The sequence below is a fragment of the Trematomus bernacchii genome, unplaced genomic scaffold (genome assembly GCF_902827165.1).
Source record: "Trematomus bernacchii unplaced genomic scaffold, fTreBer1.1, whole genome shotgun sequence".
Lineage (NCBI taxonomy): Eukaryota > Metazoa > Chordata > Actinopteri > Perciformes > Nototheniidae > Trematomus > Trematomus bernacchii.
In genome coordinates, this window is record NW_022987595.1 from 297,945 (window position 1) to 442,123 (window position 144,179).

The 144,179-nt window shown below is 40.8% G+C and overlaps 2 protein-coding genes, 3 long non-coding RNA genes and 3 pseudogenes across 5 annotated transcripts in view; 5 read left to right on the plus strand and 3 right to left on the minus strand.

Annotated features, from left to right (window-relative positions):
- The first annotated feature begins 27,714 nt into the window (after nucleotides 1–27,714).
- On the plus strand, nucleotides 27,715–28,318 carry LOC117482472. Its single transcript, XR_004555886.1, has 3 exons — nucleotides 27,715–27,927; nucleotides 28,081–28,108; nucleotides 28,253–28,318. It is a non-coding gene; the product is annotated as an uncharacterized LOC117482472 (long non-coding RNA).
- An 8,754-nt stretch (nucleotides 28,319–37,072) lies between these two features.
- LOC117482481 lies at nucleotides 37,073–41,369 on the plus strand (annotated as a pseudogene).
- A 1,329-nt stretch (nucleotides 41,370–42,698) lies between these two features.
- Nucleotides 42,699–43,919, minus strand: LOC117482470. Its single transcript, XR_004555884.1, has 3 exons — nucleotides 43,835–43,919; nucleotides 43,577–43,696; nucleotides 42,699–43,177 (listed from the first exon to the last, which is right to left on the minus strand). It is a non-coding gene; the product is annotated as an uncharacterized LOC117482470 (long non-coding RNA).
- Nucleotides 43,920–56,606: 12,687 nt separating this feature from the next.
- On the minus strand, nucleotides 56,607–59,083 carry LOC117482466 (annotated as a pseudogene).
- A 22,076-nt stretch (nucleotides 59,084–81,159) lies between these two features.
- Nucleotides 81,160–85,062, plus strand: LOC117482482 (tubulin alpha-1B chain-like). The gene is made up of 4 exons (XM_034130568.1): nucleotides 81,160–81,204; nucleotides 83,033–83,258; nucleotides 83,356–83,504; nucleotides 84,009–85,062. Exons 1-4 carry the CDS (start codon nucleotides 81,160–81,162, stop codon nucleotides 84,984–84,986), a joined length of 1,398 nt encoding a protein of 465 aa, XP_033986459.1. The 3' UTR covers nucleotides 84,987–85,062.
- A 22,906-nt stretch (nucleotides 85,063–107,968) lies between these two features.
- On the plus strand, nucleotides 107,969–108,611 carry LOC117482457. Its single transcript, XR_004555883.1, has 3 exons — nucleotides 107,969–107,999; nucleotides 108,098–108,125; nucleotides 108,270–108,611. It is a non-coding gene; the product is annotated as an uncharacterized LOC117482457 (long non-coding RNA).
- Nucleotides 108,612–139,694: 31,083 nt separating this feature from the next.
- LOC117482458 lies at nucleotides 139,695–142,800 on the plus strand (annotated as a pseudogene).
- A 987-nt stretch (nucleotides 142,801–143,787) lies between these two features.
- Nucleotides 143,788–144,179, minus strand: part of LOC117482459 (nuclear GTPase SLIP-GC-like) — a 2,464-nt gene continuing 2,072 nt past the window's right edge. Inside the window, exon 7 of the mRNA XM_034130556.1 lies at nucleotides 143,788–144,159. The gene's annotated coding sequence lies outside the window, so the exon portion shown is untranslated. The remainder of the gene's footprint in view (nucleotides 144,160–144,179) is intronic.

Here is a 144,179-nt window from a genome sequence, read left to right on the forward strand (position 1 = left end):
ACTTTGTGAAGCTTTGATTTGTTTAGTATTATATTTCGGGAGAGTGGTTGCTAGTTGTTCTTAGCCGTGGTCAGCTGTTTGTTTTGTTTTTTTCTCCTTTTTCTCTCGTGCGGGTTTGTTGGTGCGTTGCAGGTGGAGCAGTGCGGAGCGGTGCGGAGTTTTCCCTGGCAGGTTAAGCGACGGTTCCCTTGGGATTGTTGAGCGGGGTGTGTAGTGTTGCGGAGAAAGTGGTTGAAGCTTCGGCTTGGGAGCATGGCCGTGGTCACAGTAGTGTTGCTAGCTTGCTAGTCGCTTTGCTGGGCCAGCGGTCTCCGGTGCATAAATACCCACCACAAGTAACTGCATGAAGACTAGGGAGGAGATTAGTCAGTGGGATGGTGAGTTAGTGGGGAAACTCCAAACAGAACATTAGTGTTGTTCCACTTTGGACGCATCACGCATAATAAGCGTGGTGGTATCTGTCCGGTTTGTTTTTGTGTTTTTTTTTTCTCTCATCTCTTGGTTTAAAGGTCCGATGTTGTGTTCCGGTGAGGGGTCGTTGGAAGTTAATATGGCTGACGTAGAGGCATTTGTTGAAGCTCCGTCTCAGGAGTTGCTTGGTACTTTTTCAAGAGAGCAGCTGCTCTTAATTGCTGAGCATTTCTCTGTGTCTATTGTCGGGGATAGAAGGGTGAAAGACAACATAAAAGACTCTATAGTGTCGACGTTAAGGGAGACGGGAGTTTTTGCTGCAAAGGAAGAGGGGGTTTTGTTAAAACCTCGTTTTCAGGCAAGTGCACTTTCTTTTGAGCAGCAGAGGGAAATGTTGTTGTTGCAGCAGGAACACGAAAAAATAAAGTGGGAACATGACCGGGAACATGACAGAGTAAAGTATGAACATGGGAATTGAAAAGGAAATCACAGTGGAGCAGATGCGACAAGAATCTGAGAAAGCCAAGATAGAGTTGGAGGGACATCGTCTGGCTATTCTCAGAGATGGCGCGTTGTCCGGTGAGGGGCTGGTGAACAGGTGCCCAGGTCTCCTCATCGCTTTGATGTTAATAACCTGCGCTTAATGAAGGTGATCCCGACACGTTTTTGTTGTTTGAACGTGTAGCTCAGGCTAGAGATTGGCCTGATGCGGACTGCGCTCTGATGCTTCAGTGTATTCTCACAGGACGAGCGCAGTCTGCATATTCCTCTTTATGTCTGGAAGATAGCTCTAGCTATAGTAAAATAAAATCAGCGGTGCTTAGAGCATATGAACTGGTGCCAGAGGCCTATCGACAGCGTTTTAGGTCCTTTGAGCAAAAACAAGATCAAACATATGTGGAGATGGCGAGGGATTTGTCTGTTCATTTTAAGCGTTGGTTAACTGCTCTTGACGTCACTACTTTTGACGATTTGTGTGAGCTCATGACTTTGGAACAGTTCAAAAATATTCTTCCTGACAAGATTGCTACTTACATAACAGAACACAGGGTCACTTCTGCGGCTCAAGCTGCTGTGGCAGCTGATGAGTTTGTGTTGCTTCATAAGGCCATGACACTATGAATCCAGAACAATACAACTGCAGGAGTATGGATAAAGCGAGATGTTTGCATGCATTTTGAGCTGATTTGGGCAGAATCCAGCAGAGTGGATCGTGCTGTTCATCCTATAGAGAGGCGAAGTCACGCCCATCTACTTGCGGTCCATGGGACCTTATTTCGGAAAAATTATGCATTAAAGTCAATGGGGAGAGAAAACGTATCTTTCTATCCCGTTTGAATTGTGCCATGAATTACACATATGATGTTAGTCAATCTTAAACAATTATTTTCATGTCAAAAAAGTCACAGTTTGTCGTAAAACTGTTGAAATATAAGACTATGAAAAATACGAAACTAGAAAGACTACAAATCCCAGAGTCGCGTAAGTGATGTCACAATTGTTTTCCTCCACTAAGAGATAGCTAAGATCAGCGCCATATAGATATAATCTATCTATATGGCGCTGGCTAAGATAAGATAACTTTAACAAGATGCCTGTGTGCTTAGTACCAGGTTGTTATCATACCAGCAATGGGTCTTGCTCATTCTTTTGCTTCCCGTCTGATGAAAGGACCAGGATTGGCTTGATCAAGTTAGCTACATAGCTAGTAGCTAGCACGTTAGTTAGCATTACAGCCTTGTCATTTTTATTAGCCTTAACATGAAGTAACATTAAGTAACCCAAAATGTTAAACAGTAAGAGTAGTAGTCATATTTCGTGAACCCTTTGAAGAGTACTGTCACCGGTGTGATCATTCTATAATACACAATTTAAGCCCATGGAGAAAGGCTAACGCTAACGCTACATTAGCATCGGCGATCTTTTGCACTCCATCCACTATCTCTTGTCTCTGTCCAGTGAATTACACTTTTGTTACTGGAGCAGGTAAATCATACAACAGATACTTTCAGCATTATCGGAGCACGAAGTGGACGCTTGGATGAAACACAGCGGACTTCTAAACAATGAACACCCGCAACTTGGAAGAAATAAAGTTGGGTTTTATGCGTTCTAATATTGCAATGCAAACCCATGATGTAATGACAGTAATTAAGAATAATTTAGTCATTGAATGCTCATTTCAGTAGATTTAATCAAACAAAACATAAACATATTGGACATGGCCTCAAGACTGTAACCAGGGCTCTCGACTAACTTTTTTCACCATCCTCCCGGAACCGTCCCGAAATACAATCTAAGCCGTCCCGAAATTAATGTGGATCATCCCGAATTTAAAATATTTGTTTTTCTACATTATCATTAGTTAAAATCATTCAAAGTGACCTTTAACATAAATAAAACATCATACAAATCATTAGATGATAATTCATCAACCTTTTTATTTGAGTAAATCAGTCAAACACATAAACAAAGGCCAAATATATTTAAAAAAAAACACACAAGCGAGAAAGTTACTCTAATATTGAATCCAATCAAGTCCCATCCGATTAACAAAAAAATCCAACACTCTGTCCTGAAGACAGAAGACAGAACCCAGAGTAACCACTAACCAGGATGACAGTCTGTAACACAGTCAGGAGACCTTTACAAACTGCCCCGCCCCCTCGCACACAGGAGAGAGCTCTCTCGTCTGGATTGGAAAGATCGAAAATACATCATAGACGCATTTTGTAGTCTTATTGCATATTAGAAACGGAGTTGGCGAAACTAAAACTGCAATATAATGTTCATGTAGCAATAATACATATGACATATGTTTTAAATGTCTCCAGTACCGATAAAAAGACCACTGTTGGTACCACTGTCTTTAATAATTCCGGCCCGCGGCCCGTTTAATGCCGGGGCTCGGTACCCATCCCTACATGGGGAGAGGCGAAGCATATTGCTAAGGACTAAATACGATGGAGAGTTCTCATCTCAGCTGCAATGACATGTCTGGAAACCCCCTCTAGGGTGCCCCATGCATAGCGCGCCGTCAAAAGCTGCTTCATAAGTTACGTTTTGTTTCTCCGCACCGCTCCGGGGTAAAAAAAATGGTAGTTACATCACAGCTGTGCGGCTGGCTGACAGCTGTAGCTACGTACTGTGTGTGTGTGTGTGTGTGTGTGTTTCGCGGGTTGCTAAATGCTTTGTGTGTGTTTATGTTGACAAGGAGGTTTAATAACTGTGTACTACACAAAACGTGCAGTCAGTTTCATTTTCATCGCCGTTCGTAGTAGAGTTAGCAGGGTATTTTTATTTTAACTCTCGTCCCAAATTCTTCCCAAAATTCATTTGTATCCTCCCCGACCCGATTTTTTTCGGCCCCAGGACGACGGGAGGTCCTTAAGCTCGAGCCCTGACTGTAACCTCTTCACATTCTGTTGAAATAGTCAATTACTAGCCATATCTCACACATTGCTGTTTTGAATCACTAATATGTGGATGACAGTTCAACTGGATGATGTAACATGTAACATGATGCGTCTTCTTTAAAGAGTAAGTGGTTAAAAAACGTTAAGCTGGTTACGTTTTCGCATGATGACAGACGTTCAGAGCGCTGCATTTGGTTAAATACACATCCTCTAAGTGGAGAAAAGCTGTACTATCGTACTCACCATTTTTCTGAAGATGTGAAGACAGAGGGTTTCGATAAAGAAGAGGAAAAGGCAAAGTTATCTCTCACAGCAGGGCCTGTATGAGTCCAGGGTAAGAAGTAACAGGTGTATTTTTTCTAGGCGGGGCTATTTATACTATCTTACGCGGAGCAAGTATTTAGTTTCCTATCCATGTGAACATGATTTAAGTGGGGGGGGGGGGGAGATTTTTCTTTAAATGTTGAAGTTAAAAGCATCAATCTGGTGCACTTTGAGATCAACATGAAGAGCTCTATGGATACATCTCTCAACACCCATATGAAACAGAACTGGAAGCAGATTTACTTTTCTTTATGGATATTTTACAAATCACTCCCCTTTCAAACTGTATTCTTGTTTATTAACAACTTATTGTTACTGTCATATAGTATTTTATACCTGTTTACTTTATTCTCTTGTGTTTTTATAACTATAATGATCATATAAAGATGTGCCTTTACCTCACTGGTTGGAGAAAAAGCTTCTTATATTCGTTAGCATAGCTAGCTAACCAGATGCTAATAACAACAAAGTTATTGACTGTATGATCAGTATGACAGATGAGCAGATCGCCACTGGGCTTACAACTAAAGACACAGCCACGCAAAGACTGCGGCATGTGTACAGCTCCTTATCTGAAGAGCCGGAGCCGCGTTCTGGTGCTCTCTAAGCGTCAGCATGAAGAGCAGCTGATTTGAAAAAACAAACTCGAGAGACGGCTGAGTGACCGCAGTGCAGAATCGCTGTATAGTTTAAATCTCCTAACAATGTTGTCCATTTTAGACACAGGCCTATTATATTTACAGCCCTTAATAACATTCATTTTCTGGGCTCAATATGTGTCTTGGCCGTTTTCGTTGTGATCGCTAAATTCACCTTGTTTATAATAGTATCACCGTTCCAAGCAAACGAGGGCTTTTGTTTTGAAATCACTTCCGCAAGTTTCGCCCCGCCCCTCGCTCCAATGAGCATTAGACCATTTAGTAAGGTAAAACAACAAAAACAAAAAGGCCTCTCAGATGCTCTTCCGCTAACTTGTGTAATAAAGAAAAACAAATGGACCGTAGATACACGGATTAGGGCGACACCATCTGGTCACAACTTTAAATATTTGACCATGTTTATGTGCAAATGAAGAACCTTTTTCCTTAAGTGAGACTCTTTTCTTTTCTGACTTTATGGGTATTTCACTTTATATTAAATACATAACAATAAGAGTGCAGAACATCTAATACACTTCACTATGAATCCAGAACAATACAACTGCAGGAGTATGGATAAAGCCAGATGTTTGCATGCATTTTGAGCCGATTTGGGCAGAATCCAGCAGAGTGGATCGTGCTGTTCATCCTATGTCATCTATATGTATAGAAAAAAAGTCTAAATATTTAAGATAAAGCTGTGAAACAATCTCAATAATTGGCAGCAAAAATGTAAGTTTTTTTTAATGCATAAAAGGATACATGTTGAGAAGTTATAATATCTTAAGAGAAGAGCTTGAATATTAAAAAATAAAAAATACAAACTCTTGTGGCTCCTTCCTGTCTTCCTACTGGGTCTTTCTTGGCTTTGTACTGGCTATCTTCTAGCTCTATTCAGGTTTTTGGAGTTTTTTTCTAGCTCGATCCCTGATCATTTTCAGAACCTGAAGGCTCAGAGTTTCTGTCAATAGTCAATTACTAGCCATATCTCACACATTGCTGTTTTGAATCACTAATATGTGGATGACAGTACTGTACTGTACTGTACCCAATATACAAGCTGTTAATAAACTTTTCAATTTCAAACAGTTGAACTGGATGATGTAACATGTATGCCATCTGCTGGAAAGAAGACGTATCGCTCTGTTGGCGTTGTTTAGACAACAAAAACAGAATGAAGCTCTCATACCATAAACAATCTTTGAGTCCAGACCCCGTCCTGCAGAGAGCACACAACCCAACAGCACGTTGATGGTCGAGCATCACTTTACAAAACGTTTGCATTAAGACACTAAGACTAGCTGGTCCCTTGTAAAGGTGAGTCCACCTTAAATGAGCAGTGGGTGATCAGCAGGTGAAGGGCAGGACACGGGAACTTGGTCCTGAGGAGATGTAACGATTATTAAACAAGAAATAGTCGAGTCAAGGGGTCGAAGAAATGAACATTTGTGATTATTAGCGAGTCGGTTGCAGGTGGGTGAAAACAGGCTTAGGGAGTAACGTATTACATGTAACGGCATCAGGTCATCAGGATACAAAATAGACAAATGTATTCCCTTACCAACACTCTTGTGTCTTTTTCAACGATTACGCCATTTAAATCTTTTGTCACAAACTTTGCAGATCTATTTTTGCTCTCCTGTGTGGATTCTCATGTGTCTCTTTAAATGTCCACTCTGTGAAAAAGCTTTCTTACAGACTGAGCAGCTGTGTCGTTTCTCTCCTGTGTGGATTCTCATGTGTCTCTTTATTTGGGAGGACGAATAACAGGCAGAGCCCAGCACTCTGAAATCTGTGATGCGACCGGCTGGCCTGCATTGTTATCACCCAGGAAGAGTGCCTCTTCAACCCCTATTCATACTAGGAAACAGCCGTGGACAGCTGCTAAAGGGAGAACTACAAACAATCCTCCTAAACCACCAAGTGTGCCAATCCAGAACAGATACGCTCCGCTGACCGAGAACCGGAGATCTCTTTCTGATGACCTGGATAACCTGTCCTCTTCACACAGCAGGGTAAGGACCAATAGCTACTCCAAAAGTAAAAGGCTAGAGCAGACCTGGGCATTGTACGGCCCCCGGGCCACATACGGCCCTTTGGTTGACTCTGACCGGCCCGTGTAAGGCTAATTGGAAATTACAAAATAAACATATTTTCTAACTTTACCTCATGCATGGACTAAAGCTGCATTGCTTTTATTTTGAAGTTGTTTTTTATTCACGTGCATAATGACGCAATACGTATATCAAGACGTGCACATTATTGGATCCTTGTCACAAGACGACTTTAGCCCTCAAAAAAATGTCCGCTAAAAAAAGAAAGGTAGATGCTGAATGCAGGGTTTTCAACAAAAATTGGACTGCTAAGTATTTATTTACTGAAGTCGGAGGTAAAACCGTGTGTTTAGTTTGCGGGGAGCAGATCGCCGTGTTTAAGGAGTACAATGTGAGTCGACATTACGAGACGAAACACGCGGAGAAATATAAAAACTTGACTGACGCTGAAAGGGCGCGGACATCGGAAGCTTTGCTAGCTAAGCTGCAAAAGCAGCAAGGCTTTTTTACCAAGCTTCACACATCCAGTGATGCAGCAACCATGACCAGCTTTGTGATATCCCACAAAATTGCTAAAAACAGTAAGCCGTTCTCGGAGGGGGAGTTTGTCAAAGAGTGCTTGGTGGACTCTGCAGCACTAATATGCCCTGAAAAAAAAGCCGCATTCGAGCAAGTCCCGCTGTCCAGGCGAACCGTGACTAGAAGGATCGAGGACATTGCGGGGAATCTGGAGCTTCAGCTGCAACGTGAAGTGGCAAGTTACGACTTTTTCTCCTTGGCTTTGGACGAGAGCTGTGATGTCCGCGACACAGCCCAGTTACTCGTATTCGTCCGCGGGATAACACCGGACTTCAAGATTACGGAGGAGCTGGCAGCAATGCGGTCGATGAAAGGGACGACGACAGGGAGCGATCTGTTCACGGAGGTAAACGAGTGCATGGACACGCTGGGACTGAAATGGGACAGACTGGCAGGTGTCACAACGGACGGTTGTCCAAATCTTACCGGAAAAAATGTCGGACTTTTGAAACGTATGCAAGATAAAGTGACTGAAATCGACGCGGATCAGAAACTGGTATTTTTGCATTGTATTATACACCAACATGTGTTGTGCAAGTCAGTGCTAAAAATTAACCATGTTATTGATGTTGTTACTAAAATAGTAAACTTCATCAGGGCAAGAGCTTTGAACCACAGACAGTTTATCGCACTTTTGGAGGAGCATGAGACTGAGCATCGTGACATCGGCTACCACACAGCTATCAGATGGCTCAGCCTGGGCAAAGTGCTAAAAAGAGTTTGGGACCTGAAAGCAGAGATTCGAGAGTTTTGTGAGAAGAAAGGCAAAGACTTCCCAGAGCTCTCAGATGAGGACTGGATGGCAGATTTTGCATTTGCTGTTGATGTGACTGCACTGATGAATGAACTGAATACCAAACTGCAAGGCAAGGGCCTTTTTGTTCATGAAATGCACAGCCTGGTGAAGGCTTTCATGACAAAGATGCAGTTTCTTTCAAGCCAACTGGAGAGCAACAATCTCACTCACATGCAAACCCTGAAAGAAGTCACACCATCAGCTGATCACCTCCGCAGGTACTCATCCATGTTGGGAGCATTGCATGGTGAGTTTTCAAGGCGATTTGAAGATCTCAGAAAAATCGAGGATGAAATGCACCTGATTTCCTCTCCCTTTACCTGCAGTGTGGATAATGCACCCAGTGATGTTCAGCTGGAACTCATCGACCTGCAGTCTGATGCAGTACTGGCAGAGCACTTTAAGTCAGGATCTCTGCTGGATTTCTACTCTTCTCTCAAGGAGGAGAACTTTCCAAACATGAGGAGACATGCTCAGAAGATGTTGGTTCTCTTTGGCTCGACCTACATATGTGAACAAACATTTTCAATTATGAAGTTTACGAAATCCAGGTATAGATCCTCTCTCACTGATGATCATCTGTCAGCTGTGCTTCGCATCTCCACCTCAGACATTCAACCTGACTTTGATGCACTCGTTAAAGCCCATCAGAGACTAGATTTCTCTCACTGAACAAGAAAAGAGAACTTAAAAACACCAAATGAGGTGGTTAGACTACAAATGTTGGCATGTAAAGGCACCAACTAGCAGTGAACTGGGACACTTTCTTTGGAAGCCTTTTTCTCAAAATCACAGTTCAGTGATGTTTAGTGACAGTTCAATATGATGTATCTTGCTTAACATTTGGAGTACAAAGACAATATTGTGATGTCTTTAGAATGCTAAGAACCTCTTTCCAACAGTAAATGAAACTCAAAATGTGTTTGAGTGAATGTGACTGAAAATGTTCACTAATATGAGTCACAAATGGTGAAAGACGTTCATTTTGTTTACCATTGTTTTGGGAAATTTGATTTAATAAATGACATTTTTTTGTAAGGCAACCTCACTTTTTCATTGCTTAACTATAACATATACTCTTACCAGCTTGTCAAAACAATGCTATTTACTGCTTTTTATAAAGAAATACAATTAATATTATGCAGAATTGAGTTCAGCCTTTTGGCCCGGCCCTCCACAATATTTTCAGTTTCTCATGTGGCCCCATGGAAAAAATAATTGCCCACCCCTGGGCTAGAGGGAAAGCTAACGACTGGGCCTGAAACTCTGATTGTGGGTGACTCTGCTGTAAGAGATGTAAAAGGTCTGTGTAGTAAGAACAACACCAAAGTACTCTGTTTTCCCAAGGATATGGTCTCCGACTTGGCTGAGAAGATCCTGCATATTGGGGCTGAACATCCGACTGTGAAGAATGTGGTACTACATATTGGAACAAATGATGTTGTGAAACAACAGTCAGAAGCGCTGAAAGAAGACTTTAAATGTCTGTTGGAAACTGTCAGCTCTCTAAATGCGGAGGTGTTCATCAGTGACCCTCTACCGCCAGTCAGAAGAGGAGTGGAGAGATTCAGCAGACTGTTTGCATTGAACATGTGGCTTTCAGCTGCCTGCACTGACCATTCTGTCCATTTTATTGACAATTTTAACTTTTTATGGGATCGCAGACATCTTTTTAACCTGTTACGCACCTTCCGCCCGGTACCGGGCGGATAAAAGCGTTTGCAGGAAACAACGTCTAAGGAATCTTAATATTGAATAAAACTATGAATGTGTTATATCCATGTAACGGGAAGAAACTCAGCTAAGTGATCTTTTTAATTTTTTTTTTCAAAAAAAACCCACAATGCTAGCACTCAGCCTCTGAATTAGCCACGAGCGAAAACATGGTCACGTAAAGCGGCACCTAAACTCACTCTAACTCCCTTATTACTTATCCTAGATGCACAACCAACCACTCGTTTTTGGTGTCCTGGAGACACTGAATCTAACGGTGCCCTCCTCAACACTCAGTGATAAACATTCGCGACGCTATAAACGAAAGCGTACATCATAACATGTGGAGCAAAGTAGCAAGAAACGCTAACATGGCTTACCTTGGTCAAAACTGGTCTTCAATGGCATTAAAACGATAAAACGATGCTGCAGTTAATCCATAGGTTCATCCTATGTATCTGTGCCTTCTTTGAAATTATTTCTGATAATCCATAAGCAATACAACTGCGTTTTAGTTTCCAAATGCCAGAGCTAGAATGTAGCTCCACTCTGACCTATATTTTCAAACGCGAAGCCCCCACTTTTTCTCTTTACAACGACTGTATATGTGGGCCTCCCCCTTCGATTCTATTGGCTCTAACGGTCAGAAAGGTGTGTCAACGATCCCAATCGAGTAAGGGGGGCCAGAGATAGGTCAAATCCACCCAAATGACCCCAGAAGTGGGGGTTTTTGGCTAAATCTCTCTAAAAAGGTCAAATTGCACTTGTTTTGCATCAATCTTGATACAGGGTACTTATTATATGTTGTACTTTGGATTCCTAAAGCTTTTAGTCTACTAACCCATCATCCAAGGGTAGTTTTCACTATCTGTAAAAAATAATTTTTGGACGGACACTATAATTTACAGTTTTTTACTATGTAAAATCTGAATTTTCTTTAAAATAAAAAACATTTATATTGATTCTGACACTTCTACATCCAAGTCACAGGTTTATCATTACTTTGAGAACAAAGATTATTAATTTAACCCTTTTAGAAGGGAAGATATGGTCATTTGTTCTGGGAATGTCATTTTCGAGCCTGAGACCTGAAAAACAGGCTCAGAGTGGAACAGGTTAATGGTCCGGCCCTCAACAGCTCTATGCCAATTCTGGGATGTCATCATATGCCGTTTCCATTGCAATGCATCCCTCGCCAAAAAACACGATGTTTCCGTTACTCCTATGAAAATGGTCCAAACTGCACCAGACATCAGATGATGGCTAATGGTCCGGCCCTCAACAGCTCCACGCCAATTGTGGGATGTCACCATATGCCGTTTCCATGGCAACACATCCCTCGCCAAAAAACCCGATGTTTCCGTTACTCCTATGAAAATGGTCCAAACGGCACCAGACTTCAGATGATGGCTAATGCTCCGGCCCTGAACAGCTCTACGCCAATTATGGGATGTCATTATATGCCGTTGCCATGGCGACAGATCCCTCGCCATAAAACACAATGTTTATGATACTGCTGTAACTCCTAAATACATTGTCCCATCGGCTATCGGCCTGAAACTTCCCATGTTTGCCAACGGCCGAGTCCTCGAGACACCTACACACACACCTCGACGTGCAGACAACAGCCTGCGGAGCGTCGAAGACCCGCTCAACGTTGCTTGCAGCTTTAATTTATATTAACGTTTGAATTACTTAATGACATTTGTACGAGTTCCCCTATTCTTTATCAAGTAACATTTTAGATGCGTTTAATTTATTATTGAACATATTTATTCATTGATTTCTTTATGAATTATTCTCGCGCAATTTGAATTAATCCAAAGTATTTGTTTTTATTTGCTTTTACACATTTAAAAAGAAAAGGTGAATAAAGAAGCACATTAAAACTAAAGTATGTCACATTTAATCAACTAGTGCCTACATGCATGGGTAATATTTAAATCAGTAAATTAAATAGCATATTATACAATGTATGTATTTTTCTAAATATATTTATTTTGGTAGGTTTGCTCTTCCGTAATAATTATAATAATGGAGTATTTTCACAGTGTGGTGTTTGTACTTTTACTTCAGGATGTACTACCTGCAGCACGTGCTGATAAAGGGTCTAAAGCAGGGGTGTCAAACTCAATTTCATCACGGGCCACATCAGCATTATGGTTGCACTCAAAGGGCCGGTTGTAACTTTAAGACTATATAATTAATTAATATAACTTCATAATTAACTACGTCTGAAAGCAGAAGTCTAGAGCAAATAATTGCAAGTCTCTTCAGTAAGAATGTCACAATATGATTTTAAAAGAAAAGCCACATTCTGGAAAAACATTGATTGTGACATTTTGAAAAAGAGAAGTGACATTTTGAAAAAAAAATGTATTTATGAGAAAAAGGATAATTCTAAGAAAAAAGGCATATTTGGACAAAAAAAAGTCAAATTCTGAGAAAAAGTCAAATTTGAGATGCATTGTGGGACATGTCGTTTATGGGCAACGTGCTTCTGTAAAGTAGTATGTAACCGTATAATAAACATATTATATTCTTTGCAAGCTCTTGTGGGGCCACATAAAATGAAGTCGGGGGCCGGATTTGGCCCCCGGGCCTTGAGTTTGACACCCCTGGTCTAAAGTGTTATTAATGTGATAATAAAGTGCTACTGAAGAGTTTAAAGTGTTAATGGAGAGTAAAGGGAACAGACCTGCTCTGTGTATCCGAAGCTGAGGCTGTAAAACAGCGTCCAGTAGTTTCTGGAGTCTCTTGTTCTCCTCTTTGGAAAGAGACAGCTCCTCCTCGAGTTCTGCTATTGTTTGTTCAAACAGAGCAAATATCTCTTCAGTAGTGAGTCGCTGCTTCTTCAACGACAGCAGCATTTGGACTTTACTCATGTTTCCTAGATCACCTTTTCCTGCAGACTCCGTTAAACACACCGTTTCTCTCTCCATCAAACTCTCAATCTGACTAGTGTTGCTAACGTGTTTCCAGCTAGCATGCTAAGCTAGCTCCTATAGTCCGAGGTAAACGCTCCAGAAAAAAGAGCACAGAGTCCATTCGGAGGTTTATCCAGACACACAGATGATGGATCAGTAGTGCTGGAGCTCACACACACTTTCTCAGGAACACAGAGAGAGAGAACCGTAGCGACGAGACCAAGCCCCCAGGAAGTGCGCCGGACTCTGATGAAAATATTCGTGCTGGCCAAACGGCGGTACTACACTTCCTTTTGGTTGCCAGGCCCGGAAACACTTTTTCCCATTGACTTACATGGGGAAAGAGTGGTCTGTAAATCGTTGGATAATTTTTTTTAAACTAAATAAACTACCCAGTATGAACACTTGTATAGCCCTTATTAAAAACATTCGTTCCTCAAGTTGTAAAATGTGCTAATAACGTTATTCTGAGAGTTATTTCCCTCTGCATTATGAACGCGCATCTAACCCACGGGACCGCGCCGCCCGGCACGTTCATGTTACGTGTTCAGCACTACATGAGTTTATCTTTACCCATGGATGCACAATAAGAACGGACCCATATCGCCTTACTGCCAGCCCACGGAGCTGTAATAATGGATATATTGCACATGTTTGCTGTAATTCATCATTTGTAAAATATTATACTACATGGGCTGTATGATTAAATCTTGTACCGTAAATGTTGTATTAAATAAAGTTAATATTACCGACGTAGATTAACGTCCCTGTAGCTTCTTATTGCACTAAGAAGCTTATTGCACTGTGTGTGTATGTGTGTATATATATATATATATATATATATATATATATATATATATATATATATACAGTGCAATAATTATTTCATGCTAAATGAAGCTCTGTTGCTTGGATATCACTAGATCCTGTTACAGCGTAATATAAAAGTACATAACGATTGATGTGTAAATTAGCATAATTACTAGCTAACCGCTAGCTGCTAACTGCAGCCTCGTTAATATCAAATCTATCATAACAAACATTACCATGCTGTCATGAACGTGCGGTGCTGTTACGTGTACGCAAATTGACGTGCTTGATGTGAACGAGCATTTTGGGGGGCATGGTTAAAGTTGCGCATGCGCTATGAGCGCACATACGGGTACTTCTCAGGCATGCCGGGTAATCTGTGACGTTTCGCTCTCTCAAAAGTTGGGCCATTTTATCATCATGCGCGAATGAGCAACTCTCATAGGAATGAATGAGGCCCCGCCTCCCACGCTGTATCCAGTTCTTATTATACATCCATGGACGAGACGCCACATGGATCCAGGTTCTTCTTCTTCTTCTTCTTCTTCTTCTTCTTCTTCTTCTTCTTCTTCTTCTTCTTCTTCTTCTTCTTCTTCTTCTTCTTCTTCTTCTTCTTCTTCTTCTTCTTCTTCTCTCGGTTTTTGGCGGATTGCAAACAACTTTAAGGTGCATACCGCCACCTACTGTACAAGAGTGTGTATCACCATATCATCCTATCACCATTTGTGGAATTATACCACTGTATTTACGTTGTTTAAAATTCTTCCAATCAATCCTGTTCACTCAAATACTTAAGAATGGCCTTCCTGGTAGCTCTTACCCCCTCACCTTCTGTTCCCAGTGTCCCCATCAGGCTCCACTCCCTTCCTGGTAGCTCTTACCCTGTCTCTTAGTTGTTCCCTCTCTGTTTTCTACATGTTGTAATGCTGATACAGCATTCCCACTATATGTTATGCTACGGACAAAATTCTTATTATTCCATCCAGTTATTTTGTCCGTCTTCTCCTCCCACATTCAACATCGCAGAAACTCGATGATGTCATCACTCCAACTGACAGCAGTCAGTTCTAACTGTTCATTTCATACTCACACACTCTCTCTCTCTCTCTCTCTCTCTCTCTCTCTCTCTCTCTCTCTCTCTCTCTCTCTCTCTCTCTCTCTCTCTCTCTCTCTCAGAGTGAGTGTGTGAGGAACGGTCGGAGGAGCGTGGTGTGAGTGAGTTACTAACTTTTTCACACGTTTTTCTTCTAACATATTTATTGTTTTATGTTGTAAGTTGTGTGTATTGTGTACATGGTTTAAAAGTTTTATTGTTGGTGTTTTCTAGTGGTTTGGGCGTGTGTGGTGTGTGTTTGTTTGTGTGTGTGTGTGTTTGTGACGCAGCTGCGGCATGGATTATGCCCGGCTGAGCCGCAAACATCCGATGACACCGTGCTCGGTGGAGGAGTGCAGCCTGGCTGTGGGGGCCTTATGGCGCGTTTCCACTACACGGCCTCGCTCGGCCCCGCTCGGTATGGCTGGGCCGCGATTGACCTCGTTAGGACCAGCTCACTTTATGGCGCGTTTCCATTACAGTTTAGGAACTGGGGTAGTATCTATAGTAACGCAGTGTAGGCGGAGCGACGCTGCTTAAAACTGCCGTGACGTCATCTTCAATGCGACACAACAATGGAGGATGTGCAGATGTGAAAGCGATCGTTTGCTTGTTTTTTGCTGTGTGGACAGAAATAGACAAGAGTTGTTTCGAAAGAGGCGACGTATAGCAAGACGAGGTATAGAAGAAGCTGACGCGAGAGTTCGGGCAGTCCTCCTACGCCGCAGAGACTACAGGACGACTCGCATCACTACAAACTACAATGCTACTTAGTAAGCTAACGTTCGCTAACTAGCAATGTGTTTAGGCTCACGCTCCCTATACGACCAAAGTATTTCAAGTATTTAATTAATTGTAGCTACCACTTTTACGTATTAAAATATGTATGCTTTTGTTTGTGTATTTCAGAAGTTACCGACCGAGCTACCGAGTGGTGGAATGTGATTGTTCCATCTTTCACACACACTCAGTGGGTGGAGAACTTCAGGATGCCTGAGGAAAACCTACGTCTACCAGGGGTAGCAGTGGCACACGGTGCAGAGGAGGGCAGGGACATACGAGAGGGTCTGATGCGCTACCTGAATACCTAGAATGTATAATGTAATACCTAAATATTCATTGTATTGTATTGAACATAAATACATCTTTTCTTTTTCACATACATGTGTTTGTCAAATTATTTAAACCAAAAAAATGTTATCAGAATTGACTATTTAGTAAATATTTGAATTTCAAGCACCAGTACTGCCCCCATAATAATAATAATCTAATAAATTAAGCAAATATCAAAGCAAACTATAAACATAAATACAAAAGTGTAAAACACAACAGAACTATATTCATAAATGCAAGTGTAAAATATTGTTAACATGGATGGAGGCTAAAGTATCCACAGCATAAAATAATATGATTATGATGGTTTGTCTGAAAGACACAGCCTCAAGGTTCAAGGTTTTTTATTTTGTCATACGAACATAGCTAGTGTAGTTATGACAATGAACATCTTAGGTCACAGGCTCCTCCAACAGTGCAACACAATAACCCAGATCAACAGAAATATAGTGCAAGTAAATATTAAGCGCTGTGCACCGCTCTCTTTGTATAGGTGTTTTCTTTTGTTCTCTTCTCTTTGAAATATATAAGCAATGTGTTTGAGTCTAGCACAACGAGGGTATTACAATTGAGTAATTTTTACTACATGTATTTATCATGTATTCTTAATACCATTACAAAATATGTAATGTTATGTTTTAGAGGAGGACCTCAAGCTAGCAAACTCAATTTCAAACAGTATGCAGAGTTGTCCTGCTAAAGAGTTAAAATGTATTATTTAACCAAGTATTTATTCTCTTATTTGCTTTAATTGTAACAGATGATAAAGGTTTCACTGTGATAAGTATTCTCTTAAATCCATAAACCCCTGTACAGTGCTTTGTGGACGATGGTGTTTATGATATTTCTGACTGCAGAGGGACGCCTAGATGATGCCATCTTTCTGTGTGATCGCTGGTGGGTGCAATTATTTATCAACAAGCAATAAGATAAGACATGGCATTGATTCTGCTGGGCCAGTTGCCGTTCCTGCAGGGCCAGATCCTCTCCTCCTCGGTTTGTGCTGTTGATGCAGAGGACGTTGTTCGGAACTGTTCCTCCTCGCTAGTCCCAATGTAATCATCTAGAACAGAAACATGACTTGTAAATTCCACAAACTACTGCAGCACAATACTATAAATAGCAACAACAACTATAGAAAAGACAAACTGAACGTAAACAATGGCATATATGGTGTTAGCAAACAATAGCTCTCGCTAATGCTATCTGCCTAGCTAGCCTTCGGGGCGCCATAAAAGCATGGGTTGTGTTAGAAATTAAAATCAATGTTAAACAGCATAATTCAGTCTAAAACATATCGTCAGTTTAAAGCTGTTTTATTGTGGAAAAGCCCGGAAGTTCTCAGGAAATCAATGCCAAGCTTTTATTCTGAAAAATCCTTTATCCGGTTAGCTTGTGACTAATGTTGCGTTTTCTGAATGTAAAGTGAAAATGACTTGGAGTGTTACACACAAACGTACGGACTTTAACACTACATCGATAGACGTTAAGATATTATTACTGCTGAATATTAAATGAAGGTCTAGTCGATCGTAGTGTTTACAGATACGTGAGAAGCTATGACGTCAGAGGGAATGTCCGTAAAATAAGAACTGTGCCGGAGCGGAACCACTAGGACTTCTAAACTAAGTATTACAGCTGTTTATAAGGTATTAAATAGAAAGTCATGACAGAGATAATGAGGAGAAAATGCTTAAGGAAGTAGGCAGAGAATATCAATGTCGAAATCATCTGTGCTCTCGCGATATCGAACCGGCAAATGAGTAGGGGGCCACCCACTATTTGCACAGCGGGGGACAACGAGACGTGGATAAAAAGGCAGGACGAAAGATAACGCACTCGCTTCCCTTCGCTGCAGCCTCCCTCAAGACAACACCGGCTTTGTCTCTCCATTCACCATGCTTGTTCTTTAACCACGTTACTTAATTAAACTACCCATTTGAACCTTTTCAGAGACTCCATTAGTCTCGTTATTTTAAGTTTCTTTCCTGGGAGCGAGAAGATCACAAATTATCAACATTTGGCTGACCCAGACGTGTGATATCAACACTGGGAGAGAAACCGCTAGTTTCGACGGAGATTTTGGCGAACCAAAAGACACACAAAGGGCCCATATGCGAACGGTAAGGAGAAGCCAGTTATATCAAATTCTTCAATAGCTTATATAGAACCATTTAGATTTGTGTGTTTTGCGGCGAGCAGGACATCCTGAGAACAGCTGTTAATTTAATGTTAAATATAAATTTAAACCAAACCACGTGGCGTTGTTTTAGAGCAAGCAGGGTGAGTCTATTTTCCTTTCTTTGATTCATTAACCAACTGCATGTTTTTTTAAACCAACTGCATGATTATAATGTGTGTGTTTTCCAAGCCGGATATTAATGTGCTTTTAAGCCGGTATTTATATAATCTTTAAAAAAAAAAAATAAAAAAAAAAATAAAAAAAAAAAAAAAAAAAAAAAAAAAAAATCCCAGATATTGAAGTTAAGTTCGGATGACATAGGATATTTGTTATCAGGAGCGAAGGTACTATTCAGTAGATTAGTGATTCATCTTTGATACATTTAAGGACTATATCCAACTACTTATTATATTGTGTTTGACGACTTATAGATGGACTCTTGTCGTTTTGTATATTCTCAAGACAGATGGTATCTTCTTGACAGAGAAATAGATGGTATCTTTTCTCGTTATTAGCAAGTTAAAGATGGAATCTTCTTGTTAAAGAGAGTTGATGGCATCGTCTCGTTTTTAGTCTCAAGATCAGATGGAATCGTCTTGTTTCATTGTCCCAAATAAGTGAGATGGTCTCTTGTTTAATTGGTGATAAGAGTCTGTGGAAGTCTGAAGTATACTCTTTAATCATTGCGTGTGCATTACGGAAAGAAATGCGGCATTCGTGCGTTAGATAGACGATATTCTTTTAATAGTGTTTGACTGGCTTCCCATTTGGTCGCATAATAGCGTGAGAGTTGCCCAGACGACCATAGGCTAAATAGTTTTGATGGTCTCTAACTATTTTGTATTAACTTGTTTAAATTGTATAGCATATTGAGAGTGTTGTGCTGTTATACTGCTCTGAAGTTTAGCCTGGAATGAGGTCTCCTTGTTGAGATCAACACCTCCAGGATTTCAACGCATCAGAGACAGCCATTCTTCTTGCAAAAAACTCTTTGTTCTGCAGGTCAGCATTTGAAATCAGTTGCCATCTTGTTTTGACCTCATGTTGACAAACAATGACATGGCAGTCGCCATTCTGTGAAATGCTAATTCAGAGGACCAGTTGTTGTCTTTTTGAAATCCATTCAGTTTCACTCACATGAGGCTAATTCAATATTCATGACCTCCATAGTGTGTAGAAAAAATCATTCTTCTTGAGTCAAAGTTGGAATTAGATATTCCATTTTGCTGAATCAGGTTATCTATACCGTTGGAGTTTGGTTTTTGAAGAAAAAGATTATTGTATTTTCTAAAAAGCTCAAATCTGATTTTTGAAATATTAGTCCTTGCAAAGGAGTTTTACCTGCTTATGCTTATACTGTGCGATGTGGTTTGGCTGTTTTATGCTTTGTCGATTAATCCTAAAAAGTGTGTGTGCTGATGGCTGTTTTTATGCTTTGTCCATTAATCCTAAACATTGTGATTGCAAGTGTATTCGCTGGTTTAAGTTTGACTGTTTAATCATAAAGTAAATTTCTTTCCCATATCAAAGGTAGTTATTAAGAAAATAAGCTTCTTGTTAAAAAGAAGTCCGTTTTTAGAAGAGCTAAAAAAGGGTGGAAAAAAGCTGAAAAATTACAACAGCACACTCTGCTGGTTGTACAGAATTGTTGCACAAGAAATGGGGGTAAAAGGACAAACGTATAAATACAACACCAATTGATTATAATTATGCTAAGGTTTACTTTCAAGTATTATAGATGACCACGTACTTCATCACACATAGATAGAATCACAGGTGGTTCCTGATATTAAGATAAGAAACCTTACATAAGTCTTTCAACCTAGACTGTAGAATACCTAAACACCACACAATTGAAGTAAAAACATAGTTTATGACATTAGCATAATTTCATGCACTTTGGAATACACTATACACAGTAAAGCTAGATTTTTACGAGATTTCTATTTGCATATGTAAGCCAAGCCACTGTACAAGGTTTAAAAAAAAAAAATTAAAATTAAAAAATTAAAAAATTAAAAAAATTAAAAAACTAAAAAAAAATTAAAAAACTTTTTTGCATATTTTTATTTTTACTTTATTAATCTTTTTTTTTAAAAAAAAAAAAAAAAAAATCCCAGGTATTGAAGTTAAGTTCGGATGACAGGATATTTTCTATCAGGAGCGAAGGTACTATTCAGAAGATTAGTGATTCATCTTGGATACATTTAATAACTATATCCAACTACTTAAGCAATATGTCGCCAAAATACACTAAGTTAGGAGCACCCGCAGAGCCAAACATGAATGTGTTGAATGTTATTTAACAATAGTGAGTAGCATATTGCATTTAAATATAAATCATCCACAGATTAGTATAAGAAGATTAAAACATAGTAGAACATTTAGCAGACTATTTTTGTAATTATGAGAAGGAAAGAGATTACGAGTGATGTTGTTCCCCCACACAGAAAACTATTGTGCCCACACAGCTAGAGAGGTCAATACAATGGTTTTCGCCCAAAAGATGAAGATGAAAGCCTAGTCCTCGCCCAAGACGGAGGGTCCTTACCAAGTCCTCCTGTTTAAATCGACTGCAGTTCAAGGGGCAGTACAGGCTACACCTGATGTGCAGCTGCTAAGACCAAAAAACAGAAACTCGATTCTGCTGTGGTGAAGTCTGGCTACAAAGGGAGGTGTTTCAATAAGATCGCTTGTCTCAAACCAGTGAAGAAGTCAACAAGAACCCAGCAGAACTAGAGAGTGACTGTTAGCGGGAGAACAGTGACAGAGTGACAGAAACTGGCACAACATTTACCAGCCACCATAGATAGACCCCGTCAGAAGACCGGGGCTGTGTTTAAAGGGGAACTTCATTTATTAAGTTGAAGTATATATGGAGTCAGATTACATTCTCTCATAAACACATTTTTATAATAGGTCTGAAGTTTCTGATTTAAGGCATGAGCTGCCAACTAAATAACATAACACTGAGCTTGGATGAAGAAGTTGTAGGGTTTTTTACAACAGTTTCAAGAATCAGTCTTCATTTATTTATGTTCAAGTGAATTTGTTGATTTATAAAGTAGTGCATAAAGCAATATCTATTTTTAAGTGAGGGACATCAGCCCTTCATGTTCTTCTGCGTGCAACCCTCTGTGAGAGTAGTTCGTATTTCCCACTAGTTTAAAGACATATTATTTTGTCATGATTTGTTTGTTTAACAGTGTCAGCCAATCTCTAATACTAGAGCTATTAAGACGTATTAGCAACACCAGTGTGGTTTTTTTCGCAGCAACACTGATACATAGTACCATGACAAAAGCCATTATTGAACTAACAAGAAGTAAACTATATTTTTGTGCTGATGGCAGATTTTTAGTCAATGTGCATTTATACCATTGGAAGACGATGCATCACACAACATCTTTGTACGCCTTGTGGGTACACAGAGGATTTATATGTGTTTGCTACGACGTTATGGGTTTTCCATGTCCTATTCATAATAGAGTAATCATTGCGATATTAATTGAGCATTTTATGCTCAAAGGAGGGAAGGTCATGATTAGTCAGATAATGGATTTCGGTAACGTTGTAGTTGATAAATAATAACATGTTGTCAACAATAGGTCGCATAACAACAAAAGGTATACCAAAGCTTGGGCCTCCTCCAAGGAGTGGAGTGCTCCAGTTTTAGATATTAGACAAATAGAAGTGGATGAATATGTCAGAGCTCTGAGTAATATTTTCCAAGTTTTTGTCTACACAGGCTAGGAAAGACTGCACAGATACCAGACGAGACATCAGAAGAGACTCCTGTTCGGCCAGGTGATTGGGTGAGGGTGAAAGTTCCCAAAACACAGTGGGCTGATCCCCGGTGGTCGGAACCGTGACAAGTTGTAAAGAACTTCACACGCGCTCCGGTTTAAAGGTAAAGAAAAGGGAGCAAATTGACACCACCTCACACATTGTCACCCTTCACTGGCAACTTCCAGAAAAGTTATTGGAAGCTAGGACTGATTTGGCAGAGCTGGAACAAAACAATAAATAGAAATACGATTTAAGATCAACAGCTCAAAAGACGAATTGTCTTTAGATTTTTATAGATTGTACACTAAAGTGAAAACCTATTTTGTTTTTTCACCTGAAAAAGAGTCCAACGTTTTGTTTCTATTTTCGTATACGTTATTTTTGTACTCATTTACATTTTATAACTGACACAACCATGGATAAAATGTCAAGAACAAAGCCAAAGCAATTATGGGGTCCCCTAGGGATAAGAGTCAGAATAGCATTGTTGATTGTGCTCATTACACTTGGCACCTTTCTGGTTGGATGGGGAGTACGATATCATGAAAGACATGGATCCATTAGTTCACTCGTAGAAAATGCCCACATCACTAACAAAACACCAGCTGTGTTTCAGAGACTTTCACTTATCCCCAGAGCCAAAAGATCAGTTGAGCAACAAGAGGAGGAGTTAGAAATACTCGTTCCCAAAGATGAGGAGGTTACAATCAAGATCATTCACCCCCCCTATATGCAGTTCTTGTATCAAATGATGAGATGGGTTTAAGTGATCGGAATATTTAAGTGATGGGAATTTACAATTTAGGGGAATCTCCAAATACACTGGATCCATGTTTTAGTCTGTACCAGAAACACCCCCGTTAAGACTATGGACAACCGACTGGTGACCTGAGCACAATTATTGAAAAGTTATTACAGTAGAAACAGGGTACTAACCCACGAGGACAACTGTATGTACAAACTCTATGAACAAAATTCCCCAACAGATTGTGGCGACTGTGCACAGATGTATCCAGTCACAAAAGTTACTATTGTTCTAAGTAATAGTGAGATTTAAAATATTGGAGAATATGTGGAGACGTCCTTTTATAGTGTGTGAAACATGTGGTGCTTGAAACATGTAAGTATTTCAATTTATAGAAGAAAATGGTTTCCTGAAAGAGTTATTTGGAGTAGATGTGTTACAGTGGGAGAAAAAACAATGTTTAGAGATATAGTACATTTATTAGTAGACATTAATTGTGTTTAGATGGCATTTAACATTTAAAACAGATAGTATGATTAGAAGATAGAGTGGAGAAGGTTAGATTTACTTTACCTCAGTGTGTTAGAATTTCTATAGGTAATGCGTCCCGAGACCTGGACTCTCTCTCTCTGCCTGTCAGACTGCTACGACCCCTATCAGACAAAAGACCTCTATAGGAGACTCCTCCTCCTCCTCCTCCATCGAACAGACAGAGAACCAGAGCTGAACCAACAACGACAAGACTGCATCCAGAACCTTCTCCACCTGCGGCATCCAGAACCAGAACAGCATGCTGACATAAAGAGGCATACTCTCATCAGTCCCTAACCCAGGACATGAAGTTCCAAGCTGAGCCACGAGATTTGGCACAAGAGCAGAGTGTGGGACATGAAAGCAGAATACGCCCTCCATACAACAGCGAAGAGACTGTAAAGAAGGAGATGAAATGCAAAGCAGTTGGGCCACTGAAAAGAGTACCAGCGAAAGGATTTAAGAGCTGATGGACTGAGGAGAAGACGGAACCAGAGGAGTTGGCATGGTCTAACAGAATGTGAGGGGGTCGTGGCTTGAGACAACAAGAGGAGGAGAAAAGGAAAACGGGAGTGAGTGAGTTTATACATAAACACACTTATTCACAAACAAACTTGAATTGACTTGATAAATACGTAAAGACAAAAAGATTTATTAGCCATGAATTAATAAATTGGTAAATTAAAATAGTAATAAAGAGGAAACTGTTAAAGTAAAATGGGGAAATAATCCTAAAACACACTGAGGGTACTGTGAGATAAAGGAGTAGACATGATGGAAATATTCATCACACTTTACACTTTAAGCAGTGAGTGTTGTGGGACTTAGGAGTACAGAGTAGAACATATTTTTCAATCTTTCCATCATGTAAACGAATTATTCCCTAAAAGATTTTATTCATGGGTGAATTTGGTAGAGATCTAATGTGTTACAATATTGATCTACAGCTAAAGGGATAGTTTTAGTGACCACTCTATAAGAGCAGACAAATCTGTGTTAGTTGGACAATGTTAAAGGGAGAGCTAATACCAAGCCAAATATAGTATCCCAATCTAAAGTATTGTTTTCGCCATTGTAGCATAGTTATTACCATAGGAGAACTGTTAAGGTGGAAATAACATTTGTTTGTCCAAGATGTAGAGTTTTAAAGGACACTGGGCAAAGAGCGATTGCAAATTTAATTTTGGAAAAAGCAATATAATATGGAGTAATACTTGCGGGGCCTTGGATCACTCATTGCAATGATGCATATTTTTGACAACCCATATCGTTTAGAGAGAAGGGGTCACTCAACCCACCCAGCAGTTGTTTTAAATCTTACTTGTAGCTTCACAGGGAGCGCACGGCACCAAATTATGAGTTTAAAAGACAAGCGCCACCACCTCCTGATGGTCATCCATTTAATCAGGGATGACCTGAAATTTAGAGATGTTATTTAAAGTAGAAACATATCCGCCATAAGTGAAAATTCCTAAATTGAACTACAAACCATGGATGAAATAACTACTGTTTTTAAAATCCTTGATAGAGGAGGGAGTAACTGTTACATGCTCGGACACCCAAGGTTCCACACACTGTTAAAGGGGTTAGCATAGTTCTTTAAACAGACTAGAATTGAAGATAAATTAGTGAAATGAGTTATTGAAATTCCACCGGTTTTCACACCATTTAAGGAACTTTATCACTGCATTAGAACGGACCACCCAAAGGTACTGAAGTAGGAACCATAAGTGATGAAATTCTCCAATTGTTGTAACTGACCAAAATCTTCTCCCAGAAATGACTGTCTGAAATGCCGTATCCCAGAGTAGATGTTTGATGGTATCATGGAACTAAACCCTTGTATGCAGTCTTGCTACAGGATTAGACTGGGACCTGTGCACTTGTACAGCCAGTGATGTTTTATATGCAGTACCAATGACAGTGGGGCAGTTAATCAACATGGCGAAACGCCCCAAAACCAGTAGGGCTAAGAGACCAGTCAAAGGAGGGAGTTTAGGCTCGACAGTGTACAAGGATAGCATAGGGGTGCCCAGGGGAGTGCTAGATGTTGGAGTTGCATTCCATGTACCCGCACCCTAACGTACCGATTGATCACCACGGCCTTTTCTAGAGAACATATTACTTTCATACTTTAAAAAGTATGAAAGGGGGGAGGGTAAATTTCTCATAAGGGAACAGTTTCAATTGCTAGCAGAACAAGACGACTCAACCCATATACAGATATTGATGAAAATGAAGACAGTGTGTAAATGATGTTAAATGATATGGATGATAAATGATGAGATTGTTCAAAGAATGTCCAAATCATGTGATATTTCAAATGATGAAATATATTTCAAATGATGAAATCATTAGAATAAAGAACCAGCTACAAAGTGGTATTACTTTGCACTATTCAAAAAAGGTTTCTAACTTTTATGTTTTATACTGTTATTAGTGATGCGATTTTTAAATAGTATGTTTTTATACTTTGTAAAACAAGTGCCTTAACACTGAATGTGGTATGGGAACGGTTTCTGTGAAAGGAGGGAGTAAGAAATGTTCTAATACCACAAGTTGCTGCTATTTTAAAAAGTGATATTGAATGTTAAAACTAAAAGTTATGCACAAGGGAAAACTTTTACACCAGAAGACCAACCAATGTATTGTTTGTATTTTTGATGACGGTTATTTGAACCATTCCATTTTGATAGTATGTTTTTGATATGAGTTATGTACTATGCAAAGTTCAGATGAAGAACTCATTGATTTCAGTATTGTGTTCACACCTTAAAAGGTGTGAAAGGAGGGATTGTTAGAAATTAAAATTCAATGTTTTATGGCATGATTTAGTCTAAAACATACCGTCAGTTTAAAAGCAGTCAGATGAAGAACTTATTACTTTTAGTATTGTGTTCACACCTTAAATGGTGTGAAAGGAGGGATTGTTAGAAATTAAAATCAATGTTAAACAGCATAATTCAGTCTAAAACATATCGTCAGTTTAAAGCTGTTTTATTGTGGAAAAGCCCGGAAGTTCTCAGGAAATCAATGCCAAGCTTTTATTCTGAAAAATCCTTTATCCGGTTAGCTTGTGACTAATGTTGCGTTTTCTGAATGTAAAGTGAAAATGACTTGGAGTGTTACACACAAACGTACGGACTTTAACACTACATCGATAGACGTTAAGATATTATTACTGCTGAATATTAAATGAAGGTCTAGTCGATCGTAGTGTTTACAGATACGTGAGAAGCTATGACGTCAGAGGGAATTTCCGTAAAATAAGAACTGTGCCGGAGCGGAACCACTAGGACTTCTAAACTAAGTATTACAGCTGTTTATAAGGTATTAAATAGAAAGTCATGACAGAGATAATGAGGAGAAAATGCTTAAGGAAGTAGGCAGAGAATATCAATGTCGAAATCATCTGTGCTCTCGCGATATCGAACCGGCAAATGAGTAGGGGGCCACCCACTATTTGCACAGCGGGGGACAACGAGACGTGGATAAAAAGGCAGGACGAAAGATAACGCACTCGCTTCCCTTCGCTGCAGCCTCCCTCAAGACAACACCGGCTTTGTCTCTCCATTCACCATGCTTGTTCTTTAACCACGTTACTTAATTAAACTACCCATTTGAACCTTTTCAGAGACTCCATTAGTCTCGTTATTTTAAGTTTCTTTCCTGGGAGCGAGAAGATCACAAATTATCAACAGTTGTCGAACATAAATGTAAGGATAAAATAGACTTATTTGTTAGAAGTGAGCTTTAGAACAGATAGGGACACAAAGCAGGGACACAAAGCAGGGACACAAAGCTTTATAAAAGAGCGTTAGCAAAAACGTACCATGCAGACTCCAGTAACGCCGCTGGAGAGTCCAGTGTCTGTGTAGAGACCTCCTGAAAGACTTTGATATTGCGAGTTGTCCCGTCGAGCACCCGCTGGACCTTATCATCTGCAATATAATGGACGTCGTCACTTCCTCGACCGACCATGGTGTGCTTTTCTTTGCCATTGTTGTAGCTCCTCTGTTAACAAAAATGCTGTTTGTAAAAATGGATTAACTCGCGCGCAGATTGTGACGATTCTCTCCGACCAATCAGCAGCCGAGAGCGTTGACGTCACAAACTCAGCCCGGTTGTCTTTGGCCCTGGCCCCACGATTTTATGAGGCCAGAAAAACTGTGAATTAGGACCCGCCGGCCGGTACTAGGCCAAGTGGAAACGCAACCACAAACGGGCCGCTGACGTCACAGCCCTCTTAAACCGGGCTGCGGGCTGTAGTGGAAATGCGCCATTAGTAGTTCTTCCTCCAACTCTCAGAATCCCAGCATCAATGATAGAGTCCAGCTTGTATAGGGAGCTTCCTCTATTGCACTGTTTGGCTTTTTCCAGCAAGGCAAAATCCTCTTTGAAATGCTGTCTCTGCTCGTGGCAAATAATGGCCTTTTCAGCATTTTCCGTGTCCTCTACTGAAAGTCTTAGTGCATTAGCTGTAGGCCTTTTGAGCAGAAGCATCTGATCCTTCAGTCGCTTTCCTTTATCCTGCTTTACTCCAAGATCAGTGGAGCAATCTTTCCTCTTTTCTCTCTCCTCTGCAGGAGCTTTCGGTCATCAGCTGACATTTGTCTTTCCTCTTCATACTCGTTTTCTGGAAAGTCATTAATATATTGTCTTTCATTAAGCTTCTCAAGGTGAACAATTGAGGTCCTGTTCACTACTGCCACAGGGGTTTCATCATCCGGATCTGTGGAAGCATTAGGTGGACCATTAACGACCCATCCTGACAGTGTTTTCACTGCATATGGGCCGTTTCCTTGGGTATTTATAACTTTCCATGGTTCCATAGCCTTTGGAGTATTTACTCCAATAAGAAGCAGGGCTCGAGCTTAAGGACGTCCTGTTAAAAGTTAGTCGAGAGCCCTGAAGAAGTCCCACGTCAGCATCTAATTCTTTTATTTGGATTTCCTGCAGATAAGGCCATTTCTTGAGGTCCGCCTGGGTAAGAATGTTTCTTTTGGTAACGGATTTTGTTCTGAGTGTAAACCTTGGGCAACTTTATATATGTGCCATCTTCCACATTGCCCACTTCTAGACCCGTTACCTCAAAACTCCTGACTGTTTTCTCTGTTCCCATCGTTTGAAGAAGGACTTCAGTTCTCCGTCCTCTAGCACCAAGCTGCCTCATGAGCCCCTCTGTGCAAAATGTGTCAGTACTACCAGGGTCCAGGAATGCATAGGTCAGTATACTTTTATTTCCATGGCAGAGTTTCACCTTCACTGGCACTATGGCAAGTATGCTGTCTTTACCAGCCCCGATTCCTTCACCTTCTCCTACTGAAACAAGAACACTGCTGATGGATGTCTCTTCAGGCCTTGCTCCTCCACTCTTCTGCTCTGTCTTATCATGTTTAAAGTTCTCAGTTTCAGGCTTAGAAGATCTTTTAATGTGCAGAATAGTTGGGTGTCTAGCATGACAGATTTGACAGGTCATTCTCCTGTTACAGTTCCTGCTCAAGTGCCCCACCTTCAGGCAGCCAAAGCATAGTCCTTTCTCTTTCAGAAACTCAATTTTAGCTTCATGAGATATTGAATGTATTGTATGGCATTCAGCTAAAGGATGCATGCTGGTACAAAAGGTACATGAGGTGTCCAAGCGGCAAACTCTGGGGAAGAGCCGGGACGCCAATACGGAAGTGCCACAAACTGCAGTTCATATATTGGCCGATAGGCGCTGACTGCAGAAAGGAGCAATTTCCATAGTCCCATGTTAAAATGTCCAATTTTACAGCCTAAAAAAACATGTTTCTACCCATGGATCCAATAAATATTATTATAGATATAGTTAGATTCCACCTTCATGATTATGGATCTGTGAGTGAATTGTTTTCTAACATGACCCTTTTATTTATATTAGGTCTTAAAGTTTTTGCATAAATTAGGGCGTGGTCACATTGAGTGACAGCTCTGTCAGGTGACTGCTGCTGTTAGCTTCTTGTCTCTCTGCTAGCTGCTCCGTCCGTCAAGCTACAGGGACTCTGCCTGCCCAGTTCATCCAGGGAACAAAACTTGACCCCGACCGTGTTTGTTTGTTCTTCATGCTTATATATGGGACTATTGTGACTCGCTCTGCGGTTAAAACAGACGGTGCATGAATGCCGTTTTGCGGTAAGTGAAATTCGAGTACTTTATTTATGTGTTTATGATTTTAATCAGCTACGTAATGAATGTTAAGGCTTGGGTTAGCGTGTAAGCGAGTGGTAGCTACATCGGTGCTAACGATGCTAATCGTATCCTCCAAGTTAACTTAAAACCATAGACTGTATATATAAAGGTTAAAATGAAATAGACAAGTGTTAAGCGTTAAGTGAGATAGTACTGTAGAACAAAAGGCTTCTGTTTGAGGTTGATAAAATAAGGTCATCCTTGTAACTTAGAGAGATATTTTATTATGTAGGTAGGAACTGTATGCATCGCTAAGGTTAATTTAAATTGGCTATGCTCAAGTATGTAGACAAGCTAACGTCGAAGTAGTGTATGTGAAATCAACCTCACAATAAGATGTGTGTATATTACAATTATTAATGTCATATTTCAAGATGATTACTTAGATATTACAATATGGTTGGTTGAGCTGGAGTTCATTATTGAGCTTACACGTTAACGTCACAGTCATCTGAAGAACGAACCCAAACCTTGTTGTTTTTATTAATTGCATTACCAAATTGGTATCAAATAAACAGTAAGCATTGGTAACACAACTTCCAAAGTTACAGTAAAATAAAAAAGGACCCTGACTCGGCCAATACACAATCCAACATGTTCAACAGAAGATAATAAGTTATATTGTTTGTACACATGGTTCTTTACATATATATCTGTTTGTTTAAAGTGTCCAGGTGATGCAGACAGGCTGGACCAGAGAGTGAGAGACAGAACTTGACTCCTCACAGCAGTGAACTTCAGCACAGGTACAAATACTCTTTTTTCATACTGTACAAAGAATCAAGAAAGATATTGGTTTAAATAAATGAAGTATTGACTTTAATACACTGATATACATTCCATTAAACAATACTAAATACTAGATCACCTACACATCAGTGAAGTTGAGGGTTTTTTCCATGCAAAGGGTTACATGTTAACAAGCAATATTACTTTGTCAGCTTTCTAATTTAAGGTATTGAAGGCAAAGCTATTAGTGAGAACTGCTATTTATCTCTCAATATTGTCTGTAAAAAACGTGGTAAAAGTTATGATTTCAGTGAGAGAACAGAGCAAGCTTCTACAGTTGCACTAAGTTTTGATAACAGTTAAATATTATTTTGATAATAAAATATATTTCAATGTTGATGAATGTCATACTGTTCATTCATAATCTGATTGTCTTTGTAGCTCACTGTTGAAATAAAACATTACAATTACAAAATAATTATATCTACAGCCCCTAAACACAAACACACCTCTTTCATAAATAACACACTTGTTCTGCAATAATATGTTTTATGTTTCCTGTAATTTTTGTTAGGAAAGGACATGCCTGAAAGACACGACTCAACATGTTCTCCTTCTCTGAGGGTCAAGAAGAACATCCAAGAGGAAAATTAAAAGCTGATGTTATGAGATTTTAAGAGCAGTACAGGACATTCACTAAGAAACTACTTTTATTGTGAAGTCAGCTGATCGAATGCACCTATTTCCACATCTACACTCCATCAGCTGATTAATTCTATTTGCCTCACTTTATGAGCTTCACAACATGTGCCTTGTACCGCAGAGTTTGCAACGTCACAAATAAATGGGGCCAATCTTCAGTCAGATGTGAATGTGTAATCTAACATTTTCAGTAAGAATAATGGACAAAAGGAGTGCAAATACAAACCAAAAGTTAATCAAACATGTTTTAAATAAAAAAGCACATATGGACAGAAGGTGTAAACCTATTAAATGTATAAGTAAACACATTTAGTCAAATAAAGTGACAGACAAGGCCTGATCAGGTGGTATCAGCTATGCATGGGCTCCTCCATCAGGCCTGGTCCTTCTCGCAGAGGAACGACCCTCAGTCCTCTCCAAACCAACAGACTGGACGTCCATCACACGGAGGTTTCTCCCTGAAGTCTCTGCAGCTCTCTGGACACCACGCTGTCTCAATCCGTCCACACTGAATATGAGTGGGGGAAAATGAAAATAATAAATGCTTTAGACAATAAGAAATATAAAGTTGACTGTTGAGTTGCTCAGTTTTTTTAGATTGTCAATAATATTACTGTATAACTAATATCCCAGGTTAAGAGGCACCTTCAAATAAAGATTGGTCTTTAAATACATTTTGTCTTTTGAATTGTTTGTCTAAAGTCAAGGATCTAGAACTGGTACTTGTAGTTTTAATGATACAGTCTGGTTATAATGCTGTTTGGAGGAGGCCTCACAGGTAAGAGCACTAACTAGCTACCATCACATGCACCTTAGCTTAACTTAAATGTATTAAACGTATAATTAAGTGATAGCAAAATATAAATAACTAATGTCATGCAAACATATTCATTTGCTTGATTCCAGTGTTGCATTTAGCACATTGCATACAAACGTTAAGCGATTTTAAGATTCTGAAGTATTATGCTAAAAACTCAATAACTTAGATTATTATTTATAGTTTTGCTGAATAGTTTCATGTCCGCTTACCTTAGAAACGTAAAATGTGACGGCAGTGTGCAGATGGGGAAGCATGTTAGCTTAGCTTCTTAGCTTGAGCTAGCTCTGTTACTTCCCAGCTGGAGGCAGCAGGTCCCGCCTCGGCTCCGCCTCTTTGCCCTTATTTGGAGCAGGCGGGAGTTAGACTCAGACGTCACTGTCGAGCCGTTAGTGGCCGACTCCGCCTACTAAGGGCTTCTCGGCAACTCTGCAGAATCCTATGGGTGACGTCACGGACCCTACGTCCATTTATATATACAGTCTATGGAGGTGTCATTGTTAGTGGAGGAAATGTAGCTTTTAACAAGATAATTGTCTTCTTTGGGTTTCTCTGCATGGCTGTCTGACACTATAGCCACTGTGGTAGCAAAACTGCTTCCCTTGCACTTATTTCGGCTTAAATCAGCAGGAGTTGTAATGAAAGTCTTTGCACTGTTAAGTTGATGATCGTGAATGTCACCAAAGAGAGGGTCTTGAAGTATTCTAGCTTGTCTTTCAATAAATACAACAAGGTCATGCAATTTTGCTCTTTGATGGCTCCGATCCAGAATATCACAAGCTGCTGTTCTCCACTTCTCCCTTAGTTTGTAAGGTAGCTTTGAAAGAATGAGCCGTAGGTTGGATGGCAGGTCCAGCTCCTCCATGTCCTGCAGATCCCTCATTGCATTACAGCAGCCTCTCAGAAAAAGTGCATAACAGTGCAGTGACTTTCCATCCTCTGCCTTTATAGTGTTCCAGTTGAGAGCTTTCCCCATATATGCGTTTGCTATCTTGAGCTCATCTCCAAAATGCACTTTTAGCAGTCTCTTAGCTTCAGCAAAGCCACTATTAGCATCCATATGAAGGCAGCTTCTCACCAGTTCCCTGCAGGATCCCGAAGTATATTGCTCCAGGTAATATAATCGATCCTGGTTACTGGTGGTTTTCTCCTCAATGCCATGTTGAAATGCCCTCACAAATATTTGATAATTCAGGGGATTGCCATCAAAGACTGGGATTTCCCTAGTGGGCAGTGATGTGTGCTTTTGTTGAAGTACAAGTAAATTAACAATGTCATTTTGTCTCTGCATCACAGTCAGGAAATTGTCATTTATTATTTGTCCCTGTAATTCCTGCATCTCTAGCTGTGTGTTGAGGGCTTTGGTTTGTATTATCAATATTTTCTGGTGGTCTTGGTTGTTGGTATAGAAACCTTTGAAGTGGTGTTTTGGGAATGGCTCCAAACTCAGCAAAGGTAATTGGAGACGGCTCTGCATCCATTGACATATGTGGTTTTACTCTGTAGTCTTTTACATAGTCATTCATGCCGTCTTGTGTTGGATTTTGTGAACCAGTCTCAAAATGCTCCAGAACTTTCATTTTTGCATCAGATTCAGCTAGGCTGGCTTCCATTTCCATCCGTTCGAATCTAGCTTGCAGTTGAGCCTTTTCCATTTCAAGTGCATGCTTTTCCTTTCATCCTGCTGCCCGGGCAGGGAGCTCTTTCTGTGGCTATTTTGAGGTGGGTTGAGGAAGCAGAAGAAGTTGTTGATCCTGCTTTTGAGCTCCTCCTGTGTGATGCATTGGAAACACTGTCATGGGGTTCAATCAGTATCTGAGGATCCATTTGAGAGCTTTTCCACATTTCCACATCCTTAAGGAAATTCGTGAATGCAGACATTTTTGGTTCATACCAATCCATTCTCTCAGTTTCCCTTATTTCCTCAGATAAAAGCATTTGAACATGTCCATGACACTCAATCAATTCATTGAGTAACATCTTGAACGTTGCAACAGCTTCATCCACTTTTTCCATATTTCCACCTTGCACCAGTAATGGTTTAATTTCATTCATTCTGCGGGTGCATGCTCACAGTTTTCCTCTTCGCGATTGGCTGAGAGTTTTAAATCTCTCCTCTGCCGCTGCAACATCAGCTGGAGGCATATCAGGATCCATTGTTTATTTTTGTTTGTTTTTTCTTCATTTAATCCACATGAAATAAAGTCATTAATATTTCCAAGAACAGTTCTTCGTGAATCCTGTTTTTGTGCCAAACATTCCTTTAACGTCCGCTTCCTTAACTGCGTGATAGTTCATTAATGCATTTCATTGTTTAAGCATTCCAACAGCAATTGTGGATTATCTTCATTTCATATCATCCCCAGTAAGCGTCATGATATCACTGGATGGATTTCCCTTTCGTTTTGTCAAACATCCGTAACTATGCACACATCAGTCCTTGCATTGTTTGATGAAGCGATCCCATTGTAAACAGCGTTTCATTCATAGATTCCGGGCCGGCATGGTTTACTCACGGCCTCCTCCTCACGGCACTTTAGAACGTCCGATCGCTGTTTCCAAAGCAGAGCTGAAATCCACACGAATCCTGTGCTTGTCCTTCGAAGTTTTTATCCACAGCTTACGGAGTCTTTTGACTAATGTGGTGGCGTTTTAATCCTTGTCTACAATTTAATAGCCACCTCTATCGGGTTGTGGGTTTTGACGCGCCTCTCTTTGTTTCCAAACAAATGAGCTGAGAACATGGTTGAATCAGATGAGCTTTATTCGTTAGTCCAGACGGCATATAACCAGCAGGACACATTTCTTCGCTTCATCCTAAATCAAAGTTAATAGTCTCCAAAAGAACAAAAAGAACACGGTCAAAAGACTTTTCCGTTTCCCCGTCTCATCACCATCAGCTGTGTCCTATCAACCTACCATATATAGGCATATAGCCATGCACGTGATACTGACGCACATATAACAAATAATAAGTGAGCCTTAAATTAATACATTTTAAACCATAGTATGACTCACAAAAATACCTTTTAGATGGTGAGTTTAATCTAATTTATATTATTATCAAGCCTAACTATCAGACAATAATAACTCAAGGAAAATGGCTCTAACAATATATATATATATATATATATATGTATATGTATATGTATATGTATATGTATATATATGTATATATGTATGTATATGTATGTATATATGTATATATATATATATATATATACATATACATATATATATATATATATATATATATATATATATATATATACATATATATACATATATATATATACACTTTTTTGTTCACTAGACAATTTCATATGTGTTCTTTCATAGTTTTGATGTCTTCAGTATTAATCTATAAAGTAGAAACACATTTAAATAAACAATATTGAATGAGAAGGTGTCCAAACTTTTGACTGGTACTGTATATAAAAAACACACATATTTTAATATTGAGCAGGTTCCCTCATCTATAATCATTTATACAAGCGCAACTTTGAACATGTACAGCAGTAAAATGCAACATACACAATAATCAAGAAACAACATAAATGAAACACTCACAGGGAACATTTTACTGCACCGTCATTACTTTTACATAAGAAGGTGCCGTCAAATGTTCTGTTAATACTTGCATACTTTTACTTAAATAAGGTTTGAATGCAGGATTTAAATTTGTAACAGAGTATTGTAATTCTATACTGTAGGCGTAGTGTATCTGTGAACGATCCCAAATACAATTCCTTGTTTACATTGCAGCTAGTGCTACGCCAGAAGAAAAAACCCTTTTTCATTTTGAACTGGAAGTGGAAAGGGGCTGGGCTACATGAGGTGACTTGAGCCAACACAAATACACAATAGGTGGGACTAAGAAAGATAATGTGAAAATATAAAAACAAAGGCATTCATTAGGGCTGCAAAATGTCTCCCATTGTAATGGTGATGAGATTTTTAAATGCTAACACTTAACAGTTTGTTCTGACTGTGTGTTTCCTGTTTCCTGCAGACGTCCAGCAGCTGGTGGTGGTTAAAGAAGAGCTTCTCCCTGACCAGCAGGAGTTGAGCACCAGTCTGGACCAGGAGGACCCAGAGCCCCCCCCCGCACATTAAGCAGGAACAGGAGGAACTCAGGATCAGTCAGGAAGGAGAGCAGCTTCAGGAGCTGGAGGAGGCTGATATCACCAAGTCCACTTTCACTCCTGACCCTGTGAAGAGTGAAGATGATAAAGAGAAACCTCAGTCCTCTCAGCCTCATCAAAGACAAACTGAACACATGGAAACAGAAGCTGATGGAGAGGACTGTGGAGGACCAGAACCAGCCAGGAGCTCAGATCCAGAGAGCAGTTTACAACCAAAGACTGAGGACGACACTGAAGACTCTTCTGAACCTGACACTGGAGACTCTTCTGAACCTGACACTGGAGAATCTTCTGAACCTGACACTGAAGACAGTGCTGATTGGAAGGAGACCACAGAACCTGCATCAGGCTCAAACTCACTGAAAAATAGACATGAATCTGTCAGTGATCCACGACGTAGTGCTGAAAAGAAACCATTCAGCTGCTCAGTCTGTAAGAAAGCTTTTTCACGGAGTGGAAATTTAAAGAGACACATGAGAAGCCACACAGGAGAGAAACCACACAGCTGCTCAGTCTGTAAGAAAGCTTTTTCACGGAGTGGACATTTAAAGAGACACATGAGAAGCCACACAGGAGAGAAACCACACAGCTGCTCAGTCTGTAAGAAAGCTTTTTCACGGAGTGTAAATTTAAAGGAACACATGAGAATCCACACAGGAGAGAAATCACACAGCTGCTCAGTCTGTAAAAAAACTTTTTCACATAGTGGATGTTTAAAGAAACACATGAGAATCCACACAGGAGAGAAACCACACAGCTGCTCAGTCTGTAAAAAAACTTTTTCACAGAGTGGAAATTTAAAGTCACACATGAGAATCCACACAGGAGAGGAAAAATAGATCTGCAAAGTTTGTGACAAAAGATTTAAATGGCGTAATCGTTGAAAAAGACACGAGTGTTGGTAAGGGAATACATTTGTCTATTTTGTATCCTGATGACCTGATGCCGTTACATGTAATACGTTACTCCCTCAGCCTGTTTTCACCCACCTGCAACCGATTCGCTAATAATCACAAATGTTCATTTCTTCGACCCCTTGACTCGACTATTTCTTGTTTGATAATCGTTACATCTCCTCAGGTTTTGAATGGTATAGCTTTAAAAAACACATCATTAGACATATACTGGGCTGTGATGAGGATGGATTATGATTACATGCTTTATTAAGCAGCAGTTAAAAGTACTACACAAAAACTGGACAGAATACAATGGAGAAGAATGAGATTACTGTGGGTTCCCTTACCCATACAACTGTACTATTTGGTATGCCAGAAACACATTAAGTCATTAAGCAAAACCTACAAGTCTGCCCTACTGCATATTGCAGTATGGAAGCCAGCATATGTATATGGCTATTCTGACCCACAATACTTTATCGAGCAAGAGGGCAAAGGTAAAGATGCAATGTTGTGATGAAGTAGTGCAGTGGTGCCCTCTGGACCTGATAGTGCAGCAACACAAATTGCATAATGCATAATACCAATTGAGATTTAATAAAAAATCTTACATTGAAATAAATAGTTAAGTTCTTTATAACTACGCATAAAGATACAAAAGAGAAAGAAATTGCATAATTTAAAACAATAATAAACAAGCTATTGTCAGAGTCAGTTATAAAGAATATAAAAGGAGGGCTTACTATTTCCTGCAGTTGATACAATGAATGATATTTACCAATAAACAATGACAATATTACTCATGTCAGACAAAGATATGTTTGAAAATGACTTAAATATATATATTTATCGTAATTCAAATATGAACATCAAAAGTCGGAATATGCCAATCTTTTTTTCTTATTATCTTATTTGCTAAACGTTCTTGTATAGTAATATGCATGTGTTGTATTATTCTACTACGTCTATTTATTAATGTTCAGCAATAACCACGTTTTCCCAGTACATCCATGGGACTGACGTTCTTGGGTGGGGTGATTCCGCTTTTGAACAGGAATTTTGTTAGCCAGTGTTCTTGTTTTCCATGTGCTCAATAAAGTTTCTTTAAAAAAAATTCTAAAGAATTCAACCAATCAGAAGTGGACCCACTTGTCTTTTCATCCAATCAGATTCCGCAGCAATTGCGCCGCGTAAGATAGTATAAATAGCCCCGTCTAGAAAAAAGACACCTGTTACTTCTTACCCTGGACTCATACAGGCCCTGCTGTGAGAGATAACTTTGCCTTTTCCTCTTCTTTATCGAAACCCTCTGTCTTCACATCTTCAGAAAAATTGTGAGTACGATAGTACAGCTTTTCTCCACTTAGAGGATGTGTATTTAACCAAATGCAGCGCTCTGAACGTCTGTCATCATGAGAAAACGTAACCAGCTTAACGTTTTTTAACCGCTTACTCTTTAAAGACGACGCATCATTTTTATAGTGAAACAAAAATGTTGCGGTGTAAGCTGGTAAATCAAGCTTCGCCATTAATAAGTCGTTTTAACTGTGGTGTTGGTAAATTAAGTGTAACTCGACGGCACAGTCAAGATGTTGAATTGAAGCATTTACAATCGGCGCGAATTGTTGGAAATAAATATACTTCCTGTCTCATTAGTGGCCAGGTTTAATGGTTTCATATTTAAAACATGATATTAACACAGATAAAACTTTTTTTTTACGAATTTCAGTGAACCAGGGCGTTTTTCCAACGTACTATCTGAAATGATTACTCGCTGCCGACATTTAAATAAAATGAACGCTCTGTCTCCCCAAATCTCGCGAGAGTTCTTTTTCCTGCGACGGATTTGTGTCGACCTCGGTTTAGTGTCTTTACATTACATTGCATTTAGCTGACGCTTTTATCCAAAGCGACTTACAATAAGTGCATTCGACCAAGAAGATACAAACTTGAAGAAAACAGAATCCTATAAGTACATCAGGTTTCATAGAGCCAACACATTTCAAGTGCTACTCAACTGGCTTTAGATAAGCCAGTCCTTTGTTAGTAAGTGCTTTGTTAGTAATGTTATTGCTCAAAGTGGAGTCGAAAGAGATGAGTTTTCAGTCTGCGCCGGAAGATGTGTAAGCTTTCTGCTGTCCTGATGTCAATGGGGAGCTCATTCCACCATTTTGGAGCCAGGATAGCAAACCCACGTGTTTTCTCTAATGTCTTCACATTAGAGAGATGAGAGACATGGTTCCAATTTTTACTTTATTTAGGTCGAATTAGATGATTATTATGTGTGTTTACTTTCTGGCCTGCCACGCCACTAGTCTCCTAAAGGGGTGTGGCAGTGGCGCAATCCGTGTGAGACAGTTGCAGACAATGTAAATGCGTCTCCTCTCTTAACACTGGCCCACATTCACGTCCAATCGTGCCACCTGTCTGCCAACAACTGCGTCATTGTGCTTTCGGTATTTGACGTATAAACAGTATTTAGCCTCTTTTTGTTTTGAATTATAACTGTCTTTCTGTTCAGATGACAAATGTGTGCGTCAGGTGACTTAAATCATGATATGATGTTTGGTTCTTATTAAAATAGTAATAGAGCAGTCCTCCCACATGTGATGATATGCCACTAGAATGTATGTTACACACATGTTTTTGCACAAGAATCAGCCACTAGGCTTCCTTTTATGATAGTTTCTTAACAACCTTTTTTTCCCTTTTACAGCGCGAGTGCCTCTCAATCCACGTTGGTCAGGCTGGTGTGCAGATTGGCAATGCCTGCTGGGAGCTTTACTGCCTGGAACATGGGATCCAGCCGGACGGCAGGAAGCCTGGTGACCAGAACATCTCAGGAGGAGTGGACGATTCCTACAACACCTTCTTCAGTGAGACTGGAGCTGGAAAGCACGTCCCCAGAGCAGTGTTTGTTGACCTGGAGCCCACTGTCATCGGTACATTCTCATTCATTATAAATGATAAAAGTATCATAAACCTTTTCCCCCCTCTGTCATTCAAAACCTTCAATAATCTAATGCTCATTACCCTTAGATGAGGTGCGCACGGGGACTTACCGCCAGCTGTTCCACCCTGAGCAGCTGATCACTGGCAAGGAGGATGCTGCCAACAACTACGCCCGAGGACACTACACCATCGGCAAGGAGGTCATCGACCTGGTGATGGACAGAATCCGAAAGCTGGTCAGTACATTTAGAACAGAAGTCAATTTTGCTGAAGAGTATTAAATGGAGATGAATCAGTTTATTGCTAAGTAGGTTTTCACATACAAGGAGTATGCAATCATATTGTGGTGAATGGCAAAAATAAGTATTGCAAAAGCCAAGTGTCATAACTAATAATAAATATGTGAAGTATATGTTTTAAAATGTAGAGCTGTACAGTGTTTTAGACAAACACAAGACATAACAATCTGGTATCACTCTTTCAAAGTGAGCATATTTCCCCGATTCTGGCCCACTTGCATCGGCTTCCTCCACCCTGCAGAATTCAGTTTAAGATCCTCCTGATCGCATTCAAAGCCCTCCATGGTATGGCACCCTCTTATCTCTGCTCTGTTTTCATTGAATCTATATGTTTACATGCTGTGCACTAATACGCTTTTTTATCATTAGCTGTGAACCCTTGGCACTGCTGTCTTTGTATTATATAAATACATTTATTATTATTATTTCATGATTTTCTCTTTTTCTTTCAGTCCGACCAGTGCACCGGTCTTCAGGGTTTCCTGGTGTTCCACAGCTTCGGAGGGGGCACCGGCTCTGGTTTCACCTCCCTGCTGATGGAGCGTCTGTCCGTCGACTACGGCAAGAAGTCCAAACTGGAGTTCTCCGTCTACCCAGCTCCCCAGGTGTCCACCGCTGTGGTGGAGCCCTACAACGCCATCCTGACCACCCACACCACCCTGGAGCACTCTGACTGTGCCTTCATGGTTGATAATGAGGCTATTTATGATATCTGCCGTAGAAACCTTGATATCGAGCGTCCCTCTTACACAAACCTGAACAAGTCAACTTGTGTCCTCCATCACTGCCTCCCTTCGTTTTGATGGTGCCCTCAATGTTGATCTGACAGAGTTCCAGACCAACTTGGTGCCCTACCCCCGTATCCACTTCCCTCTGGCCACCTATGCCCCTGTTATTTCTGCAGAGAAAGCTTACCATGAGCAGCTCTCGGTGGCAGAAATCACTAATTCCTGCTTGGAGCCAGCCAATCAGTTGGTGAAATGCGACCCACGCCACGGTAAATACATGGCCTGCTGCCTTTTGTATCGTGGTGATGTCGTTCCCAAAGACGTGAACGCTGCCATTGCCACCATCAAAACCAAGCGCTCCATCCAGTTTGTGGACTGGTGCCCCACTGGTTTCAAGGTGGGCATCAACTACCAGCCGCCCACTGTAGTTCCTGGTGGAGACCTGGCCAAGGTCCAGAGGGCTGTGTGCATGCTGAGCAACACCACTGCTATTGCAGAGGCCTGGGCTCGGCTGGACCACAAGTTTGATCTGATGTACGCTAAGCGTGCCTTTGTGCACTGGTATGTGGGTGAGGGTATGGAGGAGGGAGAGTTCTCTGAGGCCAGGGAGAACATGGCCGCTCTGGAGAAAGATTACGAGGAGGTTGGAGCTGATAGCCTGGGAGATGAGGATGAGGAAGGAGAGGAGTATTAGAAAGCTTTATTGATCTCTGATCCATGCTGTTTTATTAATGTCAAGAAAATAAAGTTGTTCATTGACTGAACCTGAACCTATGCTTTCCTCTCGTCAATGAATACACTGTTAAACATGACCTATCTGCCTAGATGGGTTGTATGTATTCACTTGCTCAGTTCAATCAAAAATGTTTTCACACGGATGCTATTGCTCAATTCAGTCACTTGGAGGCAGTGGTGTTTAACATGTATATATCTGTTCTCTGAACACACCAGGCATGGCAATCTAGTTAAATGCTAGATTAATCACTACATGATTTCTCAACATCAGATGATTCAAGAGTACCATTTGCATATCTTACATTGACTTATTTAAGATTGGATTTGTGCTTTACGTGAGAAGAACAGAGTCCTAACCCCGGCCTGATCTCAAATAGGGTGTGGTATTCACTCTGGCCCAAGGGAGGGATAGTAGTGAGGCGGGGGGGTGGGGCTCTCATGCTGGCAGACAGGTGGTGTTTCAAAAGACTTAGTTCTGCTGTTCCCAGACTGGAACATGAATGAAACTGAAAGCAATACATTAGGAACCATGTAAAGCCAACATTGAAAAGGGCTAAATAGTGTTGTAAGGAGATGAGTGTTTTCACAGGTGTTGTAAACGTTTTTTTATTTTCAGTTCTGTAATCATTCACCATGTTCGGTTACAAATAAATGCTTTTTCTTGACATTAAGCAGATATTTAATGTCATTAAAACAGAAAAACAAAATGGATTCTACAATACAAAAACATACACAGCTCATTTAAAACCCAACAGGAACATACAGTACTGTGACTCTCATAAGCTTCCTATTGCCCCCTTTTCTACAGCTCCCAAACCAAAGCAGCTAATTGACAATAATGCATATAAATCCCAGTGAAAAGAGAAAGTTCCACAGTGTAGTACACCACAGTCTCAAATGCAATTAGCTGAAATGTAACTGGACCTGCTTTGGAGTCTGAAGAGACAGAGCAGCAGCAAGATGAAAACAAAAAGACTGGCTTAATGTTGGATTGCAGTTTTCTGTTGAAACTTGCAGATATTAAAACAATAATACCAGTAATCTTCACACGTCTGCTGCAGTGTCTCAATCAAGTTTAAGGCACAGTGGAGAGAATATTCAGTTTGTATGTTATTAACTTTCCAATAAACAACAAAGAACTGCATCATCATCTGGGCCTTCGGTCAGTTCATTGTAGAAGTTCTTCACCATCTCAAGCTCAGCACTTACATCTAAAAACCCAAAACATATGGTTTCAAACAAGTGGATTCATTTAATACACTAATGGAAATGTATTTTAAATGAGGATGAAATGTACAGTATTGTTTGTGTTGTGTCTCCTTCACCTGGGATGGAGAGACCAATTGTTTTGAGTGACAGCTGGATTGATTCCTGCATCGTGCTCTCCACTTTCTCCGGGATCTCCCACTAAATCAGCATTGAAATATTGATCACTGAACACTGACATGTGTGCACATGTATGTTTGTGTTGCAGTGTTCCTAGTTTCATTTGACTGCAGGAGGAAATATCAAATGTGACAAAGCATCAGGTCTCTCAGCTGTTTCATCATGGCGTCTTCAGCCTTATCAAACATGACGTCTTTTGAACCATGAACGTGCATTTCAATCGTTCCCCTCATGTTTTTCAGCGTGCCTTCTCCTTTCATTTCTTTTGCTCCTACATCAAACAGAAACATGTTGACATCAAAATGTGTAGAGGTGTATTTCTATGTCTGTAGTGATCTTCTGTCTTCCTGTCAGAGCATTCTTTCATGGTCTCCTCCATTGTTGTTGTCAGGCTGCTGGAGATCCTTCTCTTACGCTCACGGAGGAGTTTCTTGAGGTTTGTTTTCATCTTTTCTTCCTTAGAGAGAGAATGTGAAGCAAATATCAACATCTTTGAAAAAGAACATGTTACAGACTATGCTCATCTTTCCCTTGATTCTTTGTTCCAGATTGTCCCTGGAAAAGCAGTACATGATTCAAAGTGATAGCACGTGTTCACCAGCAGGGGGTGCACTTTGCCCAATATCAGAATATTCTATTGTCATCTTGAGAGTTTCCTCATGAACTGGGACAGGGTCCGCTTTACAGCTGCAGGTCATTCTTCAAAGCCATCTCCAGCTCATATTGAGTTATTCCAGTACAATGTGTATGAATATGCTGACTGATCAATATGTATTCTATTGATCACCCTTCCACTACAGTCTCCCTGGCCTGGACAAACATGTTTGATCATGGACTAATGAATAGGGTCTTTGACCTCTTGAGAAATGTCAGCTGCAGTTTGACATTTCCGCACTCCTTCTTCCTCATCTCCTCCTCTGTGCCAAGTGGAAATGTATTGATGACCCCGTTGAATGGTTCTCTTTCTCCTTCATTTCTAAAACGTATGAACACAAAGAAATGCTTACATTCAGAAGGCCTTACCACATTTGTATTTCAATAATGTATTTCAATGTATTGTAAAACACAATTGATCCAACACAGGGTTTGATGTGTTTAGTAAGTCATTTCTTACGGGAAGGTCTTCTTCAATTCCTCCTCAATGCTGTCAGTCAAACATGAAGTTAGCTTCATGTTGATGTTTCTTCATTCCCCTTCTCTTGCTTTGTGGATGCCACCATTCTCAACTCCACACTTCAGTGACCTGTGAAGTGCACCACCTTTCTTTGTCTGAAACAACACAGAATGTTGGAAGAGACAGATCCATATTTTGTGCTAAATGAGTCGTTTTGATTTAATTCCAACTGAAATACTTACAGGATAAAGGACCGACTTTAAGACTTCTTCACATGAACTCTTTGATGTTTTAACCCCCCCACTGAGACATCTTTCAAAAGCCATAAGGGTCCATGGGTTCCCTGACTTGATCAAGTTCATGACTCAGCTTCTCTTCAAGTCCTATGGACACAGCCGTCTTTATGTCAGCCTGAAACCATACACAACACATTCATTAGTTAAAGCAATACAACCATCATTCAATATGGGGCTTTGTGTTTCAAGCAAAAAATACAAAAGCTTTGAGTAAACTGTAGCAATGCATCCTCTCTGAAGCAACACACACTCAGCTCATCCAATACCTTGTTGGCTCCACGGGTAACATCACATGTGAACAGTCTTTCTTTGACTTTACCATTTGTACACAACATGTTAGTGTATGCAGCTTACTTCTTTTCTATGAATGTTATTATTTCTGTCAATATGAAAGACAGTGAAAGATGTTGTTACTTGATGTTCCTCTCTCTCTGCTGCTGGCTGCCTGAATCAGAGAGAGAACCCCCAGAGCTCCAGACACATAGTTCCATGTCTGCCAGTCGTTGAGATCTTGCAGGAATTCCTGTAAAAAATGTAACATACTTAATTACATTCTTGACTTTACATGTTATACTCAATTAGTATCTCTACATATTTATTAGAAGAGATCAAAGCATTTTCATTTTGTCATTCCTGGCTCACTGATGGAGAATTTAATCACATGTGTCATCTGGATCCAGACGTTTCTTTTTCATCAACTCTTTGGAGCTCACTGTGAAAACTTTGAAACATTCCTCACTGAATTGTTTCAACAAGAAAAGAGTTTCAATATCAAAGCAGGTTTGCAGTTTGGGACAATATTTGTGTTTTTGTATTCAATATAACTCACCTTAACGTCTTTTAGTTTGCTGAATTCTGCCTTCACGTCTATCTTGGCTTGCTCGTTTTGTTTTAGTATCAGAGCACGAACATCAGCTGCTGACCTATAGGAAAAGATTTGTATTTGAAGAATGACATGAACTGCATATATATTCCAGGATATGATATCACTACGCATCTCCATCTTGCTTTCAATGACCAATGATCACATAGCTTCATCCAGCATCACTAAGTGTTTGTGAAGCAACAACATTAGGACAGAAATAAATGGCTGAGATGTTGAGGAATCAATGCAGGCATTTTAGAAACACGGATACTGTTATGATCATGGATACCCTGGTTGATCCTGTTTCAAGTGAACATTATATCCCTGAATACCATCCAAACCAGGATACTAATGTGCCTGTAAACGTAATCAATGTTTCCATGGTTTCTCCTCTTGGCCATCAGTGTCTAAATTGGATGGTACATTTAACTGTGTACTTTTGCATCTTAAACCACTTACTGATCATCTGAACCTCCAAGACTATCAGACTTGGTGCAGATCAAATGAATCTGCTGACACTCGCGACCATTTCCCATGAGGCTGCAGGATTCTTCCAGGATCTCCCAGGATTCTTTTTCAGAAGCTGCTCCATTGATCTCAGCCACAATCCACACAGTAGAACAACTTCCAACAACCTGGAGGGGAATACAGAAAATAATAACGGTTACGTTGTCAGTGTTCCACAATAATCAGCATTGCGTGTGGATAAATCATCTTTTTCCACATTGTGTCTCTGGTCTTGTTACGGCCCCGGTTTCCAGGAAGATCCACAAGTGTGACGTGCTGGAGAAGACCCTTCTTCGGCCCCCTGACAGTCACACACTTCACCAGTGGCCAATAGCACTTCTTCACGTCTTTAGCATCTTCCTCTTTTGACTCACTTCCAGTGTATTTGACCAATTCTGCAGATAAGTCTTCAGCCTAAAATAAATAATAAAACAAGAGGCAATGCAAGGCCATTTCTTTTACCAACACACTCTCACACACAACAACAAATAACATTGAGAGAGTCGGGGGGGAAGTGAACACAAGTGCATTTATTTACACCAAAGAATGGAGAGGAAGAAGCGTCTATGGAAGAGGGTTAGGAACATGTGGGAACATGTGAAACTTAAAGTCAGATAAAAATCACTTTGGTCAGACCTCAACTTTTTCTTTACTAGTGAAAGTCAGAATTCTGATAAAAAAATTAAACCTTTTTTTCAGATTTTCTATTTTTCTTTTCAAGAAAATCTCAGAAATCAGATTTTTCTTAAAATATATTTTACAATCAATTAAAACATGTATATATTCCTAGATCTCAGAGTAAAGTCAGAATTCAGAAAAGTTTCCTCTGAATAAAAGATCAAAATCATTTAAATTTAAAATAAAATGTCCCCATGTGGCCCTCATCCTCTTTCTGACCCTCTTTTTCCCACGCTCTCTAAAGTTGAACTGAATCAAAGAAGGATTTTCTACACGTCGTAGCGCCGCAGTCAATAACTATGTCTGATTATCTCAAAGTGTGTAGGGTCCTTTCATCCAAGGTTTTAGAGAGAAGTGCATTAAAGATAGTTCAGTGTGTAATGACTTTTAAACATATATCATTTGAAGGGTTTTCTTCTTAGATAGTGAAGTGAAACCTGCAAGACAAAAGTCAAGATGGCATGAATTGTGATGCGTTTGATTTCTTTTCTAAGAGCCTCAAACGCCTCTTCCCAAAAGGCTTTGTTAAAAAAAGGGAACATGTACAGTATAATAGCGCTTATCATGTTTGAGTGATTAGTCTCAAGGTTGGGACATAGCCACCAAAAGATAGGCTCTCAATGTTTCGAAATAATAATGATCACTCCACCAAATGCAGATTCAAACTAAAGTAACAGGTTGGTTTTGAAAATGTAAGAAGTAGAAAGTACAGGATTTAGTGTTAAACATGTAAGGAGTTTCTCCTGTCAATCTGCTCTAAGACAATGAACGAATTAACCCCCGTTGCTAAGCAGAATCTTTTGATAACTAATGCTTAGTGGTCATGGAAGAAGCTTAAGACCAGATGTTAGACCCTAGCAAAGAGCAGGTATTATCACAATGATCTATTTGACAGTGGAAGACTTACAACATTTGAATTACCATTTACAAAATACAGACTTCTAAAAATATTTACAGGTCAGACATTATGTGTATAAAAAAACCAATTCATTGGAAATCTCAAGAGACTCTCACCTACTAAAGAGGTTTTTGCTGGATCACAAAGAACTAAAACACTTTATATCCAAATTCAACTCGGAAATGTTCAATCTAAATGCAGACCAACTTGGAGGGTTGAGAACATCTTGGTGTACTCTGCTTAACTGTGTGATGCATGATGGTATCTGGGTTCATATCTTGAAGCTACCTTCCAACATTTCAATTTGGAACAGATACAAAGAGTTATAATATTCTCCTTATATCTATAGTAAGTATAAGACGGGGACCTCACAGAATTGTCCAATATGTGAGACTCATGTAGGGACTAGGCTGCATTGCAAAGAAGGAATGCAGCAAAACTCAAGTATTTTGGAGGGCAACATGTGCAAACATCACTACAGTAATCGGTCAACAGGTGTCAGTGGAACCTCTATTGTGTCTGCTTGGATATGGCCCTAGTCCTCTAAAACAGTGGTTCCCAACCTTTTTCAGTCAGGCCCCCCTTGGGTGATTGGAAATATTTTCGAGCCCCCCCCTAACCCCGTTCCCACTTAGATTGTTAGAATTCATTGTATATAGTTTGTAAGAGTCGGGAGTCATCCGATATAATTCATTCCGAACTTAAATTACTCAGACCTCCTAATTGACCTAACCGAAGTTATTGAGTCTATGTAAGTTTACTGCTTGGCTCAGATCCACCAACGATCAGTAAGATCTCACCTCTATTAACTCCCCGAAGAACCAGGTTAAATTAACTGCTGTTTCAATTCAGACAACCCCCTAAATCTGTTTAAGCAATCCCGAAGGACTTTGATATCAGTAAATGAGGTGTGGCCCTACCTAAGTGTGAGTGTGGCAGGGTGCGATCTTACCTTTCAAGCAGGAGAGGAGAGCGCAGATGTCTTTTAAGTTGTCCCAATCCAAAAGGTGGGATCAGTTTATTTGAAGAAAAATAGGTCCAAACTAATACAGGGTTTTTACCTTCTCTCGTTACAACATTATATTCGTACTAAACCTATCATGCTGTGATCATGTTCTAATATGAAACTTTAATTCACAGTTTTACATTTATTACCAAAATTCTAACTTCAACTGCCCAATTCAGTTGTGACATTTAAAATCTCCCGATAGAATTTAGAGGCTTTTCCTCATAAAAGACCGTTGTTAATTAAAATCACATTCAAACTTTCTTTCACCAAATCAGTTCACATCAATTCCATACCTTTTTTCCGACACAGATGGCGGGTACTAACATTCACAAACACATACCTATTTCCCAATCATGCTGGGGAAGTTTAACCTAGTTTTCGCACAGATGGAACCTAGTTTTCGCACAGATGGCGGGAAGTTTAACCTAGTTTTCGCACAGATGGCGGGAAGTTTAACCTAGTTTTCGCACAGATGGCGGGAAGTTTTAACCTAGTTTTCGCACAGATGGCGGGAAGTTTAACCTAGTTTTCGCACAGATGGCGGGAAGTTTAACCTAGTTTTCGCACAGATGGCGGGAAGTTTAACCTAGTTTTCGCACAGATGGCGGGAAGTTTAACCTAGTTTTCGCACAGATGGCGGGAAGTTTAACCTAGTTTTCGCACAGATGGCGGGAAGTTTAACCTAGTTTTCGCACAGATGGCGGGAAGTTTAACCTAGTTTTCGCACGGATGGCGGGAAGTTTAACCTAGTTTTCGCACAGATGGCGGGAAGTTTAACCTAGTTTTCGCACAGATGGCGGGAAATTTAACCTAGTTTTCGCACAGATGGCGGGAAGTTTAACCTAGTTTTCGCACAGATGGCGGGAAGTTTAACCTAGTTTTCGCACAGATGGCGGGGAATTTAACCTAGTTTTCGCACAGATGGCGGGAAGTTTAACCTAGTTTTCGCACAGATGGCGGGAAGTTTAACCTAGTTTTCGCACAGATGGCGGGAAGTTTAACCTAGTTTTCGCACAGATGGCGGGAAGTTTAACCTAGTTTTCGCACAGATGGCGGGAAGTTTAACCTAGTTTTCGCACAGATGGCGGGAAGTTTAACCTAGTTTTCGCACAGATGGCGGGAAGTTTAACCTAGTTTTTGCACAGATGGCGGGAAGTTTAACCTAGTTTTCGCACAGATGGCGGGAAGTTTAACCTAGTTTTCGCACAGATGGCGGGAAGTTTAACCTAGTTTTCGCACAGATGGCGGGAAGTTTAACCTAGTTTTTGCACAGATGGCGGGAAGTTTAACCTAGTTTTCGCACAGATGGCGGGAAGTTTAACCTAGTTTTCGCACAGATGGCGGGGAGTTTCATTCACAAACACATACCTATTTCCCAAACACAGATGGTGGGTACTAACATTCACACACCCATAGATTTACGCAATAGTTACCAAGTTCGAGAGAACCTTACCGAGAGCAAAAGCCCAGCTCTGAGGGAGAGAGCGTTACCGAGAGCCAATATACCAGGGGATCCCCCCCCCCTCTCTCCCTCTCTCCAAAAAGAAAGTTCCTCCTCATCTGCCAGTGTCTTTATGCTCGAAAACAGGATAGTAAAACCCAAAGACACCTCCTCCATACCCATATTTGTGGAAACTGGGCATGGCCTCTGATGTGCAAACATCACTACAGCAATCGGTCAACAGGTGTCAGTAGAACCTCTATTGTGTCTGCTTGGATATGGCCCTCGTCCTCTAAAACAGTGGTTCCCAACCTTTTTCAGTCAGGCCCCCCTTGGGTGATTGGAAATATTGTCGAGCCCCCCCTAACCCCGTTCCCACTTAGATTATTAGAATTCATTGTATATAGTTGTACGAACATTACATTTTCTCTGCTAATAACAAGACAAAAATATATATCATTATATATTTTATTATGGATTGAACATGAACAGAAGTGATTGTTTTGGCAGATGATCGTGTGCCACTGTGAAATAATGAGGCCTAATTTAAACAATTAGAAATACTGCTTATCGATCCGGTTCTTTAACAGTATTTTGATTTTTGTTATTTTTTCAAGGGAAGAATGAAATAAATTACCACTGCTCTAAAACATCATGAGGATGTTGTTCAGTCTGAATGCTGGCCAGGAAAGCCATCATGGTGAAATGGGTCGGGGAGGAGCGCAATTCCTGAAGAAATTTCTAGTGGGAATGCTTTATGCTGAAAAGCTGACGCTAAACTGCTATGCTGAAATGTAATGTGTAAGAAGAAAGTGAAGAATTTAGATTGAAATGATACATGAACACTGGGGGCTTGAATGTGTGATGAGTGAAGAAAAGAAAGTAAAAAGGCTTGGAAAAGCAGCAGAATATTTAAACTGCAAACTTTTGAACTAACTTGATGGTGAATGATCTGTCGCCATGGCAATGGCATTTGATGACACCCCATAATACGCTTAGATGCGTTGATGGCTGCATCGTTACCAAACCTGTGAAGTTTTGGGCCGTTTGAAGCATTTTCACTGAAGTTATGAGAAAACCGTGTTTCATGGCGAGCATTGTGTTGCCATGGCAACGGCATTTGAAGAAATCTCAAAACTGTCTCGTAGATGTCTTCACGGCTGGACTCTTAGCACACATGTGAATTTTGCCTCAAGAGGCATTTTGTTTAATTATTTGTCATTTTTCAAGCTACGAGATGTTTTCCTACGTTTCTAATGAAAAATGATGTCTCAGGAATGTAGGGTTTGGGAATTATGGCAGTTTTAAAAAAAAATATGAAGGCAAATTTCAAGATTTCCTACCCTCCAGCTCTGACATCACGCACTCTGCCTTAACGAGCTGCGCAATGTTAAAGTTCAAATGTAAAAAATGTGATGAATTATGGGATGTATCTCTGGAATTATGAAAGCTATGAATGATAAAAGTAATAGCCATCGATTCCCGACCGAGCTGAACGTTTTGATGTTTGAACGGAGTTTCTGCGATGTTGAATGTGGGAGGAGAAGACGGACAAAATAACTGGATGGAATAATAAGAATTTTGTCCGTAGCATAACATATAGTGGGAATGCTGAATCAGCATTCCCACTAAATAATAAAGATCTATGCAGAAAGGAACAGACGGGAGGAGATCACCATCACTAGACTCTGACTGGATCATACAGGATTAAACGGAACAATGTTTTTAAAGGAAAAAAGCAAAGTTGAAGAATGCAGGGGGTGTGGAGTAAAAGAAAATGTGGAACACATCGTATTACACTGCAACATGTAGAAAACAGAGAGGGAACAACTAAGAGACAGGGTCAGAGAGGCAGGAAGGGAGTGGAGCCTGATGGGGACACTGAAAACAGAAGGTGAGGGGGTAAGAGCTACCAGGAAGGCCATTCTTAAGTATTTGAGTGAAACAGGATTGATTGGAATAATTTTAAACAACGTAAATACAGTGGTATAATTCCACATATGGTGATAGGATGATATGGTGATACACACTCTTGTACAGTAGGTGGCGGTATGCACCTTAAAGTTGTTTGCAATCCGCCAAAAACCGAGAGAAGAAGAAGAAGAAGAAGAAGAAGAAGAAGAAGAAGAAGAACCTGGGTCCATGTGGCGTCTCGTCGCTACGGTTCTCTCTCTCTGTGTTCCTGAGAAAGTGTGTGTGAGCTCCAGCACTACTGATCCATCATCTGTGTGTCTGGATAGACCTCCGAATGGACTCTGTGCTCTTTTTTCTGGAGCGTTTACCTCGGACTATAGGAGCTAGCTTAGCATGCTAGCTGGAAACACGTTAGCAACACTAGTCAGATTGAGAGTTTGATGGAGAGAGAAACGGTGTGTTTAACGGAGTCTGCAGGAAAAGGTGATCTAGGAAACATGAGTAAAGTCCAAATTCTCGAGGAGGAGCTGTCTCTTTCCAAAGAGGAGAACAAGAGACTCCAGAAACTACTGGACGCTGTTTTACAGCCTCAGCTTCGGATACACAGAGCAGGTATGTTCCCTTTACTCTCCATTAACACTTTAAACTCTTCAGTCGCACTTTATTATCACATTAATAACACTTTAGACCAGGGGTGTCAAACTCAAGGCCCGGGGGCCAAATCCGGCCCGCGACTTCATTTTATGTGGCCCCACAAGAGCTTGCAAATAATATAATATGTTTATTATACGGTTACATGCTACTTTACAGAAGCACGTTGCCCATAAACGACATGTCCCACAATGCATCTCAAATTTGACTTTTTCTCAGAATTTGACTTTTTTTGTCCAAATATGCCTTTTTTCTTAGAATTAGCCTTTTTCTCATAAATAGATTTTTTTTTCAAAATGTCACAATCAATGTTTTTCCAGTGTTGTATCTTGTGATCAATAATTGTATGTCCACAACATAGGAGTAGATTTAACTGGTTTTACTTTGGTAACATGCTTCCGGGACTTCCTCGTGGGAACATGTACAACAGGCTCTTTTTAATACCAAGAGTGAGTTTGCCCCCTGCTGGACAAATGCAATAACATGTAATAATAACACAAGGTAAGATACCACATTTCCCCCCCTTTAAGCTAACAATACTTCCCGAAGGTGGGGGTATAACATACTCCCGTTACACAACATTTCGAGGTACTGGCATAAACCATTTCACTTTCAAAGATTAGAACTAAAGTCAGTCAAAATTGGACGTGCACGGATCAGAATCTAATCAATACACAATTTTCCCAGCTCTGTAATGAAAAGGATATCAAGATTAGGTACATTACAGGAGTGATAAAACATCCAAACATGCACACTTATCTTATTCTAGTAGAGATTAGAGGACAGGTCTAATGTTGTGAACAAAATGATCAAGTGAAGTTATTTTATTTATTTTATCTTATGTACCACATTTAATTTAATAATTAATCTTAAATTACTAATAACTTTAAAGAAGGCAACAATTTACAATGTGGATAAGGTGACTACTTATCCAAAGTGTGTGGGTGTGTGAACAGCTTGTCTGCCCAAGGTTAAAACATTTGGGACAGCAGTGAGAATGTTATGAGAAACAATTTGTTGCTTAGACTGAACTCGAAAGAAGCTGAGATTAGAACATTTTAAATAAATCAAAACACTTGTACATTAATTAAATACATTTGACATTTAGCTTGAGCTGGGTTCAATACTTTCTTTATGGTATTTCAATTGGGCTCAAGTAGAACCTTTACATGGATTTGGCTTGCAACACAAAGTGATACCGATCTCTGTCTGTTATGATTTGAAAGTCTCATGATTTAAAGTGTAGGCCTGTGAAGGAGAGGCCCTTGGAAAACATCTACTTTTTTTAACTGTAATTACTTATTGTAAAGAGATTGCAACATTATACTTTTTAAAGAATTGCTCAATTCATTTAACACATTTATTATGCACACTGTAATGAAAACGTCAACAAATATATTGATCCTGGCTTAACCAGCGACCTTTACTCTTTTGTTCATAAGCTCGGTTTCAGAAAACTTGTCAGTCGTTTAACAACTATTATAATTGTAGTAATGTCTATGGAGACCCATTGGTTGATACGAGAAATCATTTGAAGCAGTTTAATAAAGAATGTTAAACTATATTTAAAACTGTAATTAAAACTTCAACTTATATTAATTATCTGAATCCAGTGGCCAGTTGGAACAGATAATCAACAAAGTTTCCATTTTGCAGCAACAGCGCAAAATGTTTCAACAATAATTTGTATTATGTCTGAGTCTAGTTCTGTCTTATCAGCTTTGTTTCGGAATGTGTTCAATACATTACGTTTTTTTTCATTATTACCATACAATACATAGATTTAAGAATAAATGAAACAAATAATACAACATTGACCTAAAACAGCAGACAGATTTGGCCACCCTGACCTCCTCAGGCAGGTCTTTACGACCAGCAGTGATGCCTCTGAGGGTCTCAGGGTGCAGGACGGGGCATAGGGTTTATAAAAGGTCACAAACATATCTTAACATACCAGCAATACAATTTAAGAATGTATTCTTAAAGTAATATAATCTTCTCTTCTTCTTACACCTACAGCGCACACCCTGAACAGTGTGCTCCTTGTTTACATGTTCCTCTGCACACTCAGATGCAGGACATACAAACACTCTTTTGCTATTTATTTTCATTTGCAGCACATCTATACTACCAGAATTTTGCAAAACACTATATATTATTTATTTTTCTCAAGTCATTTACTTTTGGTGAGTTAACTAAAGCTTAGTTTATTTTACCCTGGCTATGGACTGATTCATTATTAGTTGTTACAAAACATGCACAAGACGGCGGTTAGTACAAGAAAAACCACACTGCAATTAGATGAACAAACATGAACTCATAATAAACACCAGCGCGACAGCAAAGTTCATCCAGCTCAATTTAGTCCGGATTAAAGAGGTTTCAGAGAGTGTATACAAGTCCTAGATCGGTGCCTGAAGACCGTCCAAGAGCAATAACTAGCTTATCCTCTTGCGACCCCACTATCCCTGTTCTAGTGGTTCTATGCCCCCCCGATCAGGAGCACATAGACTTTTTTCTCCTCTACCCTTTCTATCCGAAACTACACAGTTAACTGTAGTCCTACTCGACCAGCCTATACACACGCCACTATACACACGCCATCATGTTCATCACAACGATGAAACACAGTTTTGTTCTACACTTGCATGCCACTGCCCACCCGTGATCAATTAGCCTATAATTTTATGTATGCACCCCGGACCGGCACCAGCTCCTCCAGCAATGTAGGGAGCTGTGGCGCATCAGGTAATGCACACACCTCGCACTTGCCAGCACGTCGTAAATGGCCACAAGCCACGAGAGTGCTTTTAAACCGTCTCGTTTTTACTAGAGACGGCGGTGGTGTGAGTTAAAGCTATAGACAAAAGCTGTGATTTTCTCCCTCTGAGTTCACTTCACCAGCTCATGCAGATACGGGGAGGTATTTTACACACATCCCCCGGAGCCGCAGCTGGAGCCGTGTTTTTTTTAGAGGCGCTGGGGGTAATATCTGCTTGTGTTAACTGCTAGTGTTGGCCGCTGAAACCCCCGGAATCTCGGCGATTTGTTCACTACAAATCTCTATTTTGATTTCACACAGAAGTTCCACTTTACTGCTGCCCTCATTAAGGTCTTTTTAAACATCTCCGTGTATGCCTGCACGGCACATACGTCCCGAGCAGCACACACAGAGGGAACCAGCCAAGACAGAGTCCCTGGATGATCCCCTGGGGTTACTAGCCCCAAATGTTCATTAACCAAAACGAAACGCAGCCGCTTAGCTTCACAGATAATTTTAGGATACCGTCAATCACAGATTCTGGTAAGGCAATGTCCAAATGTAGATTTGAAATCACACTTACCAGTTTCTGAAGATCTGTTGGTATCCTGCCGACAACGCCAATTTGTGGAGGAAACTTCTGTGTAGCAATGCATGGAGTCACCGACTCAGGAAGGAGTCACGGTGAGAGTTGGAGCTTTGATGTCAAACACTGATGGATTTATTCAGAGTATTCGGCCGGAGGATTCACATCACAAATCAAAGAGTCAGAGGTTCTGACTACACGGTAGAGTTGCCACGTCAATTCTGAAGAGCCTCTCTCTATGCTAGACCTTTTAACTGGTTCACAGAGAATCAACATCTCTGAAGGAGTAGACTAAACAGCTGGGAACACTGAGCCACCTGCGTCCGACACTCATGGCCTCAAAGATTTCACATCTTAGAGTCCACAAACACCGATAAGGAAGTGCCTCAGCGTTCTCACAACAATTACCATTCGTGCCAGACAAGTTGACCGGTCACAAACTGGTGACAACAACACATATGGCACCAATGCCTTTCCTTAAAGGAGATAACAGACGTCAGAGTAGATCATAAAACGTCACAGAGCAAAAGGTTAGATATCTAGAAGAATTATTCCTTAACATTAAGTACAGTCCGCGGCACTGTGAGTGCAGATGTCGATGTGTCCCATTATCATTCATATCATATCACATCATAATGTATCATATATTTCCTTATCTGAGTCAGCTTCTTGAGCCGTATCTGGCCGTGCAACACACAGTGTCACATACTGTATGCAGAAGTATTATTTTAAGCAACACATTAAGTTGACAAAACACTCGAGTCAAATGTAATTAAAGTCAGATCCACTCGTGTCTTATACGGGGCAGTGATATTATAAACCTGTTAATGTACGCATTCCAACGCTTTTTCTGTTACCAGCTGTATTCACCTTGCAGGTGCAGCTATGTGGCTTTTATCCTGGATAAAGTGTTTAAGTCATGGATGTTTAAAGTTTAACTTCTTCATATTTGACTAATATTAAAGTTCAATTTTCATTCAGGAAGTATGACGCTGCGCTGTCAGTACGCTTGTCCATGTTTGAGATTGGTCGAATGGTCCAAATACCACCCCTTTCATGTGAACGCGCACCTAACTAGATAGGACACGGCTGGCTTGAGCGATCCACTTGATAACCAGCGTCGTAGTACAGTTTAGCGAGAGCGCGTATGTTTTGGATTGGGCCAACCGGCTAACTCAAACATATCCAGGTTAGGAAAATCCGGCTTCGTAGTACAGGCCTCAGGTCTAATGCAGATCTGAGTCTCCTTGACATCATCAACTCTGCAGGCGACAGGCCTGTGGTCGCGTGAGGTGTGATGCGGTAACTGAACAGAAACCTTGACAGTCTAGTTTGCAATGTTTCACCTTTCATCTTTTTCATCCCCCCTTTGAAGGTTTGGACCGCCCTCTCTGCCAGCCCATTAGAAGACGGGTGAAACGGTGCTGACCTCACATGGCGGATGCCATTTTGTTTCATGAAAGTCTCAAATTCAGCACTTGTGAAACAGGTTCCGTTGTCTGACACCAACATTTTTGGCAGTCCAAAAACACTGAAACTCTGACGCAGCTTTTCAATGGTCACCTGTGATGTAGCTGACTTCACTGGATACATTTCCATCCATTTTGAGTGAGCATCCACTATCAGTAGAAACATCTCTCCCAGGAAAGGGCCTGCATAGTCCACATGAATTCTCGACCAGGGAGACTCCGGCCACTCCCAGGGATGTAATGGTGCTGATGGTGGTGACTTGTGGTGCTTTTGGCACTCCTCACAAGACTACACTTCCTTTTCTACATCCTGGTCCATCCCCGGCCACCATACATAAGATCTAGCCAGACCTTTCATCTTTGACATGCCGGAATGTGTTTGGTGCAGTACTTTCAATATCTTTTCCCTGCCTTTGTTTGGTACGATGACTCTGGCTCCCCAGAGCACGCAGCCATCCCTCACACTCAGTTATTCTCTCCTCTGATGACACGGGTTGAGAGGAGCCTCAGTCACTGAAGGCCATCCCGACAGGACATAACCATGAACTTGAGACAATATTACATCCTTATCTGTCCAGTGTTTTATTTTGGCTGTGTCCACGAGTGTGTCATCCAGAAGATCAATCATGAGCACTTGTTCTGCGGTCTCACTCTCTCGCACATCTTCCGACAGCGGCAGTCTGCTTAATGCGTCCGCATTAGCGTTGTTCTTTCCTGGTTTGTACACAATGTGATACTCATAGGCACTCAGGTGCACTGCCCATCTCTGAACTCTAGGGGAACCCATCTGTGGAATGGGTTTCTTTTCGTTGAAGAGAGAGATCAGTGGCTTGTGATCTGTATAGATGGTGAAAGTTCGACCATACAAGTACTTGTGGAATTTCTTGATTGCAAATATAACTGCTAAGCCTTCTTTGTCTAGCTGTGAGTAATTCTTTTCAGCAGGCGCTAGGGTACGCGACATGAACCCCAAAGGACGTTCAGTTCCATCGTCCATTACGTGTGATAAAACAGCGCCCACCCCGTAAGGTGACGCATCACATGACATAATTAACTCTCGGTCAGCAGAGTAATGCACCAACACTTCTGCTGAGTTTAACAGGGCCTTTGATTTTTTAAAAGCCTCTTCCTGTTTCTTTTGCCATGTCCATCGCACATCTTGTCGCAGGAGCTCACGCAGTGGTGCCAATAGTGTAGCTAAGTTTGGCAGAAATGTGTTATAGTAATTTAGCAAACCTAAGTACGACTTGAGTTCAGTAACATTTGTGGGGTTGGGAGCCTCCATGATGGCTTTGACTTTCTTTTCCACAGGGTGAAGTCCCTGTGCGTCCACTCGATGTCCCAGATATTCCACTTCCTCTTCCAGGAAAGTGCACTTGCTCCTTCTCAGACGCAATCCTGCCTCCTCCAGCTTTGCCAACACTGTCTCGAGGTTCTGCAGATGGTCTTCCTCATCCACACCGCTCACCAGGATGTCATCTAAATACACTGCCACAAAAGGAATGCCTCGCAGGAGAGCTTCCATTGTCCTCTGAAATATAGCTGGGGCTGATGCTACTCCAAAAGGCAGTCTGTTGTATGTGAATAAGCCTCTGTGCGTATTCACTGTTAAGTATTTCTTTGATTCATCATCCATGAGTATTTGCTGGTATGCATGACTCATGTCCAACTTTGTGAACTGTTTTCCTCCTGTCAGTGCTGCAAACAGGTCTTCCATTCGGGGTATGGGGTATTGTTCAAGTGAGGAAACTGTATTTACAGTGAGCTTGTAGTCTCCACATAGCCTTACTGTCCCAACAGGCTTCAGTATTGGAACCACTGGTGCTGCCCATTCTGCATGTTTAACAGGTGAGATTACTCCCTCTTTCAACAATCTGTCTATTTCTTCATCTACTTTGGTGCGCATGGCGTACGGGACACACCTCGGACGGAAGAAACGAGGGACTGCATCAGCCTTTACATGGATGGTAGCTTTCATACCTTTCAGTGTGCCAAGCTCCTCTTTGAAGACATTTTCATGTTTGCTCAGTACTTGCTGCAGCGATTTGTCCTCTGTCTTCAGGTGTTTCAGGACTCGGGATTTGTGTCTGAGCTTGATTTCTTTCCAACTCGGATGTATTTCCTCCAGCCAGCCTCTTCCCAGCAGGCTGGGGCCGTCCCCTTTAACCACAATAGCCGCGTTCACACCAAGTACTTTCCTGTACTTAGTTCCGGCACTAAGAGCCCTGGCGCTTTTAACCCCAGGGCTCTTAGTACAGATCGCGTTCACACCGGAGTACTTTTCCCTGAGGGAAGATTACGCAAATGAGCCGTTGACGTCACTTCTTCTTCTTCTGCGTTGGCTTTACTGGCAGGCCACAAACCACTTCACGGCGAGTACAGTAGGTGGCGGTAAGCACCTTAAAGTTGTTTGCAATCCGCTACAAAACAAGAGAAGAAGAAGAAGAAAAACTTCCCGTGTATACTGTCTGTTGTTTACCTTCCGACCGGAGATGGAGTCGACTGAAGTTGTGCTGTTTGTGCTCATGTTATACAGCTTTGTAACTTCGTTAATGCGGCCAGAGCCTGAGCCTATTAGGCGTCCGACAAAAATCCGGAGCCGCCACACGTCGAATGCTATAATCGCAAAGTTTCTTCAGCATCAAAGGCAGTTCAAAAGCTTTAGGAAAAGGATTGGCCGACGGAAAGCACACATGATTGCCATGTTTCACCGTAGGATGGCTGATACAGGATCTGTTTAATCGCCATGTCGGTTTTCTTTATTGAAAATGTAAAATGTAACTAAACAGTGGTACATGTCAGTAAACATTGTCAATATAAAATAAAGTGTCAGTTGTACTATATAATAACAGTAATAACAATATAAAATAAACTGTCCCAGCTGTAGGGAGTCTCAGCAGCAAACCCACCTTAATGATATATATCTTCCTGAGACCCACTGCATCCGTCTGCCATAAACACTATGCAAACATACATGTTAGTTTTGGCCCATAGTGGACTCCATGTTGTGTTGTGTGAAATGGGGGGGAATTAAAAGTTTAGGTCAAATAATATTTAAAATTATATAAATTATCATATTTGTGTATGTGCCGCTGCCATTCCCCCACAAGGTTGCAACATTGATGATAAATAAATGACAAATAAAGCTTTGCCAGTTTATAACCGATGAAACATGATGGTATCAGAATAATCACTTACATGTGATGTATAGGATGCTACACAGGTCACAAAAGATAAAGTGTCAGGAGAAATAAGCTTAATCACCATGTCGGTTTTCTTTATTGCACTCTCAAGACATAACATTAAATAGAACAATTTTAAATGTAAATAAAGTGTCAGTTGTACATGTCAGTAAACATTATATATAAAATAAAGTCATAACAGTAATAACAATATAAAATAAACTGTCCCACTGGTGTCCCAGTGTCAGGCACAATGCAACTATCTAGGTGACCCCATTTTCAACTCTGCTTCCAGGCATGTGCTTTATTTGCCTCGGTAATAATGATGAATAATACTTAATAGACACATTAAGTGTAAGTGTAATATTCTTTATTGTATTTACAAAAACTATACCAAATAAACTGTTATTAAATGCAGTTTGTCGCTCATCCTGCCACTCCTGGCGCTGCGCCGACGCTTCCTCATGGCGCAGCGCCCACACTTCATCCTGGTGCTGCTGGCGCTCCATCTGCTGCTTGAACACTTCTGCCTGGCGCTCCATCGAGGTGAGCATCTTGTCCTCCGTTTCCTGGGCCTTGGTGAACAGCACCATCTGATCTCCACACAGCGACTCATTCACCACGGCACGCCGGTCCTCCAACGCCTGGGCGGTGTCAAAGAAATTCGCATCCCGTGTCCGCTTTCCTAAGAGGGGAAAATAAGCAAGATACAAGATCTGTTTAGTCGCCATGTAGTTTTACAACATACTAGGAATGTATTTTCACAAATAGAATTAAGGTTTCACAAATCTGAAACTGTGTTCTAAAGAATCTTTTGACTCTCTGGGATAATCCAGTCCAGATTTGATGAGTCTAGGTATAGTGGTTTTAGATCAGGACCTGGTCTAAAGTGGTCTACATGTAAAAAAAGCACTGAAATCTCCCTTTTTTGTATTTTCACAAATAGAATTAAGGTTTCACAAATCTGAAACTGTGTTATAAAGAATGTTTGGCCTCTCTGGGATAATCCAGTCCAAATAAATCGTGTTTTGTTCTAACATTGCCTCTGGATAAAATCATCAAGGGTTTGTTAGGAGTACTGGGAGCTGAAATGGCCCATCTCATACACACATTCAGACATCAAATGTCTAAATGCAGCAAAATTCTCAGTAAAATGTGAATAAACACACTTAACAGGCCAAGTGCACAGGGCTGGTTTGTAGTGTTAGCACTTATGAGCATGCAGACAAAGTGGATGCTTAGAGCACCTCTTTGAAAAGTAACATTTAGGGAAACAACACTTATTTTTAAATTGTGGAAAAGAAAACACAATGTGTTCATGAGATTGATGGACCAGTTTTTGAGTGCTCAAAAATGTCAGCTGTTAAATCCACTGCATAAATGCAACATTACAAAATATGAACTGCAAGTTATTCACAAGTCAAAACGTTTTCATAGCTAGCTAGATGTAGCTAGCTCGGGGCCGGTGTTAGCCTATTATGGCTAGCATGGCTAGCTTGATCTACTGAGCAAATAAAAGTACATCTGAGACCATTATTGTGCAGATTAAAACCCCAGTGCATGTAGTTGATTTTACCTTCGTCGTGGTAGTCATCGTTGGCCACTGAATCCGTCGTTTGTAGTCCTGCCCGAGTTTCTTTATATTTAGCCGGCTGTGCACAATTCCCAGGTCGAGTGAAAGCTACCGAACTGGCTTCAGTAGAATTCCCTGGGTCGCGTCCTCTGCGTAGATCTACAGAAGCGCCGACACCTCCTCATCATTTCTTGATGCTTGCCATAACTGCTTTCAAAAACAAACACAACGCACGGAGCGTTGTGTTTTTGTAGCGAGGAAAAACAATGGCGTCTCCACACAATATTTTCAGAGTTGTACGGGCGTGGTTTGCAATTCGCCCAGCCAATCAGCACTGAGGCACTTTTAGAGCACTTTTCACCCACAGAAAAGTACGCTCTCTGAGCTGGCTCTAAAAATGGGGGTAAAAGTACCCGAGATTAAGTACGATTTTTGGTGTGAACGCGACATAAGGGGTACTCACGGAACTAAAACGCGAAAAGTACGGTGAAAGTACTCCGGTGTGAACGCGGCTAATGAGGGGCAGGTACCGCCTTTGATGTTTGTATTTCACTTTAACAAGGGCAGCTCCGACCACATTAACAGGGTCACCCGTATAAGACTTGATGTGGATTTTGGTTGGTCTCAAACATGGACTTTTTGTGTCTTTCCATAGTCTTTGAAATGTCTGTTCATTCATTATTGTGAGACTACAGCAGAGTTCCCGTTAGCCGGTAATTACCGGACTATGACCGGTAAAATATACTGAAGACCGGCAAATCTAAATCTCTCCGGTCAAAATGTCCGGTCAAAATAATTTCCCCTTTAGCGCAATACCGCTTCAGTTGCGCCACTTATGTGACAGACAAGAATAGTAAATTCTAATGTCTAACACTTAATGTGGAGAAAGAGATGTCCTGTATGGTTTGATTGTGCGTTGATCTGTTGGTAATGGCTCGGGGTTCCGGTGGGAACAAATGCATAATGCTGCGCTATACTTTGTGGCCTCACCCGGTTGAATAGCGACGCTTATTGTTTAGGTGTCTTTTAATAAGCAGGTAGTCATATCATTAGCTAGAACTAGCTAGATCTGATCGATATGGACATAAACGCGAGTGAAGTCTAATCTGACGGGAGAGAGAGATCAGCTGCTGCTGACGAGTCGACATGCAGCTCTGCATGATCACCTGCAGCGGTGAGCGGAACAAAACACACACTTCAGGTTAGAACATCACACGTAGCTATTTTAATTACCTCTCAAACTACCTAAACTAGTTATAGATATGTTTAGTTTTACTGTCAGGTCCTTACTGATCCGCGAGCTGCATGATATTGGCGGGCTGTCAGGAGAGGGAGAGAGCACTCCGTTTTTTATTCCCGTGTTATTGTAAATTACTGTACACTTTTGAATAATGTAGTTAATCTATAATTAGTTTGTTTAATATCGAATTATATCAATTTGTTTTAAAGCTCAATAAATAACAAAGAAGACCTTTGACCGGCACTTTTCTACTTTTGTCCGGAAGATTTCAACTTTAACGGACATTTTGACCGGCGAAAAAATATTCTAACGGGAACTCTGGACTAAAATGTCTGTTCATTCATTATTGTGAGACTACAGCCAGTGTCTATCTCAAAGTTAACAAACTTACTATCCAGCTTCACTTCAACCATGTATGGGTCTACTCGTCTCAGGTGCACTTCACTCATGCGTCCCAATCTGAACCTCATCTTATTCAGTAAGAATGTATCTTCTTCTGAGCTATCACTTTGGCTCCGTTGCTCTTGTACTTTATGAGAACGGTGATATGTGGTTTGCCTCCTTTCTCTCTTTGGGTCTGCATTTTTGTTGCTGTTTCCATTCTGTGTAGATCTACTACGACAAGCTCTGGCAATGTGTCCTATTTTACCACATGCATGACATGTCTCTTGTTTAAACTTACAGTCTGCTGCTTCATGCTGGGTTCCCTTGCATCTGTAACACTCTTTGGTAGGTTCTCTGTGTGCATAAGCCTCCTGTGGCTTTTTATCCATTTTGAAGCATTTAGCTGTGGCCCCTTGGCTTTGTATCTCCTGTGCATTTTTATTTGCAGTCTCTGACGCCACAGCAATTGATAATGCTGTTTCAAATGTTAAATCCGCTTCTGATAAGAGTCGTCTCTGAATCCGATCTTCATTTATTCCACAGACGATCCTGTCTCTCAACCTCTGCTGCAAAGTGTTACCATAGTTGCAATCCTGCGCTAACCGACGCAGCTCAGCCACGTATTCCATTACTGACTCATTGGGCTCACGGTTGCGGGAGTCAAACTTGTACCTTTGCACAATTTCACTAGGCTTTGGGTCAAAGTGATTTTTTAGCAGCTCCACAAGTTGTGTGTAAGTCTTATCCTTGGGCTTATCCGGACTGAGGAGGTTTTTCATAAGGCTGTATGTTGATGATCCCACAACACTTATTAATATGGCTCTTTGTCTGTCTCCATTTTCAATTTCATTAGCCTCAAAAAACTGTTCCAATACCTCACAGTATTCTTCCCACTTCTGATTTTTTGCATCAAAAGGTGCCAGCGTGCCAATCATTGCCATTGTGTGTCAATGAATCCTCTCCTCCACCCGCAGACTTTGCTAATAATTTGAGCTAGCTGCCGCTAACGTCCCAAACCTGCATGTAAGGTGCTAACCAGTCCGTTCGGCATGTCCTCTTTGATCCCGTATTGATCCTTGTCTTAATCCTCTTCTTAATCCTCGTCGCCAATAATATGTTGTATCTTGTGATCAATAATTGTATGTCCACAACATAGGAGTAGATTTAACTGGTTTTACTTTGGTAACATGCTTCCGGGACTTCCTCGTGGGAACATGTACAACAGGCTCTTTTTAATACCAAGAGTGAGTTTGCCCCCTGCTGGACAAATGCAATAACATGTAATAATAACACAAGGTAAGATACCACATCCAGAATGTGGCTTTTCTTTTAAAATCATATTGTGACATTCTTACTGAAGAGACTTGCAATTATTTGCTCTAGACTTCTGCTTTCAGACGTAGTTAATTATGAAGTTATATTAATTAATGATATAGTCTTAAAGTTACAACCGGCCCTTTGAGTGCAACCATAATGCTGATGTGGCCCGTGATGAAATTGAGTTTGACACCCCTGCTTTAGACCCTTTATCAGCACGTGCTGCAGGTAGTACATCCTGAAGTAAAAGTACAAACACCACACTGTGAAAATACTCCATTATTATAATTATTATGGAAGAGCAAACCTACCAAAATAAATATATTTATAAAAATACATACATTGAATAATATGCTATTTAATTTACTGATTTAAATATTACCCATGCATGTAGGCACTAGTTGATTAAATGTGACATACATTGATACTTTAGTTTTAATGTGCTTCTTTATTCACCTTTTCTTTTTAAATGTGTAAAAGCAAATAAAAACAAATACTTTGGATTAATTCAAATTGCGCGAGAATAATTAATAAAGAAATCAATGAATAAATATGTTCAATAATAAATTAAACACATCTAAAATGTTACTTGATAAAGAATAGGGGAACTCGTACAAATGTCATTAAGTAATTCAAACGTTAATATAAATTAATGTAAAATCTCGATCAATCAATTATTGCCAACATGTATTTATAATATATTCTGTGTGTATATATATATATATATATATATATATATAAAAGTTTGGACACATCTTGTCATTCGAAGATTTTTATTTATTTAAATTGGTTCTACTTTGTAGATTTATACTGAAGACGTAAAAACTATAAAAGAACACATGGAATTATCTAGTAAACAAAAAAGTGTTAAAAAATCCAGAATATGATTTATATTTTGCTGGCTACTGCAGAATGCTGTGGTAGCCATGCTGGTTAAGGGTGCCTTGAATTCTGAATAAATCACCAACAGTGACACCAGCAAAGCCCCCCCCCCCCACCACCACCATCTCACCTCCTCCTCCATGCTTCACAGTGGGAACCACTCATGCAGAAACCATCCGCTCACCTTCTCTGCGTCTCACAAAGACACGGAGGTTGGAACCAAAAATCTCAAATTTGGACTCATCAGACCAAAGTAATAATAAATTAATAATACATTTAATTTATATAGCGCTTCTCATCTGCCAAGACAAATCTCGAAGCAAATTCGAAGTACAGATTTCCACTGGTCTAATGTCCAGTCCTTGTGTTTCTTGGCCCACACAATTCTCTTCTTCTTGTTGTTCATCCTCAGTAGTGGATCTTTGCAGCAATTGGACCATGAAGGCCTGATTCACGCAGTCTCCTCTGAACAGTGGATGTTAAGATTGTCTGCTCCTTGAGCTCTGTGATCATTTATGTGAGCTCGAATCTGAGGTGCTTTAATTTGCGGTTTCTGAGGCTGGTAACTCTGATGTATTTATCCTCTGAGCAGAGGTAACTCTTGCTCTTCCTTTCCCGGGGGGGTCCTCATGAGAGCCAGTCTCATCATAGCATTCGATGTTTTTGCGACTGCACTTGAGGATACATTCAAAGTGCTTGACATTTTCCGGATCGACTGGCCTTCATTTCTTAAAGTGATGATGGACGGTCGCTTCTCTTTACTGAGTTGAGTGGTTCTTGCTATAATATGGATTACAACAGCAGTCAAATAGGGCTTTCCACTGTGCACTAACTCTACCTCTGCTCAACACAACTGATGGTCTCAAACACATTAACCTGTTAAGCACCAAGCCTGTTTTTCATGTTTCAGGCTCGAAAATGACATGCCCAAAACAAATTACTACAACTTAACTTCTAAAAGGGTTATATGAATAATTTCTTTTATCAAAGCAAGGTTACATCTGTGAGTTGGATGTAGAAGTGTCAGAATCAATATAGATGTTTATTATTTTAAAGAAAATTCAGATTTTACATAGTAAAAAACTGTAAATTGTTGTGTCCGTCCAAAAATTCTTTTTTACAGATAGTGAAAACTACCCTTGGATGATGGGTTAGTAGACTAAAAGCTTTAGGAATCCAAAGTACAACATAATAAGTACCCTGTATCAAGATTGATGCAAAACAAGTGACATTTGACCTTTTTAGAGAGGTTTAGCCAAAACCACCCCACCTCTGAGGTGATTTGGGTGAAAATGTTTTTTTCCCCATATCTCTGGCCCCCCTTGCTCGATTTTGATGGTTGACACCTCTTTCTGACCGTTAGAGCCAATAGAATCGAAGGGGGAGGCCTGGGTTGGGGCTGCGCGCATGTACATTTGCAGCAGAGTGGACCCATCTCTCGCTCTGACATTTGGAAACGAAAAAGCAGTTTTATTGCTTATGGATTATCAGAAATCATTTCAAAGAGGGCACAGATACATAGGATTAACCTATGGATTAACTGCAGCATCGTTTTTTTATCGTTTTAATGCCATTGAAGACCAGTTTTGACCAAGGTAAGCCATGTTAGCGTTTCTAGCTACCTAGCTCCACATGTTTTGATGTACGCTTTCGTTTATAGCGTCGCAAATGTTTATCACTGGGCACCCACAGATTCTGTGTCTCCAGGAGATGCTAATAGAGGGGTTGGCTGTGCATCTAGGATAAGTAATAAGGGAGTTAGATTGAGTTTAGGTGCAGAGATAGGTTAAATATTTTCGCTCGTGGCTAATTCAGAGGCTGAGTGTTAGCATTGTGGGTTTTTTTTGGAAAACATTTTTAAAAAGATCAGTTAGCTGAGTTTCTTCCCGTTACATGGATATAAAACATTCATAGTTTATTAAATATTAAGATTCCTTAGACGTTGTTTCCTGCAAATGACGCGTTTATCCGCCCGGTACTGGGGGGGCCATGCGTAACCCTCCTGTTATATTCGTTTTTTGTAACAGCAATAATATTTGTGGGTCAATTTGACCCAGTGCATGTTTAATTATCCAAAAATGGTCAGAAGCCCCAAAATCCAGATTTTTATTTGTACATAATTTGTACCTTTTATTACTATCAATGAAATCAATATTTAGTGCAATTGTGTTATTCACCTCTCACAGATCATGGTTCCATTAGAATAAGTCACTCGTTTTTCACAAAACATGTACATTCAAACACATTTTTCTATTTTCTTTTTTACATTGGAAAAACCTTGATATAAAATACATTAGTTTTGCATAACATAACATTTTTTAAATTACTTTAAAAATGTTCCAACTTTTTTTCCAATTGGTTGATGTTGATAAATAGAGACGAGAGACATCTTCTGTTCAGGGTCAAATTGACCCGTTCACTTAGAATCAAGCCGTGTGTGTGTGTGTGTGTGTGTCCTTTTAGCCTCCACTTGCACTGCCGGGTCAGATTGACCCGAATACCATCTCTGTGATATAGACATGTAGGGGGGGGGGTTCCAAATGCATGACATGAACCATTTTCATTTTACTTGTTTATTGCACTAATTAAGGTAAGTAGAAGAAGTTTCATACAAAATAAATACTTGAAAGTATTTTTCGTAGATTTTCAAACTTTCAAACGGGTCAATTTGACCCTGAATGTAACAGGAGGGAAGGCAAGTCATTCCACACATTGACTCTTGACAAGGCACACGTTTTCATTGAAAACCATTCCAGGTGAAGACCTCATGAAGCTGACTGAGAGAAGCCAAGAGGGTGCAAAGCTGTCATCAAGGCAAAAGGGGGCTACTTTGAAGAATCTAAAATAAAAATCATATTCTTGATTTTTTAACACTTTTTTGTTCACTAGATAATTCCATATGTGTTCTTTCATAGTTTTGATGTCTTCAGTATTAATCTATAAAGTAGAAACACATTTAAATAAACAAAAAACATTGAATGAGAAGGTGTCCAAACTTTTGACTGGTACTGTATATAAAAAACACACATATTTTAATATTGAGCAGGTTCCCTCATCTATAATCATTTATACAAGCGCAACTTTGAACATGTACAGCAGTAAAATGCAACATACACAATAATCAAGAAACAACATAAATGAAATACTCACAGGGAACATTTTACTGCACCGTCATTACTTTTACATAAGAAGGTGCCGTCAAATGTTCTGTTAATACTTGCATACTTTTACTTAAAGGGGACCTATCATGCAAAATGCACTTTGGTACGTCTTTTATACATGAATATGTGTCCCCGGTGTTCCAGGGAACTCACCAAGTGTCAGAAAACACAACCCTCTCTATTTTCCTCCATAGCCAAATCTCTAAAAAAGGGGCTGCAACGGATCTGATAAAAACTGATCCAGATTTGAACACTGTCCTGACGTCAGGACGGTGGCGCTACGGCTATTGCGCCAACTCCACCAATCAGGAGGAGACAGCCACGGCCATTGTCGTTCGAAAGCGCTGGAGACGCTGTAGTACATATGCCAGGCCTGTAGGTGGTGCTGTTCTCACTGAATCTGCCCTTGCAAAAACAGAGCTAACATTTTTCAAATTGAGCGAAATGAGGCATGGCTAAAATGCATGATCTGTTTGGTATTTAAAAAAATGTATAAAATGTATAAAATGCCTTATATAGGTATGGTCCAACACTATATTATTCAAATATAGCATGATAGGTCCACTTTAAATAAGGTTTGAATGCAGGATTTAAATTTGTAACAGAGTATTGTAATTCTATACTTTAGGCGTAGTGTATCTGTGAACGATCCCAAATACAATTCCTTGTTTACATTGCAGCTAGTGCTACGCCAGAAGAAAAAACCCTTTTTCATTTTGAACTGGAAGTGGAAAGGGGCTGGGCTACATGAGGTGACTTGAGCCAACACAAATACACAATAGGTGGGACTAAGAAAGATAATGTGAAAATATAAAAACAAAGGCATTAATTAGGGCTGCAAAATGTCTCCCATTGTAATGGTGATGAGATTTTTAAATGCTAACACTTAACAGTTTGTTCTGACTGTGTGTTTCCTGTTTCCTGCAGACGTCCAGCAGCTGGTGGTGGTTAAAGAAGAGCTTCTCCCTGACCAGCAGGAGTTGAGCACCAGTCTGGACCAGGAGGACCCAGAGCCCCCCCCACACATTAAGCAGGAACAGGAGGAACTCAGGATCAGTCAGGAGGGAGAGCAGCTTCAGGAGCTGGAGGAGGCTGATATCACCAAGTCCACTTTCACTCCTGACCCTGTGAAGAGTGAAGATGATCAAGAGAAACCTCAGTCCTCTCAGCCTCATCAAAGACAAACTGAACACATGGAAACAGAAGCTGATGGAGAGGACTGTGGAGGACCAGAACCAGCCAGGAGCTCAGATCCAGAGAGCAGTTTACAACCAAAGACTGAGGACGACACTGGAGACTCTTCTGAACCTGACACTGGAGACTCTTCTGAACCTGACACTGAAGACTCTTCTGAACCTGACACTGGAGACTCTTCTGAACCTGACACTGAAGACAGTGCTGATTGGAAGGAGACCACAGAACCTGCATCAGGCTCAAACTCATTGAAAAATAGACATGAATCTGTCAGTGATCCACGACGTAGTGCTGAAAAGAAACCATTCAGCTGCTCAGTCTGTAAGAAAGCTTTTTCACAGAGTGGACATTTAAAGAGACACATGAGAAGCCACACAGGAGAGAAACCACACAGCTGCTCAGTCTGTGAGAAAGCTTTTTCACAGAGTGGAAATTTAAAGTCACACATGAGAAGCCACACAGGAGAGAAATCACACAGCTGCTCAGTCTGTAAGAAAGCTTTTTCACAGAGTGGACATTTAAAGTCACACATGAGAAGCCACACAGGAGAGAAATCACACAGCTGCTCAGTCTGTAAGAAAGCTTTTTCACGGACTGGAAATTTAAAGTCACACATGAGAAGCCACACAGGAGAGAAACCACACAGCTGCTCAGTCTGTAAGAAAGCTTTTTCACGGAGTCGAAATTTAAAGGAACACATGAGAATCCACACCGGAGAGGAACCACACAGCTGCTCAGTCTGTAAGAAAGCTTTTTCACGGAGTGGACATTTAAAGGAACACATGAGATACCACACAGGAGAGAAGCCACACAGCTGCTCAGTCTGTAAGAAAGCTTTTTCACATAGTGGAAATTTAAAGTCACACATGAGAATCCACACAGGAGAGAAACCACACAGCTGCTCAGTCTGTAAGAAAGCTTTTTCACAGAGTGGACATTTAAAGGTACACATGAGAATCCACACAGGAGAGAAACCACACAGCTGCTCAGTCTGTAAGAAAGCTTTTTCACATAGTGGACATTTAAAGGAACACATGAGAATCCACACCGGAGAGGAACCACACAGCTGCTCAGTCTGTAAGAAAGCTTTTTCACAGAGTGGACATTTAAAGAGACACATGAGAATCCACACAGGAGAGGAAAAATAGATCTGCAAAGTTTGTGACAAAAGATTTAAATGGCGTAATCGTTGAAAAAGACACGAGTGTTGGTAAGGGAATGATGCGCCGGTGAAGATGGCCGCATCGTCTTTGTGCTCCTCTCCAACTTTGCCCATTTTCGTATTTTGCACATATTTATTTTACTTTTGCCGTTTTACTTTTAACATGGTTCGCAACATGCTAGCCGACCGCACCTACTCTGCCATACAATATAGCAGAGAGGAACTTCTTCAATTGCGAAACTTCGTGGACAAAAATAACCGTCCGACAGACAATGGAGATTCACCGTGGCTACCTGTTGCTGTTCTACCTGAGAGACGCAAGAAGAAAACAAAACGCGGGTGCCGGGCCGGGCTGCTGGTCAGACTGAGGAAACGAGAGAACCGACCCCCTCTTCCGAGTATTCTTCTGGCTAATGTTCAATCCATTGAAAATAAGCTAGATGAACTCAGAAGCCGGATTGCTTTTCAACGGGACATTAAGAACTGTAACGTGTTAATTCTCACTGAGACTTGGCTCAACCCCGCTATCCCGGACTCCGCCATTGTCCCTGATGGATTCTCTATTTTTCGTCAGGACCGGACTGCTAACTCGGAGAAAAGTAAGGGAGGCGGTGTGTGTGTAATGACTAACAACAACTGGTGCTCAGATGTGAAGATTATTTCATCGGACTGTTCCGCACATCTAGAGCACCTCACGATCTCATGTCGGGCCTTTCATCTGCCGAGGGAATTCACATCTGTTGTGATAACAGCAGTGTATATCCCCCCGCAGCCACTCGCCGACAACAACCCGGCACTCGATCAGCTGTTTGGGATTATTGATAAGACCGAGACTTCACGGCCAGATGCGGCGTTCGTTGTGGCCGGAGATTTCAACACCGCCAACATGAAGAAGGTTTTGCCAAAAATATTACCAACACAACTGCCCGACGCGCGGGGGAAACATATTGGACCATGTTTATTCCCCTTTCCGGAATGGATATAAGGCTCTCCCTCTCCCTCGCCCTCCCTTCGGCAAATCAGACCATATCTCACTGCTGCTGCTGCCTGCGTACAAGCAGAAACTTAAAAGGGTCAGACCGATAACAAGGACAGTACAACGATGGAGCGAGGAGTCAGATGCAGCACTGCAGGATTGCTTTGCATCTACGGATTGGAGTGTGTTTGAGGACAATAACATCAACACACACACGGACACTGTCATCTGCTACATTGGGAAATGCATCGATGACGTGTTACCGAAGGTTTCTGTAGGACATTCCCAAATCAAAAGCCCTGGATAAACTGCGAAGTGCGCTGTAAGCTGAAAGCGCGCACTATTGCGCACAGAGCGGGAGATTTGGAGGAGTACAGGAAGTCTAGGTATGATCTCCGGAGAGCAATTAAAAATGCAAAGAGACAGTACAAAGAGAAGGTGGAATCTGACTTCAAAGGCTGTAACACTAGGAATATGTGGGCGGGACTAAGGACAATGACTGACTACAAAGGAGCAGCGGGGGTGCTGCGGGAGTGTCTGCGTGCGCATCTCTCCCAGATGAGCTGAACAGTTTTTTTGCACGCTTTGAGAGCAGCCAGGCTGTGGAGGTACAGAGGGACCAGGAGCTACCCTGCCCTTTTGTTTTAAATAGGTCAGATGTGTGTAAATCCTTTAAAAGGGTTAACCCACACAAGGCTCCTGGACCTGATGGCATCCCTGGCCGTGTTCTCAGGGTGTGTGCAGTTCAGCTGGCAGAGGTGTTCACAGACATCTTCAACAGGTCCCTGCTGCAGTCTGTAGTCCCCACATGCTTCAAACATTCCACTATCGTTCCTGTCCCGAAAAAGACAATCATCACCTGCCCCAACGACTACCGCCCAGTAGCACTCACCTCCACCATAATGAAGTGCTTTGAGCGGTTAGTCAAATCATTCATCACCTCCTCCCTCCCTGAATCTCTGGACCCCCTGCAGTTTGCCTACAGAGCAAACAGGTCCACAGACGACGCCATAGCCCTCACCCTCCACACTGCCCTCTCACACCTGGACCCGAAGAACAGGAACACTTATGTGAGAATACTGTTCATTGACTACAGTTCAGCATTCAATACCATTGTGCCCTCCAAGCTGGCCATCAAGCTCAGAGACCTCGGGCTCAACAGCGCCCTCTGTGACTGGATCCTGAACTTCCTGACGGGCAGACCCCAGGCAGTGCGGGTGGGAAACATCACATCCTCCACCCTGATTCTAAACACCGGTGCCCCTCAAGGCTGCGTGCTCAGTCCTCTCCTCTACTCCCTGTTCACCCACGACTGCGTGGCCACACACAGCTCCAACACCATTGTGAAGTTTGCTGATGACATGACCGTCATCGGCCAGATCACAGACGATGACGAGACGGCGTACAGAGAGGAGGTCGAAAACCTGACATCTTGGTGCAAGGATAACAACCTCCATCTCAACATCAGCAAATCAAAAGAGCTGATTGTGGATTACAGGAAGCAGCAGGGAGAGGGACACGCCCCCATCGCCATCAATGGGACTACGGTGGAGAGAGTCAAAAGCTTCAGGTTCCTTGGGGTCCACATCACTGAGGACCTGACATGGTCTCTTCATACCACCACCATCACCAAGAAAGCTCGACAGCGGCTCTTCTTCCTCCGCAGGTTGAGGAGGTTCAAAATGGATTCCAGGATACTCTGCAACTTCTACAGGTGCACGATAGAGAGGATCCTGACTGGCAGCATGACGGCCTGGTACGGCAGCTGCACCGACCTCGATCGTAAGGCTTTACAGCAGCCGCGGCGCCAGGATTTCAATTGTGGGTGGGCCAATGTAATTTCGGCTGGGCCTGTTCGAATAGATGTTTCTTGTTAACAAAAATGTAATAAAAATAAATGCCTGCATATCATTGTAGGCAACTGTGTAATGCATATTTCCTATAGTAAAGACACTTTTTCAAAACCCTTCTCTTTTAAACATTTTCACTTATGAGAAGCTTAAATATTATTTAAATGATTAAGTGGCACGCCGCAATGAGTGAAAATAAATGTTATACTGCATGTTATTTAGTTTTGGTTCACAATACATTGATACGTTTAGAAACAAAGAGCATACAACGGCAGAATATGGAATAATGACCGAGCACCTGATGTGTGTCTGTGTGGTTAGACCGCAGCGTGCTGTCCTTTAGCGGATCTAGCGAAGTCAGCGGCCGTGCGTAAAAGGCACTGGTTCTCTGACGCGGCACTTTTCAGAGGCTGCAGATTTATCATTAGGCTACTTCCTTCTGATACTGCAGAGCTTTCATGAGCTGAAGTATACGTTTCATAAAGCAGCTGGGCAGCAGATACTGTTGCTTCACACTCATAAGCTTTGCTGATTTGGGCTGGAGAATGCCTGCCGCGTCTGGGTGCGCTCTGGTAGTTGCAAATGGCATGACATTTTAGCTCTAGGTTTCTTAATCATTTCCCTAGATATTTAGTCTCAATATGAAATGAGGAATCTCTTGCTTTGCACATGTGACAATTATGTCCGGTAAAACTTTACGTGTTCCCGATTTTTCTCAATGATCTCTCCCTGTCGGCCTTCTGGGTTGAGTAGCTGATGGAGGATGGTTCCATGGTCAGACTTCTCGCACTGTCTGTAGTTTGTATTTCTCTCCATAGCTGCATTCGTGTTTACTGAGAGCATAGTCGATATGTTTCCAGTCCCTGTAACCATGGCGACTGAATGTATCTTTTCCGCCGGCCCCGCCTCTCACTAAAATGCCGGCACATTTTACAAAACACACTGTCCTTGCTAATGCTATACTCCAAGAATGTGTTCTTGACATACCAGTGGGCAGCGGAGCTCCTTTTCTTTTGTCCGAAAAGTGTCTGAGGGTACTTTATGAGCTTTGGCTGTGTAGCCGCCAGGTCATCTATGGCTGAGAGGTCCGGCACTGGGATGCTATTTTCTTTTGACCTGCAACGGGTGCTACGTCCCGCAGAGGGACTGAGCTCAGCGGGTCACAACATTAAACACACTCTCGTCTCTCTAAGGCGGCACCTGCTGTGAGGATGACTTTTCTTACTCTTTAAAATGAAAACCTGAACATCGATTGTTGTGACATCGTTAGTGAGTGCGGTATATTTTTTGTGTCTGTCCAGTCCACTGTCCTCCATCTGCGCGCCCGCGAGACGTTCTACGATGTGTTTGCTCCCGTGCTTCCACTATGAGTTCGGTCCAAATTCACATTTTGCCTTGCCCGATTACATTAATTCATGTTGCTTTTAATTTTCTAAGTTTTTTTTAAAGGGAAACACATGTTTGCTCTTATTTTATTATGTAATCGTTAGTTTTGATAATCAAAAATAAAAATGTTGGAAACTATATTTTCGCCCAGTCATTTTTGATCAATGAATGGGTGGGCCCAGTGACAGAGTGGGTGGGCCTAGGCCCAGTAGGCCCACCCATAACGCCGCGGCTGCTTTACAGAGGGTGGTGAAAACTGCACAGCACATCACCAGGACGGAGCTGCCATCCATGGAGGACCTTTACTCCCAGCGGCTCAGGAAGAAATCACTACGGATTATCAAAGACCCCCATCACCCCAGCCACAAACTGTTCTTTCTGTTGCCGTCTGGCAGACTTTACCGCAGCATCCTGGCAAGGACAAGAAGATTCGGAGACAGTTTCTTCCCGCGGGCAGTGAGACTGTTAAAAAATTGAACTGTTGAAACAACTTCAAACATTCATCTGCTACTCAGTATTATGTATCTAATACCTAATATATATCATTCCAATAACTTGTACATAGACTCGTACTGCACTATTCCACATCATCACTTTATTTTATTTTATAACTATTATTCTTTTTGTATTGCTCTTGCTCTTATTGTTATTATGTTATTATGTTGCATTGTTGGAGAAGCCTGTGACATAAGATTTTCAACTACATAATTACTCTGTAGCTATGTCAGATTGACATTAAAGACCCTTGAACCTTGATGACCTGATGCCGTTACATGTAATACGTTACTCCCTCAGTCTGTTTTCACCCACCTGCAACTGATTCGCTAATAATCACAAATGTTCATTTCCTCGACCCCTTGACTCGACTAGTTCTTGTTTAATAATCGTTACATCTCCTCAGGACCAAGTTCCCGTGTCCTGCCCTTCACCTGCTGATCACCCACTGCTCATTTAAGGTGGACTCACCTTTACAAGGGACCAGCTAGTCTTATGGCGCATTTCCACCATGGCGCGGAGCGCGGTTTAAGCGTGCCGTGCCTGTTTTTGGTTGCGCTTCCACTAGGCCTAGTCACGGCCTGGCCCGGCCCGGGGCCACTTTTTCACCTCTTTTCTGGCCCGACAAAATGATGGTTCTATCGGGGCCAACAAACAGGGCTGAGTCGGGCTGAGTATGCTAAACTAGAGAGAGGATCGCTGGCAAGGGGGCTACAACTACAACAAGATGGACATATTTGACCGTGATTTAATTGTAATACACGTTTAAAAAATGATGACGAAGTAACAACATACTGATACCGGTTAGTAAAAACCATGAATTAATGCTTTGGCAAGTTTGCAGACAGACGGCAGGCGAAAAACCTTTTAAAATGCGTGTTTTCTAGATGGAGATTGGCTAAGCTAACGCAGTATATACTCCGACCGTCCACACTCACAACAACGGCCTATACAGACATAAATAAAGCAGCGACTGTATTCACCATGACACAGGCAGTCTGTGGTGTGTACTTGTTTAACTTTTGTCCAGTTTCTGAACATATATGAGGAGCTGTGAGCTCTGAGTGCTAACAGCTAACGGCTGTGTTGTTTTTCTGGGGTTCTCATTGAAGATGACGTCACGGCTCCGCCTACACTGCGTTACTATAGTAACTACCCCAGTTCCTAAACTGTAATGGAAGCGCAGCATGAAGTGAGCCGGCCCTGTTAAGGCCCAACGCGGCCAAGCAGTACCGAGTGTGGCCGAGGCCGACCGTGTGGTGGAAATGCGCCATAAGTGTCTTAATGCAAACGTTTTGTAAAGTGATGCTAGGCCATCAACGTGCTGTTGGGTTGTGTGCTCTCTGCAGGACGGGGTCTGGACTCAAAGATTGTTTATGGTATGAGAGCTTCATTCTGTTTTTGTTGTCTAAACAACGCCAACAGAGCGATACGTCTTCTTTCCAGCAGATGGCATACATGTTACATCATCCAGTTCAACTGTCATCCACATATTAGTGATTCAAAACAGCAATGTGTGAGATATGGCTAGTAATTGACTATTTCAACAGAATGTGAAGAGGTTACAGTCTTGAGGCCATGTCCAATATGTTTATGTTTTGTTTGATTAAATCTACTGAAATGAGCATTCAATGACTAAATTATTCTTAATTATTGTCATTACATCATGGGTTTGCATTGCAATATTAGAACGCATAAAACCCAACTTTATTTCTTCCAAGTTGCGGGTGTTCATTGTTTAGAAGACCCAGTAGGAAGACAGGAAGGAGCCACAAGAGTTTGTATTTTTTAATATTCAAGCTCTTCTCTTAAGATATTATAACTTCTCAACATGTATCCTTTTATGCATTAAAAAAACCTTACATTTTTGCTGCCAATTATTGAGATTGTTTCACAGCTTTATCTTAAATATTTAGACTTTTTTTCTATACATATAGATTACATAGGATGAACAGCACGATCCACTCTGCTGGATTCTGCCCAAATCGGCTCAAAATGCATGCAAACATCTGGCTTTATCCATACTCCTGCAATTGTATTGTTCTGGATTCATAGTGAAGTGTATTAGATGTTCTGCACTCTTATTGCTATGTATTTAAAGGTGGGGTAGGTAAGTTTGAGAAACCGGCTCGAGATACACTTGTTATATTCCATGGAATGCTCTTAACATCCCGATAGCAATGAATATCTTAAGTGCTTTTACAAAAAATCCATACAAAAATGTCATCTGTGGAAGCCGTAGTACTGAAAAAAGCACGACCATTCATCTGAGCCGGCCCGGCTAAAATAACTGGATGGCCTACCTGCCTGTCAGCCTTCCATCTGTGCACAAACTTATCTCGTGCCCTCATTGGTCATGTGCACGTTCGTGTGTGTTGGAGGAGGGGCTCTGTAAGGAAGTGGCAGATTTTTTCCGGCTGTGTATTTTCAAATTCCAGCGCACTCGAGCTGGTTTCTCCAAAATGACCTACCCCACCTTTAATATAAAGTGAAATACCCATAAAGTCAGAAAAGAAAAGAGTCTGACTTAAGGAAAAAGGTTCTTCATTTGCACATAAACATGGTCAAATATTTAAAGTTGTGACCAGATGGTGTCGCCCTTTGTTTTTCTTTATTACACAAGTTAGCGGAAGAGCATCTGAGAGGCCTTTTTGTTTTTGTTGTTTTACCTTACTAAATGGTCTAATGCTCATTGGAGCGAGGGGCGGGGGCGAAACTCGCGGAAGTGATTTCAAAACAAAAGCCCTCGTTTGCTTGGAACGGTGATAATATTATAAACAAGGTGAATTTAGCGATCACAACGAAAACGGCCAAGACACATATTGAGCCCAGAAAATGAATGTTATTAAGGGCTGTAAATATAATAGGCCTGTGTCTAAAATGGACAACATTGTTAGGAGATTTAAACTATACAGCGATTCTGCACCGCGGTCACTCAGCCGTCTCTCGAGTTTGTTTTTTCAAATCAGCTGCTCTTCATGCTGACGCTTAGAGAGCACCAGAACGCGGCTCCGGCACTTCAGATAAGGAGCCGTACACATGCCGCAGTTTCTGCGTGGCTGTGTCTTTAGTTGTAAGCCCAGTGGCGATCTGCTCATCTGTCATACTGATCATACGGTCAATAACTTTGTTGTTATTAGCATCTGGTTAGCTAGCTATGCTAACGAATATAAGAAGCTTTTTCTCCAACCAGTGAGGTAAAGGCACATCTTTATATGATCATTATAGTTATAAAAACACAAGAGAATAAAGTAAACAGGTATAAAATACTATATGACAGTAAAAAAAAGTTGTTAATAAACAAGAGTACAGTTTGAAAGGGGAGTGATTTGTAAAATATCCATAAAGAAAAAATAAAATCTGCTTCCAGTTCTGTTTCATATGGATGTTGAGAGATGTATCCATAGAGCTCTTCATGTTGCTCTCAAAGTGCACCAGATTGATGCTTTTAACTTCAACACAAAAAAATCTCCCCCCCAGAGAGGAGGTTAGGTCCCCCCCCCCCCACTTAAATCATGTTCACATGGATAGGAAACTAATTACATTTGCACACATCTTGTGTCCATATATCTTTGCACAGCATGAAAGAAAGGCCAAATGAATGGGCTGTGATTTAAGGAGAGGTCAATAATTTGTACGGTCCTCGGAGGATGTTGAAAAAATTGAAATGGCCCTCGAGAGGAAAAAGGTTCCCCACCCCTGCTCTAATGGAAAGAAAACTTCCAAAAAATACATATAAATGGTGTTTGTTTTATTACCATGTCTGAATGTATCTATAGATTTAAAGCTAATCTGCATTTAAACATAACATTTCAGGGGAAAATACTGACTTGACGTAAGTAAGTATCTGGGGAAGTTGTGAGGTGATGTGTTTTTTTGTTTGTTTTTAGTTTTATCCTTTTAACCTGCAATGCCTTGGTAACTGCATGCAAATTAGCCCATTTTAATTAAGATAAGATAAGAAATGAGATAGTACTTTATTACTAGTGTACTAGTTAACGCCTAATTTGCATATCAATATGGTAATTGTGATGATGTTATTAGATACACATTTTAGTGTATTCACCTTTAGTGTCTACCCTTAAGCACAGTAGGCTACATTAGCCTGTATGCCCATGATACATTGCCTTAGCTAAACCTTGAGCTAACTTATCAATTAGCTAGTAGCCTACCTTAGTTAACTAGGCTATATTTGTTTATAGCCTAGTTAACTAGAAAGGCTGAATAGTTTGATATTTGAATGGTTCCTGCAGCTGAAATTAGGCTGAAGGAGTTAAATAAAGATATTAAATGTAAGTAGTAGTGAATGAATGTTTACAAACACCTGTGTGTGTAAACCCAGAGATCAAAGGTTACCATGGTGACGACTTATGACGATTTACCAACTGCAGCACTGAGTTCCATTAAGAATGCATTGAGGATTATATTTGACAATTTTGCCACCTGTTCAAAATCGATGGCTCCTATCAAAAAGTTTCCGGACCGTGAGCATCAGGGAACCCCAATGAACTGATATATGTTGGGTTTTTTGGTTTTGTGTTTAAAATGTGGAGATGGGAGCAGTTTGTCTAAAGTGTACTTCTCTCTGTTCTGAAGAAAGTTCCGGAAAGATTTAACATGGGAATCAATTGGGAGCAAGGTGGAATTTTTGTCTCTTCATGCCCTCAAGAGGCATTTTGTTTAATATTTTTTCCAAACTAAGTTAAATATCTCAAAAAGTGTAAAAGATATCAAAAATGAGTAAGAATGTAATAGCTGAAGGTGTTGTGATCATTTGAAAGTTGGAATGAAGTGTCTAGCTGAAAGTATGTGGAAGGAGTAGCATTTGGCGCAAGGTGTAGGAAAAGAGGATTTGAAGGCATCTCCCATTGACTTCCATGTTAAAAAAAGAGTTTAAAAAGCTGAATATTTCAAAAAGTATAAAATATTTTTAAAAAGTTGAAGGTTTCCCATCGATTCCTGAAAAGGCTGAATAGTTTAATATTTGAATGGTTTCTGTAGCTGAAAATAAGCTGAAGTTATGGAGAGCCAAAGTATTGGTGAAATAATAAGGGGAAGAATAAAGTATCGAAGTGCTATAGTGGAATGCTGTGGCACAGCATTCACACTAATTATATTATATACAGTATATATATATAATATTGACATTAAATGTGCTTTATTTTGTAAGGTGTTTCTTTGGTTTTGAATGGTAAGCTTTAAAAAACACATCATTACACATATACTGGGCTGTGATGAGGATTGATTATGATTACATGCTTTATTAAGCAGCAGTTAAAAGTACTACACAAAAACTGGACAGAATACAATGGAGAACAATGAGATTACTGTGGGTTCCCTTAACCATACAACTGTACCATTTGGTATGCCAGAAACAGATTAAGTCATTAAGCAAAACCTACAAGTCTGCCCTACTGCATATTGCAGTATGGAAGCCAGCATATGTATATGGCTATTCTGACCCACAATACTTTATCGAGCAAGAGGGCAAAGGTAAAGATGCAATGTTGTGATGAAGTAGTGCAGTGGTGCCCTCTGGACCTGATAGTGCAGCAACACAAATTGCATAATGCATAATACCAATTGAGATTTAATAAAAAATCTTACATTGAAATAAATAGTTACGTTCTTACTACGCATAAAGATACAAAAGAGAAAAAAATTGCATAATTTAAAACAATAATAAACAAGCTATTGTCAGAGTCAGTTATAAAGAATATAAAAGGGGGGCTTACTATTTCCTGCAGTTGATACAATGAATGATATTTACCAATAAACAATGACAATATTACTCATGTCAGACAAAGATATGTTTGAAAATGACTTAAATATATATATATATATTTATCGTAATTCAAATATGAACGTCAAAAGTCGGAATATGCCAATCTTTTTTTCTTATTATCTTATTTGCTAAACGTTCTTGTATAGTAATATGCATGTGTTGTATTATTCTACTACGTCTATTTATTAATGTTCAGCAATAACCACGTTTTCCCAGTACATCCATGGGACTGACGTTCTTAGGTGGGGTGATTCCGCTTTGAACAGGAATTTTGTTCAAAGAAGACTCATCATTTTTATAGTGAAACAAAAATGTTGCGGTGTAAGCTGGTAAATCAAGCTTCGTCATTAATAAGTCGTTTTAACTGTGGTGTTGGTAAATTAAGTGTAACTCGACGGCACAGTCAAGATGTTGAAGTGAAGCATTTACAATCGGCGCAAATTGTTGGAAATACATATACTTCCTGTCTCATTAGTGGCCAGGTTTAAAGGTTTCATATTTAAAACATGATATTAACACAGATAAAACATTTTTTCCCGAATTTCAGTGAACCAGGGCGTTTTTCCAACGTACTGTCTGAAATGATTACTCGCTGCCGACATTTAAATAAAATGAACGCTCTGTCTCCCCAAATCTCGCGAGAGTTCTTTTTCCTGCGACGGATTTGTGTCGACCTCGGTTTAGTGTCTTTACATTACATCGCATTTAGCTGACGCTTTTATCCAAAGCGACTTACAATAAGTGCATTCGACCAAGAAGATACAAACTTGAAGAAAACAGAATCCTACAAGTACATCAGGTTTCATAGAGCCAACACATTTCAAGTGCTACTCAACTGGCTTTAGATAAGCCAGTCCTTTGTTAGTAAGTGCTTTGTTAGTAATGTTATTGCTCAAAGTGAAGTCGAAAGAGATGAGTCTTCAGTCTGCGCCGGAAGATGTGTAAGCTTTCTGCTGTCCTGATGTCAATGGGGAGCTCATTCCACCATTTTGGAGCCAGGATAGCAAACCCGCGTGTTTTCTCTAATGTCTTCACATTAGAGAGATGAGAGACATGGTTCCAATTTTTTCTTTATTTAGGTCGAATTAGATGATTATTATGTGTGTTTACTTTCTGGCCTGCCACGCCACTAGTCTCCTAAAGGGGTGTGGCAGTGGCGCAATCCGTGTGAGACAGTTGCAGAAAATGTAAATGCGTAGTCTCCTCTCTTAACACTGGCCCACATTCACGTCCAATCGTGCCACCTGTCTGCCAACAACTGCGTCATTGTGCTTTCGGTATTTGACGTATAAACAGTATTTAGCCTCTTTTTGTTTTGAATTATAACTGTCTTTCTGTTCAGATGACAAATGTGTGCGTCAGGTGACTTAAATCATGATATGATGTTTGGTTCTTATTAAAATAGTAATAGAGCAGTCCTCCCACATGTGGTGATATGCCACTAGAATGTATGTTACACACATGTTTTTGCACAAGAATCAGCCACTAGGCTTCCTTTTATGATAGTTTCTTAACAACCTTTTTTCCCTTTTACAGCGTGAGTGCCTCTCAATCCACGTTGGTCAGGCTGGTGTGCAGATTGGCAATGCCTGCTGGGAGCTTTACTGCCTGGAACATGGGATCCAGCCGGACGGCAGGAAGCCTGGTGACCAGAACATCTCAGGAGGAGTGGACGATTCCTACAACACCTTCTTCAGTGAGACTGGAGCTGGAAAGCACGTCCCCAGAGCAGTGTTTGTTGACCTGGAGCCCACTGTCATCGGTACATTCTCATTCATTATAAATGATAAAAGTATCATAAACCTTTCCCCCCCTCTGTCATTCAAAACCTTCAATAATGTAATGCTCATTACCCTTAGATGAGGTGCGCACGGGGACTTACCGCCAGCTGTTCCACCCTGAGCAGCTGATCACTGGCAAGGAGGATGCTGCCAACAACTACGCCCGAGGACACTACACCATCGGCAAGGAGGTCATCGACCTGGTGATGGACAGAATCCGAAAGCTGGTCAGTACATTTAGAACAGAAGTCAATTTTGCTGAAGAGTATTAAATGGAGATGAATCAGTTTATTGCTAAGTAGGTTTTCAAATACAAGGAGTATGCAATCATATTGTGGTGAATGGCAAAAATAAGTATTGCAAAAGCCAAGTGTCATAACTAATAATAAATATGTGAAGTATATGTTTTAAAATGTAGAGCTGTACAGTGTTTTAGACAAACACAAGACATACCAATCTGGTATCACTCTTTCAAAGTGAGCATATTTCCCCGATTCTGGCCCACTTGCATCGGCTTCCTCCACCCTGCAGAATTCAGTTTAAGATCCTCCTGATCGCATTCAAAGCCCTCCATGGTATGGCACCCTCTTATCTCTGATCTGTTTTCATTGAATCTATATGTTTACATGCTGTCCACTTTTTTATCATTAGCTGTGAACCCTTGGCACTGCTGTCTTTGTATTATATAAATACATTTATTATTATTTCATGATTTTCTCTTTTTCTTTCAGTCCGACCAGTGCACCGGTCTTCAGGGTTTCCTGGTGTTCCACAGCTTCGGAGGGGGCACCGGCTCTGGTTTCACCTCCCTGCTGATGGAGCGTCTGTCCGTCGACTACGGCAAGAAGTCCAAACTGGAGTTCTCCGTCTACCCAGCTCCCCAGGTGTCCACCGCTGTGGTGGAGCCCTACAACGCCATCCTGACCACCCACACCACCCTGGAGCACTCTGACTGTGCCTTCATGGTTGATAATGAGGCTATTTATGATATCTGCCGTAGAAACCTTGATATCGAGCGTCCCTCTTACACAAACCTGAACAGGTTGATGAGTCAACTTGTGTCCTCCATCACTGCCTCCCTTCGTTTTGATGGTGCCCTCAATGTTGATCTGACAGAGTTCCAGACCAACTTGGTGCCCTACCCCCGTATCCACTTCCCTCTGGCCACCTATGCCCCTGTTATTTCTGCAGAGAAAGCTTACCATGAGCAGCTCTCAGTGGCAGAAATCACTAATTCCTGCTTCGAGCCAGCCAATCAGTTGGTGAAATGCGACCCACGCCACGGTAAATACATGGCCTGCTGCCTTTTGTATCGTGGTGATGTCGTTCCCAAAGACGTGAACGCTGCCATTGCCACCATCAAAAGCAAGCGCTCCATCCAGTTTGTGGACTGGTGCCCCACTGGTTTCAAGGTGGGCATCAACTACCAGCCGCCCACTGTAGTTCCTGGTGGAGACCTGGCCAAGGTCCAGAGGGCTGTGTGCATGCTGAGCAACACCACTGCTATTGCAGAGGCCTGGGCTCGGCTGGACCACAAGTTTGATCTGATGTACGCTAAGCGTGCCTTTGTGCACTGGTATGTGGGTGAGGGTATGGAGGAGGGAGAGTTCTCTGAGGCCAGAGAGGACATGGCCGCACTGGAGAAAGATTACGAGGAGGTTGGAGCTGATAGCCTGGGAGATGAGGATGAGGAAGGAGAGGAGTATTAGAAAGCTTTATTGATCTCTGATCCATGCTGTTTTATTAATGTCAAGAAAATAAAGTTGTTCATTGACTGAACCTGAACCTATGCTTTCCTCTCGTCAATGAATACACTGTTAAACATGACCTATCTGCCTAGATGGGTTGTTGTATGTATTCACGTGCTCAGTTCAATCAAAAATGTTTTCACACAGATGCTATTGCTCAATTCAGTCACTTGGAGGCAGTGGTGTTTAACATGTATATATCTGTTCTCTGAACACACCAGGCATGGCAATCTAGTTAAATGCTAGATTAATCACTACATGATTTCTCAACATCAGATGATTCAAGAGTACCATTTGCATATCTTACATTGACTTATTTAAGATTGGATTTGTGCTTTACGTGAGAAGAACAGAGTCCTAACCCCGGCCTGATCTCAAATAGGCAGTGGCGACTGGTCATTAGGGGCAGGTGGGGCACAGCCCCACCTAGTGTCAGCAGAAAGTATTACACATAATGATTACAAAAAATGGAAAGAGATGCAAAAAAAGAAATAAAAAAATATATAAAATATATTTTAAGGTCATGTTTAATCATCTGATTCGTCTGTACATTGCTGTTTTAGTCTGTGTTCTTCTAATTAGTGTCTACAGTGCCGTTTTGAGCCATGTGGGACAAAACCTGATCATGCCCCACCTTTTCAAAGTGAACGGTGACTGTAAAAACTACACTGCGCATGCTCAGAGTATTTTTCAATGTAATGTGTGTGGCAAAAAAAAAAACACCATAGGGGCACAGAGCTGCCATCCCCACCATACGTCATCTCACATCATTCAGAGCTGATTGGCTGTAAGTACGTGTGCCGCGAAAAGTGTGGTGTGTGAAGAGCATGGATGTATAATAAGAGGAGACGAGAGCTGCAGTGACGCGTCCTAAAACCAGGAAGTAAGCTGCAAAAAAGCAATGAGGTTTCTCTATAGGATTTTAGAAAATAGCTTGAAATAAGATCTGTGGGAAACGTACCTGTTAGATAAATGCACGTTTTGTTCAGCCGGATAATATCCACATGTCTACCCTACTTTTATCATTTTCGAATCATAAATCTATCGATTAGATTTATGATAGACTTTTGAAACTACAAGATGATAAGGAGGACTTTTACAAAAAAGTTATAGAATTTTTTGTCCAGAAGGATAGGAAAATGGACTTCATCTTCAAGTCAAGGTAAGACCGCAATTTTTTGAAAATGGGATCTTACTTAGAGAGAACAATTCAATATTTAAATGATCAAATTACATTTTTTGGGTATCCTTTTGTTGAACTGTCTGTTTAAAATTAATCGAAGCATCAGACAAAAAACCTTTTGAAAATAATATTATATTTTGGTTTAGGTCAAAATATAAGATTTGTAAACCTGAAGAGTCAGTGCCAGTGCCTCAGCAGCCATGAACCTCACTGCACGTCACTGCAGAAGCTTATATATAGACATCTAAGTTTTTTGTGCCCCACCACTTTTGTACATATAAAAACGCCACTGCAAATAGGGTGTGGTATTCACTCTGGCCCAAGGGAGGGATAGTAGTGAGGCGGGGGTGGGGCTCTCATGCTGGCAGACAGGTGGTGTTTCAAAAGACTTAGTTCTGCTGTTCCCAGACTGGAAAATGAATGAAACTGAAAGCAATACATTAGGAACCATGTAAAGCCAACATTGAAAAGGGCTACATAGTGTTGTAAGGAGATGAGTGTTTTCACAGGTGTTGTAAACGTTTTTTTATTTTCAGTTCTGTAATCATTCACCATGTTCGGTTACAAATAAATGCTTTTTCTTGACATTAAGCAGATATTTAATGTCATTAAAACAGAAAAACAAAATGAATTCTACAATACAAAAACATACACAGCTCTCATTTAAAACCCAACAGGAACATACAGTACTGTGACTCTCATAAGCTTCCTATTGCCCCCTTTTCTACAGCTCCCAAACCAAAGCAGCTAATTGACAATAATGCATATAAATCCCAGTGAAAAGAGAAAGTTCCACAGTGTAGTACACCACAGTCTCAAATGCAATTAGCTGAAATGTAACTGGACATGCTTTGGAGTCTGAAGAGACAGAGCAGCAGCAAGATGAAAACAAAAAGACTGGCTTAATGTTGGATTGCAGTTTTCTGTTGAAACTTGCAGATATTAAAACAATAATACCAGTAATCTTCACACGTCTGCTGCAGTGTCTCAATCAAGTTTAAGGCACAGTGGAGAGAATATTCAGTTTGTATGTTATTAACATTCTTCATAATACAAACACGTCTTGTGACAAAGTGTAATGATCGTTCAGGTCTAATCAGCCAGTGTGTGCCAATGAAGGGTTCAAAATCCTTTTCTTTTGCAAAGATGTGACTTCTTTAGCGCTGCTTCTCCAGTGTAAGCACGGAGGACATACTCTACCATCCAGCCCCGACTTTAACATGCAAACATCTTCATATGCAGACGTTCTGAATCAGGTTCATGTCCTTCAGTTTGTCAATCCTCTGGAAAGAGAGGAGCTTCACATAGCCTCACAGTCACACCAGCAACAACCTTTAGAAAAGCTGCGGCCATCTGCGTGAGGCTTCTTCTTCTTTTCTTATCTCTGGTCCTAACTGAGGACGAGGCGTCTCTCTCCAACACTTCTGTAGAGTGGTGACCTGCAGATTAAAACACCATTTGTATTTGAGTAGACTCCCTATTCCCTCAAGTTTGTATACTGTGTTATTTTAATCACATTTGATTTGTTTATTAATGACCTGAGGTGGACGATGTCTCATGACAAAATGTGTACGAAGAGAATGGCCAGGCCAATGTTGAGAAGGATGACCATGCATATCATTATGGTGTTTGGGCCCTTCAAGAGAGGTAACCATGAGACATGAGGGCAGGGAAGGCAGTTTACCATCTTGTGGATCCGCACCAGTCTGGTTTCAAGGCAGGTCACTCCACAGAAACTGCTCTCCTTGCTGTCTCTGAGGAACTGCACACGGCTAAAGCAGCCTCCCTCTCCTCTGTCATCATCCTGTTGGACCTGTCTGCTGTATTCGACACGGTGAACCATCAGATCCTCCTTCACACTCTCCAAGAATTTGGAGTTTCAGGCTCTGCACTTTCCCTCCTCACCTCATACCTCAAAGACCGTACCTACAGGGTAACTCGGAGAGTGTCCGACCCTTGTCAATTAACTACAGGTGTCCCTCAGGGCTCTGTTCTTGGTCCCCTCCTCTTCTCCTTGTACACAAACTCGCTCGGATCTGTCATTAGCCCGCATGGTTTTCATACCACTGCTACGCTGACGACACCCAATTCATACATTTCAAAAGACGCACCCTAGACCTGAACCTGTTTGGCAGGAAGAGCAAATGGAAAATCATTTGATTATCTAACAATATAAATGTATGTTAGCAAAGATCTAGAGCAGAGAGATCCTTTGATGAACCATCAAAGTGAATTGTATTGGTTTCTTGGAGTGTTTACCACATCAAAGACATCTATGCAATAAGAACTTAGAGTGGGAACAAAAGAATAACTAACAAGGACCCAGAGAAGCCATCATCTAGATCTCTCCATTTCTCATCAAGGAATACAAAACAACACCTTTTTTAGTTTGTTTTAATCCCAATTGTGTTTTTGATGAGCAGAATACATTCTGAATGTAAATCTTCTTGGCTCGAGATATTTCACTGAAACCTTGAAGTTTGACCAAAAGGAGCATCCTTTGAACTGTGGATAGTTCTGTGAGAGGGAACACAGCAGTAGAGGCAGAGAGTTGCTCATTTCATGCAGTGTTTTATATCTAGAAAAACCTGCGGGAAGACCTGTTAGGTATGGTATTTGTATTGTACAAATACTTTGGTTACTATTGTGATTGTTTTGTTTTTTTTGTAAAATTTGACAAGTAGCTTGTGCTCTTCACTGAACCAGTTCAAATATTATATGGAACCTGCAAAAAAGATGAGAAGGAACACTAAAACTTGCATAAATCTGTCCACATGCATTTGAACACTAGGCAAAGTACTCAAAGCACCTCTGTGTGTCTTCAGGACCGTATTGCCATGATGACACACACGCAGACTCACAAGGTGAAAACAATAGCAGCGTGGCTTTAGCAGCTGGTAATAATGGCTCTGAATTAGAGTGACAGTTTAAAAAGTATGCAACTACCTAATTCATGATCTCTTATGCGCTAACCTATCATTTCATTTGCTTCAAAATGACACAAAAGAGTTCGAGGCAGGCCTTGATGGACAACTTGTGATGAATATCGCCATCATCAGTGGCCGGTCCAACCCAGGATCTGACCATAAGATGGCAATACAATGACAAATCGTGGTCCCTATTCATTTCTTTACAACAGAATCCTCACTCTCGTCTCAGGTCCTCTGTCCTCCAGAGTAGGAGTGTACCTGGATCACAGAGCAGGTGTTCTGTCCTTCTACAGCGTCTCTGAAACCATGACTCTCCTCCACAGAGTGCAGACCACATTCACTCAGCCACTACATGCTGGACTTCAGCTTGATTGTGATGATGGAGACACTGCTGAGTTTTGTAAACTCAAATAGCCTGAAGTCATTGGAGGAACTCTTCTACTTCTTAAACTCACCGTGTGTCCATCAGAGCTGATTGTTCATGTCTTCACTGTGCAGAGATCAGCTGTCAATCAAACATGATGGGTGGGGCTTGAACATCTTCTCATGAGTTGTTCTGTAGATGTTGGACTTTCTTCCGGCTCCTTCCTGGGTCTGTTTAGCCATGGAGGCTGTCACTGCTCAGGAGGATTTCTGTTAACCTCAACTGAGATTTCTCTGCATGAAAATGTAAACTTTGCTCTAAATATTTGTTGAATAGGTCTTTTAGTTTTGACTAAGTCTCAAAGTGTTGAATGCATTAATGAAAGTTTGAAAAAGGAAAGAAAACACATTCAAAGAAAAGTGATAAAAAAGAAAAGCTTTCAACAGGTTGAGTTTGTTATAAATTGTGTTTCTATTTTCAAGATGTCAGATGAGTGCCACATTTACATGTCTGTAAATAAAATGTTGGAGTTTTTCTTGTTAATAAAAGAGCTAAGAGGACACAAGTGAAAATCTCATTATTTAGTTTTCAATCTTAAAATGAATGACCTCTCCTCTCCAGTGAAGCTGCACTAAGTTGAGATGAATTTTAAATGCATGTAGTTCTTTTTTTACTGCTACGTCCCCAATAAGCTCTAGGACAACAATGGATACAGTAACACACAACAACAAATAACATTGAGAGAGTCGGGGGGGAAGTGAACACAAGTGCATTTATTTACACCAAAGAATGGAGAGGAAGAAGCGTCTATGGAAGAGGGTTAGGAACATGTGGGAACATGTGAAACTTAAAGTCAGATAAAAATCACTTTGGTCAGACCTCAACTTTTTCTTTACTAGTGAAAGTCAGAATTCTGATAAAAAAATTCAACCTTTTTTTCAGATTTTCTATTTTTTTTTTCAAGAAAATCTCAGAAATCAGATTTTTCTTAAAATATATTTTATTTATTTTCATGACAACCTTCAGAACTTTCTTCATAGATCTGAGATTTAAGTAAGAACTCTGATTTATTACTCAAAAGAAAAAATCAGTTTTGGTCAAATTCAACTCAGAAATGTTCAATCTAAATGCAGACCAACTTGGAGGGTTGAGAACATCTTGGTGTCCTCTGCTTAACTGTGTGATGCATGATGGTATCTGGGTTCATATCTTGAAGCTACCTTCCAACATTTCAATTTGGAACAGATACAAAGAGTTATAATATTCTCCTTATATCTATAGTAAGTATAAGACGGGGACCTCACAGAATTGTCCAATATGTGAGACTCATGTAGGGACTAGGCTGCATTGCAATGAAGGAATGCAGCAAAACTCAAGTATTTTGGAGGGCACCATGTGCAAACATCACTACAGCAATCGGTCAACAGGTGTCAGTAGAACCTCTATTGTGTCTGCTTGGATATGGCCCTAGTCCTCTAAAACAGTGGTTCCCAACCTTTTTCAGTCAGGCCCCCCTTGGGTGATTGGAAATATTTTCGAGCCCCCCCTAACCCCGTTCCCACTTAGATTGTTTGAATTCATTGTATATAGTTGTACGAACATTACATTTTCTCTGCTAATAACGAGACAAAAATATATATCATTATATATTTTATTATGGATTGAACATGAACAGAAGTGCTTGTATTGGCAGATGATCGTGTGCCACTGTGAAATAATGAGGCCTAATTGAAACAATTACAAATATTGCTTATCGATCCGGTTCTTTAACAGTATTTTGATTTTTGTTATTTTTTCAAGGGAAGAATGAGATAAATTACCACTGCTCTAAAACATCATGAGGATGTTGTTCAGTCTAAATGCTGGCCAGGAAAGCCATCATGGTGAAATGGGTCGCGGAGGACAATGTAATGTGTAAGAAGAAAGTGAAGAATTTAGATTGAAATGATACATGAACACTGGGGGCTTGAATGTGTGATGAGTGAAGAAAAGAAAGTAAAAAGGCTTGGAAAAGCAGCAGAATATTTAAACTGCAAACTTTTGAACTAACTTGATGGTGAATGATCTGTCGCCATGTCAACGGCATTTGATGACACCCCATAATACGCTTAGATGCGTTGATGGCTGCATCGTTACCAAACCTGTGAAGTTTTGGGCCGTTTGAAGCATTTTCACTGAAGTTATGAGAAACCGTGTTTCATGGCGAGCATTGTGTTGCCATGGCAACGGCATTTGAAGAAATCTCAAAACTGTCTTGTAGATGTCTTCACGGCTGGACTGTTAGCACACATGTGAATTTTGAGCACTTTTTGAACATTTTCATAGGAGTTAAAGGGACATCGTGTTTTATGGCGAGGGATGCGTGCATATGGTGAGATTTCAGATTTGGCGTAGAGCTGTTGAGGCATGGACCGGTGTGGCAGAGAGAGAGAGAGAGAGAGTATGAAATGAACAGTTAGACTGCTGTCAGTTGGAGTGATGACATCATCGTGGTCCATTACGTGTGGAAGAACGATAACAGATATCTGTGAAATTTCAAAACGTGAAGCATGTCAAGGAAGTTGAGTATCTGCAGTGTAATTTTTGTGTACTTTCGGGTTAATAATGTGGCCTTTTTGGCAGTTTAACTAAAGGTGTGCGGCTGCTGCTGTGAGGAAATATCAGCCTGAAATTACAATGGGCTTTAATGGAGGCATGTTGAACGTTTTTGTCACTTCATGCCCTCAAGAGGCATTTTGTTTAATTATTTGTCATTTTTCAAGCTACGAGATGTTTTCCTACGTTTCTCATGAACAATTATGTCTCAGGAATGTAGGGTTTGGGAATTATGGCAGTTTTAAAAAAAAATATGAAGGCAAATTTTAAGATTTCCTACCCTCTAGCTGTGACATCACGCACTCTGCCTTAACGAGCTGCGCAATGTTAAAGTTCAAATGTTAAAAATGTGATGAATTATGAGATGTATCTCTGGAATTATGAAAGTTATGATTGATAAAAGTAATAGCCATCGATTCCCGACCGAGCTGAACGTTTTGATGTTTGAACGGAGTTTCTGCAATGTTGAATGTGGGAGGAGAAGATGGACAAAATAACTGGATGGAATAATAAGAATTTTGTCCGTAGCATAACATATAGTGGGAATGTCACGCCCTGGCTCAAGGACGGACAAAAGAAGGAGACCACACATGGTTCATGTCCAATTAAAGTGCATTTATTTAAAGAAACTAAGTTAACTTGCAGGTTTGCAGACCAATCCCTCTAACTGGAACACAGCGCCCCATGTCTGAATCTGGAGAAAAAGGCAAGATGGCCTCCCTCACAAAAGTATTCAAAGCTCCTGAGTCCCTCAAAATCCTGACTTGAACTTTCTTGTCACTCCCAACTAGAGTTACAAAACCGTCAAACATAAACGGAGCAAAACCCGACTCAACCTCTGAGATATCAATTGGCTTAACCTGCATTTGCAATGGAGCCAAGACTTCTGTTTCACCAACTTTGGGATTATGAATAGTTGTAGCCAAACCAACTGACTTCACATGAAAATTGTTGCTTTTCGCCTCTAGCAATGGACATTCTTTTTTCCAATGACCCTGTTGATGGTAATAATGACACACATTGGCATTGCTTGTGCCATTAGGATGCTGTGCAAACTTTGGGGACAAAGATCCTGCTTTCTGAGATTCATTCCTATCATAACGCTCACCAAAGATGTAAACACACACTGCAACATTAAAGTTCTGTCCTCATCAGGCCAGCCCCTTGAATCAGCAACACGCTCAAACAGACAAAAAAAAGTGTCTATATCATTTTCATTAAACTTTGGCAACAACAATAAATTACTTGCAACATCAAAGCGTGAACTTACAAGTTCCTCATTCAAAGCCGATGCAGACATTTTACCTGCCCTAATCAAAGCCAATTTCTGCAGTTCCAAATCCAGTTTAATTTGTTCCTTTTTGTATTTGATTTGTTCCACCTCTTTTTCAAGAATATACAATTCTTTCTGTTGTTCAAATGTTAAGCCAGACACAGAATTAGTTACAACGCTCTTACCTCCCCTGTCCATCAGTACAGCACAGTCTAGCAAATGAGCTTTTATAATACTTTTCAGGGTTTCCTTTATTTGTTTGGAATCAACATCAACGGAGTAATAATGAGCAATCTTCACCAACTGCTCCTTTGTACATTGCTCCAACAACTCATCAGAGGGACACTGAACAAAATCTTCCACAATGTTAGCCATATCAAACCACAAAAATCTAGCAACCTAGATAACCAAATTGAGGTAACATACACCAAACCTTTACACTATGCAACTAGTGGCAACAACAACAACTGGTGACTCCCCATACTCAACTAACTCATTACAGTATGTCCCTTATCTGACTAAACTCTTACCTAGTCTTCGTACAGATACTTGTGGCGGGTATTTATTCACTGAAACCCAGTGGTACTGGAAGGCAACTGTATACACAGCGACCCCACAAGAAACCATGGACGTGATCCCGAGACAACTGCTCTAGCCACTTTCTCTGTCACACTAAACCCAACCCCCGACAACAGACTCTCTATTAGAACCTGCTGCTTGGCCTCACAGAGGAGAACACCAGTCACATGCCACACCAAACATTTTAGCATATTTACCTCAAAGAAAACTGGCCCAAACTAGATTATAAAGCTCTCCACAACAACTACATCCATGTGTGATACTCCAACCTAAATTAGCACAGAAAATTCATACCAACAAAATGTATGTCAAAATTTGACCCATGTCACGCCCTGGCTCAAGGACGGACAAAAGAAGGAGACCACACATGGTTCATGTCCAATTAAAGTGCATTTATTTAAAGAAACTAAGTTAACTATGAAGTCAGTTAATCATTAATGTGTGTAGTGTGTGGGTGTGTGAACATGCATCAGTATATAAAGCAAACACAAACAAACCAAGGTCCAGTAGAGCCAAGCAACCCAAGAAGAGAGAGAGACTGACTGCTCAGGCACCCATACTTGTAGCTGAGCAGTCAACCAAAATCAGGTGTCAGCAATCTCTCCTGATTTGGGGAGTGGCTAACCAGGGACCTGAGTCTAAGGCCTAGGGGCCGTCACAGCATTCCCACTAAATAATAAAGATCTATGCAGAAAGGAACAGACGGCAGGAGATCACCATCACTAGACTCAGACTGGATCATACAGGATTAAACGGAACATTGTTTTTAAAGGAAAAAAGTAGTGATGGCAAAATGAAGCTTTGAATGAAGCATCGAACCACTTGGACAATTGTGTCGGAAATAGGTTCATTTCTCGAAGCTTCAGTTACAGCGACCTCTCCTGGCGAAGTGCAAGGCTGCAGTGGGTTTAACGTATCTTTGCCTTGAAAAATATTCGATGCACACACACACTAAGACTGAATATCATGTTCTATTTGCAATTAAAGATTGATAATTGTGTGTATTGGGTAGAGACTAGAGAGTGCTGGAATTTTTTTTGGGCGGAGAGGGCCTTTTATCAGTTATTAAAGTATTAAAGTTGAAATGCAATGATTAAAAGCTCACCCATTCCAGGCTTTGAACCAGCTGCGCGGAGGACATCTCCGCATTCGTGCCGGCGGCTCTATCCACTGGGCTATCTATTACTTATGCTATTCAACTGTTTTTATATTAATGATAATTGTTTTTTTGTTCACAACTTCTCCGCATTTCGAAGTGTTTCCCGAGCCAGAACAACCTATCTTTCTTCCTGGCTTGCTCTATAATGACCCAATTAAAATGCAATACCAACAACAACTCAACAGCAACAACGTAAACTACGACAACAACCCACACATTGCTCATTGTTTAGAACGGTTATAAAGTGTTGAAGAGCTCAAATTCGAAACTGTTTCAACCTGTCACCAGTCAGAATAGAGACGAGGCAGTGCATTGAATCACCTGATTGGACGGCGAACCAGTGAGTTGATTCATTCAAGAAATGAAGCAGTAACGGCCCCTACACACGGCGGCGTGCGGTGACTCTTCAACGCTTCTGCCCATTCACTTTGAATGGGGTGACGTCACGATTCGCCGAACTGCATTCTGGGAGCAAAGCGTAGCTTTTCTCGCGGTGCTCGCTGCAAAAGTAGAGCAATAGAGTGGCGAAGTCCCTCCCCTTCCGGTTGAGCCCCATGGGACCTTATTTCGGAAAAGTTATGCATTGAAGTCAATGGAGAGAGAAAGATTATCTTTCGATCCCGTTTGAATTGTGCCACGAATTACACATATGATGTTTGTCAATTTAAAAGATAATTTTGCAAGTCAAAAAAATTAAAATGTGTTGTAAAACTGTGAAGTAACACATTTGTTTGTGTGAAAGGCTCAATGAACTACATCTCTGGTCAACCACACACGTCACCAAGATGGCCGTCACTACTGTCTTGTCAACAAACGATTGACTACCCTCACTATCACCACAATGAAACACGTCCTGAAGAATGTCATGCAAAGCCTGCCTTCCTTTGATTCTCTCTGAACTGCCTGGTCGTTTTAATGTTTAATGTCAACCATTTGTGCAGATAGGATGAAGTAGAAAAGATCGCCGATGCTAACGTTAGCGTTAGCATTTCTCCCCCGGAATTAAATGGTGTATTATAGAATGATCACACCGGTGACAGTACTATTCAAAGGGTTCACGAAATATGACTACTACTCTTACTGTTTAACATTTTGGGTTACTTAATGTTACTTCATGTTAAGGCTAATAAAAATGACAAGGCTGTAATGCTAACTAACGTGCTAGCTACTAGCTAGGTAGCTAACTTGATCAAGCCACTCCTGGTCGTTTCATCAGACGGGAAGCAAAAGAACGAGCAAGACCCATTGCTGGTATAATAACAACCTGGTACTAAGCACACAGGCATCTTGTTAAAGTTATCTTATCTTAGCCAGCGCCATATAGATAGATTATATCTATATTGCGCTGATCTTAGGTATCTGAATGGTGGAGGTAAACAATTGTGACATCACTTACGCGACTCTGGGATTTGTAGTCTTTCTAGTTACGTATTTTTCATAGTCTTATATTTCAACAGTTTTACGACAAACTGTGACTTTTTTGACATGGAAATGATTTTTTAAGATTGACAAACATCATATGTGTAATTCATGGCACAATTCAAACGGGATCGAAAGATAAGTTTTCTCTCCCCATTGACTTCAATGCATAACTTTTCCGGAATAAGGTCCCATACCCCGGAAGTAAGTGGGAGGGACTTCGCCACTCTATGTTCTACTTTTGAAGCTGAGGCGGAGGCGGCAGCCAATCAAATCCCGCGTATGCAAATCTGACAGTTCACGCGCTAGCCAATCAAACCGCGTGTATGCTGGGAGAGCCAGACCGCAGTTCATTTCCTCATATGCCAAAAAATTGAGGAGAAAATAATCGGAGCGGTAGGGAATCACCCGGTGCTTTATGATCAGTCTCTGTTCACCTACCGGGATACAAACCGGAGGAGCCAGGCATGGAGGGAGGTGGCAGAGACAGTGGGTGAAACTGGTAGGTTTTCGCCTGTTTGGGGAGTTTATATCCAGTGTACTTCGTTTGAATGGACAGCAGGCATAGACAGTATATTTAGCCACCATGCAATGTTGCATAAAATAGCACCATAGACATTAATTAAAAATCGCTTTTTAGACATTAATGTCTATGGTGAGATTCATACACGGGAGCCTTTTTAAAGCCTTTTTACCCCGCTGCAAACAGAACCCCCCCCCCCCCCCCCCCCCCTTCCCATCACAAACTTTACACAGATCCCCCCCTTCCAATTATCAACTCATGTCTTGTTTCCGCAAACTCTTGTGTCCTGCAGCAGCTAAACGTTTTGCAAGCCCCCGTTCGTTTAGTACCTAAAATAATAGACATCGCTTTTTCCAGCTGACAAACCCGACTTTCTGGTCACTTCTTCAATTTTCCAGCCCTTGGGGAGAGACACGGGAGATTCATGTGATTGGTTGTTGGTCGCGTTGCTCGCGTAAACTCCCCAAGCTCAAGACACGCCCACCGCCAAGCGGCAACGCATGCCGCCGTGTGTAGGCTGCGTTACTGGTTCGGACGTCACATGTCACATGATTTGAAGCAAGCTTCGAATCACTGCTTCTATGGGCCCGATGAGAGGTAGTGAAGGCAACACTTGTTATGTACACCCGGACGGAGGAAACCAAACTGCGGCCGGAAGAAGGAAGTGAAGTTGGAGACGCGTGGCAGAAAGCTCAGAGAGAATCGGAAATTCGGATACATACAGAAACGGTAGCATTGGACTGTTATTTTGGCGGATTTGCATAAACTGTACATTGAGTGTTTCATCATGTCAACCAGCTCAGATGGTAGCCAAAGAAACAATATGGAATGGATGATATCCAAAGCTGCGAAGAAGAAAAGATCTTTGAGAGAAAGATAGTTCAGTAAGAGCTCGAAGTTGGTCGGATTGGTCGGGTGAAGCAGACGAGGCTAAGCAAAACAAAAAATCAAGAGTCAGTCAAAATGACAGCCAAGCAATGTTGAATAAAGAAATAGAACACAAGTGGAAAGTTGTAATATAATTCAATCAGGATGGTGGGCATTACCACGCAATTAAACTTACCAAAGCAATTGAAAAAGAGATTGGAAAAATTAAATTTGCTAAATTCATGAACAACAAGCGGGTATTGATACATGCCAATAACAAACAGCAGCAGGAAAAGATTCTGGGAATGAACTCACTGAATGGGGAGAAAATGAAGGCGCATGTTCCAGGAGCAATGGCAAAACTGAGAGGAGTAATCTCAGGAGTACCATTGGACATGTCAATGGAAGATGTGAAAAGTGAATTAAAAGGAGGCAAAATAGTGGAAGTCACAAGGCTTAAAAGCAAACGGGATGGTACACTCAAAGAAACATTATCAGTTCTCATTCAGTTTGAGAGAATCTTACCTAAGGCAGTACAAATGGGATATTTGAACTTCATGGTTAGGGAGTACATCCCCAAACCTCTCAGGTGCTACGCATGTCAACGAATGGGGCACACAGCGCAGCAGTGTAAAGGACAGCTAAGGTGTGCGAGATGCGGAGGAAAACATGAGTATGGGAAATGTGAAAAGGATGCAAAGGTTAAATGTTGTAACTGCGGAGGAGATCACAGTGCTGCGTTTGGAGGTTGTGAAGTGCAGAGAGAGGCCAGAGAGGTGCAGAGAGTTAAGATTACAAACAAAGTTTCATATGCAGAAGCAATAAAGAAAGTAAGGGGAACAGTAACAATCAATAAGACCCCTAGTGGAATGGAGCAGAGCATTACAATACAAAATGTCAGGAACACACCAAAAAGTAATCTTCAAATCCAACCCCACAGCGCCACCAAGAGTACAGAGGATGATGATGTTTTAGGAGTGAAAAAGGTGAATTTTGTGGTATTTATATGCCATACTGTAAATGTTGCATTGCAGTTAAAAAAGAAAAGTGATAGAATCAAAGCCATTGTGGAGGCAGCTGGAAAATTCCTTGAAATGAAAGATATGAAAGCAGATCAGATACATGCAATGCTAACTATAAATGGAGCTGGGGAAAATCAGGATGAGGGTTAGATCCTTAATCATGGTGCTGCACATACTACAGTGGAACGCAAGAAGCCTCATAGCTAATGGTCAAGAATTCAAGAAATATATATATGATCTAGAGGTAGTCCCTGAGGTAATATGTGTGCAAGAAACCTGGTTACGACCTCAATTAGACTTTGTCATTCCAGGATTTAGCTGTATAAGGCAAGATAGAGATAATAATCAAAATGGTGGAGGGTGTGCCACGTTTCTCAAAGATGGTGTGGCATATAGGGAGGTGCAATCTCCTGATGATATAGAGTGTATTATAGTGGAAATCTGCAACCCTAGGAAACAAGATAACATTAGGATAATCAATTTATACAACCCATGTAAAAATCTAACCACTGATATATTTAAAGAAATAGCAGGCAATAAACATAGGAAGGAAGTTTGGTGTGGTGATTTCAATGCACACAACAGTCTATGGGGCAGCAACCATACAGACAGTAACGGAAATATAGTGGAAGAAATGCTGGAGGAAAGAACACTAGTATGCCTTAATGATGGACATGGCACAAGAGTAGATGTACACAGGGGGAAGGTTTCATGCCTGGATCTGACATTAGTGTCAAACTGTTTAGTTCATACATGCGAATGGTTTGTTTTGAATAACTCCACAGTAGGAAGTGACCATTATCCAGTGCTTACTAAAATGAATACTAATGTATATATACAGGAAGGAGGTGCAATAACCAGGTGGTGCTTTGCTAAAGCTGATTGGGGGAAATGTAGGATATGGTGTGAGGAGTCGGTACACCTGCTAACATCAGAGGGAAGCATAGAGGTCATTACAAGCCAAATAACGCAACATATTCTAAATGCAGCAGAGAACAGTATACCCAAAACAACAACCAAGGGTAGGAAGAAAGTGGTGCCATGGTGGAATGAGGAATGCAGCAGGGCTATTAAAGAGCGAAATAATGCATTTAGAGAATTAAAGAAAAACATGACACAAAATAATGTTATAGAGTTTCAAAGGAAAAGGGCAGCTGCTCGAAGGACAATCAAATACACAAAAAAAAGAACATGGAGAGAATTTTGTTCTACCATTGGCAGAGGAGTAAAATTAGGTGATGTCTGGTCCATGTTTAAGCGGATGAGTGGGAAAAGGAAATCCATTAAAATTCCAGCTTTGGTTGATGGGGAGAGGCTGGCAGTGACAGATAAAGAGAAGGCAGACATGTTAGGAAGGACACTTGCAGCAGTACATAGCGGGGAGCATCTCAGTGATATTCATAGGCAGCAAAAACAGCAGTTACTAGCAGAGAATGAAAACGTGAAGGAGAAGAGACAGGATAATAGGTCAGCTCTTGATGTGGAATTTACAATGTCAGAACTCAAAATAGCCTTACAAGGTACAGGTTATACAGCCCCAGGACAAGACCAGCTATGTTATGCTATGTTTAGACAGTTGCCTATGGAAACTATGACAATGGTGCTGAGTCTTTTCAATAAAATCTGGAGAGAAGGAGATATGCCAAGTTTGTGGAAAACAGCAGTCGTGCTACCATTCAATAAGCCAGGGAAAGATACAGCTAACCCTAGTAACTACAGACCAATAGCTCTTACATCACACCTATGTAAATGGATGGAAAAGATCATTGTCCGTAGGCTCTCACATGTACTGGAGCAGAAAGGGCTGCTGAGTAGTTTTCAGAGCGGATTTCGTAAAGGGCGGTCCACAATAGATGCTTTAGTAAGAGTGAGTAATGATGTGGAAAAAACATTGAAAATGAAAGAGATAATGGCAATAGTGTACTTTGACATTGAAAAGGCGTATGACTGTATGTGGAGGGATGGGTTACTGATCAAATTGAGTAGAATGGGTATTGGAGGGAGAATGTACAATTGGGTAAGGGCCTTTTTAACAGACAGGACATTTAGAGTAAAGGTTGGAGCAGATATTTCCAACTATTTTGAAATAGAAAATGGTATCCCCCAAGGGAGTGCAGTCAGTCCAATATTATTTAACATCATGATCAATGATATATTTACATGTTTAGACACATGCATTCAATCGGCTCTATACGCAGATGATGGGGCTATTTGGATGAGGGGAAGAAATGCCCCATACGTAATGGAGAATATAGCTAGAGCGATTAAAAAAGTGGAGAGGTGGTCATATAACTGGGGATTCAAAATGTCAGAAAGCAAGTCATGCTACATGGTATTCACAAACAAACGCAAGATTGATGGCCAACAGCTAACACTATATGATCGTCCAATGACAAAGGTGAATGAGTTCAAATACCTAGGACTGTGGTTTGATAGCAAATATACATGGAAAATGCATATTAAACAAGTGGAAACAAAATGCAAAAAAGTATTAAATGTATTGCGAGCTGTAGCTGGATGCAACTGGGGCGCAGACAAACAAGCATTAATAAACATTTACAGATCAATTATGAGGTCCACAATAGATTATGGTTGTATAGTGTATGGAGCAGCAGCAAAAACATCGCTTTTAAAAATTGATAGAATACAATATAAAGCATTGCGGTTGTGTATTGGAGCGATAAAGTCATCCCCTATCAATGCAGTTCTGATAGAAGCAGGAGAGACACCTCTGGAGATCAGAAGAGAGAAACTTGCTCTGTCATACTGGGTCAGGCTACAAGGAAGTGGAGAAGGAAATATTTCAAACAGAATATTACAGGATTGCTGGGAATATGCAAAATTCCAGGGACGTGGGTTTGGCTGGACGAGTAAGGAGAGAACGAGGGCATATGGAGTGGAGAATATCACATTTGCTAAAGCAACCCCATTTAGCAGCGTTCCCCCATGGCTTTTCCCAGAAGCTAAAATAGATATGAGTATTGTAGAAAGGAAAAAAGAGTGGCAAGTAAATGAAGTGGGAATTAAAACAAGTATGTATCTGAATGAAAAGTATTACAATTGCCTACAAATGTACACAGATGGTTCTAAGAACAAGGAAGAGTGTGTTGGAATTGGTATATACATCCCAGAATTTAAAATATCTATTTCAAAAAGAGCGTCTGATCAATTATCAGTGGACACAGCAGAAATGCTGGCTGTAATAATAGGATTACAGTGGGTTGAAGAGGTCAGACCAGATAGGGTGGTGATGTGCACAGATTCATTGTCCATATTACAAAGCATACAATCAACAACAACTGCCAGAGAAGACATTCTCATAGAACTGAATCATATCCTGTTAAGACTGCACAGAGGCGGCATAGATCTGCAGTTCTGCTGGGTGCCTGCTCATGAGGGGGTGAAAGGGAACGAGTGTGCTCATGAGGGGGTGAAAGGGAACGAGTGTGCTCATGAGGGGGTGAAAGGGAACGAGTGTGCTCATGAGGGGGTGAAAGGGAACGAGTGTGCTGATAAATTAGCAAAAAGTGCACTACAAAAGGAAATAACATTACCAGTTCAACTTGGAAAAGGAGAAGGAAAAGCAGTGATTAAGAAGAAAGGGATGGAGATCTGGCAGAAAAGGTGGGAGAAAGACCAGAAAGGCAAAGAGTATCACAAAGTACAAAAGACAATTACAATTCATATTTATAAAGAAAGAAACAGAAGGGAGGAAATCACGATCGCTAGACTCAGAATAAATCACACAGCATTGAATGGTAGTCTGTATGTCATGGGGAAAAGTGACAGTGACAAGTGTGGGAGCTGTGGAGTAAAAGAAGATGTAGAACATATCTTGATACATTGTGACATCTATAAAGCGGAAAGAGGAAAACTAAAGGCTAAAGTTTTAGAGGCAGAGAGGGAATGGAGTGTGGTTGGTGTTTTGGGAACAAAAGGAGAGGGAGTGAGAGCTACCAGAAAGGCACTGTTTACATTCTTGAGTGAAACTGGGGTAGGAAAAAGAATTTAACATTAGGTCAAGAAAGAACATAGATTTTTATTTTTGTTTTATTTATTTAATGTTTTTTTTTGTTGATTTATTTTGATTAGATCATAGGTTAAAGAGTTGGTATGATATGATGATTCATACTCTTGTACAGTAGGTGGCGGTATGCACCTTTTAAGTTGTTTGCAATCCGCCGAAGAAGAAGAAGAAGAAGAAGAAGAAGAAGAAGAAGAAGAAGAACAAGAAGAAGAACCTGGATCCATGTGGCGTCTCGTCGCTACGGTTCTCTCTCTCTGTGTTCCTGAGAAAGTGTGTGTGAGCTCCAGCACTACTGATCCATCATCTGTGTGTCTGGATAAACCTCCGAATGGACTCTGTGCTCTTTTTTCTGGAGCGTTTACCTCGGACTATAGGAGCTAGCTTAGCATGTTAGCTGGAAACACGTTAGCAACACTAGTCAGATTGAGAGTTTGATGGAGAGAGAAACGGTGTGTTTAACGGAGTCTGCAGGGAAAGGTGATCTAGGAAACATGAGTAAAGTCCAAATGCTCGAGGAGGAGCTGTCTCTTTCCAAAGAGGAGAACAAGAGACTCCAGAAACTACTGGACGCTGTTTTACAGCCTCAGCTTCGGATACACAGAGCAGGTATGTTCCCTTTACTCTTCATTAACACTTTAAACTCTTCAGTAGCACTTTATTATCACATTAATAACACTTTAGACCAGGGGTGTCAAACTCAAGGCCCGGGGGCCAAATCCGGCCCGCGACTTCATTTTATGTGGCCCCACAAGAGCTTGCAAAGAATATAATATGTTTATTATACGGTTACATGCTACTTTACAGAAGCACGTTGCCCATAAACGACATGTCCCACAATGCATCTCAAATTTGACTTTTTCTCAGAATTTGACTTTTTTTTGTCCAAATATGCCTTTTTTCTTAGAATTAGCCTTTTTCTCATAAATAGATTTTTTTTTCAAAATGTCACTTCTCTTTTTCAAAATGTCACAATCAATGTTTTTCCAGTGTTGTATCTTGTGATCAATAATTGTATGTCCACAACATAGGAGTAGATTTAACTGGTTTTACTTTGGTAACATGCTTCCGGGACTTCCTCGTGGGAACATGTACAACAGGCTCTTTTTAATACCAAGAGTGAGTTTGCCCCCTGCTGGACAAATGCAATAACATGTAATAATAACACAAGGTAAGATACCACATCCAGAATGTGGCTTTTCTTTTAAAATCATATTGTGACATTCTTACTGAAGAGACTTGCAATTATTTGCTCTAGACTTCTGCTTTCAGACGTAGTTAATTATGAAGTTATATTAATTAATGATATAGTCTTAAAGTTACAACCGGCCCTTTGAGTGCAACCATAATGCTGATGTGGCCCGTGATGAAATTGAGTTTGACACCCCTGCTTTAGACCCTTTATCAGCACGTGCTGCAGGTAGTACATCCTGAAGTAAAAGTACAAACACCACACTGTGAAAATACTCCATTATTATAATTATTACGGAAGAGCAAACCTACCAAAATAAATATATTTAGAAAAATACATACATTGAATAATATGCTATCTAATTTACTGATTTAAATATTACCCATACATGTATGCACTAGTTCAGGCATCCTCAAAGTCCGGACTCCGGTCCGGATCCGGACCGAACCACAACTGTCTCTGGACTCTGAGCAAATTATACTTTTCATATGTATTATCTGTATTATCTGTGTTATCTGCGAGACATCGCCACAACGCAACGAGTCAAAATTCTCCGGAATGTCCACTGCAAACAGCGCTCTGCATGTCAGACTGTTCCACTGTCTGTGTGTGTCTGTCAACGCTATGGTCCAATCACATTCAGCATCCCGTCAGCGTTTCCCCCCCCCACCAACAGTCTGCGAATCAGAGGCACAGTAGGGCGGGTCTTCACGGAAAGCGGGTGGGAAAAATGCGTGTGTGTTTAAAAAAAAGACAGAGCGAGAGTTAACAGCTCATCTAGCTGCATCTGTACTGTAGCTAGTAGCCTAGTTTCACCTACCGGGGTGGCATGGGGTGGCAACTACCACCCTAAAAATAGGCCTTGCCACCCCAGCTGCCACCCCAGTTGGCAGCTTTGTTTTGAAAGAAAAGTTGTGGCTCATCGGGCATTTATGAGAGAAAGTCTCTAATGTCCAAATGCAAGTGAATGCAGCACAAGATGCACGTCTTGTAACCCCTGCCCCGGCAGGGGGAGGAAATATGATTGGCGATTTCATTTGAACGGTACGGCGCAAAACGAGAAGCATTCGGACCCAAGTACTGAAGGAATGAGGTATTTGCGGTCTACAATGACAGAGAAGAGACTGTCAAGTTTGGCTGTACTCAGCATTGAATCAAAACGCACTAAAACTTTGGATCTTAGGCCCCGCTCACACGGGACCGTTTGCGTTTATGCACAGTATGCATATTCAAAAAAGTCTTCCGTTCACATGCATTTGTTTCATTTAACGTGTCTGTTTAAACGAGGCCGCTGGAAACGCTGTAGTACATATGCTGGGACTGTAAGTGGCGCTGTAACTTCCGCCAAAATACACCAAAAGCCGCGAAGAAGAGCAGCCTGGAGCAGCCCCGCAGCAATGTTGCCATGGCTACCCTTCTGTTTAAGCCCCGAAACAGAAACTGAAAGAAACCGAATCTGTTGTTGCTGATGGTTGTGGTAGAGGAGCTGTATATTTTTGCACTAATATCTGTAGCATGGTCAGTAGCAGTAGCACTAGCAGTAGCTTCTGACAGGAGGAAGTCAGTGTGTGTGGCGATTGCTGGTATTCAGCGGGATATAGTCATTTCCTCAGCATATGGATAAATGCAACGGGGAAGTTAACTGAAAGAAACCAAGAAGCACGTCTCTGTGGATATTGCATCGAGAGGACGGCTCAGAATGAGAGATATTCTCTACAAACACCGGGTGAGATGCACCTTTGTCAATATAATGGATCAATGCATGAAATCTGACTCTGTTTATTTTGTTTAAGGAGTATATTGGGCGTTAACAATTCTGGTTTGCCTTTTATAATATTATTTCATTCAAGAACCCCTTGTGCGTTTAATTAACACAGCTATTTTTGATAGTTGCTAGTACAGCAGTGAGCAGGAGAGGCGGGGCTATCCTATTTTTTCAGGAAATATTCGTATCGAGGTGATTACACGGACTCTGTTGACCCCCCAGAGCGTTTCGTTTGCAAATCTATCCACCTTGGGACCCGTTATTGTTTGTGGGGTCAGTTTCTATCGGCCTCGTGTAAATAATAGGGCTATACGCACGCGAAACTATGCAGATACAAGCAGTTTTCTCCTCGTGTAAACGGCGCCTTAATCAGTTTGTGAGGCGTTTTGCTGAACAAGATGGTAATCGCCACATTCAGCTGTAATAGACATGTCAACTTGATGCTCTGCTCACGGATGAGCATACAAACTGTTAAGATGATGACCTTACGTGTGTAAATATATTGTTTTCTTTGTGGGGTCTGCCCCCAAAAACAGTTTTAAGTCCTGAGAAAGTCAAATAAGACGGTGTGTAAAACTACACTGCCCAGCCAAAAAAAAGTAACCACTTTCATTTAACTAGGCCAGTAGGTAAGGACTTTCCACTGGATAATAACTGAAGTATAAAAGAATGCATGACTGAAGTGATGGAGACCATGTTTGAAGGCAAACAAAAAGAGGAAATAACAGGTCAAATCAAGCAAATCCCCCTCTCAGATTCCACAGCAACCAGAAGAACATAAATACTGGCTGGTGATTTGATTAATCAGCTTTGTGATGGAATACAAAATGCACAGTGCATTTCCTTAGCTGTGGATGAGTCCACTGACAATGCTCAGTTGCTGGTGTTTGTGAGTTTTTATGATGAGGCAAAGGGGGAGTTTGTTGAAGATGTGTTGGGCCTGACGAACCTCAGTGGACACACAAGGGGGCAAGACATTTATAAAGCAATAATGGGAATGCTGAATGAAAGAGGGTGCAGCTGCCTTTATTCATAACTGTGCAGCTCACACTGCGACTCTGAGGGATCAAGCACAGACACAATAACAATGAAAACTGCTGCATACAGATTATTTTTGTTTTTGCAACCTCGTGTTAAGAATCTTGTTGCAATTGTTTAAAAGTTTGAATGACCGTAATAAACGGACCTTTGTCTTATTGAAACATTTTTTTTTGGACCTTTAAGATTTGTATTTGAGTACCCCTGCACTAGTTGATTAAATGTGACATACATTGATACTTTAGTTTTAATGTGCTTCTTTATTCACCTTTTCTTTTTAAATGTGTAAAAGCAAATAAAAACAAATACTTTGGATTAATTCAAATTGCGCGAGAATAATTCATAAAGAAATCAGGAAGGGTCTTAACTACACGTCCCAGGAGCCAAGTGTTCCTCGGTGCGTTCTCATCAACGATGACGACCAGGTCTCCGGGGGTGAAGTTTCTTTTGATAGTATTCCAGTTGAGCCGTTCTTGCATCAAAGGAAGGTATTCCCTGGTCCAGCGCTTCCAAAACAGGTCAGCAAGGTATTGCACCTGCCTCCTGGCTGAAGAGTTTGCAGCTGATAGCCAGTAACGTTGAAGGAGTTTGGAGAGCATGTGACCTGAGTGACCAACTTGATGATGTATGTGGCTTAGTATCAACTTGGAAATACGAGAATGTTTAAGTAGAATCATTGGATGTTTGAAGTCAGTTGGCATAGCCATCTTTGTAGTTCTTCCTCCAACTCTCAGAATCCCAGCATCAATGATAGAGTCCAGCTTGTATAGGGAGCTTCCTCTATTGCACTGTTTGGCTTTTTCCAGCAAGGCAAAATCCTCTTTGAAATGCTGTCTCTGCTCGTGGCAAATAATGGCCTTTTCATACTCGTTTTCTGGAAAGTCATTCATATATTGTCTTTCATTAAGCTTCTCAAGGTGAACAATTGAGGTCCTGTTCACTACTGCCACAGGGGTTTCATCCGGATCTGTGGAAGCATTAGGTGGACCATTAACGACCCATCCTGACAGTGTTTTCACTGCATATGGGCCGTTTCCTTGGGTATTTATAACTTTCCATGGTTCCATAGCCTTTGGAGTATTTACTCCAATAAGAAGTCCCACGTCAGCATCTAATTCTTTTATTTGGATTTCCTGCAGATAAGGCCATTTCTTGAGGTCCGCCTGGGTAAGAATGTTTCTTTTGGTAACGGATTTTGTTCTGAGTGTAAACCTTGGGCAACTTTATATATGTGCCATCTTCCACATTGCCCACTTCTAGACCCGTTACCTCAAAACTCCTGACTGTTTTCTCTGTTCCCATCGTTTGAAGAAGGACTTCAGTTCTCCGTCCTCTAGCACCAAGCTGCCTCATGAGCCCCTCTGTGCAAAATGTGTCGGTACTACCAGGGTCCAGGAATGCATAGGTCAGTATACTTTTATTTCCATGGCAGAGTTTCACCTTCACTGGCACTATGGCAAGTATGCTGTCTTTACCAGCCCCAATTCCTTCACCTTCTCCTACTGAAACAAGAGCACTGCTGATGGATGTCTCTTCAGGCCTTGCTCCTCCACTCTTCTGCTCTGTCTTATCATGTTTAAAGTTCTCAGTTTCAGGCTTAGAAGATCTTTTAATGTGCAGAATAGTTGGGTGTCTAGCATGACAGATTTGACAGGTCATTCTCCTGTTACGGTTCCTGCTCAAGTGCCCCACCTTCAGGCAGCCAAAGCATAGTCCTTTCTCTTTCAGAAACTCAATTTTAGCTTCATGAGATATTGAATGTATTGTATGGCATTCAGCTAAAGCAGGGGTTCCCAACCCCCGGTCCGCGGACCGGTACCGGGCCGCAGAGGTGTTACTGCCGGGCCGCGAAATAGCTGTGAGTTTATCGTAATATTTGCAGAATTATAAATATATAAAATATTTTATCATAATATTTTTTCAAAAAGTGTTTAATTTTCGCACCTATGCCACCAGTCATATTATTTCATCCAGTAGCTAGTTAATCTTTCACCAGAAAACCGTTGAAAATGGCTTTTATGATGAGGGATTCGGCGGCTCAGCCTTATAAGGTCTCCTCTCGTGCGCACGAGCTTGTTACCGGTGCGCCAAGTAGGAAGAGGAGCGCACAGGAGACAACCGTTTGATTGCAGACTGTTATGTTTATGTGGGGAAATGGTGGTGCATACATTATTTGAGATATATTTCAAACTCGGACTTCATTTTAAGGACATGTCGGCCAGGGGTGTAGAGCTATTTGTTTAAGCACCGGATTGGCAAAACAGAAGAGTAAACCAGTCTGCCTTGATCTATGAATTAATGTCCGGGACTCTCACGATCTGCTGCCCGCAGCTGCTTTATAGAAGGAAACCCTCCTTCACTTCTTAAAACGGCTGCAGCATCCGGAGGCAGCGGGACGTATACTCCGCTTCTGAGAAGTGCAGCACCAGTATGACTGTGTTTAACTTCATCAGAACAGCTTAAGAGTGACTGCAGGCTGCTACGTGTTAACCACACACACCTATACACACACATCTACACACATCGAACTGCCCGATTACTCCCCCTTTTATTAGTTTTATGAAGGAGATGTCCAGTCAGTCACCAAGGCGCATGATGTGTGTGTGTATGTGCTCTGCTCAGCTCAGCTCTGTGTGTTCGGTGTGTTTGTGTCTGTCCGACACCGGCATTTGTTTTCAAATGTTTATGAACAGTAATTTACACACATATGGCTAACTCCATATATGCGGCTGTTCCCAAAATAAATTAGTTTAATCTTAATCTCGATGTAGTGCTAATGCTGTCGGAGTGCACCGGAACGAACGACACTATCATAATATCTTCTGAAAACAAATGCCAGTGTTCATAATGCGGCTTCTCCTCGTTTTCCCAGCATTCACTGGATTATCCGTAAATCATACAAACAAAACCAAAACGTTAATTTATCTGTTTTCCCGTTTTGGTTTAAAAACTGAATAACGTCGGTTTTTTGGTTTTCCGAAAAACCAAAAAATGACACCGGTTCTTTTTTAAACTTTGTTAATATGTTTTGGATGCATATTGTTCTAGTATTTGTTCAGGCTGTTACATACAATTAGCCTCTGTTGCTACCTGCTGGTGGTGAGTAAATATTAAAATCAGTTAAAATTGACAACCGGTCCGCGATTTTTTTTTAATGTATCTGCCGGTCCTTGGCACAATAAAGGTTGGGAACCCCTGAGCTAAAGGATGCATGCTGGTACAAAAGGTACATGAGGTGTCATTGTTAGTGGAGGAAATGTAGCTTATAACAAGATAATTGTCTTCTTTGGGTTTCTCTGCATGGCTGTCTGACACTATAGCCACTGTGGTAGCAAAACTGCTTCCCTTGCACTTATTTCGGCTTAAATCAGCAGGAGTTGTAATGAAAGTCTTTGCACTGTTAAGTTGATGATCGTGAATGTCACCAAAGAGAGGGTCTTGCAATTTTGCTCTTTGATGGCTCCGATCCAGAATATCACAAGCTGCTGTTCTCCACTTCTCCCTTAGTTTGTAAGGTAGCTTTGAAAGAATGAGCCGTAGGTTGGATGGCAGGTCCAGCTCCTCCATGTCCTGCAGATCCCTCATTGCATTACAGCAGCCTCTCAGAAAAAGTGCATAACAGTGCAGTGACTTTCCATCCTCTGCCTTTATAGTGTTCCAGTTGAGAGCTTTCCCCATATATGCGTTTGCTATCTTGAGCTCATCTCCAAAATGCACTTTTAGCAGTCTCTTAGCTTCAGCAAAGCCACTATTAGCATCCATATGAAGGCAGCTTCTCACCAGTTCCCTGCAGGATCCCGAAGTATATTGTTCCAGGTAATATAATCGATCCTGGTTACTGGTGGTTTTCTCCTCAATGCCATGTTGAAATGCCCTCACAAATATTTGATAATTCAGGGTATTGCCATCAAAGTGGAGGGCACACTTGTCGTGTGCCCTCCACTTGTCGTGTGCTGCTGTCCTGGTGAGATTTTGACGTAACGGAGAGACCGGAGCGGCTTCGCGCTCGGGCTGCGGCCTGCTTTACACCTGCTGTAGCGGAGGCCTGTATCCACCTGCTCCACCTGTCGTGCTCTACGGTGCCGAGGAGGTTTTACCACGGGGATATCGCGGAGAGACCGGAGCGCCTCTACGTTTCGGGCTGGACCTGCTTTCGCCTATCCTGTACTGCTGTGCTGAGGAGGATCTTCACCGGGGACATCGCGGAGAGACCGGAGCGCCTCTACACCTCGAGCTGGGCCTGCTTCGCCTATCCTGCTGTGCTGAGGAGGTTTTGCACCGGGGATATCGTGGACAGACCGGAGCGCCTCTACGTTTCGGGCCTGCTTGCGCGCCTATCCGGATGCTGTGCTGGTCTGGGAAAATGGCCCCTATCGTGATTCTGCTATGCCTGTTAGCTATTTTAGACAATGAGAAGTTCTCTCGTCATCCTGAGAAGTCGACTGGGTTCAGGTCTGTTCTACCGCCCTCAGTGGATATCCCCTGTAAAGGTTCGGATGTGTTACACAAACAATTACTGGTTGCCTTGTCACAGACATTCAGTTCGACAAATGTTTGTCTTTCTCACTTGCCTGCTATGATGGTTCTTCAGGACTGCTTCTTGAGCTCTAATCTCACTTTCGCGGCGTTTGCTGGTGACTTTAAAGCAGATGACAATGTATGTGTGTCGGTTAAGAGGAAAAGGTGCTTGTTTTTTTTTGCTATTGTTACTATCAGGGAATGTACAACTAAACCCTGGACCGCCCAGTAGCAGTAGTAGTCAGATAGCTACTCCTGCTGATTTTATTTCTAGATCTGGGTTGGGATTCATTCACTTAAATGTGCGCAGTCTGTTACCTAAGTTAGATTTTTAAGCGTTTTAGCTCCTACGTTGTTAATATTGACCGCCATTTCCTTTATGAAGTAAAGCAGCCTCCCTGTCTGTGTCCTCGCGCTGTCCTCACATCCCCCGACCCCCAGACTCGGAGGAGCACAGGGATGTCAGTATTGTTTATGAAGCAGGGTATAGAAAATACATTATTGAAATGAAAATAGTATTTATTTACTTTTACAAACAGTGAGCAGCTGGGCAGCTGCAGCATGTGTATTGCAGGACATGTGTAAGCATGCAAGCGTCTTTGAGTTGTAGAAAAGCGCTAGGCCTATAGGCTATAAATATAATGTATTATTATTATTAGGCCTATGTGTTGGACATGTGTGGTTGGACTCTGTCTCACAGGCAGGTTGCAGTGTAACATCAGAGGAGACTGGGCCAATTGTACATTCTCAAACTGCACCACATAGAACTAACTAAACAATGCAGAGATTATTTTTATATAATTGTATTCAATAACCGTAAGAAATTAAACAGTATGAAGTGATTTCTAAATAGGAATACAGATTTGACTTAATGTTTTCATAAATATGTTTTTCTCCCAGTTTGTCATGGGACTTATTTTTACCCTCTCAAAGAACCGGAATCGAGAACCGAAAATAACCGGAATCGAAAAGCAGAACCGGAATCGTTAAAATCCAAACTATACCCAACCCTAGGTATGTGTGATGCAGTAAAATCTTACCGCTCACTTACGTTAGCGGTGACGTAAAAATCGTGGGGAAAAGTAAAATACGTTGGCGAAGAAGAAGATTCCAGTGGCCCCAATTTTTGTCCATTCTGGACAAGTGAAAAATGTATTCGGACAAGTAAATTGCCAAACTCACTTGTCCATGGACAAGTACTCTCTAAAAACTTTTTCTCACACTGGTTCCCCATAAATACTTATCTGTGGGAGTATTTGCAAATGATCTGAGTGATCACTGTGTTGTAGCCACAATTAGGGACACAAAAGTCCAAAAGGTTAAACCTCGCATTATCAGTAAGAGAGACAAAAAACATTTTGTGGAGCAGGGTTTTGTTCATGATCTGTTTGATTTTGATTGGGGTAAAATCGATCTGTGTGCTGATGTAGAAACTGCATGGTCTTATTTTTATCTTGGTTTTATGGAAATTATAGATAGACATGCACCCCTACGTACATTTAGAGTAAAGGGACGAGACAACCCTTGTTTTTCTGCTGACTTATCTAGTCTCCTACATGAGAGAAACAAGGCCTGGGCAAAGGCTAGGAAATCAGGCTCAGAGGTAGAATGGCTACGCTTTAGGCAGCTAAGAAATAGCTTCACTTCACAAATAAAAAGTGCTAAGTCTAAGTATTATCTGTCAGTTACCACAAATAACCTGAATAATCCTGGAACATTTTGGAAAGCCATAAAATCGATATCCACCGGTGATATCCGTAATGAGCTACCTCCTTGCATTACCACAGCATCTGGCTCTATATCGGACAGGGCCACTATGTTAAATTGTTTTAATGAGCATTTTGTGTCCTGTGGCTCTCTGTTTGATTCTGTGACAAACTCTGCTTCTGTGAACACCACAGTCTGTGACTCTGAAAAACGTGTTTTGGAAAACCCTTTTAGTTTTACTCCTTTTACTGTTGATGTTGTTCGTGAAGCTTTAACCAAGTTAGATCCTAAGAAACCGGCCGGCCCGGACAACGTAGAACCTTTCTTTTTAAAGATAGCTGCAGATTTTATTGCTCCACTTCTCTTTTTAACCTCTCCCTCAGCACAAACACAATTCCAAAATTGTGGAAGTCAGCGTATGTCCTGCCTCTACTAAAAGGTGGGGAGGCCACTTTATTAAATAATTATAGGCCCATCTCTAAATTATCAGTTCTGGCTAAGGTTCTTGAACGCCTAGTGAGTGAGCAGGTAAAGGTGTTTTATGTACAAATGACATCCTGTCTAAACATCAGTCAGGCTTCAGAAAGCAACATAGCACCATCACTGCCACAATGAAAGTGGTGAATGATGTGGCGAGTATTTTAGATAATAAGCAGAGCTGTGCAGCTCTATTTATTGACCTTTCCAAAGCGTTTGATACCGTCGATCATCGCATCTTAAAGCAGAGGCTACTCAGTATTGGCTTATCCAGTCATGCAGTGGGTGGTTTGTAAACTACCTCTCTGAAAGGTCCCAATGTGTTCATTTTTGATGGGCTGTCTTCTGAGTGGTTGAACATTACTAATGGTGTTCCTCAAGGTTCTGTTTTAGGTCCACTTTTATTCTCCATCTACATCAATAGTTTAGGTGAAAATGTCGATGGAGCAACCTTACATTTTTATGCGGACGATACCGTTATGTACTGTGCAGGTCCCTCCATTAAGGAGGCTGTTGTTGAATTGCAAGCTGCTTTTAACATTATTCAGACTCAGCTCTCTGAACTAAAGCTTCTTTTAAATGTTGATAAAACCAAGGTAATGCTCTTTTCAAAAGCTAAAAAGACACCAGAGCCTGTTTTAGATATTGTAACTACGCAAGGAATACAACTTGAAGTGGTTGCCTGTTACAAATACCTTGGTATCTGGCTTGATGATTGTCTCACTTTTAAACGTCATGTCAATAACCTCCTTAAAAAACTGAGGGTTAGGCTAGGTTTCTTCTACAGGAACAAGTCCTGTTTCTCGCTCGAGGCCAGAAAAAGGCTAGTCTCTGTGACCTTTTTACCTGTGCTGGACTATGGTGATTTGATTTATATAAATGCACCTGCCAATTGCCTGGTCAAGTTAGATGCTGCGTATCACAGTGCACTGAGATTTGTGACAAACTGTAAAGTATTAAACCATCACTGTACCCTGTATGCAAGGGCTGGTTTGCCTTCGCTAACTGTACGGAGGCTCAGTCACTGGTACATTTTTATATATAAAGCCATGTTAGGGAAACTTCCATCCTACATCTGCTCCCTGATCTCACGGCGAATTGTAAGTGGCTACTGCCTGAGATCGCATGCTGTGGTTTTATTAAATGTGCCAACTGCTAGGACTGTCTTAGGGAAGATAGCATTTAGATGCGCAGCTCCACTGTCCTGGAATAGTCTGCAATTGAAATGGAAACTGAGCAATCTGGTGCCACTAAATGTTTTTAAAGCTCGGTTGGATGCTACTGAATCGGAAGCTGTTGGTACCTGTTCATGTGGATAGTTATGTAAACTGTAATCCCTGTAATGATACTGTATGATGTCCTTTTGTTGTTCTGTTTATGTTTTAATGTTTCATGTGGAACCTACTTGAGCAGGTCTCCCTTGAAAAGAGGTCAATGATCTCAATGGGATACAACCTGGATAAATAAAGGTTTGAAATGAAATGAAATGAAAGACTGGGATTTCCCTAGTGGGCAGTGATGTTTGCTTTTGTTGAAGTACAAGTAAATTAACAATGTCATTTTGTCTCTGCATCACAGTCAGGAAATTGTCATTATTATTTGTCCCTGTAATTCCTGCATCTCTAGCTGTGTGTTGAGGGCTTTGGTTTGTATTATCAATATTTTCTGGTGGTCTTGGTTGTTGGTATAGAAGCCTTTGAAGTGGTGTTTTGGGAATGGCTCCAAACTCAGCAAAGGTAATTGGAGACGGCTCTGCATCCATTGACATATGTGGTTTTACTCTGTAGTCTTTTACATAGTCATTCATGCCGTCTTGTGTTGGATTTTGTGAACCAGTCTCAAAATGCTCCAGAACTTTCATTTTTGCATCAGATTCAGCTAGGCTGGCTTCCATTTCCATCCGTTCGAATCTAGCTTGCAGTTGAGCCTTTTCCATTTCAAGTGCATGCTTTTCCTTTCATCCTGCTGCCCGGGCAGGGAGCTCTTTCTGTGGCTATTTTGAGGTGGGTTGAGGAAGCAGAAGTTGTTGATCCTGCTTTTGAGCTCCTCCTGTGTGATGCATTGGAAACACTGTCATGGGGTTCAATCAGTATCTGAGGATCCATTTGAGAGCTTTTCCACATTTCCACATCCTTAAGGAAATTCGTGAATGCAGACATTTTTGGTTCATACCAATCCATTCTCTCAGTTTCCCTTATTTCCTCAGATAAAAGCATTTGAACATGTCCATGACACTCAATAAATTCATTGAGTAACATCTTGAATGTTGCAACAGCTTCATCCACCTTTTCCATATTTCCACCTTGCACCAGTAATGGTTTAATTTCATTCATTCTGCAGGTGCATGCTCCAAGTTTTCCTCTTCGCGATTGGCTGAGAGTTTTAAATCTCTCCTCTGCCGCTGCAACATCAGCTGGAGGAATATCAGGATCCATTGTTTATTTTTGTTTGTTTTTTCTTCAATTAATCCACATGAAATAAAGTCATTAATATTTCCAAGAACAGTTCTTCGTGAATCCTGTTTTTGTGCCAAACATTCCTTTAACGTCCGCTTCCTTAACTGCGTGATAGTTCATTAATGCATTTCATTGTTTAAGCATTCCAACAGCAATTGTGGATTATCTTAAGCCAGAGGAGGGTGAACAAAAGTTAAAGTGTTTGAACCTCCAGCCCAGAAGGGGGGTGGTGGTGCCAATAAGAAGGCCGAATTTGGATGCTGATGGGCGGACATAAAAGCACCACAAAATCCACCCCCTTTAGGGTCACCAGGGGCATGAGAATACCCTCCACAGAAGGGGTGGTGGTGCCGTGAAGAAGGCCGAATATGGATGCTGATGGGCGGATATAGAAGCACCATAAAAACCACCCCCCTTGTAGAGTCACCAGGGGCACGAGAATACCCTCCACAGAAAGGGTGGTGGTGCCGTGAAGAAGGCCGAATATGGATGCTGATGGGCGGACATAGAAGCACCACAAAATCCACCCCCTTTAGGGTCACCAGGGGCACGAGGTTCTGGTGGGTGTGAATACCTGTGTTTAGTCCGTGGGGGAGTGCTTAACTGTGGGGGCCCGGGGACTCAGGGTGTGCAAGGTTATGGAGGTCCCACTGTTAGGGGGCCATGCTGGAGGTAATTAGTCCGTCCTTGGGGCTCTGTGAGCGGGCAAAGTGGGGTGATTTCCCCCTGGTCTCTCCTGGAAGTGCAGAGTCCCACTGTTAGGGGGCCAAGCTGGAGGTAATTAGTCCGTCCTTGGGGCTCTGTGAGCGGGCAAAGTGGGGTGATTTCCCCCTGGTCTCTCCTGGAGGTGTGAAATAACCAGAGTCCCACTGTTAGGGACTTCTGCTGGAGGTCTCCTGCATTTAAACAGATTCACCAGTTTATAACGTTACTTTAGCCCTGATCAGAGCCCTGTTTTCTGGGTAAGACAGCGAGGTGCTGTACCCTGGGTCTCTGGCTCTCTGAGACCCTGCTAAAAGCAGTGACTCTGCTGCCTGCATTTAAACAGATTCACCAGTTTCTAACAAGACTTTAGCCCTGATCAGAGCCCTGTTCTCAAATCGTATTTTCAGAATCTGACCCTCTGCCGTAACTCCGCTCCCCGAGGTCCTAGAGACTCGGCAATGGTACCATTGGATGCGGGGTACGTGGAAATGGGGGGGGTACAGAAAGGCCTGAACCGAACAGAGCTTGTTATCAAAAGTTATGGATTAGTAGTGTTGTGGCGATCCAAGTACTCACACAACATGAAAGAATGAAACAGAGAGGAATCAATGAAACACAAACACAGAAATAGTTGAGATTAATCATTATTATTTAGTTGCGCACCACCAAACAACAATGGGGAAACATTACCTTGCTTCAAGAGCAACCAATCGCAGAAATGGTCCCACGAACACAAGAAAACCCAGGGTTTATATAGGTTTTCTAAATGACACACGAACATGTTCCCTAATCATGTTTAACGCACACACATTGTCAGTTCTCCTAAACTTGGACGCACCAACATCAGAGCAACATGTAAGTTCCAGATGTCAAAAGGTCATTATCTCATGAAGTCTTTAGGAGCCTTGCAGGATATGAATTATCCAATTAACAAACTATATATATATATCGTCTGCACATGAGCGCACATACATTTCTTTACATTAACTAACACACCAACATCCTTATCGTTTCTTAGCTAATGCATGCTGGATATGAACCACTAACTAACAAGACTTTAACTGTATTATACCTGAGGAAGACCTCTCTTGGAGTTCCTCTGACCTTTGCCAATTTACTTAACATGGGTACATCTGCTGTTAATTGCAAAGACCATTGATAATTAGCAAAGAGACTCATGGGCCTCTTCCAATATCTGGAAACTGTAATTAAATTATAGTTATATTGAGAAGGTCCAAGACTTGACATAACAGTAGCAAGATTTCACAATGTAGCTCTCCAGGGTGCTGAAGGTCATTAGTCCGACAGCCGGTGGCTGAAACCCGAGTAAATGTGTTTAACTTCCCACAGTAAATGGGACCCATGAGACCCTCCCCGAGACCCCCGATGCGTCCCCCTATTTTAGAAACCCGAGGAAATATGTTTAACCCACCACAGTAAATGTGCATTGGCATATACAGCCGGTGGCTCTATATTATATGCGGAGAGGGATCTGGGGGCTAAATATTGGTAAGCCCCCAAGCACCCACTTCCCACATATTCCCTGTGAAATAAACAGAGTGCTACATTTTGAAAATATCAGAATACCTCCATGGCGCATAACTGCACTTTACAAGCCAGGGAAGAGGCCAGAATCCTGGGTATACATTTTGTAAATAGTGCAATACCTCCAAGGCGCATAACTGCACTTTACAAGCCAGGGAAGATGCCTGAATCCTGGGGTGAACATTGTTTAATTGTTTAAGTGTTTTTAAATGTATGGAACAGTGTTTTGTCTCTTTCAAAACTCTCCCGTCATTGGCCGGATACATGGGGACGATTTTATATTCACTATGACCGTTACTATTCCAGTGAGACGAAGTACGTCCGGTGACGGGAGTGATCCCATGTTAATTTTGTCCAAAAACCAGAGCATTCCCTTATCCGATGTAATATTTCCAAGAACAGTTCTTCGTGAATCCTGTTTTTGTGCCAAACATTCCTTTAACGTCCGCTTCCTTAACTGCGTGATAGTTCATTAATGCATTTCATTGTTTAAGCATTCCAACGGCAATTGTGGATTATCTTCATTTCATATCATCCCCAGTAAGCATCATGATATCACTGGATGGATTTCCCTTTCGTTTTGTCAAACATCCGTAACTATGCACACATCAGTCCTTGCATTGTTTGATGAAGCGATCCCATTGTAAACAGCGTTTCATTCATAGATTCCGGGCCGGCATGGTTTACTCACGGCCTCCTCCTCACGGCACTTTAGAACGTCCGATCGCTGTTTCCAAAGCAGAGCTGAAATCCACACGAATCCTGTGCTTGTCCTTCGAAGTTTTTATCCACAGCTTACGGAGTCTTTTGACTAATGTGGTGGCGTTTTAATCCTTGTCTACAATTTAATAGCCACCTCTATCGGGTTGTGGGTTTTGACGCGCCTCTCTTTGTTTCCAAACAAATGAGCTGAGAACATGGTTGAATCAGATGAGCTTTATTCGTTAGTCCAGACGGCATATAACCAGCAGGACACATTTCTTCGCTTCATCCTAAATCAAAGTTAATAGTCTCCAAAAGAACACGGTCAAAAGACTTTTCCGTTTCCCCGTCTCATCACCATCAGCTGTGTCCTATCAACCTACCATATATATATAGGCATATAGCCATGCACGTGCTACTGACGCACATATAACAAATAATAAGTGAGCCTTAAATTAATACATTTTAAACCATAGTCGCAGCAGCTGGCCCTAGGCTCTGGAACACTCTGCCCCTCCATGTGAGGTCGGCCCAGACCCTAGGGGTTTTTAAATCTACACTAAAAACACTCTTCTTCTCTCTGGCTTTCTAGTTAGAGCGGAGCACGACTCCTGACTTTTCCTTGTGTTTTTATTTTTATTTTGTTTTTTATATATATCTGTTGTAATTTATTGTCGTTTATTGTGATTGTAGTAATGTGTTTTTATTACATGTACAGCACTTTGGCTCGACCAAAAATCGCTTTTAAATGCGCTACAGATGAAGCGTCTTATTTTGGACAGTTTTAAAGTGCGAGGGTCGTGATCGGTTCATGCACGTTCCGTGATGGCCGGCCGGCCCCCAGTCAGACTTGATACCGCCCCCATGATAAATACATTTAATTATTGTGAAGCCAGCTGCAATGGATCATTGATCCACCAGGGGGTGCAGTGGGGTTCCACACTGGAGTCATGTGAAATCAACTTCTAAATAATAGATGTTGTTTAGTCGGAAAAAACGAACGAGCCGGCTCTCCCGATTTTTAATCCTAATTTAATCATCATCATTGATGTTTATGTTCGCCGAATTGACATGAAATCACTGACAAATATGAATATTCTGTATTCAACTTCATTGAAACGATCAGGATGGGTGTTATTTTTCCCCACAATGACCAAGTCGCTGCAAATGATCCCATGTATTACATGTACATGGCCACATTCTCAACAAAGTTACGTAACGAAACATTCTGTATTCCTTGCTTACTTTTTATTTAATGCTTTATAACAGCTGGAATAGTTCGTTTAGAACAGGCACCTCACTCGCAATCTGCTCCTCCGCAACGCCTACCACCGGCTGAAATTATGAATGTACAGTAAGGCATAGTAATCATAGATAACACGGCAGGCTCCGTTACAGTTTGTTTTCATCTGATTTCAAATATTTCAAATGTCTGAAGTTAATAAATACATTCTCAGTGTTCAAGTCAATAATAGTCATATAAGAAAAGTACTGATCTAATAACAGAGATTTTATAAGGACTTTTCAATGTTCGACATCGCTCATGTGAAATACAGTAAACTGGATGTTGTGGTGCCGAGAGGCGGGGTATCAAAAGTACAAGCTAAACTTTTATTTAGCATCTGAACACACTTGTAAACAACGTGATGCCCGGGAAGCGAAGACCCGGCGGAAACAGCTGGTCTGGTTCACTAAAATGTCCGTGTACAGTATATCTGGTACTAATGTATAGCGGATCTTTGTTAAGATCCATATGTCACGGATAGATATTATATATAGAGATGGGATGGCAGAAGGTGCTATATATATATATATATATATATATATATATATATATATAATTCCAAAGCTGGTAAAGACCTTTCAAATTTAGCAATAATAGTCATATAAGAAAAGTACTGATTTGTTCTTGAATATTATAATAAAATAAACACCGGCTGTTGTTATGCCTGCTGTAACGTTTACTTTCTCCGTTCTCCGCTTAAGTAATTATTACTTCCTGGTTAGCTTTCCGCTCGAAATTTAAATCTGAAAATGGCAAAATAACGGAGAAAAAAACGTTCACAGAGAAGACGACAACAATTGTCACTTGCACTTGTCATTTAGCATCTGAACACACTTGTAAACAACGTGATGCCCGGGAAGCGAAGACCCGGCGGAAACAGCTGGTCTGGTTCACTAAAATGTCCGTGTACAGTATATCTGGTACTAATGTATAGCGGATCTTTGTTAAGATCCATATGTCAGTAGAGATGGGATGGCAGAAGGTGCTATATATATATATATATATATATATATATATATATATATATATATATATATATATATATATATATATATATATATATATATATATATATATATATATAAATTCCAAAGCTGGTAAAGACCTTTCAAATTTAGCAATAATAGTCATATAAGAAAAGTACTGATTTGTTCTTGAATCAACTTTTTTATGGAAAATGTTTTATGTAATTTTATTTCATTTTAAATAAAATGAAAGACATTCACAGTTAATGTAATTAGATATACATTATTAATGCCATACATTTTTAAATGTAATTAGATATACATTATTAATGCCATACATTTTTGCATAAATATTTATTCAGTATGATAGCTGTCTAACAGAAGTTAAATCCATTTCTCACTTATTCTGACAATGTACTTAACCCCAAATAAAAGAACCCAATAAAAATAGTTGTTAAATAATAGTGAAGTCACGTTGTAATAACAATAACTCATCTCTCTCGGTTTTTTTTGTTTTCTTTGTGTGCTTTGCCAAAAGCCACTGTGTCAAGTGTCCTAGTTGGGTTACCGTAACGAACAGCAGCCGGCTCTCGATTTTTAATCCTAATTTAATCGTTTATGTTCGCCGAATTGACATGAAATCACTGACAAATATGAATATACTGTATTCAACTTCATTAAAATGTTATTAACGTGCCTAAACTCAGTAATTCACTAAAAATTACTGATCCCTCCGCGTCGCGGAGGGATCTTGATCCCTGGGTGTTATTTTTCCCCATAATGACCAAGTCGCTGCAAATTATCCCGCTTATTACATGGCCACATTCTCAACAAAGTAACGACATGACTCCCAATATTAATTAAAATGATTTTATGGATTTAGAAAATATTTTTATTGATTTAAAACATAGTTCTATGTATTGATTTAAATTGACATGCATCCGCTAAGAAAAATAGTCCGTTGTTACCGTTTTTTAAACAGTCAGAATGAAACGGCAGCTCTCAGCTGTGTGTTCACACTCCTAACTCTGATCTTTCTTTTCCAACAGTTAAGTTAACTGTAGGTTACTCTGAGTGACAAGCTTACAGTTAGTGAAGTAACACTTTTTTTTTGTGAGTCACGACCTCGCTGTTTCATTCTAACATAACGCTCCAAATATGACTGTTTCCACTCGGACTTCAATACAGCAACACCATTGTTTGGTTTCCATGGTAGCGTGTCTCTTTAGTAGCGTGCACTCCTTTCCTGTAAATTACAGGTCCAGCCAGGCAAAACAGTAATATGAAATATGAACGTTAGTTTTTAACTGAAATGATCAAATAAAGTCAAAATGTCACAGTGTTTACAAACATTGACCATACCGTTCACCAGCCCCCACCCCACTCTTTGTTTAAAACGAATTGGCCATCGGAATGTGTGTGTCCCAACCCCCCCCTGTGATATCTCTTCACAGGGGGGAGAGAGTTAGACGCTCGTGAATTGTCAAGGGGGGGGGGGGCCTCTCTGCACGGAGGAGCCGCGGAGAAGTGAATCACAGTGATCTGCTATTTTAAAGTAAATTCAACACATATCGACCCTAAATATAGCATATATTAAGAACGAGAAAGTGTTAACATCGTTTTTTGTAAACATATGACCAATGTGCGAGGGTGATGACATCAGAGCATCGTCCTATGGGCTTAGCCCCGGACAGGTACAACAGGTATTCACTCAGAGGGGGGTAGTTACCCATTTACATGTCAAAAAGCAACATACAGTAGGCGGGTGGGGGATGGTGAACGTTTACATTTCTCTACAGCAGTGGTTCCCAAACTTTTTGTGCCCAAGGCACACCAAAGGACAAGTAAAAATCTCAAGGCACACCTATTGTGCGAAATAGCCCTTATAACACGTGTTATCACTCATATCATGTAAAATATCTGTAAATGTGCATAATTATTTACTAATGCCAAATAAAATGTATAGATAGAACAATCAGTGGTTCAAGTTAGTATATTCCTCAGTGTAACATATCCACTAGTTGCAAAGCTTAAACATTTTTATATATTTTTTTATTTTAAGGGAAAGGATGTTTTCACTACTCAGTTTGTCAACTATGTTACGGACAAACTTGATGTCATTACAATCATTTGATTAAGTCCTGCACTTCAAGTAAAATCAAATTTGAAAGGCTCTTGAGTCTATTCTACCATATATCCAAAGATTTTTTAAAGTTTAAAAAATAATTGTATTAAAGTTTTGTTTTTTCATGTGATATGTTCAGCACTGTCATTAAGTTTAGGGATATTTTGTATTATAAAACTACCATACAGGTCATTTTGATAGTTTTAAGAGATGTCATGTAAAACTCCAACCTGTGTAGATATACATTATACTATAAAGGATATCAGAAGCACTATTTTAGATATTTTAAATTTGAAAAAATGAGGTGCAACATAGTTGACAATGAAAGTCAAACATTTGACGCAAATAACATAGTTGACTGGACACATTATTAACCATCAGCACTATGTTAATTTCAAGGCAGAAGTGCAAAATTCCATTGATAATGATGTGTAATGACGTCTACATGTCGTACAAATTGTCAACTAGGTTACCTGTCAACTAAGTTACTACAGTTATTACAGTACTGGGTAACTCAGTTGACAGGTAACCTAGTTGACAATTTCCCTATTTTGACCCATCATTTCAATGGTAGGCCTTGCCTGGATGACCACATGTCATTTTCTTGAACAGGTTAACATCACATTTGCACATATAATTGAATTAAAATCATTAAACAATTGTAAACCATAACAATGTACGTAACATTGTTGATTGTCAATGAGTATATTAATTGACCATGTGCTATTATACATAAAATATTGTAAAAATGTAGAGGTCAATCACCACAGTGTGTTCAAAATGTCTGCCAAAGAGGAACATGGCATCATGTGATGCTGGTGACATGGTATTGGGACAAACAATTTTTGAGTTAAAGGGGGAAGTTCTGTTAGTAACATAGTTGACAGAACTTTTGCGGACATTCATATATTAAGATATTTAAATTATTTAAAGGGGGAAATCAATTAAAAATATGTTATTATTCTTTAGTATTTAGACTTTTGAAATAAATGAATCATTTTTTAAATTTACTTTAATGGTTTTTATTCATTATTTTGAATCCAAGACACCCTCAACTGAAAAACGGACATAGCAAAAACTGACAATTTAAGAACATCATGACACATTTCAAGCTAAATAAAGCATAGGATGCACATAATGTTTGTGTGATATTATAACATGCTTTCCAATAATAGGCAAAATATGATATTTTTGAAGAAAATAGTTAGAATAATTATAATTATCATCAATGGACATCAATGGACATGGAATGTACCCTAAATTGTAGAATCACTCAGCAGTTACATACACCAAACCTTCCAGTTATATTCCTATCAATATTATGAAGGCTTTTACAGAAGGGTTTGGTCATATATAATTCATAGCCTGAATTATATAACATTTTATACCTAAAAACATGGTGAAAATTGATATTTTAGGGCTGTTGACAGTATTTTCTGATTTATGGAGTGATACAAAGAGATATCCAAAATCCCTTCTGTAAAAGCCTTAGATACTAATATGACTACAAAATGAAACAATAATTTTGATCCTGGCTTTATCCAAAGTTCAGATTTCGGTTCCTGAAATGTGTTAAAATATGCGCATATCTCATGAGATAATGGTTCATTTGGATATTTAAACATGCTATTTCAGAAAACTTGTAATACAAAAAACAATTGCCTTATTGTAAGTAATTAACTGGAGAAATATTTAGCTGATATCTTTAAGTTAAAAATACCCTATTCACCTGGGGTGTCTCGCCTTAATTAGATGTTTGATAAGTGCAGATCACATAGTAAAACACGTACACAGATACATTATTTTGTATTTTTATTAAATTCGACAATGTCAATTTCACTTTCCACTATGTCCACCGTTGTTTTTCACAACCAATGGCAGAACTTTATTGAGGCCTGTAATTAGTCAACTACAGGTCTCTTGAGTCAGTCTTTTTCTTCCAAAAGCTTGTGACAAGATGTTATTGCTCTTGGGGCATTAAAAACAAGATTTTAACTTTAGTTTTTTATATAATATCTGCATTTTCTATTGTGAAAAACTAAGTCTTAGTTATTTAATATATAGCGCCATCTCCTGGTTAAACCCTGAAATTGGAGAATAGTGGGAGGGCCTAACATTCCTGAATACTGGTCTTTGGCAGGCAACTGGCTGGCAACTGGCTGGCAGTCGGCAGGAAGCTGTATGCTGGGGTCCAAAATAAGAGGCTCCATCTGTATATAAATAAAACCTGATTTGATTTGATTTGATAGTATGACTCACAAAAATACCTTTAGATGGTGAGTTTAATCTAATTTATATTATTATCAAGCCTAACTATCAGACAATAATATCTCAAGGAAAATGGCTCTAACAATATATATATATATATGTATATGTATATATGTGTGTGTATATATGTATATATATATGTATATGTATATGTATATGTATATATGTATATGTATATGTATATGTATATATATATATATATATATATATATATGTATATGTATATGTATACAAGGTATTTTTGTGAGTCATACTATGGTTTAAAATGTATTGAATGGGAGAAGTAGTAGATGGACAAAAATACCAAACACTAATTATTCATTTCATTTTATATACGGTAATACTAAGGAGGCATAGGCCTATATGATGATATAATGTTTGACATTATTGATATTAAAAAGTGATTTGTTTTCCATGTCATTCATGTGTTTTTCTTATCAGAAAGTGAAGTTATTTATTTGTAAGCTCCAAATCCAAATGTTTTGTGCCCTGAAAAAATGTGTGACACCAAAGGCCAAATGGCCTTGCCCCTAAAATGACGAAAATCCAAGCCTGATCCTCAGTAGTGGATCTTTGCAGCAATTGGACCATGAAGGCCTGATTCACGCAGTCTCCTCTGAACAGTGGATGTTAATATTGTCTGCTCCTTGAGCTCTGTGATCATCTATGTGAGCTCTAATCTGAGGTGCTTTAATTTGCGGTTTCTGAGGCTGGTAACTCTGATGTAGTTATACTCTGAGCAGGGGTAACTCTTGCTCTTCCTTTCCCGGGGGGGTCCTCATGAGAGCCAGTCTCATCATAAGAGGCGTTCCCACCAAGTACTTTTCCCACAGTAGTTCATGAGAACTTTAGTTCATTAGAGCTCTTTTAGTTCTGATGAACTAAAGCAGATCGCGTTCACACCAAAATGAGTTCCTGGGGGTGGATTAGGCAAATGAGCCGCTGACGTCACTTCTTCTTCTTCTGCTTTGAGTTTACTGGCAGGCTGCAAACAACTTCACGGCGAGTACAGTAGGTGGCGGTATGCACCGTAAAGTTGCAATTCGCCAAAAAACCGAGAGAAGAAGAAGAAAAAAAACGTCCGCTTCCGCTGTATGCTTCTGTTTACCTTCCGACCTCAGACACGGTATGGAGTTGGAGTTTTGGTGGTCGTGTTATACAGCTTCGTAACTGAGTTATTTAAGCCAATAACTCAGCCACAAATACAAATACAGATCGACCATTCAAATGCAATAGAAATGCTGAGTCGGAGGCGAAGGCGGTTAAGAAGCCTTAACAAAAGGATTGGACCACGAAAAGCACACGCTATGGACATGTTTCGCCGTAGGACAGCTGAGCATGATGACCGTTATCACGCCCAAAGAACAGCAATGGTACGTTCATTAAATCACATTAATACTATCTAATGTAGGATTTATGGAGTTATGTAGGGCTAATTTGTGTCTTTGTATGTGTTTCAGATATGCGAATACTACGGAACGCGTCGTGTCCCGCACTCTCTCTGGGTGAACAATAGAACATCGGCCTGGTGGGAGAAGGTGGTGCCAACGTACACCAATGTGCAGTGGATCAAAGATTTCCGAATGTCCAAGGGCTCTTTTCAACTCCTCTGTATTCGCCTGGAAGCAACGTTGGGGAGACGCAACCTAAAAAAATCGCCGCGGGGCAAGACACGCGCACAGCCCTTGAGGCATCTGAACAGCATGGAAATTGTAAATTGACAATAAAGCTGATCTTTTGTACAGTGCATTTGGTTCTCTCTTTTATTTACCACAGTCAACAGACACAATTACAATAGTGCAGACACATCTTAGTGCAAAGATGAAATGTCAGTATCAAAACAGTACTCATACTGTATATTTGGATATTAATATGAGTATATTATGTTAAATGTGTGTTAAAGACAATGGGATGAGGTTGAAAGCTCTTTAAAAAGCTTTTGTATACCATCTTTACTGTGATAAATACATACATGTTAAGCATACACACCTGAAGAACTACGTTACACACACACAGGTTAGTCTGTGTACCGCTGCACTGCTGCTGGTTTAAACAAAGACAGTCATGATGCTAGTGCCGTGCATGGAGGTTCTCTTTTATTTATCAGCAGCAGATCAATAAGTGTCAGTAGTATCAAAACAATATAATAACAGTGGCAATATATATATATATATATATATATATATATATATATATATATATATATATATATATATATATATATATATATAATAACAATAGGTAGGCTCAGCAGCAGACACACCTTAGTGCAAAGTTAGGTGTCAGTATTAATAACAGTGGCATATATATATATATAATCACAATAATACAAAATGAACTGTCCCAGGTGTAGGCAATTTGGGGTGAAGTGTCTTGCCCAGGGACACAACGACATCCTGACTGCAGTGGGGTTTGAACCTGTGCTCCCCTGATCCGAACACCAACGCACCAGACCACTGCACCACACGCCTCCCAACAAGTCATTGTACAGTTTATCAACGACGACAAGTTTTTCTTAATTTTTGTATTGAAGGCCTTTTGGATTTAATCAGCTCGCTTAGCACTGCCAGAAGCCCAGCCTGAAAGGTATTTTGTTGCTCCACCTGGCACCATGAGCGGCCGGTCGTCCGATTCCTGGGCCTTGTGTGAATGCAGCAGCCGTTCGTCGTGCATCTCCTTGGCACGCAGGTCCTCATTCTCCTTGCTGACCATGGCACGGCGGTCCATCGCCATGATGGTGTCAAGGAAGCTGTCATCGCGTGCCCACTTTCCTAAGGTGAAATATGCAATATACAAGATCAGTTTAATCCCAACAACGAGACAACATTGGACATGGTGCAGGCAGGGACAGTGTACAAAATGTATTGTTTTGTGCTTAATGTATGCTTGAACTTTGTTTTATAGGGATTAGTGGACATCAGTTAGATGTGTAACCTTCTTTCAAGGCCAGAGTAGTTACAGTGTAAGTGGATTGACATCTAACATAACATGGCTGAGTACAATTATAACAATCAATAAAAAAAAGGAAAAATAAATAGAATTTCAATTACATTTCTACTTAAATGTGCAAAAATATTAGAACATCAGTCTTTGTGGCATGCAGGTAATCAACTGTTTAAGCTTTTACCATTAACATGTAGAATGAATGTTGCAAATGACTTGAAATTATAGCAACTACAATGTATTGTTAGAGGTAGCATTATGTCCAGCTAGCATGCTAATTGCTAACGTTATATTATCGTTTTATCCCGGAGGGGAAAACTAGTTTCTAATCCTGAGAGAAACACCTCGCCTGAAACACACGATTAGTGCCATGAGTTAGTGAAGCAAATTACAGAACATTGCACACTTATTCACAAGTCAAAACGTGTTCATAGCGGGGACGGCTGAGAATAGCTAGCTAGCTAGATGTTGTTAGCCAGCTTGGACCTATTATAGCAAGTTCTAGCATGGCTAGCTCGATCTACTGAGCAAATAAAAGTACATCTAAGACCAGTATTGTGCAGATTAAAACAGTGCAGTGCATGTATTTTATTTTACCTTCGTAGTCGTCCCGTCATGACTTTGCCAGGTCTGCTAACTTTGCTGAGCCACGGAAACTGCATTCAGTAGAAGCTTCTGAATGCGGCGCTTCGCGTCCTCCGAGTAAATCGCCAGAAGCGCCGAAACATCCTCATCACTCCACCGCTCCGATGATTTATTTAGTGTTGCTATAATAACTGCTTTCACAAAAGTAATCTCTTCGGGTGCGCTGCCCGAAGCGAGCAAATACAATGGCCGCTTACAAAAAAGAATTCAGAGTCAAACGGGCGTGGTTTGCATTCCACACAGCCAATCAGACGTACGAACTACATTCTCCCACGACAGACCCTGCTCTCTAGCAGGGACTGAAAAGCGGGTCAGACGAACTAATTTGAACTACTTTAGTTCCTGGGGCTTTTTGGTGTGAACGCAAATATATCGTAGTTCTGATGAACTATTGTGGGAAAAGTACTCCAAAGTACTCCGGTGTGAACGCGCCTATAGCATTCGATGTTTTTGCGACTGCACTTGAGGATACATTCAAAGTTCTTGACATTTTCCGGATCGACTGGCCTTCATTTCTTAAAGTGATGATGGACGGTCGCTTCTCTTTACTGGGTTGAGTGGTTCTTGCTATAATATGGATTACAACAGCAGTCAAATAGGGCTTTCCACTGTGCACTAACTCTACCTCTGCTCAACACAACTGATGGTCTCAAACACATTAAGAAGGCAAGTCATTCCACACATCGACTCTTGACAAGGCACACGTGTTCATTGAAAACCATTCCAGGTGACGACCTCATGAAGCTGACTAAGAGAAGCCAAGAGTGTGCAAAGCTGTCATCAAGGCAAAAGGAGGCTACTTTGAAGAATCTAAAATAAAAATCATTTTCTTGATTTTTTTAACACTTTTTTGTTCACTAGATAATTCCATATGTGTTCTTTCATAGTTTTGATGTCTTCAGTATTAATCTATAAAGTAGAAACACATTTAAATAAACAAAAAACATTGACTGAGAAGGTGTCCAAACTTTTGACTGGTACTGTATATAAAAAACACACATATTTTAAAGGGCCCATGTCATGGCCATTTCCACTGATCATAATTACATTGTTGAGGTATACTAAAATAGATTTATACTGTGCAATTTTCCAAACTCACATTGGTTTCGCATACAGCATCTCTGTCAAGTATGTGTATTCAGCAGTATTCACTCTCTCCACTAAACGACTCGTTGGAGCTCTTGCCCCCCCCTCCCTGTGAGCCTAGTGTGCTCCGATTGGTCAGCTCGGCCACTCTGTTCTGATTAGTCAACCACCAGAGAGGCTCCGCCCATGTCTAACAGTGCTTTTTCCGGCTGCTCTCAGCGGAACATCAGTCTTATAATGGCGTCGGTACAGCCGTATATTTGATACGCTAACTAACCGAACTGTACCTACAACTGTTGTTATAGAAGAGTGTGACGGCCCCAGGGCCTTTGTCTTTTGATGGGGTGGAGCTGAAGAAGCTAATCAGCGCGATCACGGACACCTGGCCGGAGCCGAGGTGCTAGCCAGCTGCCCGGAGTCACACTGCGGCCCCTCTCTCTCTCCAAAGCGGCTCAGCGATCCTCTCCCTCGACCACCTATCTCTGCATTTACCACAATAAATGTGCCGTGGTTTTGTAAACTCGTGTATGTCTCCTTGTCTTTCCGTTGTGGCCTACGAGCCGGTCATAACAAAGAGTAAGTTATTTTTACCTGTTATAAACTACTACTGTTTGATGAGAAATCAAATCATGGTTTGCTATATATGAATGATATGTTATAGGAGCAAATAATTCAGGGAAGAAAGGATAGGCCTACTAAGTATTTCCATTGAACTTTATTTTTAGAAATGTACAAAATGAACGTAAATATACATATATACACGGTATATCGTCAATTACTCCCTGTTGTCGGCATCTTGCCTATAGCAGCTGGGGCTTTTTAGGACGATGCATCAGTGTGGTAGTCCCGTCATGTATTGTCCGGCAGGACCTGGCTGGACGAAATAAAATGCAAATCACAAAATATTAGAGAAACTTAGTTGTTTTAGATTCGTTAGTAGTAGTTGTGGTAGGAGTGTGGATCTATCTAATCAATCTAATGAACAGCTTGCCAGCTAATATGCTAACCTAGCTTTGTTTACCTTGGTAGCTAACACGATATGAACGTTAGCTCGGAGGAACGGCAACTATAATGTAGAGTAATACAACTACTATGAACAAAAGCTAGTGGTTCATATTAGGCTAGCAATAACGTGTTTATAATTGCAATCTTATACGGGTAGTCTGCTACATTCATTGTAGCTGGCATAAAAAAAATGTTTTTCCGAGCAAACTCATGTCTAGCTCTTAGTAGCCTTGTTGTTTAGCTCGGTAGCATACACGCTACGCCAGCTATAATGTAATTACGTTTCGCGACTGACCGTACGGCAAATCACCCGGAGTATACTGTCTATGAGTATTTCGTGTGTGAATGCAGACATTCTCCTGCTATGAGATACATGTATGTAAGGCCATCTGCTGATATTAGAGTTGATATGGAAACGATAGCAACTTAGTTAGCACTGGCTTAGCAGTCCGAAACATGTTTACACATTTAAACAGTCGTGGTAGATACCTTGTTTGATAAATACACAAATAACAATGCAAACTTACAGGTTGTGTACCCGAATCTTCTCCTGCTCCAAACGGTCCAAACAAACTAGGAATAGCATTGTCCTTCAGTTTCAAATGCTGTGCATATCCGGCCTCAAACTGGGCAATGTTTTGGAAGCTTTCGTCTGTGAAATGCCGGTTCTTCGAACCTCTGAAGGAACAGTGTTAAAAAGAAATTTCAACCACTGACTTTGTCGTGGTTCTTCCGTCGGTAGGACAAACAGCTCAGATTTCTCCTCACATTTCAGGAAACAGGTCCTTGGCAGTGGCATGACTGGATCGATTGTGAACTGAACCAGAGTTTCCAACTGTAAATGTTAGGCTGGCAGAGGGTGCGGCCAGCGCCGCTGGGTGTGGCCATAGCTCTTCGGGATTGGTCCATTTCGTTCCGGGTACCGCATGACATCATGCGGTACCCGGAAGAATCAAATGGGCAGTGACGTATCTCCAACGAGGCGTTTTGGGGAGGTATTTTCTGTGTTAGAGTTTTACTCGCTACAGGGTGTACTTTGAGGGTTTTGACTCTGCACACCGTTTACATGCATAAAAACCTTCATAACACACAAGGGGACGGGTAATAACCGGAAAAGCATGACATGGGAGCTTTAATATTGAGCAGGTTCCATCATCTATAATCATTTATACAAGCGCAACTTTGAACATGTACAGCAGTAAAATGCAACATACAGAATAATCAAGAAACAACATAAATGAAACACTCACAGGGAACATTTTACTGCACCGTCATTACTTTTACATAAGAAGGTGCCGTCAAATGTTCTGTTAATACTTGCATACTTTTACTTAAATAAGGTTTGAATGCAGGATTTAAATTTGTAACAGAGTATTGTAATTCTATACTGTAGGTGTAGTGTATCTGTGAACGATCCCAAATACAATTCCTTGTTTACATTGCAGCTAGTGCTACGCCAGAAGAAAAAACCCTTTTTCATTTTGAACTGGAAGTGGAAAGGGGCTGGGCTACATAAGGTGACTTGAGCCAACACAAATACACAATAGGTGGGACTAAGAAAGATAATGTGAAAATATAAAAACAAAGGCATTAATTAGGGCTGCAAAATGTCTCCCATTGTAATGGTGATGAGATTTTTAAATGCTAACACTTAACAGTTTGTTCTGACTGTGTGTTTCCTGTTTCCTGCAGACGTCCAGCAGCTGGTGGTGGTTAAAGAAGAGCTTCTCCCTGACCAGCAGGAGTTGAGCACCAGTCTGGACCAGGAGGACCCAGAGCCCCCCCCGCACATTAAGCAGGAACAGGAGGAACTCAGGATCAGTCAGGAGGGAGAGCAGCTTCAGGAGCTGGAGGAGGCTGATATCACAAAGTCCACTTTCTCTCCTGACCCTGTGAAGAGTGAAGATGATAAAGAGAAACCTCAGTCCTCTCAGCCTCATCAAAGACAAACTGAACACATGGAAACAGAAGCTGATGGAGAGGACTGTCGAGGACCAGAACCAGCCAGGAGCTCAGATCCAGAGAGCAGTTTACAACCAAAGACTGAGGACGACACTGGAGACTCTTCTGAACCTGACACTGGAGACTCTTCTGAACCTGACACTGAAGACTCTTCTGAACCTGACACTGAAGACAGTGCTGATTGGAAGGAGACCACAGAACCTGCATCAGGCTCAAACTCACTGAAAAATAGACATGAATCTGTCAGTGATCCACGACGTAGTGCTGAAAAGAAACCATTCAGCTGCTCAGTCTGTAAGAAAGCTTTTTCACACAGTGGAAATTTAAAGGAACACATGAGAATCCACACAGGAGAGAAACCACACAGCTGCTCAGTCTGTAAGAAAGCTTTTTCACGGAGTGGAAATTTAAAGGAACACATGAGAATCCACACAGGAGAGAAACCACACAGCTGCTCAGTCTGTAAGAAAGCTTTTTCACAGAGTGGACATTTAAAGGTACACATGAGAATCCACACAGGAGAGAAACCACACAGCTGCTCAGTCTGTAAGAAAGCTTTTTCACATAGTGTACATTTAAAGTCACACATGAGAATCCACACAGGAGAGAAACCACACAGCTGCTCAGTCTGTAATAAAGCTTTTACACAGAGTGGAGATTTAAAGTCACACATGAGAATCCACACAGGAGAGAAACCACACAGCTGCTCAGTCTGTAAGAAAGCTTTTTCACAGAGTGGAAATTTAAAGGAACACATGAGAATCCACACAGGAGAGAAACCACACAGCTGCTCAGTCTGTAAGAAAGCTTTTTCACAGAGTGAAATTTTAAAGAGACACATGAGAATCCACACAGGAGAGAAATCACACAGATGCTCAGTCTGTAAGAAAGCTTTTTCACAGAGTGGACATTTAAAGAGACACATGAGAAGCCACACAGGAGAGGAAAAATAGATCTGCAAAGTTTGTGACAAAAGATTTAAATGGCGTAATCGTTGAAAAAGACACAAGAGTGTTGGTAAGGGAATACATTTGTCTATTTTGTATCCTGATGACCTGATGCCGTTACATGTAATACGTTACTCCCTAAGCCTGTTTTCACCCACCTGCAACCGATTCGCTAATAATCACAAATGTTCATTTCTTAGTCCCCTTGACTCGACTATTTCTTGTTTAATAATCGTTACATCTCCTCAGGACCAAGTTCCCGTGTCCTGCCCTTCAACTGCTGATCACCCACTGCTCATTTAAGGTGGACTCACCTTTACAAGGGACCAGCTAGTCTTAGTGCCTTAATGCAAACGTTTTGTAAAGTGATGCTAGACCATCAACGTGCTGTTGGGTTGTGTGCTCTCTGCAGGACGGGGTCTGGACTCAAAGATTGTTTATGGTATGAGAGCTTCATTCTGTTTTTGTTGTCTAAACAACGCCAACAGAGCGATACGTCTTCTTTCCAGCAGATGGCATACATGTTACATCATCCAGTTCAACTGTCATCCACATATTAGTGATTCAAAACAGCAATGTGTGAGATATGGCTAGTAATTGACTATTTCAACAGAATGTGAAGAGGTTACAGTCTTGAGGCCATGTCCAATATGTTTATGTTTTGTTTGATTAAACTAATAATAATAATTACTGAAATGAGCATTCAATGACTAAATTATTCTTAATTACTGTCATTACATCATGGGTTTGCATTGCAATATTAGAACGCATAAAACCCAACTTTATTCCTTCCAAGTTGCGGGTGTTCATTGTTTAGAAGTCCGCTGTGTTTCATCCAAGCGTCCACTTCGTGCTCCGATAATGCTGAAAGTATCTGTTGTATGCTTTACCTGCTCCAGTAACAAAAGTGTAATTCACTGGACAGAGACAAGAGATAGTGGATGGATCCAGAGGAGAACCAGAAGATAGTCCGTATAGAGCCTTCAGGTTCTGAAAATGATCAGGGATAGAGCTAGAAAAAAACTCCAAAAACCTGAATAGAGCTAGAAGATAGCCAGAACAAAGCCAAGAAAGACCCAGTAGGAAGACAGGAAGGAGCCACAAGAGTTTGTATTCTTTAATATTCAAGCTCTTCTGTTAATATAAGATATTATAACTTCCTATCTCAACATGTATCCTTTTATGCATTAAAAAAACCTTACATTTTTGCTGCCAATTATTGAGATTGTTTCACAGCTTTATCTTAAATATTTAGACTTTTTTTCTATACATATAGATTACATAGGATGAACAGCACGATCCACTCTGCTGGATTCTGCCCAAATCGGCTCAAAATGCATGCAAACATCTGGCTTTATCCATACTCCTGCAGTTGTATTGTTCTGGATTCATAGTGAAGTGTATTAGATGTTCTGCACTCTTATTGTTATGTATTTAATATAAAGTGAAATACCCATAAAGTCAGAAAAGAAAAGAGTCTCACTTAAGGAAAAAGGTTCTTCATTTGCACATAAACATGGTCAAATATTTAAAGTTGTGACCAGATGGTGTCGCCCTAATCCGTGTATCTACGGTCCATTTGTTTTTCTTTATTACACAAGTTAGCGGAAGAGCATCTGAGAGGCCTTTTTGTTTTTGTTGTTTTAGCTTACTAAATGGTCTAATGCTCATTGGAGCGAGGGGCGGGGCGAAACTCGCGGAAGTGATTTCAAAACAAAAGCCCTCGTTTGCTTGGAACGGTGATAATATTATAAACAAGGTGAATTTAGCGATCACAACGAAAACGGCCAAGACACATATTGAGCCCAGAAAATGAATGTTATTAAGGGCTGTAAATATAATAGGCCTGTGTCTAAAATGGACAACATTGTTAGGAGATTTAAACTATACAGCGATTCTGCACTGCGGTCACTCAGCCGTCTCTCGAGTTTGTTTTTTCAAATCAGCTGCTCTTCATGCTGACGCTTAGAGAGCACCAGAACGCGACTCCGGCACTTCAGATAAGGAGCTGTACACATGCCGCAGTTTCTGCGTGGCTGTGTCTTTAGTTGTAAGCCCAGTGGCGATCTGCTCATCTGTCATACTGATCATACAGTCAATAACTTTGTTGTTATTAGCATCTGGTTAGCTAGCTATGCTAACGAATATATGAAGCTTTATCTCCAACCAGTGAGGTAAAGGCACATCTTTATATGATCATTATAGTTATAAAAACACAAGAGAATAAAGTAAACAGGTATAAAATACTATATGACAGTAAAAAGAAGTTGTTAATAAACAAGAGTACAGTTTGAAAGGGGAGTGATTTGTAAAATATCCATAAAGAAAAGTAAATCTGCTTCCAGTTCTGTTTCATATGGATGTTGAGAGATGTATCCATAGAGCTCTTCATGTTGCTCTCAAAGTGCACCAGATTGATGCTTTTAACTTCAACATTTAAAAAAAAATCTTCCCCCCCGGAGAGGAGGTTAGGTCCCCCCCCCCCACTTAAATCATGTTCACATGGATAGGAAACTAAATACATTTGCACACATCTTGTGTCCATATATCTTTGCACAGCATGAAAGAAAGGCCAAATGAATGGGCTGTGATTTTAATTTTTTTAAGCAGAGGTCAATAATTTGTACGGTCCTCGGAGGATGTTGAAAAAATTGAAATGGCCCTCGAGAGGAAAAAGGTTCCCCACCCCTGCTCTAATGGAAAGAAAACTTCCAAAAAATACATATAAATGGTGTTCGTTTTATTACCATGTCTGAATGTATCTATAGATTTAAAGCTAATCTGCATTTAAACATAACATTTCAGGGGAAAATACTGACTTGACGTAAGTAAGTATCTGGGGAAGTTGTGAGGTGATGTGTTTTTTTGTTTGTTTTTAGTTTTATCCTTTTAACCTGCAATGCCTTGGTAACTGCATGCAAATTAGCCCATTTTAATTAAGATAAGAAATGAGATAGTACTTTATTACTAGTGTACTAGTTAGCCTAATTTGCATATCAATATGGTAATTGTGATGACGTTATTACATACACATTTTAGTGTATTCACCTTTAATTTCTACCCTTAAGCACTGTAGGCTACATTAGCCTGTATGCCCATGATACATTGCCTTAGCTAAACCTTGAGCTAACTTATCAATTAGCTAGTAGCCTCCCTTAGTTAACTAGGCTATATTTGTTTATAGCCTAGTTAACTAGAAAGGCTGAATAGTTTGATATTTGAATGGTTCCTGCAGCTGAAATTAGGCTGAAGGAGTTAAATAAAGACATTAAATGTAAGTAGTAGTGAATGAATGTTTACAAACACCTGTGTGTGTAAACCCAGAGATCAAAGGTTACCATGGTGACGACTTATGACGATTTACCAACTGCAGCACTGAGTTCCATTAAGAATGCATTGAGGATTATATTTGACAATTTTGCCACCTGTTCAAAAACGATGGCTCCTATCAAAAGTGTCCAGACCGTGAGCATCAGGGAACCCCAATGAACTGATATATGTTGGGTTTTTTGGTTTTGTGTGTAAAATGTGGAGATGGGAGCAGTTTGTCTAAAGTGTATTTCTCTCTGACTTGAAGAAAGTTCCGGAAAGATTTAACATGGGAATCAATTGGGAGCTAGGTGGACTTTTTGTCTCTTCATGCCCTCAAGAGGCATTTTGTTTAATATTTTTTCTTAATTTTTTTTTATTTTCCAACCTAAGAGGTTTTCCTACGGTTTTCATGAAAAAATATGTCTGAGGAGTGTAGGGTTTGGGAATTATGGCAAGTTTAAAACATTTTTTTGGGAGAATTTGAAGCACTGCTCCATCCACACTAATGTTAAAATCTGAAAAAGGCCTCTCCACCAAGCTCCAAACTAAGTTAAATATCTCAAAAAGTGTAAAAGATATCAAAAATCTGAATAAGAATGTAATAGCTGAAGGTGTTGTGATCATTTGAAAGTTGGAATGAAGTGTCTAGCTAAAGGTATGTGGAAGGAGTAGCATTTGGCGCAAGGTGTAGGAAAAGAGGATTTGAAGGAATCTCCCATTGACTTCCATGTTAAAAAAAGAGTTTAAAAAGCTGAATATTTCAAAAAGTATAACATATTTTTAAAAAGTTGAAGGTTTCCCATCGATTCCTGAAAAGGCTGAATAGTTTAATATTTGAATGGTTTCTGTAGCTGAAAATAAGCTGAAGTTATGGAGAGCCAAAGTATTGGTGAAATAATAAGGGGAAGAATAAATAATCAAAGTGCTATAGTGGAATGCTGTGGCACAGCATTCACACAAATTATATTATATACAGTATATATATATATAATATTGACATTAAATGTGCTTTATTTTGTAAGGTGTTTCTTTGGTTATGAATGGTAAGCTTTAAAAAACACATCATTACACATATACTGGGCTGTGATGAGGATGGATTATGATTACATGCTTTATTAAGCAGCAGTTAAAAGTACTACACAAAAACTGGACAGAATACAATGGAGAACAATGAGATTACTGTGGGTTCCCTTACCCATACAACTGTACTATTTGGTATGCCAGAAACAGATTAAGTCATTAAGCAAAACCTACAAGTATGCCCTACTGCATATTGCAGTATGGAAGCCAGCATATGTATATGGCTATTCTGACCCACAATACTTTATCGAGCAAGAGGGCAAAGGTAAAGATGCAATGTTGTGATGAAGTAGTGCAGTGGTGCCCTCTGGATCTGATAGTGCAGCAACACAAATTGCATAATGCATAATACCAATTGAGATTTAATAAAAAATCTTACATTGAAATAAATAGTTAAGTTCTTTATAACTACGCATAAAGATACAAAAGAGAAACAAATTGGATAATTTAAAACAATAATAAACAAGCTATTGTCAGAGTCAGTTATAAAGAATATAAAAGGAGGGCTTACTATTTCCTGCAGTTGATACAATGAATGATATTTACCAATAAACAATGACAATATTACTCATGTCAGACAAAGATATGTTTGAAAATGACTTAAATATATATATATATATATATATTTATCGTAATTCAAATATGAACGTCAAAAGTCGGAATATGCCAATCTTTTTTTCTTATTATCTTATTTGCTAAACGTTCTTGTATAGTAATATGCATGTGTTGTATTATTCTACTACGTCTATTTATTAATGTTCAGCAATAACCACGTTTTCCCAGTACATCCATGGGACTGACGTTCTTGGGTGGGGTGATTCCGCTTTTGAACAGGAATTTTGTTAGCCAGTGTTCTTGTTTTCCATGTGCTCAATAAAGTTTCTTTAAAAAAAATTCTAAAGAATTCAACCAATCAGAAGTGGACCCACTTGTCTTTTCATCCAATCAGATTCCGCAGCAATTGCGCCGCGTAAGATAGTATAAATAGCCCCGCCTAGAAAAAATACACCTGTTACTTCTTACCCTGGACTCATACAGGCCCTGCTGTGAGAGATAACTTTGCCTTTTCCTCTTCTTTATCGAAACCCTCTGTCTTCACATCTTCAGAAAAATGGTGAGTACGATAGTACAGCTTTTCTCCACTTAGAGGATGTGTATTTAACCAAATGCAGCGCTCTGAACGTCTGTCATCATGCGAAAACGTAACCAGCTTAACGTTTTTTAACCGCTTACTCTTTAAAGAAGACGCATCATTTTTATAGTGAAACAAAAATGTTGCGGTGTAAGCTGGTAAATCAAGCTTCGTCATTAATAAGTCGTTTTAACTGTGGTGTTGGTAAATTAAGTGTAACTCGACGGCACAGTCAAGATGTTTAAGTGAAGCATTTACAATCGGCCTACTCAACTGGCTTTAGATAAGCCAGTCCTTTGTTAGTAAGTGCTTTGTTAGTAATGTTATTGCTCAAAGTGGAGTCGAAAGAGATGAGTTTTCAGTCTGCGCCGGAAGGTGTGTAAGCTTTCTGCTGTCCTGATGTCAATGGGGAGCTCATTCCACCATTTTGGAGCCATGATAGCAAACCGACGTGTTTTCTCTAATGTTTTCACATTAGAGAGATGAGAGACATGGTTCCAATTTTTTCTTTATTTAGGTCGAATTAGATGATTATTATGTGTGTTTACTTTCTGGCCTGCCACGCCACTAGTCTCCTAAAGGGGTGTGGCAGTGGCGCAATCCGTGTGAGACAGTTGCAGAAAATGTAAATGCGTAGTCTCCTCTCTTAACACTGGCCCACATTCACGTCCAATCGTGCCACCTGTCTGCCAACAACTGCGTCATTGTGCTTTCGGTATTTGAGTATAAACAGTATTTAGCCTCTTTTTGTTTTGAATTATAACTGTCTTTCTGTTCAGATGACAAATGTGTGCGTCAGGTGACTTAAATCATGATATGATGTTTGGTTCTTATTAAAATAGTAATAGAGCAGTCCTCCCACATGTGATGATATGCCACTAGAATGTATGTTACACACATGTTTTTGCACAAGAATCAGCCACTAGGCTTCCTTTTATGATAGTTTCTTAACAACCTTTTTTCCCTTTTACAGCGCGAGTGCCTCTCAATCCACGTTGGTCAGGCTGGTGTGCAGATTGGCAATGCCTGCTGGGAGCTTTACTGCCTGGAACATGGGATCCAGCCGGACGGCAGGAAGCCTGGTGACCAGAACATCTCAGGAGGAGTGGACGATTCCTACAACACCTTCTTCAGTGAGACTGGAGCTGGAAAGCACGTCCCCAGAGCAGTGTTTGTTGACCTGGAGCCCACTGTCATCGGTACATTCTCATTCATTATAAATGATAAAAGTATCATTAACCTTTTCCCCCCTCTGTCATTCAAAACCTTCAATAATCTAATGCTCATTACCCTTAGATGAGGTGCGCACGGGGACTTACCGCCAGCTGTTCCACCCTGAGCAGCTGATCACTGGCAAGGAGGATGCTGCCAACAACTACGCCCGAGGACACTACACCATCGGCAAGGAGGTCATCGACCTGGTGATGGACAGAATCCGAAAGCTGGTCAGTACATTTAGAACAGAAGTCAATTTTGCTGAAGAGTATTAAATGGAGATGAATCAGTTTATTGCTAAGTAGGTTTTCACATACAAGGAGTATGCAATCATATTGTGGTGAATGGCAAAAATAAGTATTGCAAAAGCCAAGTGTCATAACTAATAATAAATATGTGAAGTATATGTTTTAAAATGTAGAGCGGTACAGTGTTTTCGACAAACACAAGACATAACAATCTGGTATCACTCTTTCAAAGTGAGCATATTTCCCCGATTCTGGCCCACTTGCATCGGCTTCCTCCACCCTGCAGAATTCAGTTTAAGATCCTCCTGATCGCATTCAAAGCCCTCCATGGTATGGCACCCTCTTATCTCTGCTCTGTTTTCATTGAATCTATATGTTTACATGCTGTGCACTAATACACTTTTTTATCATTAGCTGTGAACCCTTGGCACTGCTGTCTTTGTATTATATAAATACATTTATTATTATTATTTCATGATTTTCTCTTTTTCTTTCAGTCCGACCAGTGCACCGGTCTTCAGGGTTTCCTGGTGTTCCACAGCTTCGGAGGGGGCACCGGCTCTGGTTTCACCTCCCTGCTGATGGAGCGTCTGTCCGTCGACTACGGCAAGAAGTCCAAACTGGAGTTCTCCGTCTACCCAGCTCCCCAGGTGTCCACCGCTGTGGTGGAGCCCTACAACGCCATCCTGACCACCCACACCACCCTGGAGCACTCTGACTGTGCCTTCATGGTTGATAATGAGGCTATTTATGATATCTGCCGTAGAAACCTTGATATCGAGCGTCCCTCTTACACAAACCTGAACAGGTTGATGAGTCAACTTGTGTCCTCCATCACTGCCTCCCTTCGTTTTGATGGTGCCCTCAATGTTGATCTGACAGAGTCCCTCTGGCCACCTATGCCCCTGTTATTTCTGCAGAGAAAGCTTACCATGAGCAGCTCTCGGTGGCAGAAATCACTAATTCCTGCTTCGAGCCAGCCAATCAGTTGGTGAAATGTGACCCACGCCACGGTAAATACATGGCCTGCTGCCTTTTGTATCGTGGTGATGTCGTTCCCAAAGACGTGAACGCTGCCATTGCCAACATCAAAACCAAGCGCTCCATCCAGTTTGTGGACTGGTGCCCCACTGGTTTCAAGGTGGGCATCAACTACCAGCCCCCCACTGTAGTTCCTGGTGGAGACCTGGCCAAGGTCCAGAGGGCTGTGTGCATGCTGAGCAACACCACTGCTATTGCAGAGGCCTGGGCTCGGCTGGACCACAAGTTTGATCTGATGTACGCTAAGCGTGCCTTTGTGCACTGGTATGTGGGTGAGGGTATGGAGGAGGGAGAGTTCTCTGAGGCCAGGGAGGACATGGCCGCTCTGGAGAAAGATTACGAGGAGGTTGGAGCTGATAGCCTGGGAGATGAGGATGAGGAAGGAGAGGAGTATTAGAAAGCTTTATTGATCTCTGATCCATGCTGTTTTATTAATGTCAAGAAAATAAAGTTGTTCATTGACTGAACCTGAACCTATGCTTTCCTCTCGTCAATGAATACACTGTTAAACATGACCTATCTGCCTAGATGGGTTGTATGTATTCACTTGCTCAGTTCAATCAAAAATGTTTTCACACAGATGCTATTGCTCAATTCAGTCACTTGGAGGCAGTGGTGTTTAACATGTATATATCTGTTCTCTGAACACACCAGGCATGGCAATCTAGTTAAATGCTAGATTAATCACTACATGATTTCTCAACATCAGATGATTCAAGAGTACCATTTGCATATCTTACATTGACTTATTTAAGATTGGATTTGTGCTTTACGTGAGAAGAACAGAGTCCTAACCCCGGCCTGATCTCAAATAGGGTGTGGTATTCACTCTGGCCCAAGGGAGGGATAGTAGTGAGGCGGGGGGTGGGGCTCTCATGCTGGCAGACAGGTGGTGTTTCAAAAGACTTAGTTCTGCTGTTCCCAGACTGGAAAATGAATGAAACTGAAAGCAACACATTAGGAACCATGTAAAGCCAACATTGAAAAGGGCTACATAGTGTTGTAAGGAGATGAGTGTTTTCACAGGTGTTGTAAACGTTTTTTTATTTTCAGTTCTGTAATCATTCACCATGTTCGGTTACAAATAAATGCTTTTTCTTGACATTAAGCAGATATTTAATGTCATTAAAACAGAAAAACAAAATGGATTCTACAATACAAAAACATACACAGCTCTCATTTAAAACCCAACAGGAACATACAGTACTGTGACTCTCATAAGCTTCCTATTGCCCCCTTTTCTACAGCTCCCAAACCAAAGCAGCAAATTGACAATAATGCATATAAATCCCAGTGAAAAGAGAAAGTTCCACAGTGTAGTACACCACAGTCTCAAATGTCAACATCTTTGAAAAAGAACATGTTACAGACTATGCTCATCTTTCCCTTGATTCTTTGTTCCAGATTGTCCCTGGAAAAGCAGTACATGATTCAAAGTGATAGCACGTGTTCACCAGCAGGGGGTGCACTTTGCCCAATATCAGAATATTCTATTGTCATCTTGAGAGTTTCCTCATGAACTGGGACAGGGTCCGCTTTACAGCTGCAGGTCATTCTTCAAAGCCATCTCCAGCTCATATTGAGTTATTCCAGTACAATGTATATGAATATGCTGACTGATCAATATGTATTCTATTGATCACCCTTCCACTACAGTCTCCCTGGCCTGGACAAACATGTTTGATCATGGACTAATGAATAGGGTCTTTGACCTCTTGAGAAATGTCAGCTGCAGTTTGACATTTCCGCACTCCTTCTTCCTCATCTCCTCCTCTGTGCCAAGTGGAAATGTATTGATGACCCCGTTGAATGGTTCTCTTTCTCCTTCATTTCTAAAACGTATGAACACAAA

What these genes read in the sequence shown, in the direction of transcription:
- LOC117482482 (XM_034130568.1), top strand. Translation starts at nt 81,160, where the DNA reads ATGGCTATTCTGACCCACAATACTTTATCGAGCAAGAGGGCAAAG. An exon ending in TATCGAGCAAGAGGGCAAAG is followed by an intron (nt 81,205 to 83,032) that starts GTAAAGATGCAA and finishes TCCCTTTTACAG; the next exon opens with CGTGAGTGCCTCTCAATCCA. An exon ending in TGGACAGAATCCGAAAGCTG is followed by an intron (nt 83,505 to 84,008) that starts GTCAGTACATTT and finishes TTTTTCTTTCAG; the next exon opens with TCCGACCAGTGCACCGGTCT.